At 38.9% G+C, this 144,179-nt stretch overlaps 2 protein-coding genes across 11 annotated transcripts; one reads left to right on the forward strand and one right to left on the reverse strand.

The window, feature by feature from the left end:
* Positions 1-14,468: 14,468 nt before the first annotated feature.
* On the reverse strand, positions 14,469-95,504 carry BACH1 (BTB domain and CNC homolog 1). Of its 10 annotated transcripts, XM_089910343.1 has the most exons (7): positions 95,101-95,504; positions 80,821-80,937; positions 40,236-40,292; positions 36,806-37,099; positions 32,149-33,486; positions 29,534-29,740; positions 14,469-18,400 (listed from the first exon to the last, which is right to left on the reverse strand). In XM_089910343.1, exons 4-7 carry the CDS (start codon positions 37,037-37,039, stop codon positions 17,945-17,947), a joined length of 2,235 nt encoding a protein of 744 aa, XP_089766469.1. In that variant the 5' UTR covers positions 37,040-37,099; positions 40,236-40,292; positions 80,821-80,937; positions 95,101-95,504; the 3' UTR covers positions 14,469-17,944. The 10 variants fall into 10 exon arrangements, with proteins under 10 accessions (XP_089766469.1, XP_089766468.1, XP_022425955.2 ...); XM_089910342.1 differs by lacking the exon at positions 40,236-40,292; XM_022570247.3 differs by lacking the exons at positions 40,236-40,292; positions 80,821-80,937; positions 95,101-95,504 and adding an exon at positions 61,155-61,282 and having other exon boundaries at positions 14,469-17,767; positions 18,193-18,400.
* On the forward strand, positions 59,933-75,924 carry LOC149749281 (uncharacterized). Its single transcript, XM_089910348.1, has 2 exons — positions 59,933-61,226; positions 61,474-75,924. The coding sequence occupies exons 1-2, from the start codon at positions 60,716-60,718 to the stop codon at positions 62,001-62,003; spliced, it is 1,041 nt and encodes a 346-aa protein (XP_089766474.1). The 5' UTR covers positions 59,933-60,715; the 3' UTR covers positions 62,004-75,924.
* Positions 95,505-144,179: the final 48,675 nt, after the last annotated feature.

The following is a 144,179-nucleotide window of genomic DNA, read 5'->3' on the forward strand; positions in this document are numbered from 1 at the left end:
GTTTGATAGTTTTATAGTGGTGGTGGTGGTTATTGTCTCAAGATTCATGCGTACCCACGAAAGCAAATTGGAATAAATAAGAATGTGTTCACCTTTCACGGACTTCTTTTCATTATTTTCTATTCTATTCATTATTTTTCTATTCACATTTTTCTATTCATATTTCTTATGCATGGTTATAATCATTCTCGATACATGTGTCTTGCTTTTATGTTTAGTATGTCACGAGCACTTTTCATGTTATTCTATGTTTATTATAAACAGCTTATTAGCTTAGTAAAACTCCTAAAAGAGGATAATATCTACCTTTTGAAGTTATTGTGAAGATTAAGTGAAAAAATCATGAAGAGAGCTGAATGTAGTGTCTGGCACAGAATAAACCCTCAGTAAACTTAGCTTTGAGTAGATGTACAGGGATTCACTTTTTTTCCATTTCTAAAGGTTTATTCACTACTATTTACTAGGCTAAATAATGCTATGATGAACTACTTGGTACATAGAGGAATTTGTAGGATTAATTTATGGCTAAAGTCTATTAGATCGCAAACTGCTTTCCCAAGCCTTCAGAACCCTGAGAAAATAAATTTCTGTTATGTAAACCGCCTACTCTGTGGTCTTTTGTTATGATAGCCCAAGCTGACTAATACACACTTCTTCCCATTCAGGAATGTGGTACAGTGTTCCATTTATTTAAATTTTCCTTTACAACTCTCAAAAACAGGTTTTCAATTTATTTTGAGTAAGTTCCAGCCATTTCTCACCAGAATTTTATTTCTAGAAATGGCTATTTTGCTTTTATCATTATGTACTGGAAATCCTTTTTATCAGGATATTTTCTAGCCAGTTACTGGAGATAAATAGAAAACCTTCTCATTTAATATATCCCATATCTAGCCAGCCACCTTACTGAACTAGTATATGTCATAAATTCCTGTAAAAGCTAACAAGGAATTGGAGAATAAATTATTTAACAGAAATTATATTAAAAGCACATTGCTCTCTACAGTTCTATATAGTCAGAAGTAGGCCTCAAATTTTCTCTTACAAGCAAAAAAAATTAAAGGAGGAAACAAAATCCATTCTAAGTTAGTATAACTAGTTGTAATTAATTCTTCCTACTTCTAAAATCTTCCTTACCACTGAAAAGCAATTTCTCTAATAGAGCCTCAATAAGAGGACACAGCTTTCTCATAAAAGAAACTGTTTTTTGTTTGTTTGTTTGTTTTTTTAGGTGTTCACTGCAGCATTGTTTAAAATAGAGAAAAAACTGGACACAATTTATATATCCATCCACACAACCGCATAATTTAAATACAAAGTACAATGTAATATTATGAAGCAGTTGTTTAAATTAGATCTCTCTATGTAATATGTATATATCTTTATAATATAATGTAGGGACTTCCCTGGTGGCACAGTGGTCAAGAACCCGCCTGCCAATGCAGGGGACACGGGCCGAGCCCTGGTCCAGGAAGATCCCACATGCCTCGGAGCAACCAAGTCCGTGAGCCACAACCACTGAGCCCAAGCACCACAACTACTGAAGCCCGCACGCCTAGAGCCTGTGCTCCGCAACAAGAGAAGCCACCGCAATGAGAAGCCTGTGCACCACAATGAAGAGTAGCCCCCGCTCGCCACTAGAGAAAAGCCTGCACGCAGCAAGGAAGACCCAACGCAGCCAAAAATAAATAAACAAATTAATTAATTAATTTAAATAAATAAATAAATATATATATATATATAAAATGTAGAATGAAAAAAAGCAACAAGCAGAACAATAAGAAAGAAACTTTTTTAAGAGCCCATGACCTAACCCCTTCAAACCAAAGGACTGCAGTATTTCTTTTTGAAATTTCTAGTTATCTTGGAGTTTCCGGGGAAAAGCTAAATTCAGAATCTTAATTCAAAACAAAGTTATGGTATACATATACATCACCCAATTTTTCTGTAATAGGTGGTTTTTCTGTAACTTGGGCTCAAAATATTCAACTTACTCAGCTCCTACATAAAGAAGTGTCTAGAAATTTTAGCTAATTCCTCTACCAAATCAACTAGTCCATATTTCAGTTACTTTCTCCTGTGATGATGCAGTTAGTAGACATTCCACAAACTGCCTAAAACTATACCCACACTCCCTCATTCCCCCAAAATGGAAAGCCCAGTCTTACAAACATCATGGTGGTTTCCTGGAGTCATTCAGCTCTCTTCCTCCTTCCAATGTCATGAGTCCATGGGATAGAAAAGCACATCCATGCAGGAGTCTTCCTACAGAGACTTGTCTATGTTTGCAGCAATTGCAGTGCCTAAAAGTGGACACAAATCCCCTCTCCTGAAAGGATGCAGGAGTTAGTGGATAAGAATACATAGCAATACAGAAGTCAATGGAGAAATACACGTAACTGCTTTTCTCCTTATTTTAACCCAATAATTCACCCTGTATATTCATTAAATTTACTCATCTGCATCCCATATCCCCCCCAAAAACTATGTTAATTTGGATTTTATTTATAATTCCCTATGAAAGACATACTGATGTTTTTGTTTTGTTATCTATACTTGTAACAGTAAATATATCATAATTTTTTAAGTAATTAATACTAGAACCACCCTTATTTTAAAACCCCATTGAAATAGGAGAGAAATAGGTGAGGGAGATTAAGAGGTGCACACTTCCAGCTACAAAATAGATGAGTCATGAGCATGAAATGTACAGTGTGGGAAATACAGTCAATAATAATGTAATACCTTTGTGTGTTGACAGATGGTAACTAGATTTTCATGGTGATCATTTTGTAGTGTAGGGGAATATTGAATCACTGCTGTACACCAGGAACTGTGTAGTGTTGTAGGTCAATTATACTTCAAAAACAAACAAACTCGTAGAAAAAAGAGATCAGATTTGTGGTTATCAGAGGCAGGGGGCTGGGGGTGGGGGAATTGAATGAAGGTAGTCAAAGGTATAAATTTCCAGTTATAAGATAAATAAGCACTAGGTATGTAACGTACATCATGATAAATATAATTAACAGTGCTGTATGTTATATATGAAAGTTGTTAAGAAAGTAAATTCTAAAAGTTCTCATCACAAGGAAATTTTTTTCTTTTTCTTTTCTTTTCTATCTCTATAAGATGATGGATGTTCACTCAATTTATTGTGGTGATCATCCCATGGTGCATGTGGGTCAGGTCATTATGCTGTGTACCCTAAACTTACATGGTGCTGTATGTCAATTATATCTCAATGAAACTGGAAGGAGAAAGAAGGAAGGAAGGAAGGAAAAAGAAAGAAAGAAAGAAAGAAAGAGAGAAAGGAAGGAAAGAAGGAAGAGAGAAAGAAAGAGAAAGAAAGAATGAGAGAGAGGGGAAGGAAAGAAGGAAAGAAGGAAGTAAGGAAAGGAAAAACTCCTCCACTGAAACAAATGAATGAATAAACAAAATGTAATATATACATACAGTGGAATATTATTCAGTCTCAAAAAGGAATGAAGTTCTGAGACATGCTACAACATGGATGAACCTTGAAAACTTTATGCTAAGTGAAATAAGCCAGATACAAAAGGACAATTACATGATTCCACTTATATGAGGTACCTAGAGTAGGTAGTCAAATTCATAGACAGAAAGTAGTCAAATTCATAGACAGAAAGTAGAATGATGGTTACCAGGGCCTGGAAGGAGGGGAGATTGGGGAGTTACTGTTTAATGAGAAGAGGGTTTTAGTTTGGATGATGAAAAATTCTAGAAATGGATAGTGATAATGGTTATACAACATTGTAAATGTACTTAATGCCACCGAGTTGTACACCTGAACATGGTTAAAATGGTAAATGTTATGTATATTTTACCAGAATAAGAAAAATGAATTTAAAAAGTGAATTCATTGTAATATACAGGGAGTCCCCTATGCTAAGCCCTTTGGCATCCTACCATGATACCACCATCAAATACATTTTTAGCCAAGTGTTTCTAACTAGACCATAACATCTTGAAAAATGTTGTGAATAAATCTTTAGATGTTATCATAACACCACTAGGAAGTTTGTACCAATTTACCTCTCAACTGGTAGTGTTCATTTCTTCACTTACTTGTTGACATTCAGTTTTGATTGGCAGTCATTTAAATCTTTGGCTGTAAGACTATAGTTTTATTTCAACTTCCCTTATTATTAGTTGAGTTGGAAGATGTTTTCACAAGTTTGTTGGCCATGGCAGAACAAGCATTCTCTACACAAGCTGTTTTTGCTTTTCCACCTCTCACTTACCAGGTCACCTAGCCCCCTAGACTTGGTCATGGTCAGACTCACCCTGAGCACCTCATCACCAGTGGAGATGTTCGTTCCTTATCTGACAGAAGGAGTGCATCTCCTTCCCAACACCACTCTTCCATGTTACTCTTGTCTTTCAATTTTCCTTCTCCTCTGGTGTTCCTTCTTGTCCCCTTCTTAGTTTCTTCTTTCTTAAACATCATTATTCCTTTGGGGTCTGTCCAGGACTATCTTCTCTGCTCACTGTACACACTCCACTCACATGGCTTCAAAAGTAGATCATATGTTAATGCATAAATGTAAAGCTTGGGTGCAAATCTTCCTCCTGGGTACAAGTCTTATATATCAACTACCAAATCGACCTCTCCACACAGAAGCACACGTTGTGCCTCACATGCTGTACGTTCATCACAGAAATCAGCATCTGTTCCTCAAACCTGCTTTGATCTTGTCTTCACCACCTCATTGAATAGCAACGTCTTCTACTCTGTTATTCAAGAAAGAAATCTGGGAATAGTACATGATTCTTCCGCCCTTTTTTTACCAATCCTTCTCCCCACCTCAAGTCAGTCACCTCTTTCCTACCTGTTTCATGAATCTGGCTACTGTCTTGTTTTCCCACTAGCACGTCCTTAGTCCAGCCCACCATGATCCCTTGTCTGACTACAGCCATGGTCTTTTATTTAGCTCCCCAATTCCACTCTTTGACTCTCTACCATCTACTCTATTGGCCACAGCCAAAGCAAACTTCCTAAAACACAAGACTGATCATATCACATCTTTCAGAAGTTTCCCATTGTCTTTAAGATAAATTCCAAATCCCATAATATACATAAGGAGGGCTGGACTCTTCTCACCCTTCTCCATCTCATGCCACTCCTCCAACCTAGAGTCATCATCACCCTGACCACACACACAGAGCATTCAATCATGCTAGACACATTTCAGGTCTACAAATAAATCAGGCCCTCTCTTATCCCTCAGCTTTTGAACATGCAATCATTTAGACTCAGGACACTCCTCCCCAACTCTTTTTACCCAACTTCCTGCTCATCGTTCAGACGTCTGTTGGTTGGCTATTTGCAATCCCTCATCAGCTCCTGTTCCTGAGGGTAAATCTCAGCTTCTTCCTTTTAAAGCTGCCTCACCACCTGGCAGAAGCCCTCTTGCATAGGATCCCTTTGGAAATGACCCCAGACAAATAGCTCTCCCTTGGATTCCACATTTAGCAGCTAGAACCCTACAACTCTGACCCAGACCAAACAGATCCCACTTCTTCCCAAATGCAGCCCTCTAGTCTGCTGCCACAGGTGTTCCATCCATCTCCCACCCCAAGGTTATTTTTGCTTTTTGTTTTCATGAGTCAGATACCAGTCCTTTGCATCCCCCAAACTCCAGGTGACTTATGTCAAGGTTTACCTAGTGGGTCCCTCATAGCCCCTCTCACTAAGCTTAAGATGGTTAGATTCCGAACACAATAATAACATTTTCTAAAGAAATTCTCTATCTTCTCAAACAAATTCCTGTCAGTCTTCTCAACCATCTTTTTAGGCTGGAGGTGGGTGGTCAGCTAAGGGTACTTAAACCAGTTCTTGGCCAGCTCCTTTCAGATGCTGCAGAGGAGAAGGAGGAAAACTTTGGCAAGTTGAAAAAACAGAGAGAGGACCTCTCACTGAAAGGTAATGACAACAGAGGGGAGTGATATGAAATGTAATCAGTGGGATAGAAAGGATGAAAGACCATAGTGTATATATATATATATATATATATATATATATATATATATATATATTTTTTTTTTTAAAGGGAAACCACTGAAGCGTTTTGAGCAGAGGAGAGACATGACCTGCTCATATGTCATAAAAGCCACTCTCTTTCCTTTGTGTAGAATGTAATGTAAAAGAACAAGAGGGAAACTAGGAGACCAGTTAGCAGGCATCTCAGTGCTCAGTGGCTCAGTGGAGAGATGGGAATGGCTCAGGTGAGACTGTTGACATCAGGTAAGGAGACCACTCAATCAGATTAAAGCTACTTTTTGTGGGAGAACTAACAGGTATTGCTGGTGGATTGGATATGAGAAATGAAGTAAAAGGAGAAAAGAAGGATGGTTCTAAGGATTTTGCCTCCAGCAAATGGGATAATTTACTGAGGTGGAAATGACTGGAAGGGGAGCAGGATTCTGGTCATAAAAGAATATGTATTCAAAAGTCTACCTTGGTTATGTTAAGTTTGAGGTGATGATTAGATATCCAAGTGGAGAGGTCAGGAGGGCAGCTGGAGTCTAGAGTCCAGATGTTCTACCATTCCAGTAATCTATTGCTATGTAACCACCCTCAAACCTTCGTGGCATAACTATCATTTTTCTTTATGCTCATGGAATCTGTGAGTCATGGACCAAGATGGCTTGTCTCTATTCCTTGATATCTGAGACCTCAGCTGGGGAGACTCAGACAGCTGGACATGGCTTGAATGACTGGGGATTAGGATCATCTGGATGCTTCTTTACTCACATATCTGGCACCGAGCCTGGGATGACTTGAGGGCTGGGCTCAGCTGGTACTGTCAATGGACATGCCTACACAGGGCCTTTCCGTGTGACTTGGGCCTCCAAAAGCAAGTATCCTGATAAAAAACAAACAAGCAAAAAACCAAAAACAAACAAACATCCACAAGGCCTTTTGAGAGCGAGGTTCAGAAATCTCGGAGAAAGAGTTCTATAGTGTTGTTCTATTGGTGGTGAATGCAGTCACAAGTCCATCCAGATTCAAGAAGAGAGGACATAACATAGATCACACTTTTCAATGGAGGAGTGTCAAAGAATCTGTGGCCATCCCCAGGATACTCTCAGAGTCCCTGTTCGATGGTGGAGACCTTGAAGAACAGGGAAGAACAGACAATTGTAGAGTGAATCTGAGAAACCAGTTTCATGAGAGGGAGATGGAGAGAAAAGTCAGACCACAAGGGCTTCCCTGGTGGCACAGTGGTTAAGAATCCGCCTGCCAATGCAAGGGACACGGGTTCAAGCCCTGGTCTGGGAAGATCCCACATGCCTCGGAGCAACCAAGCCCATGTGCCACAACTACTGATCCTGCACTCTAGAGCCCGCGAGCCACAACTACTGAAGCCCGCGCACCTAGAGTCCGTGCTCCGCAACAAGAGAAGCCACCACAATGAGAAGCCCTCACACCGCAAGGAAGAGTAGCCACCGCTCACCACAACTAGAGAAAGCCCGCGCACAGCAAAGACCCAACACAGCCAAAAATAAATAAATTAAAAAAAAAAAAGTCAGACCACAAGACTGTAATTAGGGAAGAGAGAAAAAAATCTGCACATTTAACTAGCAAATGCCTCTGTGCAACAGTATATACTGGACCTTGAAATAGAAACTAAACCTTTCAGTTATATATTGTACATACCTACTGTATTAAATGGGCCAAATCCCATAATGGTTTGGTTTTTCTTCCATTGCTTCTGATATTCTGTGATGTCTCTTCCCTACCCTCTGGTGGTAGCTCGGGCAAATCTCAAAACTTTACCATTGTTTGTGACTAAAAGAATAGTTTTATTTTCAGGTGTTCAAAAACCCAGAACAGAATCTGTTCAAAATATGTACTGTATTTTGAAAATCGCATAGCTGCACACAAAAATCCAGCAGTCTGGCTTCTTTTGAAAACCTGAAGATCTGGTAACACCGGACCTGCACTGCAACAAATGGTAGAAGCTGAGTAGCACCTGTCCCTTTTTGGACAAGGTGAGTGCCTCTGGCCCACAGCCCTGCTCGTCCTGTTTGTGAATTGCATTAACCTCACCTGCTTGGTCTCATGGCTCTGGGACCCGCCCCAGGGACTGGTCATGTGGTCTGCTCTTTCACTCCCTGGCTCTGCTTCCTCCTCATTGGCCCCTAACTTAATTTTCTCTTTACTGTTGATCCCTTTCGAGGCAGGCAACCAGATGTCAGCCTTCCCTTGGGAGGCATCTCTGTGGCCTCCTCAGAGATCTTCCACAGCGACATGCCTGAGGCACATTCCAACTGACATCTGACTCCACCCAGACACTTGCCTTCACCATACAAACAAAGACTTTGTCCCTTGTTATGAAGGCAGGTCCTTACATGGCTTTAGCCTACCTACCCACTGTGACACATACTCGGCACCAAGGTGGGCTCCTCTGCTTGTGGTGGCCACAAGCAGCGGGGCAGGCTGTTCTGCTATCTCTCCCCAACCCATTCTCACAGGCAACTCAGCCAGCCTCCCCATGATTAGACCTCTCCACTGAGGGGCAGTTACCTCTGCGTTCACACAGAACCCCTCAAATTCTTAAGAACACAAACCAGGTTCACCCAAGAACCCTTTCCTACTTGCCTCTGAGAGCAGCCAAGCGTGGGGGGTCACACAAGTTTCTGCAGCTCAGACACATCTAGCCGGGAGTGGATGTCAGACTCCCCTTCCACCAGACACCATATCTCTGTGAGGTTCTCCCGGCAGCCCTTCACTTGACTTGTAGGATCAGAAGCTCCCCTTCTACACTCCACAGCACTCTCTGATGAATTCACTGGAAAGAATCTAGTCTCTCAATGAACCCTGAGGCTTCTCTTATCCAGGCTGGAGACCAGAGATCGTCTGGCCAAAAGCCTCATTGGGCTTCCACTAGTAAGCCCTGCACAAATGTGTCTATGTTAATATCTCTCTTTCATATGTGGGAGCACTTGTCTTCCACTGCCCTCAGCTATGAGGCTTGAGCTGAAATTCTAAGACAGCAGAGTCCCATGACACTCCTGTTATATATAAAACTGTATTTTCTTTGATCTATCAACGTTAGATAGTCTATTTAGCACTATGCCATAGAGCTTTCTACAATGATAGAAATGTTCCACGTCTGTACAGTGCAAAATGTCAGCCACCAGCCACATGTGGCTATTGAGAATTTGAAATGTGACTAGTGAGACTGAGAAATTGAATTTTTAATACTACTTAATTTGAATTAATGTAAGTTAAAATAGCCTCTTGTGGCTAGCAGGTACCGTATTGGAGGGCACCAGTCTATATAATAAGAAGACTAAAACTTATTACATGCTAGCTACGTACTAACTGGTCTTCTGAAAGGAATTATTCCATACATTGTTTCATTGGATTTTTACTATAGCCATACTAGATTGGTATTTTCTCTAATTTTTCTTTATAACTTAAGCCAAAAATAATCTTCAATGTATAACCAACTAAAACTCACTTAATGCCCTTCAGTTCTTTTTTCAAATGTCATCTTCTCGGGTAACTTTCCGTTGTCAACCTGTGCAAATCTGCCACCCTGCTCTTCCTTCTGTGCTTATTTTTCTCATGCCCCTTTTCATCATCTAATACACTCTGTGCTTTATAATTCTGTTTATTGTCCATCTATCTGGACTAGAATGTAAACTCAGTGAGGACAGAGGTTTTCATCTCTTTCTCTAATGGATCCCTGGAGCCCAGAACAGTGTTTAGTCGTTCCTCCCGGAGCTTACTAGGTTTTTGTCGGGTGAATGAATGAGCTGCCTTCTAGACGAGACACATCCCGCTCCATGAAATGCCCTCTGTTCTGCTGAGCCCTTGTGTGGCTTTGTAAGTGGAGATGGTTCAAAGCCATCCTCAGAGGCTGAGACTGGAGAGAGCTGAATGGGGGCTCCCCAGGGCAATCAGGAGGAGAAGGAAAGAGAGGGGAGCCAGGGGTGGCATGAGGCTGAGACCCAACATGAGGCTGGGCAGGCTGTGAAAATCCCCCAGTGGTGGGGAAGACCTCAAGACAGAGCTATCTCACAGCGTTCACACTGAAGCTGTCTGTATTGCTGTGAAATAAATGTATTTCCCAAATTTTCAATAAAGCCTACTCCACCCATACAAGTCTAGTGCTAGAGGTAATTTTTTTATTGAAGTATAGTTGGTGTGCAATACTATATGCTACAGGTGTACAACAGAGTGATTCACAATTTTTAAAGGTTATACCGCATTTACAGTTATTATAAAATATTGGCTATAGTCCCTGTATTGTACAATATATCCTTGTCGCTTATTTGATACATAATAGTTTGTACCTCTTAATCGCCTAGCCAAGAGGTATATTCTTTGTTTGTTTGCTTACTTTACTTACCTGCTTCTTTATTCATTTGGGTGAAATTAAAGGAAGTTATTGAGTTTAATGGTTCCATCAACAACGTGTAAAATGCAGCACAAGAAAAGATAAGCTGAACTATTTGGATGGAAGCAGGTGCCTAAGACAGGGTGACCATGAGACTCTAAGCCAATTCAACCACAAATACCCACGCTCACTCTCCAGAAATCCACCCCTCCTTCCCAATTTAAGGAGAGCATTTAATAAATATGTGTTGAATAGCTGATTAGGACTTCCATAGGGTGTGAATGAGTTGGAGTCAATCTGACTTTGATCTCAAGGGCCAGAAGACGCACAGATAAGGAAACTATGGGAGAAATTAAGCGCAATTTCCTATGGCTGTTCAGTGATGAAGTGTCAAAACCAGGCTTCAAAACTATGTGTCTTAACTCCAGGTCCATAATCTTTCTATTCGTCCCCATTGTCATCTTTCTGAAAAGGCCTGGATCTGTGCCTGAGTCATTGCCTAAACTTGTGCAATTCCTTTAGTCCTTAAGTGCATACTTCATTTTTTAGCCTATTTAAAGTATGTTTGCAGCTGTCGGCTTTCCCAGACCCTAGTGAACACAAGGCCAGTCTATGAAGTGCTTGGAGTAGCCAAATTCTCTTGCTTATCTTAGCAGCTTGATCTCCTTAACTTATATGTGCTCCACTACTCATTCTTGTAAGTTTCAAACCCCATCCTTGATTCCACATCAAGCTTCCCTCCCAGAGGCTACTCATTTATCTGGTTGGCTGAAACAGGGATGTCTGAGCAGATACCCAGATTTCTAGGAATGGTATGGAAGACTTCTTGGCCGGTTAAATTTTTCACAATTTCCCACAACAGACACCTCAAATATCAGGTGTTGAGCACAGTAGGTGAGGTCTTCTAAAAACACAGATAAAAATCTCTGACAAGCCCAAAACATGGTGTTTAAAAAGTTATTTGTTTTAGAAAAATTTATTTTAAAGGTACTAGTAGTGGCCCTGTTCATTTAAGGTTATCATTTAAATCAAAGCAAGCAAAACAGAGTATACTTATTTCACAGAGGAAAATTCTTTGAAATTAATAGTCCAAAGCAAAAAGACTCTAAGTTTCTGAGATGGATCAAAGAGGTCATTACTTTAGGAAGATTAAATTATAGTGGATATTTCCATATTTAATAGTGCTCTGGATATTATTCACAGGATTTCCTTGCAAGAGATTAATATCACACCAGAAACCTGCTTAACAAGACAGTTATCTAGAAAATTATTTAGGTCTAGTCCCCTGAAAGAAGGAAATTAACTGTTTAGAAAACAGCTGGCTTTCTGGACAGTGAGTAAATGTAAACTAAGCGGGGAGAAGGAAAACAGTGTCTGCTGGAAAGACAGTTATTTTTAAATGAAAAAGAAATATGCGATCATCAATTTTTAAAATGTTTTCCATTCTCTTTTCTTTTAAACTTCTAGAATTGTGCAAATAACAGACGTGAAGGAGAGGAAAAAGAAGTGTTTGGGCTTAAGCACAAGGTAATACTTTGTTTTTAATTTTTTAACATCTTTATTGGAGTATAGTTGCTTTACAATGTTGTGTTAGTTTCTGCTGTATAACAAAGTGAATCAGCTATACATACACATATATCCCCATATAATACTTTGTTTTTAAACCTGAACCTATGTTCCCACTAGGGGCGGAGTGGGAGGCTGGGAGGCTGGGAGGCTGGGAGGGTGAGTTCATGACCTTCATCACAGCCTGCTTCTCTTTTGGATACCTTGCTGTTTCTCTCCTTGTAGGCTTTCCAAAGCCCAGACTCACTGCCTCCATGTAATTCCTCTCCACATTTTCCCCTTAACCTCCTACGCTCTGGCTTCTGGGAGATCCTCCCTTAACCTCTTTACTCACTCTGCCCCTGGAGAGGTGGGAGCTGATTGATGAATTTGGGAAAAAATAACTGGCTGTTCTCCACTCGGCATGGCCCTTCAGCCTCTTGGGATACACCTGTAGCACCACTTATACTCATCCCTGCCACCATGCTGATAAGAGTAGAGGCAGTACAGGTGATGTGGTGCTGCTTAGAGGAAAATCTCTCTTCACGGAAACCAGGAGTAGGGAAACGCTAATTCCCTCCAACAGGAAACAAACTGATAACATAAACGTGCCTCACTCTGGAGTTCACATCAGGCTCTCTAAGCTACTCCTTCGACTACTCTTTACTGAGGTTTTATATTAGTTTTCCACCCACCATTCCTTCATTTTATTTCTCTAATTGCTCATAACCCAGGAAGGGAATATGAAATGTTCCTCTGGAAACCCAGAGGAGCAGGGCAGGGGGTTGGAGGGGGGGGGCAGTGTTTAGAGATACTGAGAAATCAAAACCATAAGAACAGAATTTGGTAATGAAGCATACATGTGATCTGGAACTTCGTGGCCCCATGGTACACACTGGAAGCCAGGAAATTTTAACTTTGGTGTTGCCTGGAGGCTTGGACTAGGACCAGTGGGTTTTCACAGTAGCACAGGTGGCCTAGGTGAGAGGTATTAAACCAGCCCATGAGCCTTTTGAACCTGGAGGGTCATTGTGGCTTACGGTATTTTACTCATAAAACGTGACTTTCTGTGGGGTCCCAACTGCCCTTCTTGGGCTTTTGAAAAGGCTGAGTGGGCATCTTTAAGCCACAGGCGCTAAGGCCTCAGCAGAGGTGTGGGTTGCCCCTGACAGGGTCAACGTCATTCCTACAGGGACTCAGAAGTAATGGCTCCATGCCAAGAGCCTAAAGTGACTCAGTTAATAAGGACACACACATTATCACAGTACTTGTGCCACCTGGTTTGAAAACAAGCCAACATCCAACCATCAGAGCAGTTATCCCAGGAAAAGTCACATGCCCAGAACACAGAACCCAGTGTACCCAAAGGCCGTGGTAGATGCTCAGTGGCCCACAGAGATTCCTTGCGTCAGTTTTCCCGATTCCAGTCAAAGCCCACTTGCCAGAATCTCCTGCCTATGACCTTAAAGTCAGTTGGCAGAAACACCCTGGCACACACACTCCGGTGGACTGCAAGAGGCCTTGGAAAATGGGCGCAATGTGGCATAAATTAACTTGCAGGCGGCAGGCCTGTGGGTTCCTCTCCAAACAGCTGCAGCACTGCAGCCTTACAAGCAAAAGCCCAGCAGCAGCCAGCCTTCAGCCCAGGCAGGTAGCCTCAAGGCACTGCTGAGTTTCCAGGGAAAAGGACTCCACAGCGCTGTTAGGCATAACTGGGAAGAATATGTGTTGCTTTCCTGCTTTTTTCAAGGCATCTGGGTCCCAATGCCCTAGAGAGTACTGGTAAGGTTCTAGCTTTTAACTGGTAGTGCCAGGCCAGTGTCACCCACACTGCACTTACTGCCCCAAATTCCATTCTACATGCAGGCCCAAGGAGGGAATGCAGAGGGACCAGCTTTGGATCCACGTGGCTTGTCTTTAGTTGCGTCTGGATTGCTTAAGTCCACGTAAAGGAAAAAATATCCCTGGGAGGCAGCTTTATTAGGTCTAAACATTGCTTTGCAAGGGGCAGCCTGCACATCACTGAGGCTCAGGCCTGAAAATGCTTGTTCACACAGGAGTACGGCCCCGGAGCCCCTAGAGGGAGCCCTCACTCAATCCGTCCTGGGTGCCAGAAATACCACTGGAAGGGGAAATGTAAATGAAGGCATTATGCAATGGTGAAGTCTCTCCCCCAGAAACGATCAATGCATAAGGCCAAAATTAAGCCTCCACACAGGATGCAATATCACCCCCAGATGAGACTCACAATTATGGGATCAGAAGACCCTGATCTGGATGCAGATAGCTCTGGGCAGCTGCTCAAAGCTTGATTACAAGGGCCTGGATAGAAGTTGAATGTAACATGGTAGAACTGACTCCACAGATAAATTTTTTAAAACTGAGGACTGAAAGAGATACTACCCCTTACAAAACCCTACAGCTCTAGCCAAAGACTAAAATTAAGTCAGAAGCAAGGCTAAAATCTGTGCTTCCTTGAACACCCGACTGCTGGGAACTTTCTTTTCAGGCATGATAATCAACTAATGAAAGACTCTCTCATACAATTGCCAGAGTCATACTGTTTATTGATCAAAAGACCAAAATTAGTAAACTCATATGAGAGATGAAAAACTGGAAATGGAATGTACAACTCTAGTCAATCAGAAGCAATTTCAGAGAATTTTATTGAACTGTCATTTTATTACCGACATCTAACATTTCTAGCTTTGCTACATTTGGATAAGCACATTAGGAAGAAAATGTAAATTAAATACTATGGAAGTTCACTTTTAATGAAACATGATCTTAACAGATATGGATATATTAACTTAGTGGTTTCATTGCATTGTTAGAAAATTATATTATGAAAGATACAAAAAAAAATCAATAGCCGTTATTATTTCTGTTTATTTTACAATCAGTATGCCATCTTTGCCAATACGGCTTCAAAATTTCATTCTGCCCAACAAGTTTCAAAGAATAGTTTATTACATGCCTTAATAAAACAGTTAAAATATTTACAAATTCAAAATAGATGTTCCATAACTGAAAAAAGTTCACCTGAGAATTCATTATAACATTGCCATTTTTAAATTTTTTTTCCAAGTTGTTAATGTGGCTGAGTGTCCACATGCAACCTGTATCGTCTACTGCACCAAATATATTTGATTCCTTACTTTAAATTAGTTAAGCATTAAGCTATAGTAAATTATGTTATAAAATGTACAGATGGAGAACTTAGATTTATATCCATATTTGTCTTGAATATAACAATTTAACGACAGATTATTTGCTATAGCTGCAGGATTCAAATAATGAAAAAAACTTTAAGGTATGGTTATTTTATCAAGTTAGACCTAACAGCTTTTGAAAAATCATCAAGCAGTGAGAAGGCTAACTCATAAAATAAGGAACAATGATCATGTAAATATGCAATATACAAACTGAAAAACACTTTGCCAAAATTCTGCATGAAGGAAAAGATATACACTGTATACACATAATCCTGTCATTTGTCTTCGGCAGCCTCAAAAAAATAATGAACTTAAAACAAACTTTCTTAGAAAAAACTTCTTTAGAAGTTAATGTTAAAATAGGCATAAATGCGTAATGCTATGCAATATATAAAAACTTCCCCACTTTATGGCCAAAAGACAAAGATAAAAATTTTTTTTATCTATCTGCCCCTCTGGATTACAACTTGAAAATGATATAGGTATGAGGTAGTGTAGTTACTTGTATTACATGCTGGCTAGTAAAAGTAATGCTATATTTTACAAAACATTACACTTGGCCAATAATCAGAATATCATTAAAATAAACCCTTAATGCTAAACTTTATATGTAGAGAGAAATTTAAACCAAGTGCCTTAAAGATCGTATTTAAACTCTGGAGACAACTAGGTTTATAAAATAGAAAGTAATCTTTCAAAGCAGTTATTTACAGTAGCAATTAAAGCAAAAGATTGACATTTGCACATACACAAACTGATGTGACAAACAGTTGAGTGTACACTGAGGTAGGAAATCAAGGAGTCCATTGGCTTATATAAGATTTTGCATTTTGTAAACCAGAAAAGGTTTTATATTATATTTTGAAGTTAAAATTTAAAATTACAAGTATCAAAGAAATAGCTACATGGGGGTATATATATATATACACACACAAACACGTACACATATCATTCTTTTGTAGTACGGGATGCATTACCATTGAATTATCATTCTCCCTGACAAATTCTTGAGTGTACTTATAAAAGCCTCTAGAAAATAAACAAGCCCAACCAGTTTTCTCTTACAATAACTAAGCTGATAACAGAGATAACATACAAACCACTGAAGATACTAGCAGTATCTTCCCAACGCCACCCGCCCCCATGAAAAAGGGTAACATTTGACAAATTGCTCTGAAATATGAAGTCTGGTCCCCACATCCCCTCACAGCAGAGGCCTACTGGTTTGAGACCCATTCCTACACAGCAGATGACGGTCTCCCACATCAGCTACACAAGCCCTTCACTAGACTCAGGATGCAATCTACAAAAGTCTCCTCTCAGGTGTCTCATCTTGGTGAAATGAAGTACTTTCTAATCCAAACACTAAAAATCACTCTCTGTACCCTTTCAAACTGGATTCTGCAAATGTTTCTGTGCATGTGAATATGAAATTTTGTTTTCGTCATTGAGAGGTCCATAGCTTTCGTTTGACTTCCAACCAAGCCTATAACAGCAGCAGAATGGCTAAGAACCACGGTAAAATGTTATGGGGTAGGGGCTCAGATTATCAAAACACTATTGTAAAACAGGACTGAATAAACACAAAGACTGATTTTAAAATGCCCAAGTCCAAAATGATTTGTGTGCCCTTATATACTAGATTTGGGGAAGAGAACAAGATTAAATCTGGCTTCCAAATTCAAACCCACAATGGAACAAGATCAAGTTTCATCCTATTTCACAAACCTGCATGGTTGCTGTTGATACATTTTTATCTATCATAATGCTTTTACAAAGAAACCATAGGACTTCAAAAAATAGGATGGAAAATGAACTGCCACTCCTGATCAATGTAGGCAATCTTCTTACCCCACGATATCTGGTTTCCTTGCATGGATGACTTATGGTGGCAAGGCCGACAGCCTTGTATCTGGGGAGCTAGCTCTCCAAGATTCTAGGGAGGCTAAGACAATGCTCCCAATACATGAGCTCATGCCACTGTATCCTGAGTCTTATTTCTTCTTCCAAAGTGACAAGAATGTCAGGAAACAGAAAGATCATGATGGACTCAGATGTGGGAGAGACTGAAGAGAAAAGAGGGAAATGACACTTATCTACCGCTGACGCAGCCAGACACTGAGGAGGAGCAGAAGCCTCTGCCTTAGCCCACCGTTTGCCCGTTTCCTAACCATTCCCAGCGTAGCTCAGGACTCACAGTGCAGGCCAACCAATCTCTGGTTTTAACAGGAGCTGAAGAGCAAAGTGCTGGGATTCAGGCAAGATTACGTCATGTTTTCACACTGCGGTTCTACACCAATATTCCCAAGGAGCTGACACCCTACTTCTCAGTAGAACTGAACCCTATCAGCGTTACTTGGGGAGAAATTTTCTTTTAAACCAGTATGCTGTAAGAAGGTCAGATTATTAAACTTCTGCAGGATACTTCTTGATAGTAAGAACTATCTGCCGACGTTTCAAGGTGTTTAAGTGTTGTCTGATACGCTACAGTTTTCATTTTCTTATTTATTTTTAATACTGGGAAGAGTCATTACTAATAGTTATTATTCTTTAAAACATGTGAGTTTTCAAAGCCTTACTACATTTCCACATATGATTTTTCGGTATCCAGGAGGCAAGTCATTTCTGCATCTCCTGTGGAAATCAAGGAAAAGTCAAGGGTTGACTTCAGAGGAATTCCCTTAATGGCAAACTACAAGGGGAGAAAAACGATATTGTTAAGAGACAGATGGCTATGGCTATGTCAGGCTTTCAAGACAATGTCAAAATTTCAGTAGAAAATGAGACGGTCTGAAGGAAGTGGAAGCAAGTTTACTCATCAGTAGTACATTTGTCGGTCATCTGCTGACAGAAATCGGAGATGCCACCACTCTGGCGACACTGCTCCCCGGGCCCGGCCTGCTCCGAGGGGGCGCTGGCAGCTGACCGGGACTCCGGGCCCCAGGCACCACCCGCCTCACCACCCTTGGCACTGGGATAGCGAGGGCTCTGCTCCCCAGCAGGCGGCCCAGCTGCAGGCCCTTCAGGCAAACTCAAAATCGACGGTAACGTGAGCTCACCATCAGGAGTACTCTTTCCTTTCTCAGAAATTAAAAAGGAAAGTGGGCAATCGGAGGCCGAGTACTTGGCGAGTATCTGTATTTGTTCTTGACTTAGAGCTGCTTCTTTACAGACTTGCTGGCAAAGTCCAGTTAGGTTCTGCTTTGTCTCGCCCAGGGTGGACAAAATATGATCCCTTTCCTTCAACAAGCTCTCCTTTTCGTTTTGCTGTGAGGGTGAGAAAGAGAATACAGTGAATTGTGTTTATGAGCTCAATCAACATTCCTAAGGTGAGCAAACATTGATATCCACAGTGTCTTCTCATTATATAAGGTCATGTGGAATTTTTCCTGTCAATTCAATTCAAAAATATATTTAACACCTCAGGTCCATAAGCCCCCATCCAAAACTCTTAGGCCTACATGTATCTTGGGATTCAGAATTTTTCAGATTTTAGAAAGAAAATACAGATGCATACCTAATTCCTCTAGCAGGGTCTGAGGTAGCACCCCACTATCAAATGTCTTCACATTTCTAAATAAAACACATGAAAGTATCCATGCACAAAGTAGGTTAAATAAAGACTCTACATACCCTGTCAGCTGTGTCAGTTCTTTGGCCAAAATAGTTTGTGACAAACTTACATGATTTTCAGAGCTTTTTGGATTTGTGGATTGCAAGTAAATGAGTGTGAACTTTTTGGATGGAATGCAACCAAAAAAAGTACAAACACAGTGATCATAACTCCTGCAAGACTCTAGTAATGACTGACATTAGTTGGGCATTTACTTTGTGCCAGATATTGTGCTGAATGCTTTGAAATACGTAACCTCAGCTACGTAATCCTCACAATGACTCTGTTGATTTCAGTAATATCAAACCCATTTTATAGATGGGATTCAGAGTTTAATATGCCCAGAGTCAGAAAGCTAGTGGGTGAGTTACTAAAGTGTGAAGGGAGAAGGGGAGGGGACTTGTGTTTGTTAATTATTATTACTACTGGTGCTGTTATTATTTTCATTTAAATGTTTATCCCTATAGGAAAGTCAACCATGGAATTTTGTTCAAGTTTTCCTGGTTCCGGTCTGTCTGCCATCACTGGTTGCTGCTGATGGTGTGTCTTTTTTCTATTATTGCCCCACCTCATCCTTCCTACTCTACCACTGCATTGCTCCTAATCTAGTATGAGCTAAAAAACCAAATAATCAAGCTGTTTATAAGGTAAGAGTAAATAAATATTGATAGAGAGTCAAAGATTTCTCTTGTGAAATTTATGACAACTCTCTTGGCCTTCTGCTCATTGGCAGCTTCAAGAGAGCTGAGCTGTTAAATGTTGCCAGTTAACATTTAGACAGGCTACTTCATAGTAATCATCTACAATGGTCAACCTTTAAATAGATGCTTTTATGGGACAAAAATAGCTAAAAGGTTAAAAAGAAATCTGCTTTGCACAAAAGTACTGTTGCGGTTTTAGGTAAAAGTTTTTCTACAAAACTGTGACTCCAACTATTGGTAGTTAGTTTTTAAATATTTCAAGGCCATCTAATATTTTGAGAAAATCTGCAATGAATACAAAACACTAAATTTTTATATTGCAAGGTATTCTCCAATTTGTTGTGGTTTGAAAAAATAGGTATACGCCAAGAAAGATATATATATATAAAATAAATAAAAGCAAGATCAATGTTCAGGAAGTACATTTTTTCTTACGGAAGGTTTGTCAGTTGTAGCCTTGTGATAAAATGAGTCTGCTGGTACCTACAGGGAGAGAACAGTGCCTACCACCTGACCAGAGAAAGAACACATTTAAAGCAATCAGCACCCACTTCTCTTTATGGCCCTTCAGAAGCCAATCCAAATGAGTATGGAAACAAAGCTTCCAGAAGAAAATGAGAGACCTTTTTCCTTAGTCATAACAATATCAGCCACTGACTCCTCTATCAAAGTTAAATCTCTGTTCTAAATAGCAGCAGACAAAATTTCAACTGTTGGCTGGTTTTTTAAATTAAATATGGTTAAGGAAAATAATGAATATTTGACCTTCCTCCCAGAAATCAGAACTACTACTTGACCTACAGATACTATAAAGATGACAAATATTTTATAACTTCCACATCTTTTGATAAATATCAATACAACCTTAAATATTCTCACTATTACCTCACTAAATAAAGGATGACAGGACTATAAGTATGTCCCATACAAGATGGCTTGCTTCTTTACAACAATTAAAACCAATAGGTACAACCCTGAAACTCTACCATGATTATTTCTAGAAATTAAATGTTCCCTTTCTGTTCCTCCATACTTTAAGCTAACTCCTACATGGGTAAGTTTCCAGGAAATTAGCTGATTTTTCCATTTCACTCTCATTTTAAAACACAAATTTACTTCAATAGCACTCAGTTTAACTAAAGCAATTCAACTTAAGAACTTCATGATATCATTATTAAAGATACCTCCCAAACATACTACCAGTATCCTGCTACCTATTTCTACAATATACTTTAATTTTCTTATAATGCAACTAAGTGTGAAGTACTATGGCTTTAATCACAGATGTATTTTTAAAAAATGAATCCTGGTATTATTCTGAATTTTATGGGAAGAAAACAAATTTACATCCAAATCCACATTTTCAACAGCTAGTGTACAATATTCATTCAATATAAGAAGTTTAAAAAAAAATCAAAATATAACTCACCCAGTAAAGATGAGGAGTGGAAGAATTTGGCACCAAAAGAGCCAGGTGACAGTGACAATTAACTTTATTTTATTTATTTATTTATTTATTTTGCGGTACACGGGCCTCTCACTGTTGTGGCCTCTCCCGTTGCGGAGCACAGGCTCCGGACACGCAGGCTCAGTGGCCATGGCTCACGGGCCCAGCTGCTCCACGGCATGTGGGGTCTTCCCGGACCGAGGCACGAACCCGTGGTCCCCTGCATCGGCAGGCGGACTCTCAACCACTGCACCACCAGGGAAGCCCAACAATTTACTTTAGATTAAAGGGTACTCACTGCTAGAAAATGGTGACTAATAGTCCCTTATGATGCAAAACCTCTGAATAGACAGTTCCTAGAAATATAAAAATGAGCCTTAAAAATATGAATACAAGTGCTCAGTTTCACTCATAAGAGACAGAAAAATAAAAGCTACCGTGAGATATCAATTCTCACAATTAGACTGGGAAAAAAACAAAAGCTGACAACAAACTCTCTGCTGAGGTTGTGGGCAGACAGACACACATATTACTGCTGGTGGGAAAGCAAAATGCCATAAACCGCTACTGAAGGGAATTCAATAATATCTAACAAAATTACATATGTATTTACTCTTGATCCAACAATCCTACTTCTAGGAATCTATCCTGAAGACACATCTTCTCAAACATTAGAGAAAACAATGTTCAAAGTTCTTAACTATGGCATCCCAAATGTCCACTAATAAGAAACTGGTTTGGATTAACTGTGTATGCTACAGACAGCCACAACTGAGTACTATGGAGCTTTAAAGCAAAATGACAACCACTGTGAACTAAGGAAAACATTTCCTGGAAATCACTTCTCGAGCAAACACAGAATACAGAATGGTATATACAGAATACTGCTCTGTAGCAGAAAGGGTAATAAAAACACATACAAAACATGAACCTGTTTTTAGAAAAGAAACACAAGGGAAAAAATCTAGAGATTAATGGTAATAGTTACCTACAGGAAATAGCTATGAATAGGGTATAGGGAGAAAATGGGATCAAGACTTTGGAGTAGCTTTTTTAAAACATAGTTTTAACTTTTAGACCATACAGATGTTTTTACATATTCAAAAATTAAACTTAAAAAATGTGAAGAGTAAATTCCAGAAACAGAAATAAAAACAAATTAAATTAATTGTATATAAAATTGCTAACATAAAGAACTACTCTGAATAATTTTTAAATTTTAAACTTCAGTACTATGGTATATATTTAAGGGCAAAGAGAAAGCAAAGAAATTTTAAATTTTACTCAATCTCTTTATTATTGATAGTAATATTGACATTATAATTTTATGACATATATTTCATATGTATGTATTTATCAAATAGTAAATATAATTGGAAGCCAAGATTTTCCCTATAATGAAAAAAGATAAAATATAAATACAGGGACTGCCCTGGTGGTGCGGTGGTTAAGGATACGCCTGCCAATGCAGGGGACTCGGGTTCGAGCCCTGGTCCATGAAGGTCCCACATGGCGCGGAGCAACTAAGCCCATGTGCCACAACTACTGAGCCTGTGCTCTAGAGCCCGCAAGCCACAACTACTGAGCTCGCGTGCCACAACTACTGAAGCCCGCATGCCTAGAGCCCATGCTCCACAACAAGAGAAGCCACTGAAATAAGAAGCCCGCGCACTGCAGCTAGAGAAAGACCGCGTGCGGCAATGAAGACCCAACGCAGCCAAAAATAAATAAATAGGGCTTCCCTGGTGGCGCAGTGGTTGAGAATCTGCCTGCTAATGCAGGGGACACGGGTTCGAGCCCTGGTCTGGGAGGATCCCACATGCCGCGGAGCAACTAGGCCCGTGAGCCACAACTACTGAGCCTGCGCGTCTGGAGCCTGTGCTCCACAACAAGAGAGGCCACGATAGTGAGAGGTCCGCGCACCGCGATGAAGAGCGGCCCCCGCTTCCCACAACTAGAGAAAGCCCTCGCACAGAAACGAAGACCCAACACGGTAAAAATAAATTAAAAAAATAATAAATAAATTTATTTCTTTTAAAAAATATATATATAATCGAAGCAAAAAGACAAAAGTTCTAAACTACTAAATTTTGACTAGAAATATCTGCATGAACTCATGATTTCTAACATACTTTTATTTATTGAAGGATAATATACATCCTGAATGCACTCATGATTTTACACACACACACACACACACACACACACACACACACATTTCCCAGAAGAAGCAACACTCCAGCAGCAAGCATGCTTTCTACAATCTAATACCTGCTATAAGAAACCAGGGATTTTTAGAGAAAGGGGTGATTCCCAAATCTTCGAACAAGAGAGGTACAAGGTGAGCCTATGACATGTTGTTCTAAATGGCACAGAAGCACTAACGGGGTCATGTCAAAAGCACACGGCACCTGGCAGAGGAGGCTGGCTCTCCCCAGGCAAGTCTGAAAAAATGTCAACATCAAGAAGACCGATGACTACTACGGGTTCTAAGAAATTAAATTAGAAAAAAAATAACCCATGAGTCTACAGTGATACTAAAGAGTTGTGGTGGGAGGGAGGGAAACAGGAGGGAAGGAAAGTTCTTTTTATAGAGGAATACCAATAAATGTAAGTGCAATGACAGAATTAGAAAAATCATGATTTTGCAACCCCCATTGCAAAGGCCATCAAAGTATGCTTAAAACCAAAGGACATAGGAGTGTTGGGGAACTGGATATTCGTAAAGTGCCTAATAAACACTCCACAGATTACTAAACAATTACAAAGGCAAAAAAAAATTTTGGAAATGATCTGGCAATTCCCATGCACTCAGGTGGGACACCCTGACATTGTGCCTCCCCAACTGACGCAGAATGAAGGACACAAGGATGAACGTTTAATCTCAACCTAAGAACTCACACTTTCACAGTTTACGTGAAATACAAGGAGTGAAGGAAGGTGTTAAATAAAACCAAGGGGAAACAATCAGACAGACTTTAAGAGTAGACATTTTATGAGAACACTGGCCTAGACTCTTCAAAAAGTTACTGTCATTAAAAAAAATAAAGGAGGGGGCGAGAAGGAGTATTTGTTCTAGATGAAGAGACTAAAAAGACAGAACCAAACGCATCATGTGAGGATAGGATCCTAGTTTGAAAAGGAAAAAAAAGCATATAGATGAAATATGTTTGGGGAACAATTAATTAATCTGAATAGGAACTATATATATTGTTTAAGATTTATTAATTTTCTCAGGTGTGACAAAGATTGGTAAATATATGTGATAAAGATATATAAAAATGTCTATTTCTAGAAGATTCATGTTTAAGCATTTACAGGTGAAATGTCATAATGTGGTAGGTTTCAAATGATTCAGAAAATAAAAGTAGAGCAATAGAGACAGAAAGGCACTGAGACCAAGATCACCCAACTGCAGTTAGAAAGAGTCCAAAACTGACTAAGAGGGACAGAGAGAGAGAAAGACCTATAGACCAACCAAGCGGAGCAGGGGGACACACACCTGGCCAGAGAGACAGAGACTAAGACCCACAGAAACAAGGAGAGAGCAAAGGTGGCAAAATGTCAATAACTGTTGAATCTACCCAGGGAGTACACGGTTGCTTACTGTACCATTCATTTAACTTTTCTTAAAACTTGAAATTTTTAGAATGGGGAGGAGGAAAATGAATCTCAAGAAAAAAATGAAAACACATAAACCTGGCTCCCTATGACACTACAAGCATTTTACTGACAAGGACTATGTCTCATTGATCTTTGATTTCCTGGTACCCAGTACATTTAATATGGAGTGACCAGCAGATGCTTACAGAAAACACAACTACTAATATTTCTTGAGCCCTGAACACATGCTGGGCAGTACAAAGAGCTTTCCATCCTTGAAGGTATCAGATCCTCGCACCACACCTGAGGGAGGTACTATTCTTATCTCCATGTTATCAATGAGGGAATTGGGTATTGGAGGTGAAATTATTTCTCCAGGCCACAGAGCTACCAGTGGCCAGGCAGAGCTTCCAGCTGTTTGACTCCAAAGCCTCCAACTGACTTCTGTGTCCTAGTGCAGTAGGTTCTCAAAATTTAATGTGCATAATAAAGATTTACCCAGGAAACTTTTATAAAATGCATGTTCCTGGGCCCCTCCCACAGGTCTGGGATGGGGCTAAGGCAGGTGCATTTTGAGGGGGCACCCCCGGGTAACTGATGCCAATGGTAAACAGACCACATTTCAAGACAGGCTGCTAAAGGGCCTTACAGAGTGGCAGAGGGCAGGTTCCAGAAACGCATGGGAGGGTTTGGAGACAACAGTGCACACGTGACTAGAGCAGCCAGTAAAATGTGACTAGAAAAGGTTTATTTTTAATAAAATACAATCTTCACAACAAAATTCAAAACACTAAAGACAGATGAGGTCATTTTACTCCTACACCATCATAATGGACAAGGGCAAGGAAACAAAATGGTGTGTGATCACCTCAACCCTGAGTTCCAGAGCTTTGTGAATATTGTGATTTCTGATCACTTATAAGTTGATATCAATCAATATGTGATATCTTCTAAGAGAAATTACATTTTGGTAATTTAATATTTTTCTTTAAAAAGCAAGTTTCATTTCAAGGTTATCTTTGTTTCAGGCCAAAATGGTATCAGAGACACACATTTTCTAACTTCTGAATTAATCTTACAGAAAAGAATAAACATGGACCTTGTAAAGAATCCTACAGAGACAAGAGCCTTGTAAGTCAAACACATAACAGAAGTTGAATGATTCCTGAACTTTGTTCAAGATCTTATATTTATTGGTAAAAAGAAAAGTTATGTTTTTGGTTTATAGATTATGCATATTCAATCCTTATAGTCAAAGCAATACTGAATTAATGCCTAACCTCTAACATATTATCAAATTTCAAATAAACATTAAAAGTCAATGCCATCGATTTATCAACCAAATAAATACACACCTTTCCTTTTCTTCAAAGGTTTTGTTTTTGATTCTGATAGAACTTCTTGTTGAGAAATACAACTCATTAATTTATTGAATTCGAACTAACGTCTCCCTTTGGCTTTCCCAGCACATAAAGACTATAAAAGCACCCTTTACACATGATAACTATACTTTTTTTCATGTGCTGATCCATCCACAGTCTATTAGGCTATTACTTTTAGGACCAACTACAAAAAATTCAAAGTCAATAAGCCAAAGACCAAAGCTTACAAAAATAGGGGACCCTTCACCTGAATATAAATACCAAATGGACATACTGTGAATTTACTAATATTTAATTCAATCAATCATTGGCTATATTAAAATGGATGTTTCATTATGAAACATGTAATTTCCCTTAAATAGGTCTGCTAATTCCACCCACACCATAGAGACTGGGAAACACTGCTTGTCTACTGCTTCTGAAAAGTGACATCCCGATAAAAAAATTTTAAAAACCTGTCCCACTCTACCATATTGTTAATTCTCCATACTACTAAACAGGAACGTGTGATGGAAGCACGGGGGTAACTTCTCTCTCTACAAAAGACAATAAGGTCCATAGTATCACCCAAAAACCAGGGTCTAAGTTCTATGTAAACTTCTTAATGTAGTAAGTATCTTAAGCATTAAACTCTTTTACTTCTGGAAAAGGGCCAGCCAGCTCGTAATTCTAATTAGCTAATAAGTAGCATATTTTCTGCTTATTTTCATCTGAGACAAACATCTGCGGCAGGACAGAAACTTATAGCATGCCTCTTATAATTTGCAACTGGAGTTTGCCTGTATAAATCACTAGAACCGAGAGCAGTATGAAGGACGGAGCAGAGTTCAAGGAAGCCGAAACACAAAGTAAATTATTCTGATTAAAAAAAAAAAAATTACTGTGTCTCCCCTGGGGATATTCTAGAAGAGGAAAGAGACCGAGTTCAGCCTGGCGCACATCTGGGTAATGAGACCCCTGTCGGGCTATCTGCTCTACCTGCCCAGATGTGAGCTCCTGGCAGCCACATTTTCTGTTTCTGCTGTTTGTCCCTGCCCTCTAGTCACAGAAGAGGACACCCAAACCCGAAACAGGCCAACAGGCTAACTCCTTGGGAATTTAGAACTAACTAGAACTGTAGTCTCTGCCTGGACTGGTCTCTGGAGGAGAGGGAAACTATTCTTGAGCTGTGCTGTGGCCACTCTTCTCATACACACTTGGTGGCACACACAGCCAGAGAGAAGGTTCTCTGGGTTCCTGGCAGTTTTCTACTTTCTTGTTCTACACTATTTACGAGGCCTGGCTCTATTCTTTGTCTTCTAATTGAGACACACGTAAATTCTTACAACAAATTCAGTAATTCATGTTTCAGATGGTTTCTGTTTCTTGCAACCAAAGAGTTCAAATTAATACAATAGGTAAATAGGGTACTGACCACTCTGGTTTCTTATTTCATAAGAACTGCAGGAAAACCGAATATTCCCTTCTCTTGGAAATTAACCAAGAGTTATTCCACTGACCATATGAAATGAACCTTTCCATAATGAGAGAGGCAATATAAGGGTGAGGTCCAAACCCAGAATTTACAGTTTAGGCAGAGACATCAGGAAAGGAGCAATTAAGGGAGAGAAAACTGAAAATTGATAAATAACAGTATAGCAATAATAATAAGAAGAAAAAGGTAATATTTATTGAGTGCTTACTATGTCCAGGCACTCTTCCAAGTGCTTAGATGTATTAACTCATTTAATCTTCAAAAATGAATACCCACTCTATAAAGTAAGAATTAGTATTATCCCATCGTAAAGAGGAGAAACCTGAGGGACAGAGAAATTGAACAGCCTGCCCAGAGTTACAAAGTACCACAGACAGGCACAGAATCCCATACTTTTAACCAGTGTATCTCCCACTGCTCTCTGTTGAAGCAAAGGCAGAGGGAGCAGAAAGTCCAAAGAAAGTCGCAAGACCTCTTCATCCTAGATACCTGAAATTCAGTAAAAACATCAACTGTCCAGCAATCCAACATCTGACTGCAATCAAAAAATATAAATAAGACCTATGAGTCATGAAATAGACTAGTTCTAAAGGGTAATAGCTACTCTCCAACATATTTGCATAGTACATGTCTAAAATAAAGTTACTGATGAAACAAACTCAATCAATACAAAGGGGTTTTTTGTTTTGTTTTCATTTTTGTTTGTTTTTAGGAGGAAGAAAACCATATAAATTCTACTGGCAGCTAAAAATCATCACTAGCTGAGAGTGAAGACAAAACTAAAAGAAGCAGGTATAGTAGTACTCCAGTAGTGCAAGTTTATTCAATGTTGATTTCAAATAGCAGTATACAACCCAACAGTCTAGAATGCATCTCTGTATTACAGTACAGAATAAAAACTAAAGCTAAAATGCTGTACTCTGTCTAAAGGCAGGTAAGTGTTTAATCCAAAGTTGGATAATAAGAAAGGACACTAGTGCTTACAGGTATGGATGGATACACACCCTAAGAGTACTGGGTAAATGTTACTGAATTTGTCACTTTTCTTCTTTGGTCTTAACAACTCTAATCATTCAGCGATATTATATAGGTTTTTTAATATCTCTCACGCCTCTATGTGTAAAACATATGGTTTCTTTTTCATCTCCTTATACAGTTTGCTTCATCTTTTTATATAGTTAAACATCTTCATCTTTTTGCCTAAAGTATATCACAATACTATATAAATAACAAATTTTTATTTTTCCACTTTTCTGAAGGCATATAAAGGTAGTGTCTTTTTTCTAAATTGTTGCTGTTTACTTACTATTCATAGCTAGGAACATTCATGTTTAAAGATTTGCTACAATCGCAATTTTAAACTTTTACCAATAATTAACAAAGACCCAAAACCGAACATTCAATGAATGTTTTTACTACTTCTAGGCACTTTTTCCCTGATGTCTCTAACCTTATTTTTAGCTTTAGCTGGCCTGCACTATCAGTTATCTTTTTTCATACAATGTTTCCTTCTATCAACCACTAGGGTGCAGAAAAACATGGGTGGAAATTAATCTACTTTCGGGGTTAATTTGTGTTTTGATGCTGGAATAGAAGATAAGATTCAATAAAATAAGCATTCTTCTCACTTAGGATCTCATTAGATCTTAAAATTTTCAATTTATACCAGCACGTGAATTCTTTCCCTTAGATGAAAGATCCAAGTTGGCTGTTTTTTTTGTTATCAACCAAAACAAGTTACTAGTTATTAAAACTAACAACTGGAACATCAGCTTTTATAGACACCAAACACAGCACAAAGAGATTAAAGTGCTTTATTAATATCTTTAACCCTTACTCAACCACCAAGAATTAGGTAGATGGTAAAATTATCCTTAATCTATAAATCATTTTTTTACAAGCACACAGAAATAGTCCTCAATTTACATATGGTTGTATATCATGCTAAATATGTAGAACACTTAAGTAAAATAGTCTATGAAAACCGTCATTGTTTTTTATTTCCTAAGCTTTCTGAAAATGTCATATAACTTTCTTAGAATGATAATTGGTAAATTTTAAAATTAATGTATAATTGAGCATTATATCTGACTTAGGAATTGAAATAGCTATTTCCTGTCTGAAAAAAAAAAAAGAAAGAATGAATTGTTGGAATTAGAAGAAGAAACCTGCATACTTACCAGCTTCTCAATTTCTGACTCAAGATTCTGTATACAATCAAGTTTTCTCTTGCGACAGCGCTGTGCAGCAATTCTGTTTTTACTTCTTCTCCGAATATCATGGATGCAATCCAGTTGTTCTGGAGTCAACTTGTGCATTTTCAACAAGGATTGAAAATCATTTCGAGAGAGCGAAATTATTCGTTGTGCATTAAATGGTAGTTTTACCTAGAAGGTAAAATAAACGTTAGTAGTTGCTGTATTTTGTAGTTTCTACTTAAATCTAGGAAGAGAAAGATATGTACCTATGTTTTCCAAGGAACTTCATTTAGACGTTAAAAAGAAAAAAGATCCCTATTTCCGATTTCTATACAATCTTTTATAAAAAGACTGATAATTTAATTGATACTCTGATTCTATTTTAGAGAGGGTTCAGAAGACAAATTGAGAAGCAGATTTTTTTCAGCAAATCAAACATTATCAACACAAATATTAATGTAGTTAAGATGAAAAAACAGAATTTAAATTATTTTACTAGGGCATGTTAGTAACCCATAGATATCTTTATCTTTAAGGCTCTTTCTAAAGTATTTTTAATGTATTTTTACCCAAACCGAAAAAAGAAATCTACTTTATTCTTTGATTTATATTACTGTGTACCACTGATTTAATACTGTTATATTAACACTAGTAATTTCTAAAGCATTTCAGAAAATTTATTTTTCTGTCAGGAAAATGGCAGTTTCACATAACTCATTTCACTTGCCAATGTAGAAATGGTTAGAAAAACCTTATGAATATATATATATTTTTTTGTGTGTTACGCGGGCCTCTCACTGTTGCGGCCTCTCCCATTGCGGAGCACAGGCTCCGGACGCGCAGGCTCAGCGGCCATGGCTCACAGGCCCAGCCGCTCCGCGGCATGTGGGATCTTCCCGGACCAGGGCACGAACCCGTGTCGCCTGCATCAGCAGGCGGACTCTCAACCACTGCGCCACCAGGGAAGCCCAAACCTTATGAATATTTTAAAGTCATTTTCAACATACTTAAATTTGAAAACAATAAGAAGATAATTTAAAAACATAACAAAACTGTGGGACAGTTTAATTGTATTAATTATCAAAAACACAAATGAAACATTGGTCAGCTTCTGTGGTAACTTAGTTTTTCAAGCTAACAGAAATTAGTTACACAAAACACTCTAAAATTTCTTAAATGTTTTATTTTTAACATTCTTTTCACAGTTCCAAACACTGGATTTATAAATATCATATAAAAATCTATAGATGTAACTCATGCATACATATTACTTCTTAAATTAAACCACCAATCACCTCCTTCCACAGCCAAGGGAAAAAAAAAAACCTCTTTCATTGTTTCAAACTATGTCATCCAACAGCTATCAAACCAAAGAACATGATAAAGAATTAACATGCCCTTATTATTACTGGAACTATAGTAATGTTTTACAAAAAAGCATCTATCAAATACAAACATTTGTACACAAAGTACACAGATCAAGCTCAGTATGATTAATACCATACCATCTACACGTAATTCATGCTAAATTATTAAGACATTCTTTAAATTAATAGATGAAATAACTAAGGGAAAATAAGAAAAAAATTCATAGCTCTGAGAAAACAGTGTAAAGAAAACTCTGTGGGGAGAGGGATAAATTGGAAGACTGGGATTGACATATACATACTACTACATAAAAAAATAGATAACTAATAAGAACCTATTGTATAACACAGGGAACTCTACTCAATACTCTGTAATGACCTATATGGGAAAAGAATATAAAAAAGAGTGGATAGGACTTCCCTGGTTGAGAGTCTGCCTGCTGATGTGGGGTACACGGGCTCGTGCCCCAGTCCGGGAAGATCCCACATGCCACGGAGCAGCTGGGCCCGTGAGCCATGGCCACTGAGCCTGCGCGTCCAGAGCCTGTGCTCCACAACGGGAGAGGCCACAACAGTGAGAGGCCCACATACCGCAAAAAAATAAATAAATAAATAAAAAGAGTGGATATATGTATACGTATAACTGATTCACTTTGCTGTACAGAAACTAACACATCATTGTAAATCAACTATACTACAATAAAAATTAATTTAAAAATTGTTAACTAGTTCTGTACTCAAATAAAAAAGAGGGGCGATAAAAAAAGAAAGAAAACTCTGGATCAGAAGCCACATTCTTATAGCCAGCCACTGCTAATTTATTGCCAAGTGACTAGTCCCACGTCTAGACATCCATGTGGCAGTGAATAAGACTGAATATATGCTGTATTTAACCAGAAGTTATCACATAATGTTACAGAATCATTTTTCTTTTTCCTCTCGGGACCTGGCATTTGATTTAAACAGTTAAACAGCCAATGTGTGAATCCATAATCTGGTTAACAAAATAAATACACCTACTTGAAATAAATGAACACAGAAGTCCTTCAAACTTCATCACGCACTCCTGGTATTTATAACATGGTTGTATAATTAACTGTGTATGGGCTTCCTCCTCCCTCTCTGAGCCAGCTCACATCCCCAGTGATGCAACAGGAGCTGACACATTAATCCCAATTAACGGTGGTAAAATAAAACAATGACTTAACAACACACTCATTTTCCGCTCACCTCACATTCTTGTTCTCTGGCTGAACAGGGTTCACTGTCTCCTTCGGTATCCGTCTCAGAGTCATCTCCCAAGCTAATCACACAAGCGTAGGGACAAGGTTCCTGTTGGGGCTCTGAAACATAGTCATCGTTTCCAATTTCCAAATTGCTAGAACAGCCTTCGGTACTCAGAGTACTTATGAAAGGGCAATTGACAGAACTCAACGTTGTGAAAGTCCTCTGACCCGGTTCTGGGCTCTCACTAATCCTGATACCTAACCAGGGACACTCAGACCGTTTCTGGGAGTAGATCTGTTCTGAGCCATCTTTGGCCACGGCAGGTGATAACTGCATTTGGCAAGGAGAGTCCGTGCTGCAAATGTCACTCCAGAAGCCTTTCGCTAGGTGTTCGGCCACTTCTCGTTCCACGCTACTCAGATCACTCGAGGCGAGGCTACTATCTTCCCTGGGGCCAGAGTCAGATTTCAAATCTTGACTCTCACCAAAAGTTTTCTCTTCTCGGACATCTGAACCTGACAAAGGCTTTTCTGTTAACACTGTCGTGTTTTGCATACCAGCAAAATTCAAGTCACCATACTGGTCATACGTGTGTAAAAGAGACAGAGAATAGAGCCCATGGGGATCTGTAGAAGTGGGGGGAAAAGGAGTCGCTTCTGTTTTTCCTGATGGGCACTGAGAAGCAGGGTTTTTCTTCTTGGCTTCTTCATGTTCCATTGCTAATTTTCCTTCTTCACATTTTAAAATCACCTGCAAATCTGCACAGTCCTGGATTCCTCCTAGACACTCATTTTCAGACGTCTCATTTGGCTGAGCAGAAGAAGTGTGAATGTCTTTGACACTGGATTCCACAGTACGGACTCTGTCAGTTCCAAACGCTTTTTGGAATTTTCGGTATTTGGGGCATAAAGATGGCAGAGCCAGAGCGGCATCCTTTGCTAAGCACATGGATTCACATGTTTGACTGGCACTGTCTTGTAGAGGAGGAGATACTTTTGCACTGCCTTGATACCTACGGAGTTTACAGTGAGGAGTCTGAACATTTTTATTTTCCAAAAATTCCTCCACCTCATCAATTTCTAAATCCCTCTGGTCCAAAAGTGAAAATCTAAAATCTGGTTTCTGACAGGGTGATGAGAAGCATTTTTTTCTTGGGCATTCTTGCTTGTCTGCAGTGGAGTCCAAAAACTTGTATTTGAGAAACTGAAAGCAGGATTCCTCAATATCAGGTACACCTAAAAATTCCACACACTTGTACACTTCATCCACATTGTCCTTACTTAGTATCAGTTTAGCAGTGTAGGCAAACTGAATTAAAGGTTCAAATCCTTTAACTGTCACCTGTTAATATACAAAATAAAAACAAATGCATCACATGAAAGCCATCTAGTAGATAAGTACAAGGGAAGTAGGAGGGTGGCAAGATGAGTAACTTCTTTACGATATTTACAAAACGGGTATTTTAATTTGGTAAGGAAAAATATTCTTCTAGGAAATGTAAAGCTAAGGGAATCTAGAAAAGCATGCTTCTCACATCTTGTTCATTGGGACCACACCCTTCACTTTATAGACTCCACTCTTAATGACCCATGGAGTAAGATTTACTCATATGAGGTAAAGATATAAACATTACCACAATTTTCCACATTAGCTGAAAGAAATCATCTATGGAATAAAGCAACATGGATACGATCTGCAACACACAGTCAAGTGCCAGGTGTCTGCTGCCATCCCAGCCCCATGTGGTCACTATATTCCAAACAACTATAAACTACAACTGCTATAAACTACAAAAGTGAAATTTTTAAGGATGGAAAACAATATATCCAAGGCACTTAAAGTAGTCCTGGTCCATGGTGAATGCACAGTAAATGGTAATTATTATCTTTATTTCACGCCAAAAATTTCTAATAAAACTTTTAAAGATTCAGATTTAAAAAATGATCTAAGTGAAGGTCTAAAACTCATGCCCAGTACTGTTTTAGCAAAGATCCATGGACTCTAGGTAATAAAACTTTTCAGCAGAAACTTGCACATTTACACTGAACCTGCCTCTGCAAAGTGAGGGGCAAATGAAACCAACTGTAGTGCAGGGAAAGCCTCATTCTGGGCACAAAATACAAAATTAATATTAAAACACTGAATTCCCATAAGAGTGATCAATATATAATTTTTTGTGATCTTCTTAAAATACTGCTAAACTGGGAGTACTTAATTAGCTTTTACATAGCTAAAATAAAAAATAGCAACACCAAATACTGATGAAGATGTGTAGAAATTGGATCACTCATGTATTGCTGGTGGGAATGTAAAATGGTGCAGCCACTTTGAAAACCAGTTGGGTAGTTTCTTTTAAAACTAAACATGCAACCACCCTATGTCCCAGCAACTGCACTCCTGTTCTTTTATGCCAGAAAAATGAAAACTCATGTTTGTACAAGTGCTCACAGCAACTTTATTTGCAACAGCCAAAAACTGGAATCAGCCTGATTTCCTTCAGTAGGTGTATAGCTAAATAAAAACTGGTACACCCACCCTATGGAATACAATAAAAAGGAACACACTACTGATGCATACAACTTTGATAAATCTCAAAGGAATTATGCTAAGCGGAAAAAGGCCAATCCCAAAAGGTCACATACTATTATGATTCCATTTGTACAACATTTTTGAAATGACAAGACTTTAGAAAAGGACAGATTAGTGGTTGCCAGGGATTAGGAGTGGAGCAAGGGGGTAAGGGAGAGCAGACAGAGGGCAGGAAGGAAGTGGGTGTGATTATAAGAGGGCAACACAAGGGATCCTTGGGTGGGTGCTGAAACTGTTCAGACTGTGGTGGTGGATACATGGACCCACCCAGAAAATGAAACTGTATAGAACTTCATACACACACACAATTTAGTACAAGTAAAACCAGGGAAGTCTGAATAAGATGGGTGAACTGTATTACTGTCAGAATCCTGACAGTTGTGATACTGTACTATAATGTTGCAAAATGTTACTATTAGAAGAAACTGGACAAAGTGCAACAAGGGATCTCTCTGCATTATGTCTTACAGCTACATGTGAATTTACAATTATCTCAATAAATATATCAATTAAAAATTTTTTAAATAAGTTAAAATAATCAAAAGAGGATTTTAAGACAGTGAGTTACACAATGATCTTTTCAATTTGTCACTATGATGAAACATTTCAAATACGTGAAAATTTGATTTACATTCAAATTAGAATGAATGAATGCATATACACACACATGCATGCATATACCTTTCCTTCCATGCACATGAATCACATTTTTCTCTACTTGGAAAGTCATATTAAGTAATTTGAAACTACAGACCATAATAAGGATATCTCCATTATGATACGTGTTGCTACTTTTTAAAAAACAATGGCTAACCTATAGTTGGCCCTTCCTGTCGTTGTCTTGGTTATCATACTATTTGCTCTAACCTCTGCCACAGAACTGACAACATTTTGCTTCCCCAAACTGTCGCTACAATTTCATGTATGTACGCACGGCCAGCGATAAGGTAAACTGTAGACTTAGTGTCATCACAGAGCAGCCCCCACACACCTGTCGTACACACAGAAGTTCTACATACTTTGTCCAAATTCCTTTTAACAGCTTCTAATGTGTGTCCCAATGCCACAAGGCTCAGCATTCTTCTAGCTGTAGTTACTAATGAAATCAAGCAAGCTGTTATAAGAGTCAGTGTATACCCAGCACTCCTGCCCCAGAGAGAGGTCTCTTGCAGGCAGGATGGTAACAAGGACCTAAATATCTAGGTGCGTGAGCTCCACAACAGGCTGGTGGGCGAAAGGTGTGTAAGGGCAAGGCTCTATAAGTATGACACAAAATCACCTTTCTTCTACCAACGCATAGCCACAATCTCAAGAAGAAAGGGAGAGAAAGAACACTTCTGGAGTACCTAACAGCCACAGGTAGACAAAATGAGGAGGCTGGAATGCATAATCTTTTAGGTTTCCTCCAAATTCTAAAATCCTTAGCTAACAGCTGCTTGAAAAACTAACATCTGACAACTCTGACTCATAGTGAAAACAATAAAACTAAGCATCACAGGGAGGCTGTCACCTGCAACTCACTCCCAACCCATATCCATGAGGGCGGGTCCTAGAGAAATGGATCTTTTAGAGAACCCTAATCCTTGTCAGTTTCCCATCACAGAAAAAGGTCCGAAGGGAGAGAAAAGCACACGGTATGGCCTCCCCCAGCATGGCCTCTCTGAATGTCTGTAATCCACTGGCTGGGTTGTTTCATTAAAAATAACAATGGGGTGGGAGTTCCCTGGCAGTCCAGTGGTTAGGGCTCTGTGCTCTGCCGAGGGCCTGGGTTCTTTCCCTGATAGAGGAACTAACATCCCACAAGCAGCACAGCACAGCCAAACAAACGAACAAATAAAATTACAGGGGGTCAAGTTATTCAACTGCTCAACAAATATTCACGCACATCCAAAGTTAATCATTTTACGTGTAAAACGTCATCATTTCTAAGAAGAAAGTTAAAGCAATGTGCTGTTGCACAAGCCGGGAACTGCTCCTCGGCCTGAGGACGGGGAGACTGGGTCTTCTTTTAACTTTATAAACCAGGAGAGATTTAATTAAATTAAATTGAAATCAGGACAACCTCTCCTACCTCTTCCGGCAGAGTGATGCGCAGCTCGGCGTCGGCCTGGCCCGCGAGCCTGGAGTGGAAGTAGGCGCTGCAGGCAGCCAGCACGGCGCGGTGGGCGCGGAAGGCCTGGCCCTCCACCAGCACCGTGACGTCACACAGCACGTCCTTCCGGCGCTGCTCGTCCAAGCTGCGCAGCACGTGGCCGCTGTGCACCGACGACTCGTAGGCGAACACCGCGTTCTCACCCAGCGACATTCTGCGTCACAGGTGGCGTCGGGAGGGTCCGAGAGAGCATGCTTCTGACAGTCATTAATCCTGCCAAGACACAGGCCAAGTGTCACTCGCTGAAAACCTTGGTAAAGAGGTTTGTTAAAGTGACACTAGCAAATAACGATTAAAATACTCATCACTAAAACCCAACTGAAAACAACAGCCTCTCGAGAGCCTGGAAGCATTTATTCACTTTACCTCATTTAAAATTGGTTCTTGATAAGGAGTTTTCCTAACTAATTTTAGGAAAAATGTTCTTAGGGTGAGGGAGGGAAGACCTTTCTGAAGCAAGGATTTCAGGGCTCTCTGAAAATGAGACATTTTGTACGGAGAAAATAGCTCCAAAGAGCAAACAGGGCGGCCGAGAAATTTCTGGGTGGTATCCCAATCCTGTTGCTTTAAGACATTAATGGGCGTGTGTACAGATCACCAGAGGTCATACTTTGGGCTTCAGAACAAGGGACACGTAATACAAAAGGTAAAGTCCCTCCAACATGAAGAAGAAAAGGACTTCCCTTGATTGAAAGCCTCAAATCTGTCAGGCCAGATCTTAGTAATGAGTCTTTTTCACATAACAAGTCTTACTTGACACGACAAAATGTAGGCAACAAATAGGACTACTCCACCGTTAAGAATATAGTTTACCATACACAGAAACTCTTGGTTTTCTCAAAATGCTAAAACATAAGAGAAAGTTATCAAAAATGTATATTTTTTAAAATACATACTAACATATGGTAGCCTCCAAACTTCTTTTTGATCCATACATACTACTGGCAAAAAAAAAGGGCAGCCCCAATATATGTATGTTTGTCCATATATTTCAGACATGTACCATTCTTATATATTACATATGTTATAAAACACACAGAGGCTGAACGTAAGAGGTTGAAAGAGAAGCTCTAATATTTTCTTCCGGCCCCCAATGGCCAGCAGTGAGCACCCCGAGGTGTGTGTGCACACCCCACCATGGCATGGCAACCACAGTGGAGGCTGAAAAGCTCCTCACAGGGGTCATCCCTGTGTCGTTCACTTTTGCTCTTCTGACACCTTATTCACTGCCTGAAACGTGAAGGTCCACACATGTTCAGTGACTGAATAAATGTTACTGTTTTCAGTTGCTATACTCCAAACAAAAATGAAAGGAGAAGTAAGAACTACTAAAGTTCAGACAGACCAGGCCCAAATCAAGGGTGAATTCCACCTCAAAGACAGGGTGTCTTAGTAACAAACACATGAAGTGCATCCATGAATTCTATTTCACTTATCTATTTATTTTTAAGGTGCTCATTATAGCTGAAATGTTGAGTTCCTCAGAAATAGTCAACTACAGTAAAATCTCTCACTATGTGGTTAAACTCTACCAAAGGTCAAGAATCACAACCTATCATTTACTGATTCAGCATACCACATGAAATCATAGCAACTCCAAAATCATGTCCTAGGACTACCTCGACTTTTGGGTTGTGCTCATAGGAGAGGGTAGTAAATTCCCTTTAGCAATGGGTCTTAATATTTCATCTATCAACACAAGGAATTAGTGTTAGGAGTAGTGGGGAGGAACCATCATTCAAAGAAATTATGTATCTTGTGTGTGTGGTACCACACAGACCACTGCCCTCCACTTTATCTGAAACTGTATACCCTCCCCAGGCAAGCCAGATTCAACAGCTGACCACATGCCTTGCTATGTCCCTGCACAAGTCCCCAGCCTCCTTATTCTTTCCTATCCTCTGCTTTGCAAACCCTTAAAACTATACAAATCTTACCCTCCTACTCTGTTGGTGGTAATGTAAATTGGTGAAGCCACTATGGAAAACAGTGGGGAAATTCCTCAGCAAATTAAGAATAGAAGTACCATATAATCCAACCATTCCACTTCTGGGTATTTATCCAAAGAATACAAAAACGCTAATTGGAAAACATATACACACCCCCATGTTCAATTCAGCATTATTCACAATAACCAACATATGGAAACAACATAAATGTCCATCAATGGATGAATGGATAAAGATGTGGTATATATATACAATGGAATACTACTCGGCCATAAAAAATGAAATCTTGCCATTTGCAACAATACAAATGGACCTTGAGGGTATAATGTTAAGTGTAAATAGTCAGATGGAGAAAGATAAATACTGTATGATCCCACTCATATATGGAGTCTAAAAGAAAACAAACAAAAACAAAATAAAATTTGTATATACAGAGAACAGACTGCTGGTTACCAGAAGGGAACAGGGTTAGGGATGAGCAAAATAGATGAAAGTGGTCAGCTGTATGGCTGGTGATGGATGGTGACTAGAGATTTAGCAGTAAGCACTTTGTAAAGTACACAGATGTGGAATTATAATGGTAAACACCTGAAGGTTATATAATGTTTATATACCAATTTTACCTCAATTAAAAAAAAACTATATTGAAAGACACTGAGGAACACCTAAATAAATGGAGAGATATGTTCACATAAAACAAAGACCAATTCCTATAACTTCACTCTAGAGCTGCTGTTAGGCCACATGTGTTTGTGTGGCCCACTGCCACCAGTTTGCTCACTACTCGCCTCAAATTCAGGAGAGAGAATTTACTCTTGGCTCAACCCTCCTGTTGAGCCGTTTTCTGTGACAGGTTTGCTCATAAGTTGGTCAGCTTGCAGGTTTGGGCCATATGGCAACACCAAGTCCCATCAGCGGCAGCTGAGAATCGGGAGTTAACCGCCACCCGGGATGTGGGACTCATCGCTGACACCTCCCACACTCGGCCCCAGTGCCCAATCTCTTACCGAGGCCTGGTGCCTCGACCTCTTACAGCTGAGACCCATTTGTCTCCGTCTACACCGCCACAACTCCAGTCCAAGCCATCACACTGGCTCTTGTCTAGACAAATGCTGTTTATCCTCTTGCAATGTCTTACAAGCTCACACATGTACAAATATATAAAATGAAAAGTGGCACAAAATTTCACATACCAATATTTTATCCTTACTAGTGCAAAGCAGTCTAATATCTACTCTGTTCTATTAAAAAAATAATTCCAGTTGTGATCCACTCAAATTTCAAGAACCAATAATGGACCATGACCTCATACATTGAAAACACAAGCCCACTGGCTAACAGAACAGGGTCTAGAATCATACGCTATCTGGGTTCAAATCCCAGCTCTGCCACTTACTTACTATACGGCCTTGGACAACCTGCTTAACCCTTGCTGGGTTGGGTCTTGTTTTCCTCACCTGTAAAACAAGGATAACAGCAACACTTCACTGGGTTGTTGTGAGGTTTACATGAAGAAAATGAGGGTAAAGGGTTGAACACAGTGGCCCAAAGCAAACAAATTATAAATATTAGCTATTAATTATAATACAAATAACAAAAGCCTCAGCCCCCTCAAGCCCCTCTTGATCCTCTCCAATTTATTCCCCTATATCAGTGTCTCCCTTGCTGAAAACCCCACGTCTTCCAAATTTCTTATGATCAATTCTAAATCCTTAGCATGCCCTCCAGACCTGCCTGGTTGGGTTTTCTATTAATCCAGCCTTGCCTCAAAAGCCTTTGTCTCCCTCTCTCACTATTCTCCAGCCTGACCTTCCTTCCTTCTCGCCCAAAGGCACCAAGCTCCTTCTGACCTCAGGACCTTTGCACATGCTCTCCCCACTCCCTGGACTTCTACTCTTCAGCTGACTAACTCCTCACCTTTAGATCTCAGAGTAAATGTCAAAACCTTGCCTGACTTGTTCTCTGCCATAACTCAAGCATGTAACAGAGTACCTGGCCCAATGCAGGTACTTGCTTCTGAACAAATGACTTGGCATTTTTAGTATAAACCCAGAACCCCAATCACCTACATCTTCCAAACACAGCACAGTCAGCTAACCCAATACATAAGGGAACAATGCTGCTGAGCCACGTACTCAGAGAAGATTCCTTGGATAGGTTTTCCAGAGTCAGGAGGAGCAAAAGGGAGGCCCAGCTCTGGGAGCAACTGGCCAAAGGAGAGCAAAGGTTGGCAACTATAAACACAGCCAACACAACTACCCAAACTTGGCCTCGTTAGCATGGAGCACTACAAAAAGTTGTTCTGAAATTCCATTTTCCTAATTCTGAAAGCCATCTAAGTGGTCAATAATCCAATATTACCAAATAACAATAACTAAGTAATGACTAAACCAGGTAAGAATGGCACACATCCTTCTAACATCTGTCACCTTCTATCATTTTTCAAACCTAAACAGTAAGATATAATACCCCCCCAGAGCCTGCCAGACCTAAAATTCTGTTAATTTCTTAACACCAAATTCAGATTCCTATGTCACACATGAATTTTTCTATATTCTTGGAAATAGAAACTATTGTTACAGTTCAAAATAAAGTTCACTGACCTGAGCAAATTGCTGATTCATTCAGTAATGCTGATAAAGGATGAACAGGCATTTTAAAGCTTCCTGCATCTCAATTTGGAAATGACTTCTACTCTCTGCTCAATGTACACAATATAAATTTAAGTTTTAATAGTTACTTCTTAATGTTTTTGCTTTCAAAATCATTTTTTAAAAGAAACAAGATGATGTTGCTTTATCACATTTCAATAACTTTAAAGATAATGTACTTAAAAAAAAAACTTTTAAAATCCTGAGGTGAATATTGGATCATGGAGCCAGACCTATAATGCTTCATAATAGAAATTCAGAATAAAGATGAAGTTCCACGTATACAGAAGAGCTGGACGTTTATTCATCTCAAATCTCACAGGACTTCATTGTTTTTTAATTCTCAGTGTAGCAGGGCACAGGGAGTAACCTAACACCAAGGATTCATATAAAAAAGACTATCACCTGAACATCCTTCATCTTCACTGAATGATGACAAATGTTCTTTTGACAAGTGCCTACCTGTGCCACATAATAAACTAGATGCCGTGAAAACACTAACAAAAGACAGTCCCTACGTTCAAGAAGAACACAACCTGGAGATGATCAAAATGAAAATGGTACTTTGGGGTGAAAGAGACGACAATGATCACTATAAACAACTTCCACAGGAATGTGGGCATTCCTAAAGGTATTTGCAGTAAGACTTAAAATAAAAACTACTTTTTGGTGAATTCTCATTTAACCATAATATTCAATTAATGAGAACGACCATTTTCAAAATAGTTGGTAGCCAAGGGGGTGCGTGTGTATGGCTGGGCATGAGAGACTGGTGACCCTGGACATCAGAAATGGCACAACAGGCAAATGTCTCGGCCTTTATATAAAGGCAGTGCCCTTCATCTGCAGCCTGGGCGAATTCCTCCCAACTCTCCTCCTTCTTTCTTGTGGCCATTTGGAATTTCTGCCTTTTTCTCCTTATTGCTTCTGCCTGCCACCACCCATCATCCTGTCAATTACTTTTGCCTCACTCAATTTCAGGGCAGGGTCTTTGGAAAACAGGCAAATTCTTCCTACCACGCCACCCTTCTTGGCTCCCTCTTTAGCTTCAAAATCTGCTAAGCCAGTACCTGTTACAATATACCCAAGATACCAAGAGTTTAAGTGTTCTTAAATTAGGTGAGCCTTATCTTCTGTTTTTCAAGAGGATGGCAAAGGCCAAACAGTATCATGTGTTTACACCTTCAGTCCTTTATCTTTTCTTTAAAGGCCTTTAAAAAACTTTTTTTTTTAATTTAAGGTGGAGATGCTCATAGGAAAGAATCTTCTTAAAGATAAGGGCTCTTCTTATTATTATCCCCAATTTTGAAAGAACCTTAGCATAAAAAATTCTTTGGGAGCTGAAATCACAGACAATAACTTAAATCTGCATTCTTCCAATGTTCTAAGACCTGACTTACCAGCCAGAAACAGCCAGTAGGAATAAATCAGAACCAAGGTTTGCTATTTTCTTTAATCATGTGCAGATCCTAAATATCATGCTTGTTTAAACAGTGTATCTGATAATCACATTTTCTAAATCCACTTCTCTCAGCCTTATGAAAAGAAACCTTAAGTATGACTAGATAAGGTACATGGATGCATACCAAAAAAAAGCTAAAGGAAAACAGAAAACGTAAGTTTGAATTAAGGTAAGTAGCACAAGTGCTTATAGCAGCACCAAAAACGATGACATTGTGTTTTAAGGACTTCTACAGTGACATATGGGAGAACAACCTGACAATCTATGTTAAAATTACGTAACAAAAGATGCTATAGCTTTTTTAAAAATGGAGGTGATGGGGTGAGGGAATCATTACAACTTTTGCAGCTCATGGTTATTACAACAAATGTGAAGTTCCATAGAGAGAAAGTTGGATTTTTTTCCATTTACTTTTCCTATTATTGAAAATTACATATTTAATCATGGATCTTGTTATACTTACTTGGTCTAATTCCATATGTGAAATTATGAAGCTAAAATTATACTTAGAAGGGAGAAGTTTGAATGGTTACAGAAGTTTACAGTTGTTTATGGACTCACCTGGTAACAGATCAGAAACAAAAGGTTTTTTTACTTCCCAAATCAACAAATTCAAATTTGTTAACTTCTGGGTAATAAGTTTAAAATAGCTTGGAAGGGAATAAAGGAAGAAAAAAGGAACACGGAAATCCAAGTACCAGAACTAAAACAAGAGTAACAGATTCTTCTGTTATACCTTCTTACGACAAAAAATTTAAGAAACAATGAAGTCTTTTATTTATTTAACAGATTTGGCAGCTATGTGATTCTTAGTAGGACTGTTACACCTCAATGGAATATGACTATGTTATGAAAACATGAACTAGCAACTAGAATTGGCTTATACCGGTACAGCTTATTTACTGAATTATATATTTTCTAACATGCACTTGTCAGTCACTATTTTATTTATCAACTTAGAGGTATGATTTTCCTTGAATGAACTGCACTGTTCAAAGCAGAGCATTTAATGAGTTTTGACACTTGTATATGTGAATAAAACCACCACCACAATCAAGATAAATTTCCATCACTTCTCAAAATTCCACATGCCTCTTTGAGGTCTCTCCCTCCTTGTTCCCCTGGCTCCAGGTAACCAATGATTTGCTTTATGTCACTGTCGATCAGCATGCATTTTCTATGATTTTTATATAAATGGAATCACACATTATGTACTTTGGCTTCGGGTTTCTTTCACTTGGCTTAATGACGATCAGGTTGCAGACATTAGATGTTTGGGTTTTTTATTGCTGAATACTATTCCATTACATGTATGTACCACCATTTGTTTATCCATTTAATGGTAGATGGACTTTTTATTGTAATAAAGATGGAGGACAACTACATTGTTTCCAGTTTGGGATTATTGTAATAAAGCTTCAGTGAACATCTGCATGGACATTACTTCATTTCTCTTGGGTAACTAAATACCTAGAAGTGGAGAAGCGGAGTGATATGGTGGGTTTCTGTTTAACTTCTGAGAAACTGCTAAACACTTTCCAAAGTAATTGTATCATTTTCATTGCTACCAGCAGTGTATGGCAACTCCAGCTGCTCCACATTCTCACCAACCTTGGTATTGTCTGTCTTTTTAATCTTAACTAACCTAATAAATATACAGTGGTATAGAGCTGTGGTTTTAGTTTGCATTTCTTGATGGCTAATGATGTTCGGCATCCCTACATATGCTTATTGGCCATCTGTATATCTTCTTTTGTGAAATGTCTGTTCAATTCTTCTGCCCATTTTTAACTGGGCTGTCTACTTCTTGAGTTGTAAGAGCCAGTAGAATTTTGATTAGAATTGCAATGAATCTACACAGCAATTTTAGGAGAACCAACATCTAACAAACTGAGTCTTCTGATGCATGAACATGGCATATCTCCCCATTTACTTAGGTCTTCTTTAATTTCTCTCAGCATTATTCTGATGTTTTTTAGTAAAGAGGGCTTGCATATCTTTTGTTAAATTTATTCCTAAGTATTTTACGGTATTTTGTAGATACTATAAACGGATTTGTTTGTTAAACTTCATTTTCTGGTTTTCTGCTGCTACTGTGTAAACATAGGTTTTTTTTCATATTAACCTTAAATCCTCTGCAACCTTACTTAATTCTTATTAGTTCTGACAGTTTCTTTGTAGATTCCTTAGGATTTCTACGTACACAATCATGTCATCTGCAAATAGAGGCAGTTTTACTTCTTTCCCATCTTTACACTTACTTCTTTTTTCCCCTTATTGCAACGACTGAATAGTGAGAGTGGTGAGAAAGGGCATCCTTGCCTTCCTGTAAGGACATTTTTCAATGTTTCACCATGAAATATGATGTTAACTGTAGGTTTTCTAAGCTGAGCAACTGATGGGCAGAAAGGGGGGTGTACTAGTTACTATCCCAGTTAACTTAGGACTCCTATAAGAAACTCAAAGGGGAAAAAAAAAGCAGAGTGAAAACTTCCAACAATTCCCCTGAAGAGTAAAATTCCCTAACTCACTCAGCACCCGCATTCCCACACCACTTTCAAAGTATTCACCCCAGACATCTATAAGATCCCACAATCAGGGGCTAGAGACAAGAAGGACAGAGATTAATCATCAGAGAGCACACCTAAGACTGACTCTCTCAGAACCTCACAAACATGGCAGCTGGCTGCTCTAGAGCGCTCCAGAGGTGGACAGCACAGAACAGTATTTTACAGCTTGGTGGCAACCCTGCCAGTTGGGCAAATTACTTTACATCTCTCTGACAATTCCCTTTTTTTGGGGGGTGGGGAGAAGTAAGGGACAAGAATAGTACTTTTTGTTGGGAGGATCAAATGAAATAATATACATCATGTCCTTAAGACAGTGCCTGACACACACAAGTGCTCTGTAACTGTTAACTATTATTTGACTTTGATGTTAGAAATGTTTCTGGAAACACAAAAGATCCCAAATAGCCAAAGCAATCTTGAGAAAGAAAAACAGAGGTGCAGGAATCAGGCTCCCTGACTTCAGACTATACTACAAAGCTACAGTAATCAATACAGTACGGTACTGGCACAAGAACAGAAATATAGATCAATGGAAGAGGATAGAAACCCAGAAACAAACCCAGGCACCTATGGTCAATTAATCTATGACAAAGGAGACAAAAATATACAATGGAGAAAAGACAGCCTCTTCAATAAGTGGTGCTGGGAAAATTGGACAGCTATATGTAAAAGAATGAAATTAGAACATTCTTACACCACACACAAAAATAAACTCAAAATGGATTAAAGATCTAAGTGTAAGAACAGATACTATAAAACTAGAGGAAAACACAGGCAGAACACTCTTAGATATAAATTGCAGCAATATCTTTTTGGATCCATCTCCTAGAGTAATGGAAATAAAAACAAAAACAAACAAACAGGACCTAATGAAACTTAAAAGCCTTTGCACAGCAAAGGAAACCATAAATAAAACAAAACAAAATGACAACCTACAGAATAGGAGAAAATATTTGCAAATGATGCAACCAACAAGGGATTAATCTCCAAAACATACAAATAGTTCATACAGGGCGTCCCTGGTGGCGCAGTGGTTGAGAGTCCGCCTGCCGATGCAGGGAACACAGGTTCGTGCCCCGGTCTGGGAAGATCCCACATGCCGCAGAGCGGCTGGGCCCGTGAGCCATGGCCACTGAGCCTGCGCGTCCAGAGCCTGGGCTCCGCAACGGAAGAGGCCATAACAGTGAGAGGCCCGTGTACCGCAAAAAAAAAAAAAAAAAAAAAAAAATAGTTCATACAGCTCAATACCAAAAATAAAAAACCCAATCAAAAAATGGGCAGATCTAAACAGACATTTCTCCAAAGACATACAGATGGCCAAAAGGCACATAAAAAGATGCTCAACATCGCTAATAAATAGGGAAATGCAAATCAGGATTATAATGAGGTATCACCTCACACCAGTCAGAATGGCTATCATCAAAAACTCTAGAAATAATAAATGCTGGAGAGAGTGTAGAGAAAAAGGAACCCTCCTTCACTGTTGGTGAGAATGTAAATTGGTACAGCCACTATGGAGAACAGTATGGAGGTTCCTTAAAAAACTAAAAATAGAGCTACCATATGATCCTGCAATCCCACTCCTGGGCATATATCCAGAGAAAACCACAATTTGAAAAGATAAATACAACCCAATGCCCACGGCAGCACTATTTACAATAGCCAAGACATGGAAGCAACCTAAATGTCCATCGACAGAGGAATGGATAAAGAAGATGTGATACAAACAAACACACACACACACACACACACACACACAACCATGGAGTATTATTCAGCCATAAAAAAGAAGGAAATAATGCCATTTGCAGCAACAAGGATGAACCTAGAGATTATCATACTAAGTGAAGCCAGAGAGAGAAAGACAAACATTATATGATATCACTTATATGTGGAATCTAAAAAAAAGAAAAGATACAAATGAATTTATATACAAAACAGAAATAGACCCACAGACATAGAAAACAAACTTATGGTTACCAAAGGGGAAAGTTGGGGGGGGGAGGGATAAATTAGGAGTTTGGGATTAAGAGTGTGTATCTACACACTATTACGTATAAAACAGATAACCAACAAGGACCTACTGTACAGCACAGGGAACTATACTCAATATTCTCTAATAACCTATACAGAAAAAGAATCTGAAAAAGGATACATAGATATAGATGTATAACTGAATCACTGTGCTGTACACCTAAAACTAACACAACATTGTAATTCAATTTAAACAAAAAAAAAAAAATGTTTTTGAGTGGCACAGGGTGACGGTGAAACCGTAAAGAAAAAAGTGTAATAGCATGTTACTTAGCTTTCCAGTGCCCAATATGGACATAGATATAATAATATTAACACTGTTAACTGGTTTTCAACTTTCAGAACAAATAATGGAAGACTTAATTATGGTTATTAAATGAAATGTAACTATTAACCTTAGTAAAATAAAAGTGGCCAGTTGAGAGATGGAATCAGAACTGAAAGGAAAGGTAGTATTTCTATATAACTTATAATGTACAGAGTCAAACGATACTGCCTTAGATTAATGAGACCAAATTTTAAAAAAGGTGGAGGGGGATTGTAGAGGTGACCAAGAACAGAAATGGAATGATTATAAATACAGCTGATGGGATGGCAGAAGCAAACAAAATCAACATCTATGGTAACAGAAAGTAAACAGATAACATCTTAGGTTCATAAATAAAATGAGGTATAAAACATCTTAGAGACACAGAGGTCTGTGTCTCTAAAAAATTAAATAGCAGAAATGGGTAAAGATGAATATTATCTTTGAAGCAGAATTAGATGTACAACAGATGAAGGTGCTTTATGATAAATTTATTGTTTTTAAATCAAAAATATGTAATACTTCGTAAAAACATAAACTTAAAAGATGTTTAAATAGACAGTAAACAAAAAATAGTGAAACAGTTAAGTCTAAACTGTTGATAACTTGGCTGTAAGTCTTAATGCAACTTTTCAAAGATTCTTCAAATAGAAAAGGAATTTGATAAAGAGAAAAATCAATCTTTAACCAAAATCTTAGATTATTTTAACAAAACTAGGCGATAGGAAGGGTAGAAAAATATAGTAAGATTTCTTCTTGTTTGGGAACAATGTTATACATACTGTTTAATATATCATATTCACAAAGATATCAATTCAGATAGAATCTTTAAAAATGTAAGGGTATCTTTTAGGGAAACAAGCTGTTAAAACTTCCAAACTGTAGCACTGGTTCTCCGACTTACAGAATCTAATGAAATCTACTGTATTTCCACCAAGAAAACCACTCACATAATAAAATTTTGCAGCTATTTTCGATAGAACTGATGACTTAAACCATGAGCTGATTTTTTTTAAATTAATTTTTATTGGAGTATAGTTGCTTTACAATGTTGTGTTACTTTCTGCTGACAGCAAAGTAAATCAGCTATATATATACATATATCCCCTCTTTCTTGGATTTCCTTCCCATTTAGGTCACCGCAGAGCACTGGGTAGAGTTCCCTGTGCTATACAGTGGGTTCTCATTAGTTAGTTATTTTATACATAGTTTCTATAGTGTATATATGTCAATCTCAATCCCTTCCAATCCCCTTTTCTCCCCAGGAGCTGATTCTTTAAGGAAACCAATAAAATTGACAAACTTCTGCAAAGTCTCACCAAGCAAAATATGAGGAAAAAATGAATACATACATTCCCATTGGCATACAAAAATACTGTAATGGCTCTTTTCTTGAAATAAAATTTCTTGACCCTCCCCACATCCTTCTAATTACAGTAAAATTCACTGCTCTTCTTTATAGTAGAACTCCCCAAAAAACCCGTTTATATTCACACCATCTCCACTTCCCTCTCTCCCAATTTCATTTGAGCCCACTGAAATCAGACCTTTTCCCCTCAACTCCATGGGAATTACTTTGTGAGTATCTGCGGCCTTCACATTGCCAAATGGCAAATTTTGGGTCTTCTTAGACAGCATCTCAGCAACATTCAACAGGGTGATCATTCCCTCCCTAAAATCGTTTCTTCACTTGGCCTCAGATTTACCACCTCACCAGCAGCCCCCTGTCAATTCCGTGGATTCTCCTTCTCCTCCAAACCTCTAAATGCTGGAGAGCCAGGGCTTGGTCCTCAGATCTTGCCTCCTCTTTGTAACACTCCCTACAAGAACTCATCCAGACTCACAGCGTGGACACGATCACTCATGGACTTACTGTACACTCTCATATTTATATTTGGTCTAATCTCGACTATTCTCTTGAACTTCGTACTCATGTATCCAACTGCATACTCAAATTACTACTTGTTTGTCTAACAGGCATTTCACATTTAACATGTCCAGAAACCTTGGTTCCTCCACCTCTAGTTAGGATATGTATCAAAGTACTAACAATGGTTACATCTAGGTAATTTTTGTTTGCCTGTTTCTGCATTCAAATTATTAACCATAAACACATATTACTTTATAATCAGAAAAATGTTCAAAGAGACAACAAACCATAAACAAAAAAATACGCCTTCGGAAAAAATGCAATTCACATTTCTTTTGGCTGTCTTGAAGGCTCCCAAAGGATGTCAATTAACTTTTTTCCCCCTTGATAATGGATGCTTCCTCCACTCATCAGGATATTGGTTTGTCATTATCTAGAAAATTCATGGGCAACTCTAAAACACAGCAGCCTCCACTGATATCTTCAAAGTAAACACAAAAGAATAAATTAAATTTTATAGAAATTTAAAATAAAAAGATGCTGTGATGTGGAAAAAGAGAACCCTGTTACAGGAAAATAAGGAGAAAAACCCCATCAAGTCAGGTCTAGCTCCGTGAACACGGGCAAATGTGTACCCTTGAGACTTAAGGAGGGAGCCCCTGCCCTACTTATGTCACAAAGCCCTTCGAAAAGGATAAAGTGCTAAACACCAAATATACAGAATTATGAAATGCAAAAGAAAATCAATTTTAGGTATTTTAAAACAACCAGCAGCATGATATTGGAAAGAACGGGAAGTACTGGGATATAATTAAGGTTCTACAGACATTACCAACGGTGTGATCTATAAGATACCTGACCTCACCCTTTAGGTTCCCCATAAGGAAAACAACATCAACACTTACTCTAAGGATTGAATGGCTGGGCTCATTTAATAGCACAGTGCCTGGCATGAGATCATTAACATTTTATTATTATTATTGCCATCTTTATCCAAAAGATGATGAAAAGAATACTGCATTTTCAAAGGTTCTACAAACCCAAGAGTTAAACTACAAAATACAGAGATTCCTGAACCTTTAAGAATGAAATGTCAGTGAGCCTAATAAAGATCTCAACAAGATAAAAAGAAAATATTAAAATTATACAAGTCTGCTCAAGAAAATTGATAATTTCACAGACCCAAAGAATTAGCAACTGAAAGAGCACACTCACCCAATACAACCCACTTCCACAATTTGGTTACAGATGAGGAAACTGAAGCCCTTAGAGGGTCAGTCACTTAGAGGTTAAAAAGTTCCTCTGCCCCAGGTCCAAATATTACATTTCAATTCATATGACATGGCCTGAATAGCAAGGTTGTTTTGAGGGTGGGGGTAAAAGTGAGGAGGATAAAAAAAACAAGACTAGAGGGAAATGTCTCAAGTATCCTGTGTGTGTGATGAGAACGTTAGACAAACAAATTAAAAGGGGATTTATGGAATAGAAATTTTTCCTTATTACTCAATATTTAGTTTATTAATTTCTGATTAACACTTCTTGGATTACATAATCTCATATATCGTTAAAAAGAATCTGACACCAAACTATGCTGAACTTAAATCAAAGTTTGTAGTTATACCCAACTACATATGGAAAATTCAACGAAGGACACACAGCTGGAGATATTTCACCAAAAGTCACTTTCCATATAGAATAATAAGTGTTCATGTCCCATATTCATAATGAAATATTCATATGTTATTTTGTTTTCAAACTGTAAAAATTATAACCGTGATTCACATTATTTACTTCTGATTGCCGAGAGGAAGTGAAAGCCCTAAAACTAGATCTAGGTCAGAATAAACCTCTGTAGGTCTAAGACTTGACAAATATCGCATGCAAAGTAACTGAAAAAACAAGCAAACCACCAAAAAGGTGCCCTTCAAATTCCCAACCATTCCTTAAACACCTTCTCACCCCAACTCATAATAAATTTGAGTCAAAAAAAAGGATTAAGAGGAAAAAATGTTAAGTAACAATGTTAATTAAATAAGGCAGCAGTTACAGTAGAGCAATTAGAATATGAATCACAGATATGAAACTTTTTAATTTTAGTAGAGGTACTAAATTGAAATGCTTTATTTAAAGATAACCTAATCCACTAATCCCTGGTAGGCACTATAGTACTAGGTATCTCAATATACATAGCTAAAACTAAAATTTTTAAATCTATTTCTTGTCATTGATGTTTACTTGGAAGGCAAAAATTACCATCTCTAAAATGGAGATTAACAAGCTGTAGACTTTCCACCTGAGCCATCAGATAGCTACTTCCCAATATACAGTCACAAGATTTAGTCAAATAAGTAATAATTTGAGGCCTGTTAAAAAAAAAAAAAAGCTGAAATATTTCTCAGTTCAAATATTATTTGAGGAACAACTGAGTAGGTAAATACTATTGATTTTTTTACCTGAGATGAAAATTATTTTGGCAGTATTCTTTCTAAATTCTATCCAAAAAAGTAACACCATTTCAGAAGCCTACCCTAACCATCTATCACAGCTATTCGATATTCTCAAATAGAAAAAAAACTATTAGTAATTATTTTCTATTTTATGAATTTACAACACTAAGTATTTATGTATTTACATTATTTGTTTGCCTTTCTCATCCATACAAAGCACCAAAACTTAGGATTGAGAAGAAGGAACAAGAATGAAACACAACTCCTTTGAACATATCAAAGTGCAGTAAACAGTTTAGGAGTGCTACAGGAACACTGTATAAAATTAAAGTGGAATTATTCTTGAAGTCTGAAAAGAATGGCAAATAAACTAACCACAGGACAGCTTTCCCTCCTAGAAGAAGAATGAGTGTGTAAAGAGGGAGTGATGTTCCTGTTTGTATCCCAGATTCAAGAATGTGGGTTCCAAAGAACACTGGCCTATCCAGGCAATGAATCAGCCATTCCATTCAAACCAGACTAGCCTCACCACTCACTGAGAGCCACAGACACCACAGATGGGCATGCCCTACAGAGTAAGAGAGAGAGTGGTCCTCTTGGTACAGACACAGTCAGAAGCTACAAGATATTATTATATATTCTTCTTTCCCTGAAAGTATTAGGAGAATAACAGAGAACCTTAGAACTATTTAGAGTAGCAGCCCCCAACCTTTTTGGCACCAGGGACTGGTCTCATGGAAGACAATTTTTCCACGGATGTCAGGGAGGATGGTTCAGGCGGTAATGTGCACGATGGGGTGCAGCAGATGAAGCTTCGCTCACTTGCCCACTGCTCACCTCCTGCTGTGCAGCCCAGCTCCTAACAGGGCCCAGTACCAGTCTGTGGCCCGGGGGTTGGGGACCCCTGGTTTACAGTACTGAAAGAAATGTATTCCTACTACATGTAATTTTTTGGATAGAACAGGCAAATTTTCAATTTTAAAATCATTTTAAAATAAAACATTTATTTGATCTGACTGTAAAAATAATACTTGATCATAGTAGGATACATAAGAGGAAAAAAATCACCAAAAACTCCAAATCCAAAGAAAATCACATTTTCTTTTTCTACTCAGAAGTATGTGTCTGTGTGTAGTGTTGATATAAGTAGCAGGCAAGGATGACACTGTTGGCCATCCAGTTCCATTCACCCCCTCATTTTCTAACCACATCCTGATTGTGCCCACAAATCTGCTCTCTACCTGAGGCCATGAGTTTCTGGGGTAGCAAACCCTAGTCCCAACCCAAGATGAATCCCAATCCATTTAAGCCAATCACAGTGGTCCCACTTCTCTTGACGTTGACTGATTTAGGCGTAAACTTATGCAATGCTGGCCCTAGTCCCAACCCAAGATGAATCGCAATCCATTTAAGCCAATCACAGTGGTCCCACTTCTCTTCACGTTGACTGATTTAGGCGTAAACTTATGCAATGCTGGCCCCACAAAGGAGAGGCTAGGGTGGTATTCACTATGAGGTCTTTGGGAAAGGCTTTTATCACTAATAAAGAGACATCACAGAAAAAAAAAAAAGTCTTCTTCCAAGAAACTCAGTTATATTTACTGGTACACTTGAACTTGTGCCAGTCATCTTGCAACCATAGGAGGAACTAGCCACAGACAAAAGAAAGACATATCCTGCATTTTCAACCTTTTCCCACTGACCTTATTTTTAAATACATACAGATGCAGACACACAACCTTCTTGACCCAACCTCCCCCAACTAAAATCTCTCTCTTCCCTACTCTTCATTGCTATGCTTCTCGAAAGAGTGGTCAAAACAAGCTGCCTCCTCCACTAAATTATGCATTCATCACTGACATTCCTAAGGCTTTCTTAATTTCCCAAAACTTAGGCTTCTCATATCCTATGGTTTCAAGCCACATCTTACATGTTGCTATTTTAGCAATTAACACATGCTATAGTAATGGTCTGCCTGTCAGACTGTAACCTCTGAATAATTCTGTATTGCCAACATCTAGAAAAGTTCCTGGCATATCAAGGCACAAATATTTGTTTCATAAACCAAATGTACACCCAATACCTAACACGTAGGCATACCATGAATGTTGAAATGAGTTTAGCAACCCTACTATCTACTCACACCAGAATATGTGTTTGAGTGTAAACTGGGGAGAAGAACAACATGCACAGGAAGATAAGAGACCAAAGTGCCTTGAAACTTAAAAACACAATTATTCTTTACTCCCCAGGGATCAGAGAGCTGGTCAAAGTTAACTCAGTAGGAGAGAAGAGGATGTTTCCACACTGGTGTATGAGAAGCAATGGCAGGGAGGCGTGCTAGTATCTGAGCAGCTCTGCCACTGGTGAGCACTGTTGCCAACCTGCTCCAGAGAGGAAAAGGTGTCCCAGACCTCCTGCGGTCTGGAACAGGCAACAAACCAGGCCAGTGACAACAGACATGCGCTCAAAGGCAAAACACGTTTTTCTAAAAACCCAGAGAAATATATCTAGAGCTTGAAGAGTACTTGCAACAGTTCAAGAGACAATGAAGCAGGCAAAGTTGGTCGTAGCTAAGACTCATCCCTAAGCAGCATTTCCTTTGATATCTCTGGATGACAACTGGGAATGAAGGAATGAAGCAAAGATCCCTATTCAGCTGGGCAAAATTCTTTTCTACTTCAAAAGTCTCTTACTAATGTAGGAAAACTGATTAAAAGGGCAATGTCTTTTTTCTTACTTCCCCTTCTAATTTTAGTAGTAAATCCTATCTAGAGGAGCCCTGCTGGGAACACTCCTCAGAAAAACAGAGTAAATAGAGACATTAGGTACTCTGAAAATGTAAAGTGTCTTGGGCCAAGATCTGACAACCACTTTACATTTTATAAAATAACAGTTCAGTGCAAAATACTCAGTAATGAAATTACTGATCTTACCAAAACGCACTTACTCCAAATTGACCAACTAATAATTACAACCTAATAAGTTCATTGAAAGACTAATCTTTTATAGCCACCTATTTTATAGCAAACTCTCTGATGGATAAGTACATCTCCTCACTGATTTAACTGACTTCCAAAAGACACTGGCACATTTTAGAGAAGGAATAAGGCATTAAGGATATGAAGAAACCAGCAAGTAGGGTCTTCCCATTTTTTCAATAAGACCCTAAGAGTTCATCTCCTTAGGCCAAAAACATCTCCCCTGGGAATCCTAGAGGATGACCAGTCAGTAAAAAGAAGAGATTAATGACAGGGAAAAAAAAAAAAAAGGCAGAAGAGGGAGGTAAGATATTCCCCATACCAGGTTTAGTCTATAACCTTAGAGGTGGGATACTGACAAGGTCCAGGCACAAAGGAACTGAAAAAATGACCCCACTATATAAAACACTTTTTAATGTAATTCCACTTTAATGGGGGATGGGGAAGTGGAGTACAGCTAACCACTATGACTCTGATTCAATCTAAGAAATGACCAATTAAAAAAGTGAAAATGACTTTACCAGATAGAAGCTAAGAACAGTTATTTTCTTACAAAAATATCCTTTGGGGACTTCCCTGGTGGAGCAGTGGTTAAGAGTCCGCTTGCCAATGCGGGTGACATGGGTTTGGGCCCTGGTTGGGGGGATCCCACATGCCGCGGAGCGGCTGGGCCCGTGCGCCACGGCTGCTGAGCCCATGTGCCGCAACTGCTGGGGCCCGCGCCCCTGGAGCTCCTGCTCCGCAACGAGGGAGGCCACTGCGGTGGGAGGCCCGCACCGCAGCGAAGAGTGGCCCCTGCTTGCAGCAGCTGGAGGGAGCCCGCGTGCAGCGGCGAAGACCCAACGCAGCCAAAAGTAAATAAATAAAATACATAAATTTATAAAAAATATATATATCCTTTGATTACTAACTTTCCTAAGGCATTAAGAAAATGACTTAAATTTATTTTTAAAAGAATATGATTTGCACACAGCTTCACCTGCACTGATGTAACATTTTCTAAATGGTGCCAGTACTGAGAAAGGAGCCAGCAGCCCGCCAACTCCACTGCATGCCCACAGTGCTCCTAGGACAGTCATTAACAACCAAGATCCTGGCAACCACTATTTCTTTGTTCCTTATATTTGCTTGGGGACAATTTTTATGATCCTACTAATATTCTCTAAATTGTCCCTGATCCTAAATAAAACAAAGGATCTGTTCCAGAGGAGTGATCATATTAAAGAAAAGTATTAGATGTATAAGAGGTTTAGCATCTAGACAACCCAAATTATATTTTGCTCAATCCAATTCTAAGTCAATTACAAGGAAAAAGAAGTCAGAAGACAAATTTTCTTTCTATCTCAGGAGATGAACTAAATGATTTAAATCCAGGTGCTTCCTCAATCCTCACACCAATGATGGAAACAGAAAGTAGAATTCTAAATGATCAAGGGTTTCAATTCGGTGCATATTTAAAATAACTTAAGAGGTACAACATATACCGTTTTCTCTTTCACGCTTTTAAAAATCCCCAAGTTTCAAAACCACAGAACTAAAATGAATCCATATTATACTACTAGTGCAGCAACTGACAGTTTACTGAACAAACACAGCCAAAGCACGTTCACTGTTCCATGTAGATAAACAGAAGACATGTATCTTCATTAAGAAACTTACACTCTAGTCAAAAGGATGGTCAAAATGTTTGACACAACCTTTCTGAATTACTAACGGGTGCAAGAAGCCACATGATAAACATATTTACTGTTTATCATGGATAATTTTTCTATATAAGCACAAACATGTCATTTAAAGAAAATACAATACTTAGAAGTAACTGGCAGGTAAATTTACATTCTAAATGTTCACTGCAAGTCAGTTATGAGAATCAAAAAATGAGTTCTGTCCTGATGTTAATAAGCAGGAAGGGGGTAGACAGGTTACTAACCCTGCTGGACCACAGTGCCCTCAATTATAACAAGAAGAATAGATTAGATGCAGGATGGCAGATGTTATTTCTTCAAAAGCCAATTCCAAATAACTGGTGAAAACTGCCTCTAGAGCATTTTGCTGGAACTGTTAGATTCCTTTACTAAAAAGCCATGTCCTATGTTACTTGCCCTCAGAAGTTGGGTGTTTGAGATGCTGCTACTGATTTGTCAGAATGTTCACTTGAGTTGTTTTCCTAGTAACAGCCATGTGCTGTACACCCACGCTTCTCCTCACTCTCTCCTCTGATCAGTCCGTGAAATGCAGCTCAGGGAGGCTGCAAAATGTGGCTGTGTAACCAAGCGCTTCCCTGATTCTGAAGAACAGACAATAACAACTAATGCGTACTGATGTTTAATATGGAGCCAGCACTGTTCTAACTGCTTAACACATATTAATGCACTTTACAACAACCCCTATGATACAGATTCTATTATCATCATCCCATTTTACAGATGAGAAAAAGAGGCACAACTAAGTGAAGTAACTTGTCTAAGGCTTCACAGCAAGTAAGTAACAAAGCAAGAACTTGACCTTCGGCAGTCTGGCTCCAGATGGCCCACTTTTAACGACTTTGCTTACTGCTCCTCTGTCAACTGTACAGTGATAAAATCTACAACTTCAGTTTTCTTAATGCTATGCACTAAGCCAGAAGCCCAGGTTTCATGGTGGTATAAGTCTATATTTTATCTGCAGTCTTGAAATGTTTACTTTCTCCAAGGGGCCTGGATTCTGGCAAATAATGCTCAAATTACCCATACCTTGAGCTTCGGCATATTACCTTGTTTGGCATATTTTTAAACACCATAATAGTTTCCTAAGTCACCCATTCAGCCACACAAAATACACCCTCCATTTAGTAGAACCCTCAGAAAATGTGAGTTTAGGGTTAAAGCAATTCTCCCATTAACAGAACATTAGTCAGAAAATTGGGAGGACAAGATGATTCTTAAAACGTGAGTCTGGGAGAGGATCAGCACTGTGAAGAGAAGTAGCCGGGGGAATGCCACTTCCCAAGTGATTTGCTGGATGTGAAGTCTTATTAATCCTTGTGAAAGGGGCCCCTTGTAAACCTGGCCCCCAAAAATGCAGACTTCAAGGAGTAACAGTGATCTTTCAAAGAATTTGTTATATACAAATTATACTCCAATGTGCAGATTATCTTCTGGTGGTCCCATTATACCCTTTTTACCTATTACTACACTTCAAATCATACCCATGAAACAAACCAACCGTCTGGCTTGTCTCCAAATTCAAAATACATGGTATTATATGTAATAGGCAACAATGTATTTTTTGTTATTTCCATTCTCCACATCAACAATGCAATAAGAAATTTACACTTAAGCTTCTAATCTTTAAAATACAGCATAAAAATAGAACTACATGTGAAATAAAAATTAAAATGAATTAAGAACATCTGAAAGAATGACAGCTTTCAAGAGGAAATCACAAGTTTTAAAAAAAAGTACCCCAGTTGTTGAAAGAGTGTTACTGGTAGTGGTTAACAAACTCTTTATGTTCCCCAACAGAAAAGGGGTGGCATAAACCCAAGTTATATAACATGCAGGTACTACTTTTACCCTATATCTTGAAGATGAATGTCTTTCTTATTTTATATAAAAGTGAATTTTCAAAAAATCAAGGGTTTATTATTTTCTTCCAAATGAATCATCTTGCACTCACCTTAGAAACCCTAATCCCTAAAAAATTCATGATTTTTAATCTCTTCTAGTCCCAAACGTAAAGCATCTTTTTCTACTACAGAATGTTTTAATGAGCTACCGTCAATAAGAATCAGTCATTCTTCTGACCACAGATAAGGGTCAGATCCCCCCCCACTCCACATTTCCCTTCCCTAAACTCTGTTAGCAATAGGGACTGTATGCTTGGGTCCTGTGCTCATTTTTAAAGCAAGAAGTAATGATCCGAGATGGAAAGACACCAGCGCCATCACTAAGACAATGATCCATATGGTTTGCCTTTCACCCGACAGTGCTTTCAGACAGTGCTTTCAAGACTTGACCCAAAGAGACCTGTTAATTCCACCCACATTCTCCCTCCCCTCCTCTCTGACACCAGAAACTACTAGTGTATGTATGAAAAGCCAGGGTCCATGAAAACCACGAGGAAGGCTCCTTTTGTGTTCTCCTAAAGAAATCTTTATGAAGAACAAATTAACTTCACTTTCTGAAATGTATAAACCACAAAACAACAAAACCACAAAAGGGAAACTAAGTACAATAAGAACAACAATAAGTATTGTTACAATACTATTAAGAGGTGACTCCTAGCTGCAAATTTCTTCCTCAGTTTTAGCTCTCTCCAGCACAAACTTCTCAGGCAGTAGGTCACGAGGCTGCTCTGTGTTTACCCACCACCTCAGCGCTCCTTGGCCACTTCCTAAGAGCGCTGGCACCTCACCCACTGATTACCTGTATCAACACAGACAACCCCAGCTTCAGGCCTCTGAAGCAACCCCTCTTGAGTGTTCCTTGGCCTTTTACAGTGGAGGCATGTGATGAGTATCTGCACCAGCTGTTCCTAATTATCTCTCACGCTGGGGCGAATGACTCAGCAACCCAACTTTTTTTAAGGAGTCATCTACCTTGTTAGCCAACCAACATATTGAACAATGGTAAACCACTTGACAGAGCCACAGGTTAAACAACAATAATGCACGATGCCATGCCATCACTTAAACCAAGGCCATCCTACTCCCAGCTGACTCACCAAGTGTTCTTTTTCCCCAGGCTTCTTTAATCCAAAGGCTGAAGTGGCAAGCGCCTTCAAGCCCAGCCCAGCCCTTGCACCACTACCCAAGACCAGGAAGAAGCAGCCGGCCTCTTCCCCACTTCTCTGCTTGACCATGTGAAGCGCTCAAGCGCTCTGACACTAACACCTCAGGTGTTTCCACCCTTTATCTTTCGGAACTGCTTGAAATGCAAACCCTCCTGGATATAAGCAGTGTTAAACTACATGAACAATAGACCTAGTCGTGGCACCCTCCAGACCCAATACTGATAGAATTCTCCCGAAAGATAGGCATCCCTACAAAACAGCCTTTGTTCCTTCAAGCGTGACATTGGAGCCTGTTTTTCCCACACACGTTCTTTCACAATCACTACTACGCTATACCTTGAATCAGCCCTAATTCAACGCAGAAGGCTCACTGCACAAAAACCTTCTGTACAATTCTACTCAGTGACATTAAACTACCGTGCAAGAAAGAGAAAGCCATGGCACTCGCGTTTCATTAGACGAGCACAAAGCTGGTGTCTCTACGATCAACACCCACTCTCACCCGACTGTGGGAGTCTTTAATTACAACGCGCGGGCAAAACTCCAACAAAGGGAGCCCTGGGATCTCCGGGCCCCCAAACCAATCTTCGCTAAACCCAGCCCCGCAGGGTGGTATTTTTTGCTCCAGCCACGAACTCGGCCTTTCTTACGTGATTACACGCGCGACCTACACCCAGGCTGGGCAGACGGGAGGCAAACAGCTCGCCGGACGCGGCGGCTGCCGAGGGTGGTGGGAGGGGGCGGAGAGACGATACTGAGCCGGGCCGGCCGCGCGGGCGGTGCTGATGTGTCACAGCCCCGGCGGGCCGCGCGCCGGCTGGAGATTGGGGGGGGGTGCCGGGCTCGGACCCGGGTGCCCGAGAGGCGGGGGAGGGGAGCGGGCGCCCGGGCCCCAGTACATCCCGGCCCCCCGCCGGCCGGCCCGTGATAAAGTACAGCGCGGGCCCGTAAACAACGGCGCCGGCCGCGCGCGGGGCCACGGGGCGCCGACCCGTCGCCCCTTCCGGCGGACGAGGCCACTTCCAGGAAGGGGAGCTGCAGCCGCCCCCCGCGGGCCCCGCTTAATGCCCCCAGCCCAGAAAGCAGCCGCCCCGGTCTCCCTCACCGCCTCCCCAGGACCTGCCCGCGGCCCGCCCCTCACAGGCCGGCGGCCCAGACCGCGCGCGAGACGCCGCCGCGCGGACCCTGCCGGGGAAGGGCGCCCGGGACAGGCGAGCCACTCACCAGAGCCGAGGCGCGACGCAGCCCGACTGACGGCAGCGAGCGAGCCTGGCGGGCCGCGCGGGCAGCTATCAGGTGACTCACTCCCTCTCCGCGGCCGGCCGCCCTCCCCTCTCCTTCCTTTCCCTTTCCTCCCTCGCCTCCCCTCCCTTCCCCTCTCGTTCCTCCCCTTCCCTCCGCAGCCGCGGCCTCCGCCCCCTCCCGGCGCCCAAGCCCCGCCCGCCTCGCGAGGTCCCGCCCCGTAGGCCTGCCTCGCGAGACCCCGCCCTTCCCGCTCTGTAGCGCCTAAACCCCGCCCTCACTAGAGGCCCCGCCCCGCCAGCCAGGAAGCCTTGTTACGCGGATCCCTGCGGCTTCCTGCGCGTAGCCAGAAGCCCACACGAGGGGATACAGGGAGGCGTCGCACGAGCCCTGGGCAGGGCAGGCCTCGAGGAGGCGGCGGCGGGGTCCCGCAACCTCCGTGGGCAGCGCCCCTTTGCGAGCGCAGCCCGCAGCCTGAACGAAAAAGCCACCCGAGGACCACCTCCTCCTTTCCTGCTGAAAGCAGAGAGGAAAAGCCTGACGGCCTGCTCGAAGTGTTGCCGGGATACCCGGAATCGAGTGCCAGTGGACACCAGCAGGGAAGACGAGAGCCGGCCACGTCCCTCCCCAGACCAGACCCCCTCAGGGGTAGCTTCTGGCAGCCCCCGCAGCAGAGCTTCTCCTCTGCCTTCTCCTGGGGGTGGCGGGGCGCCCAGGTTCGCAAGGTTCTTGAGCTTCTTGATAGGGATGCATCAAGTGCATCCAGGATTTTGTAGAAAGCATCTGGCAGCCCTACTTTTGTCTGACAGTGAAAACAGTGGCGTCAGCTAACAGGTGTTCCCTTTACGTGATGGCCGCCAGGAAACTTGGAACCAGGTTGAGCGCCCAGTGGTGTCAGCCGGCTCATCTTAAGCCCAGGTCAGGCTTTCATCTTCCGCTGCTTATTCCTGTGTTCATCCAATTGTCGGTGCTAAAATTAAGTTCCCAAGCCATTTAGCATCTCTGGAGTTCAAAGCACTGACTGTGCGAAAAGATGTGCACCTGGCAAAGCCTACACTTATCAATCTAAAGGGAGACCCGAGCGCTCTGACACTGTGCCAGCCGACCTGATTGGCGTTGGGATCTTGTGAAGGGATTTTGCCGTTGGCTTTTGAGTTCAGATCGAAAGACAGAAGTCGATGGCTGGACAGCATCAGCACCAAGATGTGTGGGCTCATTCTTGCACACAGGAAGACAGCCCTGGCTGGACCTCTCAGGGCAAAAAAAAACTGCCACGTTAATAAAGTCAGGTATTATCACTAACATGACTGCGTTTGTATTCACAGGCAGTGAGACTTAGGGACATTTGAGTTACATCCAAAATACACGAGAAAATGATGAGTGAAATAGTGTGGGAGTCCAAGGGGTAAAGTGATTCACTGTGACCTAGAATTTGGGCAGTAGGTAACATTTGCATTGGGTCTTAACTGGGAAGAATGGGGCCCTGCAGTCCAGGGAGCGAAGAGCATATGCAATAGTCCAGACGTAGGAGGCAGATGGCATTTCAGGCTACCTGAGTTCATGGTGGGGTAAAAATATTTAGTTAGAAAGGAGGAAAGAACAATTGGAAATAGACATGGAAGGACTGGGGTTCTTACATGCACCTGAGCATTTTTGAGGCTTCACTCACCTTCCACCCAAAGCCAGTGGAATTCTAGTCTTCCATCATCCCACACCTCTGCAGTTTCTTCAAGAGGAAGAACAGACCCTTCCTCTTTGCGAGGAACTCTTCCTTCTGTACTCTCGATAAATGGCTGTGAAAGTTTCTAGCATATGCTCTGATATGTTAAATTATTTGAAAAGCCTTACAAAGGTATATCAAGGTGTTGAGAATATCAAGGCTGTTAGGAGTTACTCTCAAACTTTAGTGTTCATAAGAATCTCTGGATAGCCAGGACATGGAAGCAACCCAAATGTCCATCAACAAAGGAATGGATAAAGAAGATGTGGTACATATACACAGTGGAATATTACTCAGCCATTAAAAGGAACAAAACAGTGCAATTTGCAGAGACATGGATAGACCTAGAGACTGTCATACAGAGTGAAGTAAGTCAGAAAGAAAACAAATATCGTATAATATCGCTTATATGTGGAATCTAAAAAAATGGTACAGACGAACTTACTTGCAAAGCAGAAATAGAGACATAGATGTAGAGAACAAACTTATGAATACCAAGGGGGGAAGGGGGGATGAATTGGGAGATTGGGATTGATGTATATACACTACTATGTATAAAATAAATAACTAATGAGAACCTACTGTATAACACAGGGAACTCTACTCAATGCTCTGTGGTGACCTAAATGGGAAGGAAATCTAAAAAATGAGGTGATATATGTATATGTATAACTGATTCACTTTGCTGTACAACAGAAACTAACACAACATTGTAAAGCAACTATACTCCAGTAAAAATTAAAAAAAAAAAAAAAAAAGAATCTCTGGGGTACTTGTTAAAAATGTAGATTCCTGGGCTCTGCCCCCAAAGATTCTGGTTTCATAAGTCTGAATGTGACCCAAGGATCTGCATTATTTTTAATAGTTATGCAAATGGTCTTCAAACATCACTTGAGAAGTACTGAGTTAAAGCTTATGGTATATATTAAGTGCAGGGCAAAAAAACAAAATTAGAGAATGATATAAAACCAAGTCAGAATGGGAGGGCCTCATGCACTGTGCCTACAGTTTGAACTTTATCCCATGGGCTGAAGGGAGTGTGTAGAGGTATTTAAGTCATGTGATTGTTTTTAGAAGCTAATTCTAGAGAACCTCATTCACTCCATTTCCATTGCCTTAGCTCCTTCTGTCTCTAAATATTCATTCACTAATTAAATCAACGATATTTGGAGGTTGAACAAATTGTTTTAAACTGCAAGCGATTACCAAGATAAAACAAGAATAGGTCGCCACAAGTTGAAAAACTGCCAGTTCACACTTCTTCCCTCAAAAATGATTATGAATTAAAGCCCTACCACCCCTAGCCCTAGGTTGAAAGATTTTTTTTTTAAATGAACATATTCCATTAGAAGACAGGCTTCCTTGAGCAGGATGGGCAAACACACCCCAGTGTTTACCTGCTATCTGAAATGAAAGGTAAGGTGAAAGGAATGTAGCCTCTGACTTGGGATATTCACAGCTTCTAAGATTTAAAAAAGGCAGAAATTATAAAATAAGCTACAAGGATATATTGTACAACACAGGGAATATAGCCAATATTTTATAATAACAATAAATGGAGTAAAACCTTTAAAAATTCTGAGTCACTATATTGTACACCTGTCACATATAATATTGTACATCAGCTATACTTCAGTTTTTTATAAAGGCAGTAAAAGAGAAAAAAAAACACAATATTGGAGCAGAAGAACTTAACGTGACAGGGGCCAAATTGGTGAAAGAGGTGCTACTTGAATACCAGATTTAATGACAACCAAAGTGGCACAGTGTAGGGTCCAAGTAGGGAAAAATTCTTGTGCCTCCAAAAACCAACTGGAGTAACTCTTTTGTCGCTCTCCCCATTGAGAAGGGGAATCTGTTGTCCATCCACTCGAATCGGGGTTGGCCCTGTAACTGCATAGCCAAGAGAACACTGCAGAAGTGATGCTCTGTTAGTTCTGGGTCTAGTCTTTGGATTGGCATCTCCCACTTCCTCTTTCTTGGGACCCTCCCTCACAGACAAGTCACCATGCTGTGACAAGCCCAGCATGGGACATGTGTAGCCTCTCCAGGCAACAGCCCTAGCAGAACAATTAGCCAATAGTTGGCATTAAATGTGTCATGTGAGCGAGCCACCTTGGTTGTTCTGTTCTAGTCAAGTTCATACATGACTCCAGCCCCAGCCAAAAGGAAAAAAAAAAAATACTCCGAACAGAGCCCAGTCAACTCATAGACTTACAAGATAGTAAAATGATTGCTGTTTTAAACCACTAAGTCTTGGGGTGGTTTGGTTAAAGAAAATATCTGATAATGAAGTAGAGCATGAAAATGTAGTTAAATTTTGTGAGAAGACCCACAAGCGCGATGGTCAAGGCTTAGAGGAAAGTTCAGATAAATAAAACACAATATGTAGAAGACACTGGTTAATTTTAAACTGTGTTAAGCTCCTTGATCTGAGATGACACTTGAGATTTTCCTCAATTACAAATTAATTGTGCCCCCAATTTCTCTCACTCTGCTGTATATATTTATCTAATGAAGTAGAGAAATTGTTATTCTCTCAGAAGCTAATGCTAAAAGTCATACTCAAAAAATATATATATGTATATGTATATATACATACACACATATAAATGCTTACGGGTAAGAGATGAGACCCTCAGGATTCTGAGTGTAGCCTGACTGCTCTGCACAAATGGGGAGATGAGAGAAGAGAGTTGGAAGCAGCAGACTGCACAGAGTTTGATGTAACCAGTCCCTCAAGCCCAAAGTTAAAGTCACTAAATATTTGGTGCACGTGCCCTTCCTGTGGAGCCAGTGATGTTTGTACTTGGTGCTGAGTCAGAAATAGCAAGTAGAGCCTTCAGGCACAGTCACATGTCTGCAAAGGGCAGAAAGATCCAGCCTGATAGCTTTGTTACCTGTATTTGTTGAGGTTTATACCCAGAATTATACCTGCAGCTCTTGGTCTTTTATTTTCAAAATTCATGCAGGTGTTAAATTCTACTTCATAATATATTTGTCTTCACAAAATTGTTCTCAAAAAAATTGTTTTTGGGCTTCCCTGGTGGCGCAGTGATTGAGATTCTGCCTGCCGATGCCGGGAACACGGGTTCGTGCCCCGGTCCGGGAAGATCCCACATGCCGCGGAGCGGCTGGGCCCGTGAGCCATGGCCGCTAAGCCTGCGCATCCGGAGCCTGTGCTCCGCAACGGGAGAGGCCACAACAGTGAGAGGCCCGCGTAACGCAAAAAAAAAAAAATTTAAGTAAAACTGACAGAACTAGCAGAGGTGCCGTATTTTAACTCATAGTTTCTTTCACCTCTGACATGCACTGTTTCATTCACCTAGAGCAGCGGGTCTCCACAGAGGCCGGTTTTGCCCCCTAGGAGATATTGGTATTGATATGGGACAGGGGCGGCAGGGAGGAATGCTACTGGTATCTAGTGGGTAGAGGCCAGAGATGCTGCTCAACAACCTACAATGCACCAGGGAGTCCCCATGGATAAACTGCACTGTGAATATAGACTCCTTATTCTCCATTCACAGCAAAGAATTCTCAGGCCCAACACATCAATAATGTCAAGGTCGAAAAACCCTCAATTAGATGTACTCATGCTCCAATATGAGAAATGTGTACATAAATTAAAAGAAGGAATAAAGGGAAATAAATAAGTAGCAAGAAAATACAATGAAACCAGGGAAGAAGCTAAACGTACATATCACAAAACAGATATCCTTGACAAAGATGACCTCCAGAATTCTCTGCCATCTCCTAGCAGTCAGGTAAAAAGGGAAACCTGTTAAGTCAATAATGAGCTACCTAGGGGTTGGATAGAAGTGATCACCGTGGGAGGAAGAAGTACTGAACTCTGAGAGAAGACGAAAAAGATGGGCACGGACTATGACCCACATCACAACAACACATTTCCTGGACTGGGGTGCCAGATGTAGGAAGTGCTTTGGAAATAGAGTGGAACGAGTAACCTCTGAGGTTTAAAAGTTATCAAATAAGATAGACCTATGCGGTCAGAGGAGAGATACACATACTGCCATAAAGAGATAGAACCGTCACTCGGGGGTGCTGGATTTTCTCCACTGGACACTCCTGATTCCCTGTACAGTCTTCCCCACCCTGCTCTGTGCCCCGGGAAGCTGTTCTCTAGGCGCAGCATCCAGAGCATCCCCTGCTTCCTCACTTCTGGTCGTACTTGGATAACCAGAGGTGTCAGCAGGAAGGCAACTGTCTCCCATCCCAGGCGGTAGGTTGGCTCTAGCTATGTTCCTTTAACGAAGGCCCAGCGGCTCTCAGGCAACCTCTACGTAGAGCTACAGCCGAAGCAACACCTTTCTAGGGGTGGTGATAACTCCCCACCTTGGTTAGCCCCAGGGTGCGTCGCTGTCCCTTGGCAGGTTACTTGCCCAGTCCTATCTGTTTCCTGCCACTTCTGGGACTTATTCACCAGGTCAAGACTTGGGGATAACCAGAGTGAATATATTAATACATACAAGGAAAGAATGTGACTGCCAGGAAGAGGAGTTCATCAAAATCTGAAGCCAACAAGAGGGGAGCCAGAGGTGCAGACACAGGCAACACATCCCTGGCACTGTGGTGTGAGAGTGAGGGTAGGTCAGCCAAGGACACAGTAGAGGTAGCCCCTGCTTTTCAAAAGTTCATTTTACACCACTTTGATTTTACAGAATACCTACATTAGTACTTATTTTTGTTAACCAAAAGAAATCTAAAGAGGTTTTTATTTTTGCAAAAAAGGAGAAAAATGAAAATAGCATTCAGCTTCTGTTTTGCAGTGAGCCTTTATAGAGGCAGTGCACATCCTGAATGTCAAGAGTGGCGCCACCCAGCTCCTTCCCCGGGAACTACACTCAGCCTCTCAACATTAAGCTACCATAGCTTGGAACTATGTCTGAGCATCTGTGTTTTATCTCAGTTTATTTTGTGCATTCATTAGCAAGATGTGTCCTAAAGTAATTACTTCTTCACTTTATGCCATTTCAGCTTATGAAAGGTTTCATAGAAACACTTAACTTTCTCAGAAAGTGAGGAAACCTGCATTTTATTCCCAGGCAGGACATGGGGAGGATGGAAGCTGAGGGCTACCCGCGTCTTGGTTCCATTAGATTAGGCACCTAGGTCAGCCCATTAACATCACTCTTTGATTTCTTTCTAATGATTTGCTTTGCATATACATCTGCCTACAGAGAGAGATCATCTGATTAGTGAGCATCAACATTTGGTACATTTGCTGGCAATACTCTCTTCATAAACTAATAAATCATCTTTCTGGTTATCTTCCTGCCTCTGTAGCTTTGGGTGAGTGTGCATCTGAAAGACAGATCACCACTGATAGGTCCACAGTTCAGGTTTCTGATCTGCAAGTACAGAATCGTACTGAATGTGACAAGGTAAAGCCCCAGGTGACCTGGTCTAGGTGGTACCTCCTTCACAGGAACTCTCCTGGTATTCATCACTAGTAACCTTTAGATAAGGGGCACTTTATTCCCCCATTTATGTCCCTTTCTCTAAATCCCTTTTTGGCAGACACTGCTAGTTGTCTACTCAATATCCATTCCCCCTTCCTCCTTTCTATTATAATTGAATATGTGCTTTAAAACACTTGAAAACACCTCCCCAGACTCCCTTAGTCATGTGACCTAGTTCTGGCCAACCAGATATAGGTATATATGCACTCAATGGAACTTCCAAGAAAGCTCTTACTTTCCTGATAACAAAAGACCAAATCAGCCAGTATGCAATTTTGCCTTCTGCACTCTCTGCCTTGTATGATTGAGCTGGGGCTCTTTTCTCTCATCCTTGAGTATGAGAACCACACTCTAAGGATAGCAGGCCAGGAAGCTAGGAAACAGCTCAGGTCCTTGACAGCTTCCTTGAGCAGCTGACCAGCCCTGGTTGTGGGGTTCACACCTCTTATCATACAGGGAAAAGAAAACCCTAGTCAGTTAAGGCTTTCAGAGTTGGGTGTCTATTACATGAAGCCAAATGCAGCCTTGACTGATAAGTTTTCTTAATTTCAAGGCTTTGCCAAGTCCCCCATATCATTCTGTTTAAATGCATGAACTGAGAACCCTGAAGTCATGCATCCTAGGTTATGTGGGAATAAATGAGTTGTTATGATCATAGGCAAACTATGCATATGACCCCGGAAGCTAGAACAAATAGCAGTGAATAGCAGTATAATCATGTTGAGAGTATTAGAAGGACAAAGAATTGATATTATTATGAAATTACAAAGAATATTATATGTTATTGACTTCTAGATTGCCTTATCCTCTTAGATATAACTAGGTCACAAATAAGAAAACAGAGATGCAGTTAAGTCAGTAAAAATACTCTGATAAAATTCCAGGAAATCACTCTTTTGAAACATGGGACAGCTGCCAAAGGGGGTAAAAAAAGGAAGTTAAAATCTTTCAAAACAATTCCATGGATTTTAGCTCTGCAGAAACATTGGAAAACATAAGAAATTGTATGGAATTATTCTGATAATTTAAACTCTTCCTCTTTTATTATGCATTTTATAACTGGATGATCAAAGCCTGCATCATAGTTAGATTACACGAATTGAAAGAGACATATCCACTTACAGCAGCCAAAATAAAGAAGTCCAAGCACCGCAAGCAGCATGAGGGGTAGAGACTCAGGCACTCCAGGATCATGACAACTTGCGGTGGGAATACGGGAGGATGGGGGTGACGGCTGCTTCTTCTAGACACTAGGGAATGCAGCTGGACCTGGATCCAAAGCAGGCTCTCCATATCGACCAGGCCCAGAGGACAACCCCCAGCTGGAGGACAAAGCAGAGCGCAGAAGGCTGACCACCCTGTGCCTTTGGATTGGAGAATTTAACCCATTTATATGTAAGCCGTATGACTGACAGGGTCTTGTGCTCCAGCCAGGTATCAGGCCTGAGCCTCTGAGGTGGGAGAGCCGAGTTCAGGACATTGGACCAACAGAGACCTCCTGGCCCCACATAACATCAATCGGCGAGAGATCTCCCAGAGATCTTTGTTTCAACGCAAAGACCCAGCTCCACTCAACAACCAGCAAGCTCCAGTGCTGGACACCCCATGCCAAACAACTAGCAAGACAGGAACACAACCCCACCCATTAGCAGAGAGGCTGCCTAATATCATAATAAGTTCACAGACACCCCAAAACACACCACCAGACACTGTCCTGCTCACCAGAAAGACAAGATCCAGCCTCATCCACCAGAACACAGGTACCAGTCCCCTCCACCAAGAACCCTACACAACACACTGAAACAACCTTACCCACTGGAGGCAAACACCAAAAATAATGGGAACTATGAAATTGCAGCCTGTGTAAAGGAGACTCCAAACATAGTAAGTTAAACAAAATGAGAAGACAGAGAAATACACAGCCGATGAAGGAGCAAGGTAAAAACCCACCAGACCAAACAAATGAAGAGGAAATAGGCAGTCTACCTGAAAAAGAATTCAGAATAATGATAGTAAAGATGATCCAAAATCTTGGAAATAGAATGGAGACAATGCAAGAAACATTTAACAAGGACCTATAAGAACTAAAGAACAAACAAACAATGATGAACAGCACAATAAATGAAATTAAAAATTCTCTAGAAGGAATCAATAGCAGAATAACTGAGGCAGAAGAATGGATAAGTGACCTGGAAGATAAAATAATAGATATAATTACCTCAAGGCCAAATAAAAAAGAATGAAAAGAATTGAAGACAGTCTTAGAGACCTCTGGGACATTAAACACACCAACATTCGAATTACAGGGGTGCCAGAAGAAGAAGAGAAAAAGAAAGGGTCTGAGAAGATATTTGAAGAGATTATAATTGAAAACTGCCCTAATATGGGAAAGGAAATAATCAAGTCCAGGAAGTGCAGAGAGTCCCATACAGGATAAATGCAAGGAGAAACATGCCAAGACACATATTAATCAAACTATCAAAAATTAAACACAAAGAAAACATATTAAAAGAAGCAAGGGAAAAACAACAAATAACATACAAGGGAATCTCCATAAGGTTAACAGCTGATCTTTCAGCAGAAACTCGGCAAGCCAGAAGGGACTGGCAGGACATATTTAAAGTGATGAAAGGGAAAAACCTATAACCAAGATTACTCTACCCAGCAAGGATCTCATTTGTATTCAAGAGAGAAATTAAAAGCTTTACAGACAAGCAAAAGCTAAGAGAATTCCGCACCACCAAACCAGCTTTACAACAAATGCTAAAGGAACTTCTCTAGGCAACAAAAACACAAGAGAAGAAAAAGACCTACAATAACAAACCCAAAACAGTTAAGAAAATGGTAATAGAAACATACATATCAATAATTACCTTAAATGTAAATGGACTAAATGCTCCAAACAAAAAACATAGACTGGCTGAATGGATACAAAAACAAGACCCATATATATGCTGTCTACAAGAGACCACTTCAGACCTAGGGATGCCTACAGACTGAAAGTGAGGGGATGGAAAAAGATATTCCATGCAAATGGAAATCAAAAAAAGCTGGAGTAGCAATTCTCATAACAGAAAAAATAAACGTTAAAATAAAGACTATTAGAAGAGACAAAGAAGGACACTACATAATGATCAAGGGATCAATTCAAGAAGAAAATATAAAAATTGTAAATATTTATGCACCCAACATAGGAGCACCTCAATACATAAGGCAAATACTACAACCATGAAAGGGGAAATTGACAGTAACACAATAATAGCTGGGGACTTTAACACCCCACTTTCACCAATGGACAGATCATCCAAAATGAAAATAAATAATGAAACACAAGCTTTAAATGACACTTTAAACTAGATGGACTTAATCGATATTTATAGATCAGTCCATCAAAAAACAACAGAATACACTTTCTTCTCAAGTGCTCATGGAATATTCTCCAGGATACATCATATCTTGGGTCACAAATCAAGCCTTGATAAATTTAAGAAAATTGAAATCCTATCAAGTATCTTTTGCGACCACAATGCTATGAGACTAGATATCAATTACAGGAAAAAAATCTGTAAAAAATACAAACACATGGAAGCTAAACAATACACTACTAAATAACAAAAAGGTCACTGAAGGAATCAAGGAGGAAATCAAAAAATACCTAGAAACAAATGACAATGAAAACATGATGACCCAAAACCTGTGGGATGAAGCAACAGCAGTTCTAAGAGGGAAGTTTATAGCCATACAATCCTACCTCAAGAAACAAGAAACATCTCAAATAAACAACCTAATCTTATACCGAAAGCAATTAGAGAAAGAAGAACAAAAAACCCCCAAAGTTAGCAAAAGGAAAGAAATCATAAAGGTCAGATCAGAAAAAAACGAAGAAAAAAATTAAGGAAACAATAGCGAAGATCAATAAAAGTAAAAACTGGTTCTTTGAGAAGATAAACAAAATTGATAAACCATTAGCCAGACTCATCTAGAAAAAAAGGGAGAAGACTCAAATCAACAGAATTAGAAATGAAAAAGAAGTAACAACTGACACTGCAGAAATACAAAACTTCATGAGAGATTACTACAAGCAACTATATGCCAATAAAATGGACAACCTGGAAGAAATAGACAAATTCTTAGAAAAGCACAACCTTCTGAGACTGCAGCACAACCTTCAGAGACTGAATCAGGAAGAAATACAAAATATAAGTGGACCAATCACAAGCAGTGAAATTGAAACTGTGATCAAAAATCTTCCAACAAACAAAAGCCCAGAACCAGATGGCTTCACAGGCAAATTCTATCAAACATTTAGAGAAGAGCTAACACCTATCCTTCTCAAGCTCTTCCAAATTATATCAGAGGGAGGAACACTCCCAAACTCATGCTACAAGGCCACCATCACTCGGATACCAAAACCAGACAAAGATGTCACACAAAAAGGAAAACTACAGGCCAATATCACTGATGAACATAGATGCAAATATCCTCAACAAAATGCCAGCAAACAGAATCCAATAGCACATTAAAGGATCATACACCATGCAAGGAATGCAAGGATTCTTCAATGTATGCAAATCAATCAATGTGATACACCATATTAACAAACTGAAGGCGAAAAACCATATGACCATCTCAATAGATGCATAAAAAGCTTTCAACAAAATTCAACACCCATTTATGATAAAAACCCCGCAGAAAGCATGCAGAGAGGGAACTTACCTCAACATAATAAAGGCCATATATGACAAACCCACAGCCAACATTGTTCTCAATGGTAAAAACCTGAAACCATTTCCTCTAAGATCAGGAACAAAACAAGGTTGCCCACTCTCACCACTATTATTCAACATAGTTTTGGAAGTTTTAGCCACAGCAATCAGAGAAGAAAAAGAAATAAAAGGAATCCAAATCAGAAAAGAAGAAGTAAAACTGTCGCTGTTTGCCAATGACATGATACTATACATAGCGAATCCTAAAGATGCTACCAGAAAACTACTAGAGCTAATCACTGAATTTGGTAAAGTAGCAGGATACAAAATTAATGCACAGAAATCTCTTGCATTCCTATACAAAAATGATGAAAAATCTGAAAGAGAAATTAAGGAAATACTCCCATTTACCACTGCAACAAAAAGACTGAAATACCTAGGAATAAACCTACCTAAGGAGACAAAAGTCCTGTATGCAGAAAACTATAAGACAGTGATGAAAGAAATTTAAGGTGATACAGACATATGGAGAGATATACAATGTTCTTGGATTTAAGAATCAACTTTGTGAAAATGACGATACTACACAAAGCAATCTATAGATTCACTGCAATCCCTATCAAACTACCACTGACATTTTTCACAGAACTAGAACAAAAAGTTTCACAATTTGTATGGAAACACAAAAGGCCCCGAATAGCCAAAGCAATCTTGTGAAAGAAAAATAGAGCTGGAGGAAACAGGCCCCCTCACTTCAGACTATACTCCAAAGCTATCGTAATCAAGACAGTATGGTGTTGGCAGAAAAACAGAAATATGGATCAATGGAACAGGATAGAAAGCCCAGAGATAAACCCATGCACATATGGTCACCTTATCTTTGATGAAGGAGGCAAGAATATACAATGGAGAAGAGACAGCCTCTTCGATAAGTGGTGCTGGGAAAATTGGACAGCGACATGTAAAAGAATGAAATTAGAACAGTTCCTAACACCACACACAAAAATAAACTGAAAGTAGATTAAAGGCCTAAACGTAAGGTCAGACACTATAAAACTCTTAGAGGAAAACATAGGCAGAACACTCTACGACATACATCACAGCAAGATCCTTTTTGACCCAACTCCTAGAGAAATGGAAATAAAAACAAAAATAAACAAATGGGACCTATGAAACTTAAAAGCTTTTGCAGAACAAAGGAAACCATCAGCAAGACGAAAAGACAACCCTCAGAATGGGAGAAAATATTTGCAGACGAAGCAACTGACAAAGGATTAATCTCCAAAATATACAAGCAGCTCATGCAGCTCAATAACAAAAAAACAAAAAACCCAATCCAAAAATGGACAGAAGACCTAAATAGACATTTCTCCAAAGAATATATACAGATTGCCAACAAACACATGAAAGGATGCTCAACATCACTAATCATTAGAGAAATGCAAATCAAAATTACAATGAGGTATCACCTCACACAAGTCAGAATGGCCATCATCAAAAAATCTGCAAACAATAAATGCTGGAGTGGGTGGGGAGGATAGGGAACCCTCTTGAGCTGTTGGTGGGAATGTAAATTGATACAGCCACTATGGAGAACAGTATGGAGGTTCCATAAAAAATTAAAAATAGAACTACCATATGACCCAGCAATCCCACTACTGGGCATATATCCTGAGAAAACCATAATTCAAAAAGAGTCATGTACTACATTGTACTTTGCAGCTCTATTTACAATAGCCAGGACATGGAAGCACCCTAAGTGTCCATCAACAGATGAATGGATAAAGAAGTTGTGGCACATATATACAATGGAGTATTAGTCAGCCATAAAAAGAAACGAAATTGAGTTATTTGTACTGAGGTGGATGGACCTAAAGTCTGTCATACAGAGTGAAGTAAGTCAGAAAGAGAAAAACAAATACCGTATGCTAACACATATATATGGAATCTAACAACAACAACAACAACAAAAAAGGTTCTGAAGAACCTAGGGGCAGGACAGGAATAAAGATGCAGACGTAGAGAATGGACTTGAGGACACAGGGAGGGGGAAGGGTAAGCTGGGACGAAGTGAGAGAGTGGCATGGACTTATATATACACTACCAAATGTAAAATAGATAGCTAGTGGGAAGCAGCTGCATAGCACAGGGAGATCAGCTCCATGCTTTGTGACCACCTAGAGTGGTGGGACAGGGAGGGTGGGAAGGAGACGCAAGAGGGAGGTGATATGGAGATATATGTTTACATATAGCCGATTCACTTTGTTATACAGCAGAAACTAACACAACGTTGTAAATCAATTATACTCCAATAAAGATGTTAAAAAAAAAAAAGAAATCCACATCTGTGCAATGAAGCTGTAGAAATTAGGAGATGTTGAATTCCATCCAGTAAAGGGAAATATCATTTTATACTAATAATTTGAGAAATTTTCCTAAGTAAAAGGAGGCTTTAGAATTAATGTTAAACTTAGAGTTCTAAAAGCATCAATTTAAATTGATGAGAACATTAAAAAAAATTGCCTCCTGAGTAAATAAGATTTCCAGAAGAAACTCTATTGGGATGTTTTTTTATAGCCCTTAGGATAAACAAGGAAAGGAAACCTAGGGCACATGTCTAATTAACTACACGTGCCCCTTTGGTTTCCAAAAATAAGCTCCAACATAATTTGATGCTTTATCCTTAGCAATGAGAAGTCAAGCATAGAACCATTTGCAAGTGCCACATGATGTGTCATAGAAAGGAACCAAAAATAATCATAGACATTTTTATCATTTTTAATAGACAAAAATCTATATCTCTGTTACCAGATCCAGAGAGATCAAGCTTTGCCTTTCGTACTTCTCTACTTGGTGCCTGAAATCCCTTGGAGATTAATTTTGGGGGATAAAGGTTTTGCATATTCAGAAGTTCTCTGTTAAAATAAAAATTGTTTCAAAGGCAAGTACATTAAGCCACCTTCAAGGACAGTCACAATTACTCTAGTGAGGATAAGCTTATAAAAATACTCATAATGAATGAGGTTCAAATGCATATTTATAGGAAAGTGGAAGTAAGTAGAAGAAAGTTGGAAGCTATACTTGGGAGCCTTGCCACGTAAAGAAGTATGATGGGGCCAGGAAGGGTAGTAGAGGGCATTGAATGCTAAATAGTAGGATACGGACAGAGACTTTTCCAGAATTATTGCAAAGAGCTGGCACAGCTTTTGGAAACAAGTGTTACCTATTCAGTAAAATTTTTATTAAAAGTCCATCTTTAAGTATGATGCTGAAAATAACATCCTAAGAAGTTATAAATTCATCATGATTAGTAGAAAAATAAAGGACAACAAATGTCATACAAGTATAAAAACAGGAAAGATTCAGCTCTATCTATCAGTCAATATACTAGTGTGTGTATTTAATACTAGATAATTTACAAAACATTTTCATGGATTTTGTTTCATTTAATACACCATCCTCTAAGGTAGATAATACAGTAATTATGCCTTTTTTTTTTTTTTTTTTTTTTGCGGTACGCGGGCCTCTCACTCTTGTGGCCTCTCCCGTTGCGGAGCACAGGCTCCAGAAGTGCAGGCTCAGTGGCCATGGCTCACGGACCCAGCCGCTCCTTGAATTATGCCATTTTTGAAAGGAGGAAGCTGAGTTTTCAGGCCAAAAGCTAGCAAAGAATGCCCTGCAGCTCTTTGGGCTCCTTGACTAAGAGCCCTTCTCCTCTACCTGAAAGAGTTTCCCTGAGGATCCCATAAATTAGTACAAGTAGATAAATTTGAATCCATGGATTTCAATATTGTTCTCTTACATTGATTTATATGCATGTTTAAAAGCTTTACATTGTACAATGTGCAGTTATAGCCTTTATTTTTTAAGTACGATTTGTGATCATTTCTGTAAAAATTGTCTATCAACTCTATTATAGAATGATTTGTAGGAGATCTGTAAATCAATTTTACCTACGATGGTCAAAAATGGCAAAATCTTGGCCTCTGTGGAGTCCTGCTGGAAGGGTGTATGGAGTAAGCCAGGGAAGGCCTAGAACAGAAGCTGGGAGGAAGCTAAATTGGGCTTCCCGCTACCTACTAAGCTGCTCTTCCTTGCTAATGACCAAGTTCAGGCACTAATTATTTATTAGTCTTGAGTCCTTATTAGTCCAACTCAGATTGACAGAGAGTCATTGATGAGAAAGTGGATGGAACACAAATCAATGTAGGCTGCTTTTGGAGGGAATCCTGTCCTAATAGGAAGGCATTTCAGCATAGAGGTTACAAGCGTGGACTCTAGAGCCAGACTGTCTGAATCCCAGCTCTACTCCTTAACCATTTGTCCTTGTTTCTTCAACCATAAAGAAGGTAATGCTCTTAGGATAGTTGTAAATACTAGATGAGTTAATGCACAGAGAGCATTTAGAACAACACATAGCACAAACTGCATAAGTATTAACTTTATTATTCTGGAAGCCAAGAATATTTAGACATATAGACAATTTGCTGATTCTGAGAAAAGAATAGATAGCTTGGTGAAGTAGGGAGATGATGACACAGGGGATTTTGTACTTGTGCAGTTATATGATGGGAACACTAATTTATTAGTGTGCAACTATCCAAGAGCTTTTTACCCTAACTTAAATTTAAATCTCAGTTATTAACTAGCTAGATTCTAGTGGTCAGGGTAGCGAATGTATGTGTACTTTGAGAGCAGCCTCTTCTAAGGTAAAAACAAAACCACAGGAACAACTTCTCCAGGAGTGGGTTGGGGGTATAGTGGACAATGTTGGTGACCCACCCAGGCCATTTGGACCCCTTTACCATCATTGTGCATCTCTCCAGCTTCCATGTGCTTTTGCTCTCAATGGCCAGCACCTTCAGCCCTTCTTTAGAAGACTCCCCTCAGTCTACTGAAGCTACTTCCCCGAACTCCATCACACATGCAGATCCAGAAATGCCTCAAATTGACCTCCCCTGGGTCGTAGTTAGCTGATGGGCACAGGAGTAGGAAAGCCCAGCTCCCTTGCCTCAGTTGGTACAACTCCATGGTCCAACTTGATCTCCACATTTCCTCAAGGAATCAGGCTGACCCCACTTTCTGCAGGGCTTTTGCCTGAGATGCCACCCTTGTCTTCCTCCCCTTCCCTATTCTTCTTCCTTTACTTCCTTCCTGAATTTCCCTGGGAGGAAATAATAAATAATAAATAAATTGCTTACCCACGAATCCTTGTCCCAAGGTCTGCTTCTGGGAAACCTGACCTAAGACCTAAGTGAAGATGCTTTTTGTCTTATTTTATAAATAAATGCTTGGTAATTGGGGCAAGCTCCGAGTTTAACTCTTGCCTTACCACTTAGCTGTGCTAACTTCTATGTGGCTGCTTCCCATCTGTGAATGTTTTCAGCTTAAGTAGTGTTTCAGTTCTTCTTAACACAACCAGAACTAAGTTAGATTTTGAGTTGCCTAGGTAGAGGAACACACCAACAGTTGCTGAATGCTGGGCACAGAGCTAGAGTACATTGATACATTACTGAATTTAACCTTCATGACAACCAAAACAGTGGAAGTATGCCCATCCCTGTTTTCATAATGAGGAATTTGAGGGTCAGAGAAGTAATTTATTTGTCCAGTATTACACTGAATGAGTATTTAAGTTCAAGGAAGCTTATATAGAATGTAGAGTTATAAAAAGGAATACAAAAAATGTAAAATTCTATTATGCATAACTTTGTTGCATTAAGGATATCTGCATGGAAATTCTCAAAAGTAGACTGCAATCAAAAGTGACTTCCCGGGCTTCCCTGGTGGCGCAGTGGTTGAGAGTCCGCCTGCCGATGCAGGGGACATAGGTTCGTGTCCCGGTCCGGGAAGATCCCACATGCCGCGGAGCGGCTAGGCCCGTGAGCTATGGCCGCTGAGCCTGCGCGTCCGGAGCCTGTGCTCCGCAACGGGAGAGGCCACAACAGAGAGAGGCCCGCGTACCGCAAAAAATTAAAAAATTAAAAAAATTTTTTAAAAAATGACTTCCCTCTCAAGGGTCTCTCTCCTACTCTCACCTCCTCACCACCTGACATAACTACACACACAGTAAACAATGACAGTGTGTTGAATGAATGAGTACATGAGTGAATCAGCAAAGATCAAGGAGGTCACATATTCTATAGCTTTTATTGAACTATAGAATTCAACAGACAGCCTTCTTGCTGCTGCAGTAAAATAGTTCATTTATTAATTTTAAATATATACCTGTATTTGGGGGCTATCAAAGAAAGGCATAATTGGGAAATTCAATCTCAGTGTTTGAATTTTTTAAGGTAATTTTTCCTTAAAAAAATTGGGGATTTTTTATTTTGTCAGTTATGCGTCTGGTGTATTTTTTAGAAGACAAACCTCTTTCCTAGAGTTTACAGCAAATGGCTAGCTTTAAGTGGAAATCAATTATATTAACATATGTGCATATGTATTAAATATGTAAAAATAGTAAGGATGGAGAGATATCAGTGCCTGTGTTTTCATAAACCCTTTCAACTCTTCAAAACAGTGGAAAAGAAACATGCTGAGAAATAAAACTCTTCGATCACAATTTTTTTGGAAAAGTTGAGAAAGCGCAGAGGTTTAGGAAGCAGACCCCACTGAACATTCTGCTAAAGGATTGCACTTCGAACATTCTGAGAGAAAACGGAGCAAATGGAGAAGGGTCTACTAAGTATAAGGTGAAAGAAGGAAAATCAGGGAAGGCTGTGTTTGGGGAGGGGGCTCTCAGTGTTAAAATATGGTGGGAAATTAAATGAATGAAGTCAAAGGAACCACTGCAGGAATGGAGAGAGACTTCTACGGAGAACAGTAGTGATCAGCTCCCTGAGATTGGGGCCAGAAAAAACTCTCTGCAAGTTATGATTAGCATAATTACCAGGGTAAACCAAACAAGAACTCAAGTGTGTTGGTACAAGCCCTCCAAAAAGCAGGCTCCAAGATGAGATTAAACATGCAAGTATTTGATGGGGAGGAATGCCTATGTGAAAGGAAGTGGGGAGGGAGCCAGAAAAGACTGGCAGAGTCAACACTCCAAAAGTGTGACCTTAAGCAAAGGAGAGTGGGGGATAAGTTTGCATGGAAGTGTCCTAGGAATGGGGTGCAGCCTAATGAGGGTTCAAGCAAAGGCATCAGGATGTCCTTGGGCCTAAACTGACACTGGTAGGAGTCCAGTGGCTCCATGAATAGGTATGCCTTAATATTCCCCACTGTACTCCATCACTGGCTTTGAACAAATGTACTTTTGCATTCCAAAGCTTAGCAGGTGGGACCTTTGGTCCATTACAATTATGTCCAAGTTCAAGGTCTAGGAGGTACACTCTCATGGCCACTTTATTGAGTTTCTAAAATGTCTGTGAATATTATAAAGTAAGATCCCTTTTATTTTCAGAGTTTCACAGAAAAGTAATGCAACTAGTCACCTTTTATTGAGCACTTGTGTGTACCAATCACTGTGCTAAATGCCTTATATATTTTTTTCTCTTATAGTCCTCAGAGCAGCCCTATGAGGTTAAAGGACTTGCGCAAGAATACAAAATTAGTAAGGGGTAATGCCAGGATTCAACTCAGGCATTTTCACTCTTGATGCTGATCACCATTTTGTAACTTACAATAATAATACCAACTTTGGTATTAGGTAGTGTTGTCGTGAGAATTAAGTGAAATAATTCATGTTAAAGCCCTCAACATGGTGCCTAGCCAGGTATTAAGAGCTCAAGGAACATTACTGTTATTGCGTAGTTGAGCCAGGACTCAGATCCATCTCTGACTGATGCCAGTTTCTGTACTCTTGGCCACTCCATCAGTGTAAATTCAGTATTTCAATCAGATAGTATCAGAAGCACCTGGAAAGGCATTAAAAAGAAAAAGGAGGTTTAGAACTAAACCTTCTTTCAATAAATAGTATCAGTCACACAGATAGAATTCAGTGATAGGAGATACTAGAAATGCAAGGTATGCTTCCTTTGGTTCCCCAGGGAAGAAAGGCACATAGGTGTGGCCTGTTTACTGCTTATTCATAAATAGAAATATGTAAGATTTATGAGACTGCCAATGGGAAAAGGATGAGACAAGTAACTCTCCACATTCTTTTTTTTTTTTTTTGTGGTAAGCGGGCCTCTCACTGTTGTGGCCTCTCCCGTTGCGGAGCACAGGCTCCGGACGTGCAGGCTCAGTGGCCATGGCTCACGGGCCTAGCCACTCCGTGGCATGTGGGATCTTCCCGGACCGGGGCACGAACCCTTGTCCCCTGCATCTGCAGGTGGACGCTTAACCACTGCGCCACCAGGGAAGCCCTCTCCACATTCTTTTAAAAGAAAGCAGAAAGGAAAAAAGTGTTTGCAAAAGAAGACATCTGAATTTCTGCTATGACCAAGATGAGTAATAGGGACAAGATTTACCCTCCTACCAGAAACAACCAAGAAAAACAAAAACAATATGAAACAATGGTTTTTAGACATTGGATTCTGACGACATAGGACAGTCCTCCCTGAGAAAGGAGAAACACACAAGATGAGTCCTACGAGTGCCCCAGACTACTACCTAGATAGAGTGAACCCAGGTGGAGCCTCATGGTCAACTTAGTTGAGGAGATGGAGCTGGACGTATATAGGCTGGAGAAACCAAGGCAGCTGGAATTCATTCTTCAGCAGAATGCTGAAGAAAGGGAGCTACACAGAGGGAGAACTCCAGCAATCTATATATAATACCCCTCAAGTCCTCAGTTTAGTAATGGTCAGTGCATGCCTGTGAGGAAAATGCTGGAGGATGGGGGAAAGCCACCTAAAAGGACCAAAGGAGCAAATACTGGAGCTCACGCAGGCTGAGAATAGTTCAGGCTTCTACAAGCCCAAGTAGAAAATCTCATAATTCATGGGGCCTTGAATAGAGCACTAAGGAAGTTATTGCCTCAATAGTGGGGCAAAACTAGTCATAAGCTAAAGACTGCTCTTGTCTCACTTAACAAAGCTTAAAAGCAAGGCTTGAAAATATCAGACTGTTTTCATAACTTCATCTTAATAAAAATCAAGAATATTTATGAGAATAAAAAAATATCCAGGACTCTAACATGGTAAAATTCACAATGAACAGCAGCCAATCAAATATTACCAGGAATACAAAGAAGCAGGAAAATATGAATATCCATCATAAAAGAAAAACCAATCAATAGAAACAGATCAAGAAATAATAATTCAAAAAGAGGGCTTCCCTGGTGGTGCAGTGGTTGAGAGTCCGCCTGCCAATGCAGGGGACACAGGTTCGTGCCCCAGTCCGGGAAGATCCCACATGCCGCGGAGCGGCTGGGCCCGTGAGCCGTGGTCGCTGAGCCTGCGTGTCCGGAGCCTGTGCTCCGCAACGGGAGAGGCCACAACAGTGAGAGGCCCGCGTACCACAGAAAAAAAATAAAAACAAAAAGAGTCATGTACCAAAATGTTCATTGCACCTCTATTTACAATAGCCAGGACATGGAAGTAACCTAAGTATCCATCAACAGATGAATGGATACAGAAGATGTAGCTCATATATACAATGGAATATTACTCAGCCATAAAAAGAAACGAAATTGAGTTATTGTAGTGAGGTGGATGGACCTAGAGTCTGTCATACAGAGTGAAGTAAGTCATAAAGAGTAAAACAAATACCATATGCTAACACATATATATGGAATCTAAGAAAAAAAAAGTCATGAAGAACCTAGGGGTAAGATGGGAATAAAGACACAGACCTACTAGAGCATGGACTTGAGGATATGGGGAGGGGGAAGGGTAAGCTGTGACAAAGTGAGAGAGTGGCATGGACATATATACACTACCAAACGTAAAATAGATAGCTAGTGGGAAGCAGCCACATAGCACAGGGAGATCAGCTAGGTGGTTTGTGACCACCTAGAGGGGTGGGATAGGGAGGGTGGGAGGAGGGAGACACAAGAGGGAAGAGATATGGGAGCATATGTATATGTATAACTGATTCACATTGTTATAAGCAGAAACTAACACACCATTGTAAAGCAATTATAGTCCAATAAAGATGTAAAATAAAAGAAATAATAGATATACAGATGATGGAATTAGTAGACAAGGACATTAAAACTGTTATTGTAAATATATTCCATATGTTCAAGAAGGTAGAGGAAAGATTATACATTTTAAGTAGAGTTATTGGATATATTGAAAAGACCCAAATCCCACTATTAGAAAAAAAATAGTGCTTTAAATGAATATTCCATCAATTAGATGGGATTAACAGCAGATTAGACACTGTAGAGGAAAGGATTAGTTAATTTAAAGACATGGCAATAGAAACTGTCCAAAATAAAATAGAATAAACAACTGAACGAAGAAAGAAAGAAAGGGAGGAAAGAAAAGAAAAGAAGACAAAAGAGCATCAGGTAACTGTGTGACAACCACAGCAGCATAATGTACATGTTATTGGAGTTCCCAAAGGAAGGGAGGAGACAGAAAAAAAAAATTTAAAGATATAATGGCTGAAAATTTTCCAAATTTGATGAAAACCATAGACATATATATCCAAGAAACTCAACAAACCTCAAGCACAGAAAAAGGCATTTTACCACACAATGCAAACAAATTTAGAATGGACTGGTTGTGCTACCATAAAAGTTGCCAAGATAAGGAAATAACACCCCAAATCATATTAAAAACAAACAATTAAGAGCTCTTATATAGGAAGTCAGGTGAAGTGGGAAACCTCCATCCAATCAATTCAAAAACAGATGAGGTTATATATAAGGAAGGAGCAATTAGAAGAGTCAAAAGATAGATACATTTACACACCATGCCATAGTGTATAATAAAGTCAAGATGAAATCCACAAAAAAGGGTAACCTAAATACCTCATATAATAATGATGGAGAGACTTCCCTGGTGGCCCAGTGGTTAAGAATCTGCCTGCCAATGCAGGGGACACGGGTTCGATCACTGGTCCAGGAAGATCCCCCATGCCGCAGAGCAGCTAAGCCAGTGTGCCACAACTACTGAGCCTGAGCTCTAGAGCCCACGAGCCACAACTATTGAGCCCACGCTCTGCAACTACTGAAGCCCACATGCCTAGAGCCCGTGTTCTGCAACAAGAAAAGCCACTGCAATGAGAAGCCCACGCACTGCAACAAAAAGTAGCCCCTGCTTACCACAACTAGAGGAAACCTGCACACAGGAATAAAGACCCAACACAGCCAAAAATAAATAAAATTTAAAAAAAAATAATGATGGAAAAACTACCTCATATGATAATGATAATAGGACAATATCTCTATCCCTAACCTATTTCTAACCTTTAGATCTTTATTTTCAATTACCCCTGGGCATATTCATGGTCCCAAAATTTCTTAACTCAGTACTTCCACCTTATTATCTTACTACACACATATCTCTCCTCAATTCGAACTCCTTGTTGTTTATATGTCAACTTCCATTAATAGTATCAACTGCCTTCTGCCAGTCTACCTTTTTCTCTTCTATGATTCCTCTGGCTTCCTCAAAACCAATCACCAAATCCCGTGGATTTTTCCTCTGTAATATCCTTAATATCTGGTACTTTTCTCCCCTTTTGTCTATTCCCACTGCTTCAGGCCTTCATCATTTCTTTTATTTTAATAAACCTTTTATTGAAGTAAAGCATACATACAGAAAAATGAACAAATCATAAGTGTACAACTTAAATTTTTTAATTCACATGTATGTGAATACATGTATTTAACCACAACCTAGATCAATATATCAAATTTCCCATTACCCCAGATGAATCCCTGGTGTTGCCTCCCAATAATTACCTGTGTCCCTAAAAGATAGCCACTATTCTGAAACTAACACCATAAATTTTGCCTGTTTTTGTAAACTTCATGTAAGTGAGACTGTATGGTATACAGTCTTGTGTCTGGCTTCTTTAGCTCTACATTATTTTTGCAGAATTCGTCCCTGTTATTAGGAGTTGCCATGATATGCATATTTCATTGTTGTGTATGAATATACTACAATGTATGTATTCATTTTACTATTGGTGGGCATGTGGGTTGTTTCTACTTTGGGGCTATTATGAATAAAGTTACCATGAACATATAAATGTTTCTGATGAATGAATATACATGTATGTATTGGGTATAAAACGAGGAGTAGAATTGCTAGGTCAAAGGGTATGCAGATGTTCAGCATTAGTAGATACTGCCTAACAATTTTCCAAAATGGTTGTTTAAAATACATTCCTACTAGTGATGTATGAGAGTTCCAATTGTTTCACATCCATCAAAACAATTGGCATTGTTCATTTTTAAGTTTCACCCATTCTGGTAGTCATGTAATGATATTTCACTGTGGTTTTAACTTACATTTCTAAGATATTAATCCCATTTCATAAATATAATCACCATTTCAAAATCCTATTATAATATAATCACTATTTCAAAATCCTATTATATGAAGTCTTACTTTAGTCTTTTGCCATTTTCTATTGGATTGTCTGTATTTTTCTTAATGAGTCCCAAGAAGATATTTTTCAAGTATACATTCTGGACATATGTCCTTTGTCAGTTTTTTTCTCATCCTGTGTCTTGACTTTCAATCTCTTAATTGTGTTTGGTTTTGTTTAATCAACTTTAAGGAGATAAAATTTATGCACCATTAGCTGCACGATTTTAAGTGTGCAGTTCTGTGACTTTTGACAATGTAGACACATGTGTAATGCCAATCACAGAGTACATTTCCAGCATCTCAGAAAAGTCCCTCATGCCCCTTTGCCTTCTCCCCCTTCTCCTCCTCCAGGCAACGCTGATCTGATTTCTATTATCATAGTTTAGTTTTGCCTGATCTTAAGGCTTATGTAAAGGAATCAGAAAGTAGATTCAACCATGTTATTTGTTGCATGTGTGAGTAGTTCATTCACTTTATTGCTGAGTATACATTTGTATGGCTGAAACACAATTTGTTTATCCATTCGCCTGTTGAAAGACATTTGGGTTGTTTCAGCTTTGGACTGTTGTAGATAAAGCTACTATAAATATTCTTGTACATGTTTTTTGTAGATATATATTTTTAGCTCCCTTATTTCCCTAGAAATGGAATTGCTGGGGCTCGTATAGGTGTATGTATAACTTTATAAGAAATTGCCAAACTGTTTTTCAAATTTTGTAACATTTTACACTTCCATCAGCAATGTGTAAGCATTCCACACATGCTCTCCAATACTTGATACTGTCAATCTTTTAAACATTGAGGTGTATTTCTATTTCAGTGACAACTAATAATAATCTTTTCACCTTTTCAAGTGTCTATTTGCCATCCCCATATTTTCTTTTGGGTAGTATCTATTCAAGTTTTTGCCCATTGTCTATTGATTATTTGTACTTTTATTACTGATGTCTAAGAGTTCTTTTATGTGTTCTGGATACAAGAGGCATATACACATATAGTGTAAGTGAAAGTGAGAGAGAAAGACAGACAGAACATTTGATCCCAGTCTTTTCTGTGGCTTGCCTTTTAATTTTTTTGTTGGTATATTATTCTGAAGTCCCCCCTATCAAGTTTGCTTTTTATGATTAGTGTTTTTTGAGTCCCATCCTAGAAATCTATGCCAATAGTAAAATCTTGAAGCTATTCTCTTATGTCTCTTCTGGAAGTTTTATCATTTTAGCTTTTACACTGAGGTCTATTTTCCATCTTAAATAGATTTTTGCAGGTGGCATGAGGTAGATATCAAGGTTAATTTTCTTCCTCATATAGGCATCCAAATTCTCCACACCATTTATTGAAATTATTTCCCCCATTGATTTGACTTGGCATTTTGTCAAAAATTGATTACCATGTAACTGTGGAACAATTTCTGGGCTATTCTTTCCTTTGGCTCTTTTGGTCTATCCTTACACAGATATTATACTATCTCAATTATGGTAATTTTAAAGTGTGTTTTAAAATCAGGCATGTAAATTATCCAATGTTTTTCTTGTTTTTTTCAGAATTTTTTGGCTATTCTTGGTCCTTTGCAGTCCATAAAAATTTTAGAAACTAAAAAAATTCTTAAAGCATTCTGAGATTTTATTCTGAATAGTGTTGTCTATAGATCATTTCTGGGGATAATTTATATCTTAATCTTGAATCTTCTAATACTTGAACATGATATATTTCGTATATATTTCACTATTTCTCTGCAATGTTTCTGTCATTTACAATATACTGGAGGTAATAGCCAGTTCCATAAGGCAAGAAAAATAAATAAAAGGAATAAAAAATGGATAGCAGTAAAATGTTATATTAACAGTTGATATGCTTTTTATGTAGAAAACTGTAAGAAAAATATTTTAGCTTACCAGAACCTTAATTAAAATCTAATGCTTATGAAGTACTGCATAAGAAAATCATCAGTTTTAAAATTATATTAAATTCAACAAGCATTTAAAAACATTTTTATCTGTATATACTTCTAAAACATGTATACTTTTGTTTTCACCTTTATTAAAAAAAGGTAGCAAGCTGTAGATAATTTCTTGGTACTTGGTATTTTCCACTTGATATTGAATTTGTAACATTTATCCTGTGGTAAGTGTTACAGTATTTTATTAGTTAAGAATGCTGTATAATATTCTACTGTGTGGTTATACAATAGTTCTTTAATCCACTCTCCTGTTGTTTAGCATTGGAGTTTTTTCCAGGTTTTTGCTATTGTGAACAATACTGCTATGAACATTCTTACAGGGTGCTCTTACCTTGCCCATCATACATTGGCAAGAGTTTCTCCTGGATATATTCCTAAGGGTAGAATTGCCAGGTCACCTGATATATGAATATTCAGCATTAAGAGATAATGCCAGTCTATTTTCCAAAGTGATAAGTTCTATTTATATGCCCACTAGTAACACATAAAACATTCAACAGCTATTCAAGACTTTTCCTTTCTTTTTTTAATTAAAAGCTACTATAACCTTAGTACTATCCTTAAATACAAATGAGAAATATAACCCTGTCCTGGAGAAGAACACAATCTAAATGAGAAGAAAAATTGTATCTAAAACAATTAGAAAGCAATTCCAAAATATTATATAAATGTCATGACAGCTCCTTATAGGGCGATAGTAAACCTCAGACTTTTTTGTGAATGTACCCCTGATGCTACAAGAACTGGAACTTGCAGTTAGTCCCCCTTACACCTCCTTCCCAACTCTCCTTATCAAAGCTGGGGACTTGGTACAAACTTCAAAATTCATTTGAAGTTTAATATTTCATTGTAATTTTTTGTCATTACTCTAAAATATAATCATTTTATTACAATATAAAGTAATATTTTTATCGCTGATCTTTGAGTACAATTGATAGCCCAAAATTATGTGACACATTTATCTTGTTAATCTGCTCTTACTAGCATATTCATAAGTATATATATATATATATCTCAGTTTAAGAAACACAGTTATAAGTGGTGGGTATGTCTTGGATTTTCTTGCATGATCTCAATATCCATTTTTGGATTTCACATTGGAAATGTTTTCAAACTGTTTCAAAAGACTTTTTGCATACCACATGTTTCTTTTGAAAAATAAATACTTTCTTAATGTTGAAATGTCGTATTTACTTTGAAGGGACAGATTAAGTGTGTTTATTTGTCAAAAATCTGTGCTATACAGCATTATTCTAACTACCATTTATCTTTACAGGAAAAGTCAGTGAAACTATATTGCTTGAATTATGCGTGCCATCTTTTAATACATCTTTTAATTACTTTGGCAAAAATTAAGTCAGGAACTTCTGTGTTATTAATCTGTATATTACATATGAATAAAACTGAGTTTATATTTTTCAGTTTTAGGCAAATTAAATGAATAAAGCTGGAATCTCTAATATTTTCTTAATTTACCTCTATTTTGGAGCCCAGTGCTCTGGTGAATAATGAAAGTAATGCTTATTGTTCTACTTTCTTTTCTTCTCTTTGTCTCAAACAGGCTACACCACAATATTGAGAAAGGGAAGAAGGGGATAGCAATTTCTATATTTTTTCCAAGATATCTGTTCTATTCATTTGATACTATTAAATTAACATTTGATACTATGTGATGTTGTTGAATTTTAACTATCTTTTGGAGTTTTCACTGAAAGTAGAAAAATAAAGTACAATATTGTGGTCACAATTCTGTGATTGTTGTGTTGAAATGCATTTTTAGTTTTTTTCTTAATTGGTCTTTATTGACCTAGAGTGACCAAGTGTTCCAGTTTTCCAGGGACTGAGAGGGTTCCTGGCATTTGGGACAGTCAGTGCTAACCCACGGAAAGTCCTGGGTAAACTGGGATAAGAGGGTTCCCCTTCACTGATGCCCATTCAACTGACTTTCAAATGACATGAGTACATTGTACTTCTTTTTGCCCAGTGGCTTTTGTCTTTTTCTATATGAAAGCTTGGAGGAAACTGAGCAGCGCAAAGAAGAGGAATGTTGGGTAGTTTTCAGTTTTCTAAATGATTTTGATAAGAAACATGTCACAAACCTTTCCTGAAATAATACTTCTGTATTCTGAGTAGTCATTTCTTAAAACCCTAAGGTAATTGGTATGATTCTGAATGTTACTTGTTATAGGGAATTTCCTCAGGAAAAAAAGGTTGTATAAGCATAAATAAAATTGGATTTTTTTTTAAAGTGATCTGGAAAATTATGAATCTTCCCTTCAAAATGCAAACACAGTCATCTAATTAAATGTTTAAATGATGCTTCAAACTGGCATACTAATTTGGAGCACATTTATATTGGAGTCATATTTTTATACACTGCATATTTTTGCAGCGAATTGAAGTTCTTTATATAATTAATGTTATGTTTTTACTCATTTAATTGGAGTTGAAGCATTAAATTGCCTATTTTAAAGGGAAATATAGAAATTTTACTTACAGCTTTTCTTTTATGATGTTTTTAGTCAGAGCTATGAATCGTTTCATGTTGAATCAGCAATATAACCCCCAATTATATCATTAGTTCTATGACAAAATACTGTTTTTAAATGATGACGTTTCTGAGAATACATTGCAAATAGAGTAGGAATGGTTTTTTTGGGGTTTTTTTTGCGGTATGCGGGCCTCTCACTGTTGTGGCCTCTCCCGTTGTGGAGCACAGGCTCCAGATGCGCAGGCTCAGCGGCCATGGCTCACGGGCCCAGCCGCTCCGCGGCATGTGGGATCTTCCCGGACCGGGACACGAACCCGTGTCCCCTGCATCGGCAGGCGGACTCTCAACCACTACGCCACCAGGGAGGCCCCAAGTAGGAATGTTTTTATATTATAATATGATATTTCAAAATGCAAAGTCTATATTATTCACTTATATACACATAATCAGAGTGTGCGTGTGTGTGTGTGTGTGTATGTGTGTGTGTGTGTGTGTGTGTGTGAATGGGAGGGGTGGGGGGAAAATGAATCCTGACCACTAAGCAACAGAAACCTGCTCTCTGTTTCTCAGTGCTCTCAAGCTTAACTGTGCACACGAGTCACCTGGGGAGCTTGTAGAAGTGCAGATTCTGATTCTGGGGTAGGTCTGGGTGGTTGCCAAGATTCTGTCTTTGCAACCAGCTCTCAAGTGACACTGATGCTCCCAGCTGCTGACACCCTTTGAGCAGCGAGGTCTAGTAAGTCTATATGAGGTAGAATGTACCCTCCCCCCAGTCACTCTTACAGCTTTACCCTGCGGTACATTCTTAATAGCATTATTCCTACCCCAATCATCTTATTTCCTTATTTATTTACAGATGTGTCTGTCTTTCTACCAGGGTCCATGAGGGCAGGTACCTTTTCTTTCTTATTCAGTCCTGTATCTCCAGTGTCTACAACATGATAAGCCATTACTTCTAAAGATCTATTGGTTAAGTAATGTATTTGCACAAAGATATAGTATATATGCTGTGTAGGTTACCAGATACACACCATGTATATATCAGGCAGGGGACTGGTGATTAAGAGCATGACTCTTATCTGCACTCCCTGGCTGTGTGACACCAGCAAGTGACGTAATATCTCCTGCTTCTATGTCCTCAACCATAAAGTGAGTGTAGTAATAACGACAATCACAATACTGTTGTGAAGACTAAATAAGTTGCAACCTGTGACAAACTTAGAAATGTGCCTGGAGCATAATAAATATAATATAAATGTGAGCTCTTGAGCTATAATGTTTTACCACTGATAGGTATTTTTATTTACAAAACCTAGAAGCTTCCTGAAGGCAGTAGGCATGCCCTGTGTTCTGTCTGAAAGGGATCAAGACTAGATGGATGATTTTTAAACTGTGCTTCTCAGAGACACAGAGAATCTATATAAATCTCCAAGGGCTAGCTCTGAGGGGAAGGTGGCTGAAAAGCTGGGCAGGACACAGCTGCCCACCTGCCACCACCACCACTCAAACAAAGCAACGCCACCCTCTCTTTCATTATTGACATTTCAAATAAGCTTCCCAAATAAAGGGATGTGTTGCTTTAAAAAACAAGCAAACGACTAATTTGAGAACCAAAGGATAAGGTGGTGTCCAAAGCTTTATTCAGCTCTATAATCTTATCAATCCCTAAAAAGTAAGGCATTAAAATAGCACAGCTTATGACCCATAGCAGTTTTCAGGTAGGTGTTCAATGTATATTGATATTATTGTGTATTATGTTTTGATTATATCATGTATTATATTTTATTATTATATCTAATGTATTGATGACATATTAACATATATTAAATCAATTAGTGGTGGAAGCTCAGTTCAGGTTCAGCAGGTTGGAGATCGTGGCTGCTGACTTGAGATGCATCTAAAAGTGAGGAAATAGGACAGGAGCAGCCTCTGCTCTTTAGAAACAAGTATCTGAGGGAAGGCAATAGCACCTGAAGAGGTTTCAAGATCAAAGGAAGATTCTTTAATGGATGCTGGACAGATGTGGGCATTCATTTTGGTTTTTAGCCCCATGTACTTAATTCATTTCATCAAATATTTATGGTCCTGTTCAATTATGTGCTCCTACTTTTCCTTCAGACAAGACTATCAGCCCTGACTGCCCATTAGAATTACCAGCGGGAGCTTCCAAACAATGCCTATTCTCTGACGGTGAAAACATACACTATGGAGGAGGGTCTCCCGCGTGCTTTTGTTGCTGATGTCCTGTCAAAGCTCCCCAAGACAATTCTAACGTTTGAATTGTTTTAGACTTTGTTGGAAAACTGTTTTAGACTTTTAAGCTTTGTTTCAAATCAAAATGTCTAGGATTTACATCAATAAGTTTTTAACTTGTTAATCAAAATGTATTCAATTTGCCTCTTAAATAGTTGCTGTTTACAGTTTTGTCGCTGCTTCAATGTGATGTATATTAAATCGTGTGGTCAGAATATTTAATGAACAGATTACCAATTTTATAATGAAATTCCAAGAAAGACATAATTTGATATATGAGAATTTACTTTAATGAAAGTATATACTTGCCTTTGGGCCAAATAGAAGTATTGATATATATAATGTGAATTCCAGCTTATTAATCAAGTTATTCAAGTATAAAACCTGGAAACCAGAGGTTGGACAGAAGAATGGTTTTCCATGGCCCCCTCATACTAAAGTCCACTTAGCCTCCTTTGGAATTCCAGAAATCAGCAGGAGAGTGACTAAGAGGTGTGGAGGAAAGGACTCCAGTATTGGACCAATCGGGCTTAAATGCTGGCTCTACCCCCTACCCTCAAGAACAAACTCCTGAATTTTTCTGAGCCCCCTGAGAAATGCCACCTATTTCTCATCGTTCTTTTGAGTTGTAGATGTGATAATAATTATAAAGGACCCAGCAAAGCATCCAACATATTGCAAAGATAAATATCTCTACCACTGATGACAACAGTAAGAGCAAAAAACATGTCCATTGATCATTTTCTGTGTGCCAGGCTCTGGGTTATGTGCTTTTTATATACCACCTCATTTACTTAGAATTCAGCTTGGTCCCTCTTGTAAAACTTAGTCTTTTAGTAGGAGATGGAAAGAAGAATGAGATAATAAAGTGAGGAAAAGCTTTCAGACTCCTTGCCATGGCAATGTCTGGGGTCTACCTTACTGCCTGGTGTGAAACTACACAATACTTTTAACATATCACATGATTTTAAAATAAGCCCCATACCTAAATGGTCATATGTGCTTCAAACTTCTATTAAATAGGAAGAGATCATCACAATTATGACATGTACAAAATTGGGTATATCTTAACGCTTAGCTTTATAAATATATCATTAGTGAAGTTAGAAGTGTCCCTTTAATTCATTGCCTTGCAGTAGGACATAGACCCAGGCCATTCGACTCAGGTGTATTTAACCATTGGCCAGCACTGCTTCAAGGCAAGTGCAAGATCTCTTACTTGTTTATTCATGGAGCTGTTCATTACATTGAACACGGCCTTCCTATCCAAAAAGCTGTTTCCTACAGACAGACATAACTAAACCCAAGAAAATGTAATAGAGTACTATTTTCATTTAGTTGATGTTTTTCCCAAAATAACCAAAATATAAATTTTGAAGAACATTACACTCAAACATCCAGTATCATCTATGTTATTACCTAGGTGTAGTTATCTCAGTTACTAACCTCTAACATTTCTGAATCACTGCTGAGTCAAATCCTGTTTTTTTCCTCTGGTTTAACTAATTCAAATTCATGGCGACATCTCTTAATTTGGAAAATGAGTTTCCCAGAGTTTATCTGGCTTCTCGGCATCTGTGTGTTCAGAGACCTGGCAAGTACTTTCAGCCAACATATGATCGCCTTAAAAAGTGTGGTTTATAGCTAGATCCTACAGCTTACGATGAAAAATATAAAATTCCTTCCAGGTCTCTCTCGCTCTCTTGCTCTCTCTTTCATTTGTCTCTTATTTCTGCACCCAGTAAAATGAGAAATATTAGTCACATAGTCACACCATCACTCTTGACTTCAGTGAAACATGATCTTTCTCCAATTTATGAGCTGCCTGACAGCTTTCCTCTAAGTCTTCATCAATGTTTCATATCTGAAAAATTCCGTACCTTCCTCTAGCTAAATTTTGATCAGCATCTCAAATACAGTTTTTAGAGAAAGACCTCTAATATGTACTTCTTTCTGCCATCAAGACTGTGTTACTGTAGTTTAGCTTATGAAAGATCTTATTCCTTAAATCATATTTAACCACTACATATTAAAACTTAAGGGGCTTCCCTGATGGCACAGTGGTTAAGAATCCGCCTGCCAATGCAGGGGACACGGGTTCAAGCCCTGGTCCAGGAAGATCCCACATGCCACAGAGCAACAGAGCCTGTGTGCCACAACTACTGAGCCTGTGCTCTAGAGCCTGCATGCCACAACTACTGAAGCCCGCGTGCCTAGAGCCCGTGCTCCGCAACAAGAGAAGCCACTTCAATGAGAAGTCCGTGCACAGCAACAAAGAACAAATGCAGCCAAAAATAAAATATAAATAAATTAATTAATTTTTAAAAAACTTAAGCAACGATATGATATACCTTCTCCATAATTATAATATAGGATATCTACATCATATGTTACGATCATTTGCAGCATTTTTGTAAAAATCCAGCATTTTATAAATTAATTCTTGTGAATTCTCTTCCTGAGCTAAGTAGACAATTCCTAATAGACCATGCCAGATGCTGTGCCTTCTACTTTGGCTACTAAGTTGCCAGAAGAAAGTTAGGGAATAATAAGTAAAGCTAACATGAACTGAAACTGTATCATGGGCAGTTACCATTCTATTTACACATATTAACATTTAATGCTTATGATAATCTGACCAGATGGTTCCTATTCTTATCCCTGTTTACCATTAAGAAACTGAGGAGCCTCAGCAAGTGCTAGCCTGGTGAAGAAGTTCAGGGTAGAGGCACGGCCGCCAAAGCAGGAGTGAGAGCAACTTGACACGGGGAGGGAGACCCCAAAGAGGCCGCAGCCGCAGGAGGCCGGAGACATGGCCGCTGTCGGCCTTCCCCAAGACTTCGACCGGGCCCCTCAGGCCATGTAACGGCGGAGCCCCACCCACCTCACAGACCCCGTCCTGCCTCACATCGCTGACCCAGTCGCCCTGTAGCCAGAATGAGCTGAAGTCTGAAAATTGCTCAGCAGTACCAGGCATAGCACTGGCCTCTTCTCTTGTGGTTTCACTTGCCAATGGCCACTTTCTTGATAATTCTGAGCTCTTCTCACAAGTGTCCATCCAGTGGCATCTACCCCAGCTGCGTGGCTGATGAGGTCTTGGTGCTCCACCCTTGGTGCTCCAGTCAAGCCTGAGCCACTGAGGTGGAAAAGCTGAGTTCAGGACATTGGACCACCAGACGTCCTGGCCCCACGTAATATCAATCGGTGAGAGCTCTCCCAGAGATCTCTGTCTCAACACTAAAACCCAGCTCCACCCAATGGCAAGCAAGCTCCAGTGCTGGACGCCCCATGCCAAAAAACTAGCAAGACAGGAACTCAACCCCACCCATTAGGAGAGAGGCTGCCTAAAATCATACTAAGATCTCAGTCATCCCAAAACACAACAATGGACGTGGCCTGGTGCACCAGAAAGACAAGATCAAGCCCCACCCACCAGAACACAGGCATCAGTCACTTCTAAAAGGAAGCCTACACAAGCCACTAAACCAACCACACCCACTGGGGGCAGACACCAAAAACAACAGGAACGATGAACCTGCAGGCTGACAAAGAAGACCCCAAACACAGTAAGATAAACAAAATGAGAAGACAGAGAAGTACACAGCAGATGAAGGAGGAAGGTAAAAACCCACCAGACCAAACAAATGAAGAGGAAATAGGCAGTCTACCTGAGAAAGAATTCAGAATAATGATAGTAAAGATGATCCAAAATCTTGGAAATAGATTGGAGAAAATACAAGAAACGTTTAACAAGGACCTAGAAGAATGAAAGAGCAAACAAACAATGATGAACAACACAATAAATGAAATTAAAAATTCTCTAGAAGGAATCAATACTAGAATAACTGAGGCAGAAGAATGGATAAGTGACCTGGAAGATAAAATAGTGGAACTAATTACTGCAGAGCAGAATAAAAAAAAAGGAATGAAAAGAATGGAGGACAGTCTCAGAGACTTCTGAGACTACATTAAGTGCACAAACATTCAAATTACAGGGGTCCCAGAAGAAGAGAAAAAGAAAGGGACTGGGAAAATATTTGAAAAGATTATAGTTGAAAACTTCTGTAATATGGGAAAAGACATAGTTAATCAAGTCCAGGAAGCACAGAGAGTCCCTTGGATAAATCCAAGGAGAAACACACCAAAACACATACTAATCAAACTATCAAAAATTAAATAGAAAGAAAACATATTAAAAGCAGCAAGGGAAAAACAACAAATAATGTACAAGGGAATCCCCCTAAGGTTAAGAGCTGATCTTTCACCAGAAACCCTGCAAGCCAGAAGGGAGTGTCAGGACATATTTAAAGTGATGAAAGGGAAAAACGTACAACCAAGATTACTCTACCCAGCAGGATCTCATTCAGATTCAACAGAGAAATTAAAAGCTTTACAGACAAGCAAAAGCTAAGAGAATTCAGCACCATCAAACCAGCTTTACAACAAATGCTAAAGGAACTTCTCTAGGCAACAAAAACACAAGAGAAGAAAAAGACCTACAATAACAAACCCAAAACAGTTAAGAAAATGGTAATAGAAACATACATATCAATAATTACCTTAAATGTAAATGGATTAAATGCTCCAAACAAAAGACATACACTGGTTGAATGGATACAAAAACAAGACCCATATATATGCTGTCTACAAGAGACCCACTTTCAGACTGAAAGTGAGGGGATGGAAAAAGATCTTCCATGCAAATGGAAATCAAAAGAAAGCTGGAGTAGCAGTTCTTATATCAGACCAAATAGACTTTTAAAAAAAGACTATTAGAAGAGACAGAGAAGGACACTACATAATGATCAAGAGAACAATCCAAGAAGAAGATATAACCATTGTAAATATTATGCACCCAACATAGGAGCACCTCAATGCATAAGGCAACTGCTAACAGCCATAACAGAGGAAATCAACAGTAACACAATAATAGTAGGGGACTTTAACACCCCACTTTCACCAATGGACAGATCATCCAAAATGAAAATAAATAACGAAACACAAGCTTTAAATGACACGTTAAACAAGATGGACTTAATTGATATTTATACGGCATTCCATCTAAAAAAAACAGAATACACTTTCTTCTCAAATGCACAAAGAACATTCTCCAGGATAGATCATATCTTGGGTCACAAACCAAGCCTTGGTAAATTTTAAAAAATTGAAATCCTATCAAGTATCTTTTGTGACCACAACACTATGAGACTAGATATCAATTACAGGAAAAAATCTGTAAAAAATACAAACACATGGAGGCTAAACAATACACTACTAAATAACAAAAAGATCACTGAAGAAATCAAAGAGGAAATCAAAAAATACCTAGAAAGAAATGACAATGAAAACTCGACAACCCAAAACCTATGGGATGCAGCAAAAGCAGTTATAAGAGGAAAGTTTATAGCAATACAAGCCTATTTCAAGAAACAATAAACATCTCAAATAAACAACCTAACCTTACACCTAAAGCAATTAGAGAAAGAAGAACAACAACAAAAAAAACCCCTAAAGTTAGTAGAAGGAAAGAAATCATAAAGATCAGATCAGAAATAAATGAAAAAAAAGAAAAGAAGGAAACAATAGCGAACATCAATAAAACTAAAAGCTGGTTCTTTGAGAAGATAAACAAAATTGATAAACTGCTAGCCAGACTCATCAAGAAAAAAGTGAGAAGACTCAAATCAATAGAATTAGAAATGTAAAAGGAGAAGTAACAACTGGCACTGCAGAAACACAAAGGATCATGAGAGATTAGTACAAGCAACTATATGCCAATAAAATGGACAACCTGGAAGAAATGGACAAATTCTTAGAAAAGCACAACCTTCTGAGACTGAACCAGGAAGAAATAGAAAATATAAACCAAACAATCAAAAGTACTGAAGTTGAAACTGTGATTAAAAATCTTCCCCGAAATAAAAGCCCAGGACCAGATGGCTTCACAGGTGAATTCTATCAAACATTTAGAGAAGCGCTAACACCTATCCTTCTCAAACTCTTCCAAAATATAGCAGAGGGAGGAACACTCCCAAACTCATCCTACAAGGCCACCATCACACCCTGATACCAAAAGCAGACAAAGGTGTGCCCAAAAAAAAAAAAAAAAAAAACTACAGGCCAATATCACTGATGAACATAGGTGCAAAACTCCTCAACAATATACTAGCAAACAGAATCCAACAGCACATTAAAATGATCATACAGCATGATCAAGTGGCATTTATCCCAGGAATGCAAGGATTCTTCAATATATGCAAATCAATCAATGTGATACACATTATTAACAAACTGAAGAATAAAAACCATACAATAATCTCAATATATGCAGAAAAAGCTTTCGACAAAATTCAGCACCCTTTTATGATGTTGAAAAACTCTCCAGAAAGTAGAAGAGGGAACCTATGCCGATAGAGGGAACCTACCTCAACATAATGAAGGTCACATATGACAAACCCACATCATTCTCAATGGTGAAAAACTGAAAGCATTTCCACTAATTTCAGGAACAAGAAAACGTTGCCCACTCTCACCACTATTATTCAACATAGTTTTGGAAGTTTTAGCCATAGCAATCAGAGAAGAAAAAGGAATCCAAATCAAAAGAGAAGAAGTAAAACTGTCAGTGTTTGCAGATGACATGATACTATACATAGAGCATCCCAAAGATGCTACCAGAAAACTTCTAGAGCTAATCAGTGAATTTTGTAAAGTAGCAGGATACAAAATTAATGCACAGAAATCTCTGGCATTCCTATACACTAATGATGAAAAATCTGAAAGAGAAATTAAGGAAACACTCCCATTTACCATTGCAACAAAAAAGAGTAAAATACCCAGGAATAAACCTATCTAAGGAGACAAAAGAACTGTATGCAGAAAACTATAAGACACTGATGAAAGAAATTAAAGATGATACAAACAGATGGAGAGATATACCATGTTCTTAGATTGGAAGACTCAACATTATGAAAATGACTATACTACACAAAGCAATCTACAGATTCAGTGCAATAACTATCAAACTACCAATTGCATTTTTCACAGAACTAGAACAAAAAATTTCACATTTTGTATGGAAACACAAAAAACCCCGACTAGCCAAAGCTATCTTGAGAAAGAAAAACAGAGCTGGAGGAATCAAGCTCCCTGACTTCAGACTATACTACCAAGCTACAGTAATCCAGACAGTATGGTACTGGCAGAAAAGCAGAAATATAGATCAATGGAACAGGATAGAAAGCCCAGAGATAAATCCACACACATATGATGGTCACCTTATCTTTGATAAAGGAGGCAAGAATATACAATGGAGAAAAGACATCATCTTCAATAAGTGGTGCTGGGAAAACTGGACAGCTACATGTAAAGAATGAAATTAGAACACTTCCTACCACCATACACAAAAATAAACTCAAAATGGATTAAAGACCTAGATGTGAGGCCAGACACTATAAAACTCTTAGGGTAAAACATAGGCAGAACACTCTACGACATAAGTCACAACAAGATCCTTTTGACCCACCTCCTAGAGAAATGGAAATAAAAAGAAAAATAAACAAATGGGACCTAGTGAAACTTAAAAGCTTTTGCACAGCAAAGGAAACCATCAACAAGACGAAAAGACCACCCTCAGAATGGGAGAAAATATTTGCAAATGAAGCAACTGACAAAGGATTAATCTCCAAAATATACAAGTAGCTCATGCACCTCAATATCAAAAAAACATACAACCCAATCCAAAAATGGGCAGAAGACCTAAATAGACATTTCTCCAAAGAAGATATACAGATTGCCAACAAACACCTGAAAGGATGCCTAACATCACTAATCATTAGAGAAATACAAATCAAAACTACAATGAGGTATCACCTCACACCAGTCAAAATGGCCATCATCAAAACATCTGAAAACAATAAATGCTGGAGAGGGTGTGGAGAAAAGGGAACCCTCTTGTGCTGTTGGTGGGAATGTAAATTGATACAGCCACTATGGAGAACAGTATGCAAGTTCCTTAAAACACTAAAACTAGAACTACCATATGACCCAGCAATCCCACTACTGGGAACATACCCTGAGAAAACCATAATTCAAAAAGAGACATGAACCAGAGTGTTCATTGCAGCTCTATTTACAATAACCAGGACAAGGAAACAACCTAAGTGTCCATCGAAAGATGAATGGATAAAGAAGATGTGGCACATATATACAACGGAATATTACTCAGCCATAAAAAGAAACGAAATTGAGTTATTTGTAATAAGGTGGATGGACCTAGAGTCTGTCATACAGAGGGAAGTCAGTCAGAAAGAGAAAAACAAATACTGTATGCTAACACATATATATGGAATAAAATAAAAATGGTTCTGATGAGCCTAGGGGCAGGACAGGAATAAAGACACAGACGTAGAGAATGGACTTGAGGACACGGGGAGGGGGAAGGGTAAGCTGGGATGAAGTGAGAGAGTGGCATGGACATATATACGCTACCAAATGTAAAACAGATAGCTAGTGGGAAGCAGCTGCATAGCACAGGGAGATCAGCTCAGTGCTTTGTGTCCACCTAGGGGGTGGGATAGGGTTGGTGGGAGGGAGACGCAAGAGGGAGGGGATATGGGGATATATGTATACATATAGCTGATTCACTTTGTTATACAGCAGAAACTAACACACCATTGTAAAGCAATTATAGTCCAATAAAGATGTTAAAAAAAAAAAAAAAGAAAGAAAGGAATTGAGGAGAGGTAACTTGCCAGAGATCACACACCTAGTTAGGTGTGGAGCCAGGAGCCAGACTCAGGTCATCTGACTCCAGCTTCTCTACCCGCTGGGCCACACTGCCTCAAGGCAGTGTCTTTATTCATTCACTCATTGATGTAACAAATATTCATTTAGTGCCTACCTCATAAGGCAAGGCCCCTACCCTGATGGGGCAGTCAAATAATTTGAAAGGAGTATGGTGTCATGACAGGCACAGACAATGGGAGTAATGAAAAAATACATAAACCAGTCTGGAGGACACGAGAGAACGTCCCCAGTGAGAAGTGATATCTAAGTGGAGTCTTAAACAAGCAGGCAAAAAAGAAGCTGTGGGGTAAGAATGAGCTTCCCAAAGAAGAGAGAATTACAGGTGCAGGGGGCAGGAGGAGAGAGAGAGAGAAAAAGGTCTACAGGTAACTCTTAAGTGGGCAATGTAACCAGGACATAGAGTAGAGGTGAATGTGTATGAGAGGGGCTGGAGGGCCAGGCAGAGGCCAGATCATGCTCCCCAAGTCTGAGGATGCCCTTGAAAGATACTAAGCAAAGAGGAGTAGCTTTCTCTTGAGAAAAAGATTGCTCTGGCTTAAGTGTGTTAAAAGACTGGAAAGTGAGGACCAAGAAGACTAGACAGGAGACTGATCTGGTCATTGGAACAACAGATTTTGATTGTCTGAACTGAGCTGACAATGGAGGTAGTAAGAAGTGGCAGATTATTGTCTTGTGATGTAAAGCTAGGTCACACAAAAATAATGAAGCACAAATACTATATGTATGATGAACAATACTTATAACACACACACACACGCACCACAGATATATTTTTAAATAATTACTCAAAAGCATCCAAGAGAAAAACATCCAAGAACAAAGGGATTATATTTAAGAATGAAAAAAGAGGATAAATTAGGAAGAAATCATTAAGAATTCATTAAATTGTAGTTACTGCAAATAATCATGTCCCAAAGTAAATCTCAAGGGATCAGTTTTTCCTGCCACTGATAAGTAAAGGAAATCCTAACAAAAACAAATAAGAAAGGATTGCACAATTTGGTACAATTACAAAAAGAGAGATGATTGATTCGAGGTATGCAACAGCCAAAATCACATAGGCACAGCTTCCAGAAATTGAAGCACAGGATAAACACGTGCCAGGAGGCTGCACCCAAATTCCAACTGCTCTTGTTACATAAATTTTCTTCCACCTTCCCTTGGCTCATTGCAGCAGAAAACAGGATTCCTGAAATCAGTCACAGGTCCTAAGTTTGCCCCATCCTCTGTCATCCATGTCTCTTCATGCCTCTTCCCTCCTACACTTTTGGAATTGTATTTTAAATACTTACTAAATTTTATTGATTTAGGGTGTCTCTCATTTGTGAATACCACTGCACAGCATCACTTTATGTATAAATGGTCAAAATTGGAGTAGCTCCATTTTTTATCTTTAATAATATCTTCTTTTTTATTAATTTTTATTGGAGTATAGTTGCTTTACAATGTTGTGTTAGTTTCTTGCTGTACAGCAAAGTGAATCAGTCATATGTATACATATGTCCACGATTTTTTGGATTTCCTTCCTATTTAGGTCACCACAGAGCCCTGAGTAGAGTTCCCTGTGCTATACAATAGGTTCTCATTAGTTATCCATTTTATACATAGTATCAATAATGTATATATGTTAATCCCAATCTCCCAATTCATCCCACACCCCCTTCCCCACTTGGTAACCATAAATTTGTTCTCTACATCTGTGACTCTGTTCCTGCTTTGCAAATAAATTCATCTCTACCATTTTTCTAGATTCCACATATAAATGATATTATATGATATTTGTGTTTTTGCGTTGTTTGTTTGGCCATGCTGCGCGGCATGTGGGATCTTAATTCCCTGACCAGGGATTGAAAAGCAGGACTAGCTCTTAGCATCTTTCCTTTGTGGTCCATCCTCATTCTCACTGGAATGCCTCAGTGTTAATGAAATAAACATGGCTACAAAAGGAAAGGCAGTGGAAGGACTAACATTTACTGAATATCTCCTATGCACTAGGCTCTGAGATGGATGCACTTCATACGGTATCTTATTGTTTTAGTTCTCGTATCCCATGAAGGAAGTGGGATTATCTCCATTTTACAGTTAAGGTTACCATTTAGAAACTTTCCCCAAAGTACTCAGATCTTTACTACCAAAGTCAGGTCTAGAACCTCAGTCTGATTCCAAAGTCTCCATTTTTTCTGCTACATCACATTCTAAAGTCCTTTAGTCTGAAGTCCTCGGGAAAAAAAGAATGATATTTTCTCCCTTCGTACTTTGTAAGGACAGCAATAGGATTAAAGAAAAATTTTAAAGAAACTGGTCCCCTGAAAAATGGCCAAATAGGAAATATTTTATGAAGGTCACTTCCTTTGAAAAATCCCAAGAACTCTGCATTTTGTTCATGTTGCAATTTAAGTAAAAAGGTATTTTTTGAACTTTAATTAAGAATTCATTAAGGTATTTTTTAAAAACCGTACCCATATGGAAAAATATTGGTATTCTTGAACACAGGCAGTGGTATAGAAATATGAAAAGGGGTTCCATAGTCAGACAGAAACCCTGCAATCCTGACTTTGCAATTTATGAACTACATAGCTTTGGGCCAGTTATTCAACCTCCCGGACCATTAGTGTCCAGCTCTGAAAGATGTAGGTAATAGAACTTCTTTGTGTGTTTGCTGTGAAGAATAAATAATAGAAGTAAAGAGCGTAGCATAGTCCCAGCATATTATAGGTGTTCATAAATTATAGGCATAAGTTGACTATCATTGTTTTTTAACTGCGGGTGATTCAACTGTGCAGCCAAGTGTAAAAAGTGGCAGTCTGAACTATTACACATAGAATGGATGGATAACAAGTTCCTACTGTATAGCACAGGGAACTATATTCAATGTCCTGGGATAAACCATAATGGAAAGAAATATAAAAAGGAATGTCTATATATGTATAACTGAGTCACATTGCTGTACATCAGAAATTAACACTGAAATGAACTATACTTCAATTTAAAAAAAAAAAGAAAAGAAAAAAGAATTTCAGTAAAAAGTGGAATCTCTGCTCAGTGGTTTTAAAAAATACTGATGCCTTGGTGCACATCCAAGAAATGTTGATTCAATTGCTCTTAGGTGAGGCCTAGGTCCTGAAATCTTGAAAACCTCTGCCATGTGATTCTAATGTCCTGCAAAGTTGAGGCTGTCTGGGATAGAACAGTAGTGGTGGTAAATCGTGGTGGCAGCAGGGGATGGAATGAAGACTCCAAGCCCTCCTAATAGCTTTGACACATCATAGGGAAGGTAGCATGTGGCTACCTGTTACACAGGAGGCATTGTTTATTGGTCAGTGCTGGCCAGACATGCTGTGGCAATCTGCCAAAAAGAGGTCTGCAGCCTACCTCCACCCCATGTAGGGAGACTCCACTCTCCCTTCTTGCTAGCCCATACCAGAGGGAAGAACAAGGTAGCAGGAATTTTAAAAATTTTGTTGGGGAGAAGAGTATTTCCCCATTTCTTCCTCTAGGCCATAAAGAAACAGGCTTATCCATACCAGGGAGAAGGTAATCTTTACACCAAATTTGAAATTTTAAAATGAATAAGACTGAGTTTTACATACAATTCTGATTACCTACCGCTGTGTACCATATCATTCTAAAATGTAGTGGCGTAAAATAGCAACTATTTTATTATGCTTGCCTCCATGGATCAAGACCTCAGAAAAGCATAATGGGGATGTTTCTCTGTTCCACAGTGTCTGGGGCCTCAGCTGGAAAGTCTCAGTCAGTTATTTTCACTAACATACCTGATACCTAGCCAGGGATAATTTAATGGCTCAAATTTTGACCAGAGTTAAATAAGGCTTCTGCCTGTTACTTGAGCTTCCTTGAAGCATGGCAGCTTCCGGCTAGTCAAACTTATTTTGTGGTCTAGGACTCCAAGAAAAAATGTCAGCTGGTATTTTATGACCTCAGAAATCACATAGCAATTACTTCTGTGATTCTCTGTTGGTCAAAGCAGTCCCAAGATCACCCAGATTCAAGGAGAGGGAACAGAAACAACACCTGTCAATGGTAAGAGAGTCTTGGAGAATTTTCTGATACCTAAATAGGTCTGAGCTAATGCCCAGAGTGACAGGAAGTTAGAGACTCTGACCAAGATGTTGGTAAGAGACAACATACCAAGCAGGAGGTAAGATGGTTATACAGTGCATTTGGGAAGGAAGAAGTTATTAAAATAAAAGTTTTATGCTTATGCCATACCCCTTTAAGAATCCTCAATAAACCATTTAAAACAATATTCCATATGCAAGAAGAAACCAGAATCCGTACACTTATGTGAAGACAAAAACCAAGAAATCTATCATTTAAATATGACCCGTTGCCACATGCTTGTCTCTTGGCTTAAGAGTCAGCTTCCTCTGAAACATTGATTAATTAAGAATATTCTGAATTAGGTATCTTTTCAAAGTTAAAATAAAAGTTAGAATTTTCAGTTATAAACCTCTTTATAAATCTTATTAGTACATAACCCTGCCAAATATACTGCAATGCATTAGCATAATTTACCCCTTGTCTCAAATTTTAGGAAAATAAATGTCTCTCTCAAGATCACAAAATGAATGTATGCAAGCCTCATATTTTAACGTATGGCCCAAGATAGGTGCTACTTGGAAAGCAATGGACACTTCCTGAAATAGTATATCTTGTTAAAAAAACGTTTTGAACAGTCCTTTACAAACTGAAATAGACAGGGAAAGCAGGTGATTGCATGCCTTCCCCTATAGCTGGTAGTTCCAACATGCTGCACTCTTTTTCCTAGAGAGATACTAACTGTGAATCATACCAGCTCCTGCTTTGAACACAGTCCACAGACACTGTGAACAGATGGGCTTTTTGGCAGTAGAACCACCCTTTGCTGTCTACCACAGGTGAGTAGTAGGTACCGTCTTAAATAAGCTACAACTGCTAATTCAAGAACTAGCCAATTATGAACATGATAGACAACTCATGGCAGCATGCTATACATATTTAAGGAAAGCTGACAGTCTTTGAACTCTACTTAAAGTAGTTTACACATATTAGAAAATGGTAGCCAATCACTGTATCAACAATAATGCCAGTTTTCATAATTGTATGTTACCTACAAAACAATTTAGGAACGCTTTCTTCGAATAGGTAAACATTGCAAATGAGATCGTAAGATTTTCAGTTACAATGGTAGCAGAAAACACTGTGCTACAACAAAGGTGGGAATTAAGAACATGAGAAAACACTCAAAGAGATGACAGGCTGCACTAATTTCAGCCAAATATGTGTGAAGAACTCCAACCCATATGTAAGGAGACATGAATTCCCCTTAAACCTCAAAACCCCCATAAGGGGGTTGAAACTACAGACAATTTCAGACCCTGTGTAGTGTATGTGTGTGTGCACACAGTGGGATGGAAGTCTAGGGTGGGAGAGAAGAGAAGGAAGAGTATTCATTTTTTGTGGGACACACCATCCATAGCTTAAAAGACTTCTGAAGGATGTGGGGAAAATGGAACCCTCACACATGTTGGTGGGAATGTAAAATGGTTTAACCACTTTGGAGAAACAGTCCTGCAGTCTCTTAAACCATAGGCCAGCAATTCCACTCTAAGGATTTACACAAACGAAATGAACATATGTGTGAATATTCACAACAGAATTACTCATAAGAGCCAAAAACTGGAAACAACCTAAATGTCCTCCAAGTGGTAAATGGATAAACAAAATTTGGTACATTCATACAATGGACTACTACTCATCAATAAAAAGAATGAACTACTGATACATGAAAAAACATGAAGGAACCTTAAAAATATTATATTAAGTAGAAAAAGTTAGACACAAATGACTACATAGTCTATGATTCAATGTACATGAAATTTTTAGTGAGGGCAATATTTGGAGACAGAAAACAGACAAATGGTTGCCTGGGGCTAGGAGTCGGAGTGGGAAATTACTGCAAACGGGCAGCTGTGAACTTTTTATTGTTTGACAAAAGTGTTTTAAGTGTCCAGGTTTTCATCAAAAATTACAAGTCATACCAAGAACCAAAAAGACCTTCAACCAAATAAAAATGACAATCAGTAGATGAAAACACTGAGATGACAGAGTCTGAAGGAGTTACTTAAAATTTTTCAGTAATACATTATATATTTTTAATAGGATGGTGGCTTGGTGACTTTAGAAATTAATAAATCACTTAACAATCCACCATTTGAGACAAATGGATAAACAAATGGTAGTAAATCTGTACAGTAGGATATACTTAACAATAAAAGGGAACAAACCAGTGATATATCTGACAATGTGAATGAATCTGAAAAACATTATGCTGAACAAAAAACTCTGGGTGTAAAAAAAATGCATACTATGTGATTCTATTTAAATGAAACACTAGGAAAACTGATCTACAGTGATAAGAGAATTATCAGTAGTTGCCTGGGAAACTGGAAGGCTGGAAGACAGTTTTGGATGTGATGGAAAAGTTGTAGAACTTGACCGTGGTGATGGCCACTAATTTGTGACTAGGCTCAGTCTGCCAGATGTGCATCTGGGCTTTGTCATTTACCTAGGCAGGTTAGTTAACCTTTCTGGGCCTCAGGTCCTTCACCTGTAAAATGGGCATCATAATAGTAGTGTCTAGTGCATAAGGTTGTTGTAATTGTTAAGAAATGGGTTAATAAATATGAAGATGTTAGAGCGCCTGAGAGATAGAAATGTCTAGATGTGTTAGCCATTATTGTTGTTCACAAAGAACAAAGTTATATAGGTGTAAGGATGTTTGTTACAGTGGGGTTTTAAAAAGTAAAAACTGGCTTGCATAGAAGTGGAAGCTATGATGCTTTCACCTGATGGATTATTTTGGAGTCATTACCTGCACTGCTGAATGTTAGAGAACCTGTTAGTATAACTTATGGTGTTAATAGTTCACATGAGAAAAATCAGGTAAACATCTCAATAAATGCAGAAAATAAATGACATAAAATCCAACATCCAACCTTATATAAAGCAAAATAGGTCAGTTTTTATAATCACGTCAAAAGCCAGCATCAAATTTAATGATAAGACTTTAAGTTTTCCATTCAAGTTATGCAAACAAAACAAAGGTGCTATCGCCACTACTACAATTCATTGTTCTGGAAGCAAAATTCAATGTAATCAAATAAGAAAAATAAATAAGGGCTCTACATACGGGAAAGGAATATACATAATTGTCATTATTAGAGATTATATGATTGCATAAAAGCTTGAACTAAAGTGGCTGGTTAAAAATGTCATTTATAGGGCTTCCTTGGTGGCGCAGTGGTTGAGAGTCCGCCTGCCGATGCAGGGGATACTGGTTCATGCCCTGGTCCGGGAAGATCCCACATGCCGTGGAGCGGCTAGGCCCGTAAGCCATGGCCGCTGAGCCTGTGCGTCTGGAGCCTGTGCTCCGCAACGGGAAAGGCCACAACAGTGAGAGGCCCGAGTACCAAAAAAAAAAAAAAAAAAAAAAAAAAAGAAATGTCATTTATAAAAATGAATAGTTTTCCCACATATAGGAGATGTTTAGGGGAAAATAATTAAACAATCTCTCAAAAGAGCAAAACAAATATTTAGGAATCAGCTTAAGAGTGAATGTGCAGAATACATATGAAGAAAATATTACAACTTTGCTGCAGACACATAAAAGGAAAGTTGAATAAATGTTCCTGTATTATTATCAATTCAATCTTCAAAGAAAATCAATCAAAAAAGGAACAAGACTTTGGGAGGTATTTGACAAAACTATATTGAATTCATCTGGAAGATTAAATATGCCAGAATAACCAGGGGAAAAAATTTTGGAGAAAATAAAATGAGAAAGGACTTATTTTATCAAAGGTTAAAACATAAAATTCCAGGAGCTAAAACGTTTAGTGGCAGGAGTAGTATATTAGTGATCTACTGCATAACAAATGTCCCCAAAAGATCAGCTTACACAACTCAAGATTTTATCTCATCGTTTTTGTGAGTCAGGAATCTAGGCACGATTTAGCTGGGTTTTCTAACTCTGGGTGTCTCACAAGGCTACAATCAAAGTATTGTCCAGGGACATGGTCATCTCAAGACTCAACTAGGGAAGGATCTGCTTCCAAGCTCACTCATTTGGCTGTTGGAAAGATTCAGTTCCTCACAGGCTGTTGACTAGAGAACTTCCTCATTTCCTTGCCATATGCCCTCTCCATAGGGCAGCTCACAACATGGCAGGTGGCTTCACCAAAGCAAGCAAAGAAAACGGAGAGGAAGGGAGGGAGGGGAAAAGTGTCAAGGGAAAAGTGTATCACTTTGAGTCCTAATAGGAAATTGATGGTGCACTCAAATTGGGTAATTTGAGTAGAGTTCAATAGGCTGTTCACAAAGGTAGAGCACAGTGTAGAGAAACTAGCAAGGCTAGTTCAGTATCCTAGGACTCAAATAGCAAGAAAGGGAACAGATATCAGAGGAGGAAGGTAGGAGCTTGGGAGAGAGAGAGAAAGTTTGAGAGAAGAAGCCAGCCTCCAGCAAGCAGACCAGAAAGAGCCTGGGGTGTAAATACCCCAACCTCTTACTGCTTCCTCTTTCTAGCTTCCTGCAGCGCTCCCATTGGCTGAACCCAGCAAAAAGCTAGAAACACATTGATATGATCCACATGCAGATCAGTCTCCCAGGGAACAAGCAAGGTGGAGAGTGGTAGAGAGTGGAACTGGAGGGGCCCATGGAAAACATTCTTCATAGCAGCGTGTCATTTTCTAATCCACACAAAAGTGTCACAGAGTTGGCAGCTATCTTAGTACCCACATATTATAATTGCAAGAAAACAGAAATAATTTAAATGTTCATAACTGAATTAATGTACATGATACAACAGAATGCTATTGAGCTTTCTTTAAAGAAATTATAGTTTCTTTTCTTTATTTTTTAATTTTTATTGAAATAGAGTTGTTTTACAATGTTGTGTTAGTTTCAGATGTATAGCAAATGATTCATATATATATATATATATATATATAAATCTTTTTAGATTCTTTTCCATTATAGATAATTACAAGATATTGAATATAGTTCTCTGTGCTACACAGTAGGTCCTTGTTGGTTATCTTTTTTTTTTTTTTTTGCAGTACGCAGGCCTCTCACTGTTGTGGCCTCTCCCGTTGCGGAGCACAGGCTCCGCGCAGGCTCAGTGGCCATGGCTCACGGGCCTAGCCGCTCCGCGGCATGTGGGATCTTCCCGGACCGGGACACGAACCCGTGTCCCCTGCATCGGCAGGCAGACTCTCAACCACTGCGCCACCAGGGAAGCCCGGTTATCTATTTTATATACAATACTGTGTATATTTTATCCCAAACTCCTAATTTATCCTTTCCCCCACTTTTCCCCTTTGGTAACCATAAGTTTGTTTTCTATGTCTGTGAGTCTATTTTTGTTATATATACAATGGAATATTACTCAGCCATAATAAAGAATGAAATAAAACCATTTGCAGCAACATGGATGTACCTACTAAGTGAAGTAAGTCAGAGAAAAACAAATATCATATGATATTGCTTATATGTGGAATCTAAAAAAAATGATACAAATGAACTTCTGAGCTTTTTAAAAAAAAGACAAATGAGGGAAATGTTTACAGACTGGTCTGAAAAAGAAACCAAGACATTTTAATATGTTAAATAAAGTATGAATGATTCTCTCAATGTATGTGTGCACTTCTAATAACATGTAATGTGGAAAATATTACATTATATAAGAATAAACTTTTATACACCTGGAAATTTCTAGAAGGATACCTGAAACTCTTAAAAGTGGTTCACTCTAGGGAGTGATGGGAAGGGGGAAGGGACTATTGGAAGGAGCAGAGAATAGGAGACTTCACATTTTCATTTTATATCACTCATAACAAAACAAAACTTAAAAGTTTACTTTGGCAAAAACTCTTTTTAGTATTCTTTACCAGAGATGTAATAATATTGTGAAAATACAGATGATATAATATTAAGGCATGGCAAAATTTCATGCATAATATGATTATAAAAATATATTTTTAAAAATATACAGGGGAAAAAACATTTTTAAAAAAGAAACACCAGACATTACCAGTGGTTGTGTGTAGGTGGGATTATTGGCATGTTTTAACTCTTTGCATTTCCTAAATATTTTTAATGAGAATATGATACTTTTACCGTGGAGAAAGGAAATATTCTAAAATCATGGTTTTAAACTTTTAAAGAAGTGGAAATCATTTTCAAATGAATTCTTATGCAGAACCCCAATCATAAGAATAATATTTAAATATTTTCTAGATGAATTTTGAATGTTCAAAGTTAAAAATATTGGGGAACATCAAATATAATAAGATATTAAAGTATCTTCAATCTCATCACATAAAGATACAGAAAAGTGGGTATTTTTATCAGTCATCACTGAATGTTTAAAAAAAAAGTACAAACATATTATTAGTACTTTTTTAAACCAAGTTCTGATTTCTCAGTTTTGTTCTTCATTGGACAAAGAAGCAGATTATAGGAAAAATTTGAAAGCTGGAACTGTCAAGTTTAAACATGAGAATAAATAGAATTTTTAGTCCTAGCTTAAGCTGAATAGGTAGTTAGTTCTAAAAATCTCTACATATAGTCTTCTTATCTGGAGAGAAAAGATAGTTATAAATTGTACTATTTCAAGAGTTTGGATGGAACCCCGGATTTCTAGAATCTGGAAAAAGAGAAAGACAAAGGAATGATTGTTTTTTTCTTTAGTGATCCTCACTCCCACCCACATAGCTCTCCACAAAGAATGAAAGCCATGTTAAAATTCTTTTTCTCATTTATGGCTAAATGAAACCTTAGAACAGTTGCTGTAAGATATAATTTTTAAGGGAAGGTTAGCCAGTCTTCTTGGAAGAAGAAATGAAATCATCCAAAAAAAGCACTTTGGAAACTATGATGAAAATGGGGAAATAAGCCCTTCCTCTTGTGAATAAAGATTCAGTGTTACTGTATCTAGTAGTGAATAAGCTGAAAATAGAAACTGTTAAACAGGGAGCTTAATGTCTGTCGATACAAGAAATATAAGTTTACATAAAATTTACTACCCAAATTAGAAGTTCATGTTACCAAAAGACAAAAATTCTATTGGAAAAAAAAATAATCATTCAGTACTATGCATTCTACTATTTGCTATTTCCTTTACATGAACAAGAATCATTACATTGTAAAGGGGAAATGGCTAACTGGGTGCTGCGTGAAAGAGCATTGGATAATTTTTATCTTTTATTAACTCAAGAACTGTAGAGTTATAAGGGATTGAGATGTACAGCATAAAAATAAGTTTTTCCATTGGGAGATTGTAAGACCCACATTCTGAACAGAGGTCAAAATAAAGTTCACTGCCTACATTTCCTCACCTTCTTTAACATAAGGATTTTGAAGTATGAGAAAGCTTCATGTGGACATTCTTAGGAAAGATGAAAAAATGTTTTTCATTTTTCCCCTTGTACAATCAATTAAAATATGAATTTTAAATGTTAAGTGTGAATATAGCTATAATTTATGATTTTTAAAAAATTATTTTAGGGCTTTCCTGGTGGCGCAGTGGTTGGGAGTCCGCCTGCCGATGCAGGGGACGTGGGTTCGTGCCCCGGTCCGGGAAGGTCCCACATGCCGCAGAGCGGCTGGGCCCGTGAGCCATGGCCGCTGAGCCTGCGCGTCCGGAGCCTGTGCTCCGCAACGGGAGAGGCCACAACAGTGAGAGGCCCGCGTACCGCAAAAAAAAATATATATATATATATATTTTTTTTTTAATAGGCTTTATTTTTTAGGGAAGTTTTAGGTTCAAAGCCAAATCAAGAAGAAGGTGCAGAGATTTCCCATATACCCACTGCCCTCACTCATGCATAGTCTTCCAGCTCCTCCATTATCAACATCCCCCCTCCCAACCAAGAATGCACATTTGTCACAATTGATGAACCTACTTTAACACATAATCATCGGAAATTCGCAGTTTACATTAGGGTTCACTCTTGGTGTTGTACATTCTATGGGTTTGAACAAATGCATAATGACATGCATTTCCCATTTTAGTATCATACAGAGTAGTTTGTCCTAAAAATTCTCTGTGCTCCACCTATTCATTCCTCCCTCCCCTGATCCCTAGCAACCAATGAACTTTTTGTTGTCTCCACAGTTTTGCCTTTTCCAGAATGTCATACAGGTAGAATCATACAGTACATAGCCTTTTCAGGCTGGCTTCTTTCAATCAGTAATATATATGTAAGTTTCCTTCGTGTGTTTTCATGGCTTGACAGATTTTCTTTTCTTAACACTGAATAAGATTCCATTGTCTGGATGTACCATGGTTATGTATCCATTCACCTACCAAAGGACATCTTAGTTGCTTCCAGTTTCGATGGTTATGAATAAAACTGCTTTAAACATCTGCAGTTTTTTGCGTGAATGTAAGTTTTCAGTTCCTTTGGGTAAACACCAAAGAGTGCAATTCCTGGATTATATAATAAGAGTATGTTTAGTTTTGTAAGAAATCACCAAACTGTCTTCCAGAGTGACTGTACCATTTTGCATTCCTACCAGCAAAGAATGAAAGTTCCTTTTGCCCCACATCCTTGTCAGCATTTGGTGTTGTCAGTGTTCTGGATTTTGGCCCCTTTCAAAGGTATGTAGTAGTATCTCACTATTGTTTTAATTTCATTTTCCTGATGACATGTAATGTGGAGCATCTTTTCTTATGTTTATTTACCATCTACATATCTTCTTTGGTGAGGTGTCCAGTGTTAGTTCTTTTTTTTTTTTTAATTGACATATAGTTGATTTACAGAGTTGTGTTAACCAGTGTTAGTTCTTGGGAAAAATACTCCTCAGAAGCATAGTCAAATCCTTTTCTGCAAAAGCACAGCCTCAAGAGTGGTCAACCTCAAATTAATATCCCTGCATAAATTTCACAAAGCTTTCAAGTGAAGAAATTCTTTCCTTTAGAAGAAACTCTGGGGTTTGCTAAGCCAGCAAATGGCTTGAAATAGGAAAACCTGGATTTCAGACTCTGCTCACTCTTACAAGCTTTGAGCAAGACACAACTTCACTTGACCTCAGTTGCTTCATTTGTAAATCAACAGGTCCCAGCTGACTATCACATCCCATAATTCCCACTGACATCATCCCATAAATACTTGTTCTAACAAATCCAGGTTCAGGTGAAGATTGCTCTGAAGCCTGGTTCTGTGTTTCCTCTCAACATCTTTTCCCACAAGATCACTTATTTAAACATTTTAGCTTGTTCAAGATAATGCCCTATGATAAACCTCTAAGATAATTATGTCTCTTATAGCCAAGCATTCTAAACAGATACCCTTTAGCTAATCAGTGTAGCCTACACACTGTTCTTAATAAATATTTGCTAAAATGCATTAAAGAGTATAATCTGAACCGTTTGTCTTCATAATTACTAAACAACATCAAATAAAAATGTGGGTTACACTTTCTTAAACCATTTCTCATGAATACAAAATTTGAATTGGGTAGAAATAATAAATTTTAGGTATATTCATGAAACATTTCTCAAAATCATTGGCAAGTCACAACGTTATATCTTTGCAGCATACTACTCAGCTGTAGTGGCATAATATGACCTTTAATAGGAGTAGTACTCTTATCATAAAATCTGACTAAATATCTACCAAAAAGCTCAAAATCCTAGGTTTGAAAGAAAATATTAGTAGAGGTAAATTTGTGTGCATATTGTTAACATTTGACTGGCACTCTTTGGAATGAAAGAATATAGGATATGCAGGCCAGCTCTGTACCTGTAAGCTGTAACTTTGGGCAAGTGATTTTAACCGATGACCATCACTTAATAATGGTCCTCATAGTTTGGTGTGTGGAGAGTAGAAAAAATTCACAGAATCCCAGTTTAACTCAGATTTTCGTGCTGATGGCACAGGAAGCTCGGTTCTTGTGGCAGTTAGCTTGATGGCTCTGAGAAACAGCTTGGGAATGGCATCGAACCACCACAATGTGCTTTGTTGTAGTGGAGGTGGTGGAGGTTGTTGTGGTTTCAGTGGCTGAGTTTGCAGAGAGTGGGCAGAGAGCAAAATGTCACCGAAATTTATCTGCCCATGCTCTGCTATATGGTGAAAGTGTGAAGCTTCTCTGAAGTTGCAAGTGTGAGATCATGTGCAGCTTCAACAACCTTGGGTCAGGTCCATGCTTCCAACAGTGGATCTTTTGGATGTTTACAGATGCATATGCCTAAAACAAGTTCACTCTCTTCTGCTGCCAGGATGAATACCCCCGTGGAGCAGGTCTGAGCTGTTTTTAGGGGCATGGCTCGGGCAAGCTGTTGAGAAATGTGGCCTATTATGTACAGGATTCCTGACATAGGTAATTAGGGCTGATGGTCCAGTTTTCAGAACTCTCCCAAATTAGAGGAGGCTCATGCTAGGTCTGGTCTTGCCCAGCTCTCTCATCATTGTTTCCTGTCTCTCTGGTAAGGGTCCTGAGGAGATGCTTGCCAAGACGAGCACATGGAGAGACACTTACCCTAGTAGTTGGCAGATCAGAAACAGAAACGCAGTTGCCTGAGTCTTCGTCTAGCGTATTTCGCAACCACACTTGGGGAGGGTAAATAAACCATTACTATTTATTCATTTGACTATGAAAATAATATTTTAACTCTTCTGCTGGATGGGGTATGCATCAACACAGAACCCTCTGCCGTATGCTCTGCTTTGTGTACAGTCTGGCCACAGACTTCTTTTGGAAGCTCCCAGTTTAGCTTCTTTTGATTTACAAGACATCCACGTGGAGGTTCCTGAGGAACGATGTGTTAAAATACTTGAAATACTGTAGGCCTCATCTTCCTAATCTTTAACACACCACTTTCAACAAAATTGATCTATATTTTTCAACCATGAAAATATAAGAACTCAATGTGGTTGTGAGCTATGGAAACCATCCTTCTTGAAAGTACTTACTTTTTTTGAATCTTTAAAATATTCAAGAATAATTACAAGACATGAAATCCTAAATATCAAGCAATGGGATGCTACTTTTGTCCTCCACAATTTTGGGATTTCTCGCTCTTTCATACAACTGCTGATTGATTGAGAGAGGAGTCCCTTGACTTTCTAATTTTTTATTAATAAAGCATGAAAGAATTGTTGCCATTAATGATGAATCCAAACCCTTAAAGGGATGGTAAATATGGGCAGAGACATCAAAAATATGGGAAGAAATGGGACCCCTTCCACCTTCTAAAGTTCAAAAGGACCCATATGGGCTTCCCTGGTGGCGCAGTGGTTGAGAGTCCGCCTGCCGATGCGGGGGACACGGGTTCGTGCCCTGGTCCGGGAAGATCCCACATGCTGCGGAGCGGCTGGGCCTGTGAGCCATGGCCACTGAGCCTGCACGTCCGGAGCCTGTGCTCCGCAACGGGAGAGGCCACAACAGTGAGAGGCCTGTGTACCGCAAAAAAAAAAAAAAAGGACCCATATGAAATGGAAACCCATAATGTTAGAACAAGAAGGGACTTAGAAAATATCTACACACACCCCCACCCAGTTTTCCATTTCATAGAGGAGTACACTGAGGGAAGCAGTTTGGCCCACGTCAAAAAAGCCCTTTGTGACCAAAGTAGAACGAGAAAATAGATTTCCCGTTTCTTTCCATTAAACCAGACCTCCATTACCTAAATTAAGGTACGTCAATGGTGTTCTAGAAGAAAATCTGCATTCCACTCCACCTTTTTGTTCATAGCATTCAATCTTGTCCTTTGTTTCACAATGTAGAATGAATAAAGGGGAGATAAAACAAGGGAAATATTGGAACTGGTGGGACATGGTTACTTCCTTATTGCAGTGGGTATAGAAGTAAAATATAGGGTGTTCCACAAAGTCAGGAAACATAGGATAAAAAACTCACTGTCAAAAATGCGTCAGTTATATTGTCAAAGAGCTTCAATTTTCAGACCCCTTCAAAAGTATAGTGATTATACTAATACCCTGTACTTCCAGAATTTTTGGACAATCTTAGAGTTTTGTGGGTTTTTTTCCATTTTAGCAGTTAGGCCCATTGCTTTAAATCTAGAGCAAATCCACCTCACTTGGAAGCATCTTGAGCCTATTATTTGAAAATATAACTAACATAGTCTTTAAAAGTGTATCCTATATTTCCCGACTTTGTACATACAATATAGAATGGGGACCAAAAGACAAACAGCAAAAATTTATTTGTCAAGAGATGCAGTAGATGAATAATGTAAGCTGGCTTATATAAGTGCCTAAGACCTTTTGAAAAATGCTGAATATGTAAAACTATGCTCTGATACTTTTGAACTACTTAAGCCTTAAAAAATACCAAGCTCATTTTTATTTTTTAGAATGTGCTGTCTTGATGCTAGGGTTTAAGCTCCCCAAGTATAGAGGGATATATGTCAGTTTCATTCGCTGTGAGTTCCCAACACTTGGAAATGTGTCCTGGCACATAGAAAGCATTCAATAAATATTTTTAAATGAATGCTACCATAACATGGAAAAAGGATTACTTCGATTTGGCTAGTGAAACAAACAGCAACTCATCTGAACATGGAGCAGTAGAGCAAAATCCCCAGCGACTCTTGCTCAAGGATGAGTTGCATAATGAGAATCTCTCTGACCTTGTAAGTTACCTAGAAATTAAATCAAATATGTCAGCTTAACAAAGACATCGTGGTGAGTTATCTTGCAAACTCATCTTCTGCATGTCTAAGGAAATACAGCCCCTTTTGACAGAGAGTCACAATTCATGGTTTCATGATATAATTGACATAATTGCAGCACTTAAAATAAGTTTTTCTTACTGTTGGATAGCTCTTACCATTCTCTAATGCACAGTGTATATTTTTAGAAGAAGATATAAACAGTGTAGAACAAACATCAGTGTATATTTTTAGAAGAAGATATAAACAGTGTAGAACAAACATCATAATTATACCAAGTGTGTTCATATCATTCTTTTTTATTTTTTTCTTTATTTTTTTTTTTGCTAGCCTCTCACTGTTGTGGCCTCTCCCGTTGCGGAGCACAGGCTCCAGACGCGCAGGCTCAATGGTCATGGCTCACGGGCCCAGCCGCTCCGCAGCACGTGGGATCTTCCCAGACCGGGGCACGAACCCGTGTTCCCTGCATCGGCAGGCGGACTCCCAACCACTGCACCACGAGGGAAGCCCACATCATTCTTTTTAAAGGAAAATTTCCTCATTGTAAGTTATTGTCGAATATATTTATATTATAGAAGCCTAATTCTGAGAGGCTGCTACTTTCATTGGTAGGGTGAAATAAAGGCACTAAGGGAACCTAATGATTTACAAAGAAACTGAGAAAGTGGAAAATATTGGGAATTAAAATGAGACAGACGAACCAAGCTTTGAGTTTCTATGGTACCAATAACTACCACTTTGCAGTTGGAGTTGGAATCTCTCCTCCACCTGCCAGACATACTTTCTGGAAAAGCCTAGGTTGAGGTGTGAGGTATGTAGGCGGGGGCTCCAGAAAAAAATTATGAAGAAGAGTTGTGTTCATTTTGAAACAAAGCAGTGTGTAGATCATAGAAGAGCTACTGCTGGAGGCGTGGGCAGAAAACCCAGGCAACTTGACTGTGAAAATGCCAACCCAAGTGGCTACATCTCAAGAAAGAGAATTTTATGCTAAATCAGTCTCTTTGGGGCATGAAATAGAATCTTTTTTTCCCTAGCAATATCATTTTTCCCAAGCATGATTTGTAGAATCAAAGAACCATTGTTCTCACCACTGGCCAATGGTGGGGCGCTGGGCAAGTCTCTCTCTGGTCCTGTGTTCTGCATCTCCAAATCGGAGAGAACAGTTCCTCTTATGTCTGGAGGGTCCTTTGCACAGGGTCCGGCATACAGGAAACCATCAATCAGTGGTGGCTACTCTTTTTCATCTTTTGTATGAAGGGGTACGGAAATTGTTTTTCATTTCTTTTTGTATTTTCCCTTGGTATTTTAATCAAGTTCTTTTTGTAAATATTGAGCTCTATGGGAATTCCCTGGTAGTCCAGTGGTTAGGACTCTGTGCTTTCACTGCTGAGCGCACAGGTTCAATCCCTGGTTGGGGAACTAGGATCCTGCAAGCTGTGCCGGGTGGCCAAAAAAAAAAAAATTGGGCTCTACCCAAAGTGCCAACGTGGAGTAAGAAAAAGTGATATTGTCATTGCTTGGATTTGAAAGAGAGTGGCAAATGCAGGGAGTCCTGGCACAGGAGCTGCAGTTCCAAGAGGTGTCTCAGCATGAAAGGCAGGGACACCAAGGAAAGAAGCTGGGGAGTCTGGGACAGTTAGTTCTCTCCTTATTAACTGGTCTGCATTAGATATTCTTTTCTTTTCTGGCACTAGACTGTGTGTTCTGTTCATTTATGTGTTTAGTTACTCATTCCATTCAACACAAATGCCAGGCATTGTACTAAATGTGGGGGAGGGGATAGATAATGGCTGGGAGCCCAAGTGAACTCTTTCAAATCCCAAGATCCAGGAGGGGAACCGACAAGGGAACTGACAAGTGTAATGCTGGATGATGAAAGAAAAGGGTTTAAGGAAATGTTCCCATGCAATTCCATTTCTGATAAAAGACCACTAGTTTTGGTGCCAAAGCACATGTAGATACGGTAAAATACTTTACTGACATTATGTATTACAATATTTATTGTCCTTCAAAGAGACCAATAAAAAGAAATAATTACAGAAGGGTTTATTTTACTTTATTAGCAAAGATAGTTTGCATATCCAGGAACCATTTTATTTTTTGAAAGAGAGGGAAATTCTCTGATTATTCTACACTGAAATCAGATTCTTCTCCCATTTCAAGTTTTATTATAAGAATTCATCATCATGAAGAACCTAGGGGCAGGACAGGAATAAAGACACAGACGTAGAGAATGGACTTGAGGACACGAGGAGAGGGAAGGATAAGCTGGGATGAAGTCAGAGAGTGGCATGGACTTATATATACCACCAAATGTAAAATAGATAGCTAGTGGGAAGCAGCCACATAGCACAGGGAGATCAGCTCGGTGCTTTGTGACCACCTAGAGGGGTGGGATAGGGAGGGTGGGAGAGAGACACAGAAGGAAGAGATATGGGGATATATGTATATGTATAGCTGATTCACTTTGTTATAAAGCAGAAACTAACACACCATTGTAAAGCAATTATACTCCAATAAAGATGCTATTTTAAAAAAAAAAGAATTCATTATTGCCACAGGTCAGAAGCACCCATCCTCCAAGAAAGTCTAAAAGTGAAGAAAAATAGTTCTTAATTAATTAATCAACCAATCAAGTAATTCATTAAAATCATACAAATAGGGGCTTCCCTGGTGGCGCAGTGGTTGAGAGTCCACCTGCCGATGCAGGGGACACGGGTTCGTGCCCCAGTCCAGGAAGATCCCACATGCCGCGGAGCGGCTGGGCCCATGAACCATGGCCTCTGAGCCTGCGCATCCGGAGCCTGTGCTCTGCAACAGGAGAGGCCACAACAGTGAGAGGCCCGCATACAGAAAAAAAAAAAAAAAAAAATCATACAAATAGATGCACTTATTCTTACACCCCACTTTTCTTCCATCTTCTACTTCTTGAACTCGTCTTGATGCCCAGGTCTCTGGGTATGTTAATTCCTGCATCTTCTGGCCTGGCTCCAAACCACAGTGATTTTGCAGCTGCAAGAGCACTGCTACAGAGTCAGCCAAAAGAAGAACAAAGTGGACTTTTATAAACACCAAAGCCACCATATGAAATAAAAAGATGAAGTCAAACATATAGAAGCAGCTCACAGTTTAGGAGACATGGTCTAAGGCAGGAACCGAGGAACCTCAAGGGAGTTAGTTAGAACAGAGTCAGACTTCATCTTATAAAAGGAATGCTGGTATAGGCCTTCCCTGATGGGAAAACCAAAGAGACCTTCTCTGTCTCTTTCATATGATAGCCCTCAAGGATAGGAAAGATAAACCTGGGGATCAGAGGCTTCTGTAGATAGCCCTGCCTTTCTCATGAACTTACATGTCTGGCATATCAGCCTGATGTGATGAATTACGCTGTTCTTCCCCATATTGGCTCTCTTCCCTGTAGGGTGATTACACATCCCAGCCCATTTCCAGGTGACTCAGAGTGCCTCTCTATAGGTGGAGTGTACTTCTCCATCATCTTACCAGGTTTGACCATACGACTTGTCTGAGCCAATGAAATGTAAGCAGAGGTGAGAGTGTGCCAGTTCCAAGCAAGCACTTTGAAGAATCACATTTTTCAGCCAATTCTGTTTTTCTCTCTGCCACTAAAATAGCACATCCCAACTAAGCACTGCTCTTTTGCCGGTTCCTGGAAAGAAGGGATACCTGGAGCGGAACTGTAGCCACTGATGCACCACTACCACCATGTAATGCAAGTTGGAAACGAAAATGTGTTAGTGTGAGCCCCTGGGATTTGGAGACTGTGTGTTACTGCAGCTAAACTGACTGATATATCTGATACCACAGAGTAGTAGTACAATTCCATTGGGATAAGCATCTCAACTCTAAGGGTATCCCATCCCTTAAGGGACTTGGATTTTATTCTAAAGATGAGCCAAAGGAGATTAAATAGGATTGGTTCAAGCCCTATGTCATCTGTAGTCTGAAAGTACCAGGGATAAAAGAACAATGGTTGTACCACACTAGAAGAGCTGGGTTGCTATAAGGTTAAGTCATACTTATCCTGGCAAGTCATAATTAACTGTTACACATTTCTGGGAGTGACCATGAACTAGATCAATCTTGAAGGAATGGGACACAGCACAGGTTTACATCTGCCCCACTACAACCCATTTCTTGGAATTCACAGCAAATTAATTTGTCCTCCATTCCTGGAATCCAGAGAATAAACACACACCGTCAGGGCTATTAAAGGGCCACTAGACAGAAACTACTTATTTGGGCTTCCAGTTCTGCAACTGCCTTTATGGCCCCACCTCTTCTTTTTAATTTGTTTGTTTATGGGCTGTTTGACAACTCTACTGCTAAGCCAGTGGCCTTGGCGTGCAATTCCAAATACTTTAAAACTCAAAGGTAGCATGTATTTTTTTTTCAAATCAATTAAAAGCATTTAAAAATGGAGCAGAAGCCAAGAGCATCCAAAGTCCTAACCACCTGGACAGGCCCACAGGGACTTACAGGGCCTGACAAACTCCATCCTGCCAGGACCAGCAGGGAGGGGAGAAGAACTGTGATTCAGAAAATGAGTTGGATGGCAGAAAAGCAGGGCTAGACAGAGGGGATTTGTTCCTAGAATGCTGCTGCCTGATCCAGGAAGGACAGACAGGCCTGGGAAGCCGACCACAAGCACAGGTACTCCCAATCCTTGGCAAGCTTAGCTTGGTGGAGGGGCCCAGGCCTCAGGAGAGCAGCAAGCAACAAGCTGACTGGCGCAATCAGAGATGACATCTACTGTCTTTGGAGTGTTTCTTCAGAAGATTAGTAGCAAAGAGGATTCATTCTCTGGCTACGCCCACTGGAGGGGATGACTCACCCTCCGGGACGTAAAAGTCTGGAAAAGATCAGCAGAAGGAACTCAGGGAAGGCAAAGCTCGACGGAAGCAAAACAAGTATTTTCCACGGAAGTCCTACCATGGAGCAGCCACAGCTGGCAAGGACGTTAGAGCCAGTTTCCTCCATCAGGCCAGTCCCCTTCTTTTACAGATGAGGAAGCTGAGCCCAGAGAGGTGAAATGACCCACCTAACACCATAGCCAGTGAGAGCACAGCAGAGGCAGGGCTGAGGGCCCGCATTCCCATCTTCTGGTGAGAGCTCTTTCTTAGTCCCCACACTGGCCTGTCTGCGATAAATATAAGGGCTTTGCAGGAACCCTTAATGTCCAGTCCAGGTCAGCAATGAGAAGGTGTGACCACAACAGGAAGGGCTTATGAATCTTGTTGCAATTGACAACTGGTAAGCCCAGGACAATCACCTTTCTACTCTACATTTCCAAAAAGGATAAGGGTATAAGATATTGTTGTATGGATATTATCTACATATTGTGGAGGTGAAAATCAAACCATGTGACCTCCACACCACTGAAACTTCATATTTGAGAATTCTGCAAGTCAACCACGTTGTCAGAGGTAAGGAGCCTCCTTAATGAGAATTCCATAAAGCATAAGTAAGATACATCACCCTCCGCTGGGGCAGGGGATAGGGAAGGTAGGTGGGTGGAGAGGAAAGGGTCTAGAAGAGGAAGGAAGATGAGGGAAGTGCTTAACAAAAACATTTACTGACAAATAATGAAAACAAAGAACTTGGCTGGGGCGGGTGCTGTCAAATTAGGTTTTCACATGAGAAACGAAGCAAAGGACTCATCTGAAATCTTTGTAGGGAGAAAAGAGAGCTGTTTTAAAACACTGGAGTGACAGAAAGATCTTAGAAATATACAGAAAAATGCAAATTTCTGTAGATTTCCCTCACCCTTGCCAGTTGCCATACTTTCATTTCCTCCCAAATCAGATTCTAAACAAACATTCAGCAAAATATAATACATGACATCCTAAACAGACAACTTCAGCTCTCAGAAGAGCAACTTAACTTCATTCTACAGTCATTTTCAGGCTTCAGTGGAAGATGCTCTTCCCTTTATCAGTTGCTTGCCTTCAGACGTCACCAAATGGTGAAGTTTACAGGAGGAAACACTTCTCTGGTACTTGCTGGATTCGTTCAGTCACTTCATCGAATGGCCTCTCATGGTGCCTGTTTTTGCTATGTGGGACAGACTGTAACCAGAGTTTCTCCTTGCATAAATCACACAATGACCATAACCTCAGAATAGTTTTCAGGGAGTACTGAGCTGTGACAAAATTCAAACAACAGTGTGCGTTAAAGGGTTTCAAAGAATCACTGAGGCATCTGAATCCTTCTGAAAGTGATTCTATCACCAGGCTACCTAATAGGGACCAAAACCTGTTTGAAAATTAAGAGGGAATGAGAAAATACATAGGCAATGTGATACCATGTAACTCGGGCTTTTCCTCTGCGAAGAAAGCTAAAGCAGACACAAGAGGGCACTTGAGCCCATACTCATTTTAGAAGCAAATTCTTTGTAATTCCCTCCATTCTCCTAGTCCCCTTACCTCAGATACCCACCTGCCACCCTGAACCTGTTCCTTAGAGGAACTAAAACCCACCTACAAAAGGGAAAATATTAAGTGGATTGATTTTAAGCTCCACACAATAATGCATCATGTCTCAGAGCAATACTGATGCTAGGATTGCTATTAGAATAGAAATTTAGTCTTTGTCCAGAGTAGTAACTTTATAGCCAACTCTTGATCACAAGGCATGATGGGGTCACAGAGACAGTATGACTCACACTCAATCCAAAAGCCTTTTCTAGTTTCAAAATCACCCTCCCCAAGAAGGGTGAGCAAGGCTGGTGTGAGAGAAATCAAATTGGTCAGTTGGAGTTTCATTTCCCTCCATTCAAGAAGTCATGATGCAATGCCACAGAAGTAACTGCTTTAAAAACCACCTAGATTCCCCAGGTTATTTTAGATTACCTCATGGGAAATAGCAAAATATATGTGTGTTTAACAAACATTAAACTATAGATTTTTATAGGCTACATTATCTGATCCTAATTAATAAAATTATAAGTAAATAATAAAAAGCTGATCAAAAATATCTTAATTACCTGAGCTTTCAGAAATAACCTCCAAACTAATCCTAGATTCGTTTTTTTCCCACTAGTTAAGACCTCAGGTAGGGTATACAATGTGAGCTGAATTGTGTCCTCCTCAAAATCCGTATGTGGGAGTCCTATCCCCTAGAGCCTCAGAATGTGACTGTTTTTGAAGAAAAAGTCTGTAAAGAGCTGATTAAGGTAAAATGAGTTTGTTAGTGTAGGTCCTAATCCAATATGACTGATGTCCTTATAACAAGAGGAGATTAGGACACAAACCCACACAGAGGAAAGACCACATGGAGACGCAGGAAGAAGACAGCCTTCTACAAGCCAAGGAGAAAGGCCCTAGGAAAAACCCACACTGCCAACACTTTGATCTCAGACTTTTAGCCTCCAGAACTGTGAGGAAATAAATTTCTATTGTTTAAGCTAGCTAGTCTTGGGAATTCCCTGGCAGTTCAGTGGTTAGGACTCAGCGTTTTCACTGCCAAGGGCCTGGGTTCAATTCCTGGTCAGGGAATTAAGATCCCCCAAGCTGTGAGGCATGGGTAAAAAAAAAAAAAGCTAGCTAGTCTTTGCACTTTGTTAGGGCAGCCCTAGCAAACTAATACAGTATATTAACTCTTTCACAGTTTACATACATACCCCAATGCATACATTAGTAAGTCCAAAATTCAACATTAAGAAGTCACCTAAAAACTAAATACAATTTGTCTCTCACATTTAATGTTTTGTTAATGTGCACAATTCCCCAGAATCATGTCTGAATAACTGAAATTATGACAAGGTCAGCCTGGAAATTTAGGCTATAAATCCTTAACACTTTATCCAACTAGGTTACTATCATCTCCATTTTAAAGATGTGAAAAATGAAGCCTTAAAAGGCTAAGCAACCTGTTCATGTTGTGCAACTGGAAAAGGGAAGGGCTGGTATTTGAACCTAGGTAGCCAGAGTCAGAAGTTGTGGTTTTGAGATCTCCCTGGTGGCACAGTGGTTAAGAATCCGCCCACCGATGCAGGGGACACTGGTTCGACCTCTGGTCCAGGAAGATCCCACATGTCATGGAGCAACTAAGCCCGTGCACCACAACTACTGACCCTGCGCTCTAGAGCCCATGAGCCACAACTAATGAGCCTGCGTGCCACAACTACTGAAGCTCACGTGCCTAGGGCCTGTGTTCTGCAACAAGAGAAGCCACCACAATGAGAAGCCTGCACACCGAAACGAAGTGTAGCCCTGCTCGCCGCAACTAGAAAAAGCCCACACACAGCAATAAAGACCCAATGCAGCCAAAAATAAATAAATAATTTTTTTTTTAAAAAAAGGAAGTTGTGCTCTTAACTATTGTGGGACACTACCTCCCCAAGCAGGGAGAAAAGAGACTGTGATAAATTCTGAGCTTTAATGGCTGTCAGAAAGGCTGTATCACTGGCAGAAACAGAGAATATCCCAAAGTTTTGTTTTGAGGAAAAAGCTAATGAGTTGAATGTTAGATCTGCTAACTCCCACAGGGACACCGAACAAAGAGCTGGGAGGAAAATAATGGGGCTCCCATTATTTCTCCACTCTCCCAAGTGGAGAAAATGGAACCCTCCTACACTGTTGGTGGGAATGTAAATTCGTGCACCCACTATGGAGAACAGTATGGAGGTTCCTTAATAAACTAAAAATAGGGCTACCATATGATCCAGCAATCCCACTCCTTGGTATATATCCAGAAAAAATAAAAACTCTAATTTGAAAAGGTATATGCACCCCAGTATTCATAGCAACACTATTTACAATAGCCAAGACATGGAAGTAACCTAAATGTCTATTAACAGATGAATGGATAAAGAAGATGTGATACATATATACAATGGAATATTATTCAGCCATAAAAAAAGAATGAAGTACTGCCATTTGCAGCAGCATGGATGGACCTAGAGGTTATCATATTGATTGAAGTAAGCCAGACAGAGAAAGACAAATATTATATGATATCATTTATATGTAGAATCTAAAAAGTAATACAAATGAATCTGTATACAAAACAGAAACAGACACAGAAAACAAATTTGTGGTTATCAAAGGAGAAAAAGGGGACAGGGATAAATTAGGAGTATGGGATTAACAGATACACACCACTATGTATAAAACAGATAAATGACAAGGATTTACTGTATAGCACAGGGACCAATATTCAATATATTTTAATAACTTATAATGGAAAAGAATCAGAAAAATATATATACATATATATGTAAACTGAATCACTTTGCTGTATACTTGAAATTGTAAATCAACTATACTTCAATAAAAAAATAATAATAATGGGGCTCCTCCACAGAAGGCGTGGAAGTAGATAAGACCTTGAAGAAGATTATGAAGAGACAGGAAAATGACAAGGACTTCATCTGAGTAGGGCCACAGTTAAGGTGAGAATGAAAAAGAGGCATCTGGGAAGAAGCCAGCGAGGGAGAGCAGAACCAGACAGAGATCAAGGGTAAAATAATGTTAAGAATATGGTGGTAAATACATGAAATAGCAAACCGATGATTTGTGTTGTTAGCAAATTGAAATGTGTTACATTAAACTATCATGACGGCAGGCAAGAGATTGGACTCAACTTTCTAATACTGAGTTATTTGGGTTGCTATATGATAAAAAGCTAGCATTTTTTAAAACAGTTTTCAGTGTTCTCTTAAGTATGAAAAAATGTAAAATACATAGAAACATACTATTGGCCTTGCAAATAATCACAATGATCTGAATATGAAAGAATGCTGTAAAATCACTTTTTAAGTTCAGAAAAACATTTAAGGGCTCAAAAAACCAACAGAAACATAGTTACATTTTGACAAGAGAATGTATATTAGTAATGGAAATATCTAATGATCCCTAATTGAGAAAATAAAGCTGTAGTTTACTAAGAAAAATATAGAAACCCTGTGGCTTGGCTAAATCCATGAAAAGAAAAGATCTTTTAGTGAAGTATTGTTGTTAATAGAAAAATATATGTATTCCACACATTTATTGTCATTTTTCAAAATAATTATACTAAATCTTACTACCTAACGTAGAAACTCTTAGTTGGAAAGGTCATTTAAGCTAAATCAGCACAACATATATATCAGCAGGAATTCCCTCTCCTACATTCCTAACAAATGGTCATTCAACAGTCCATATCTTTGCCTCCATTAATTATAGAAAGTTCTACTTAATATTGAGTTTAAAGCTGCCTCCCTATAACATCGATCAAATTCTTCCCTAGAGACAAGATAAAACAAGTCTGGACCAAAATAATTAGCTGTTTCTCATTAATCTCCTCTTCTGCACATTCCTAATTCTTCTATTTGATCTACTAAAACATAGTTTTCAGACCATCCCTGCTGGGCCATCATTATTTGTGTGCATTCCAGCTTAGCCACTGACCCTTAAAATGTGATGGTCACATTTTACCACAATGCTACAGCTATGTCTTGACCATTATAGTTTTTATTCAGCAAACAATAAGTGAGAATTTATTAAATGCAAGACACTGGGAATATAAAGGGGTATAAAACACAGCATTTACACCTCATATCTTCTGGGGAATATCTGCAGTATAAGACAGGGTTAAGTTTTTGGCAACCATGTGGTATTTTGGTCTCACAGAAAATCCACAGTTGACTGATTGGTCCATGTTTTATTTTTGTTTTCTCAAAAACTGCTGTGAAAAAAGGTTTGTGTATCTTATCACTGTAAAACTGACCGTTTGAAGCTGACAATAGGAACTAACATATTTCATGTCATTTTATAGCCAGTTGTCCAGCCTGTTGAGATCATTTCAAGCCTCTCATCCCAGCTTTGTAAACTGGACATTTGTAAATTTTATACATAAGGCTTTTATGTTGATGTCCAAGTCACTGATAAAAAATTTCACAGGAACAGTCCAAGAACAAAGAACAGTGGCATGCCTGGAGAAATTTACTGCCAGGTTAAACTCCCTTGATTTATAGCCTCCCACGTGATTGTCCAAATACCTGAAATGGCATCTATTTGTAGCATCAGCCATCCTGCATGCCTCCATCTTGTTCTTAAGATTATTCAGATAGCCTTTATCCAATGCAGTACAATAATAAAGATTGCTAAGGGTTTATTTGTGCTATTTATAATTACTTCTATTGGAAGAAGAAAAAGAACTGTACAGATAGCTAACTGATAAGAAAGCCAAAGGAGGAACCAACCACACAAACAACAGCAGAAACAGTCCATAAAGAAACCACAGGGCTCCAATAGTGGGGCACACCACCAAATCATGTGTAAGTGGTCCTGAGAATGCAGAAATCTTTATCCCATTAGAAAATGTCCATGTTTCTAGGAAACATCCTTCTTCACTCTCCCAGGAATATTGTGAAATAATTTGGGGTGTAAGAAAGGAACACACGGTATAAATGTTACAGGATGTAGATGCAATGATTATAGACATGGAGGACACCTGCCTGGGTCATGAAAGATAGTCTTCATGGACTCTGACAGGAGCTGATCATTCTTTTGGACAGTACTGAGACTTGTCCTTTTTGGTTATCAAAGGTAGTTTTAATTTGAACTTGTTTCTTACTTTATCTTCTTCTATGTGGATTTTGATCCAATGATGACAACTGGAGTGCCCAGAGCTAATAAGTATATACTTTGTCTGCTATTTTTATGATGATCATAAAATCTGGGATAAAAGAAAATGGGAGTTTACTTTGACCTATTCTTAGTAAACATATGTTAGTCTTTTATTGATTATCATCTTCTGTTCCAAGAGTTCATCAATCATCTATCTAATAAATTGTTCTAGACTTCTCAAATCTATTTTTTAAACATTTGCACATTGCCAGGTTTCTCTCCCTTCTCCAATTCCCTAATGTCTCTGACAATACATCCTGAAGACCTTTATACTCTGAGAGGCAATTTATCTATACTGGAGGCATGACCACATTTAAGATCACTTGAGGCTCTCATACTCTCTCTTTCTAAATCCCAGGTTTGGTGACAAAGTGGAAAGAAAACAACTTTGGATTCAGAAAATCAAATATCAAACTCCTGGCTCTGCACCTATTAGCTGTGTGATTTGGGGCAAAGTGCTAACCCTAACAAGCCTCATTGTGTTACTCTGTAAATTGTAGATACCTCATAATTCACAGGGTTACTATAAGAACTAAATGAAAATATGCAAGCAAACCAAATAATTTTTTTAAATTATCAAATAAAATCCAGCAATATATATAAAAAGAGTTATATAATATGAATAAGTGGGGTTTATCCTGGAAATGCAAATCTGGGTCAGCCAATGCAATCATCCTATAGAGAGCCTACAGAAGAAAAACCACATGATCTTATCAACTGATCAGAAAAGGATTTGACAAAATTCAACATCCATTCTTGATTAAAAAGACAAAAACAAAAACCTCTCTGCAAACTAGGAATATAATCAAACTTCCTAAACCTGATAAAGGGCGTCTTTGGAGGACCTTCAAGATGGCGGAGGGGTAAGACGTGGAGATCACCTTCCTCCCCACAATTATAACAGAAATACATCAACATGTGGAACAAACTCCTACAGAACACCTACTGAACGCTGGAGAAGACCTCAGACCTTCCAAAAGGCAAGAAACTCCCCCACGTACCTGGGTAGGGCAAAAAAAAAAAGAAAACACAGAGACAAAAGAATAGGGACGGGACCTGCACCAGTGTGGGGGAGCTGTGAAGGAGGAAAGGTTTCCACACACTAGAAGCCCCTTCACGGGCAGAGACTGCAGGTGGCAGAGGAGGGAAGCTTCGGAACCGCGGAGGAGAGGGCAGCCACAGGGGTTCGGAGGGCAAAGCGGTGAGATTCCTGCACTGACCGGCACTCACCAGCCCGAGAAGCTTGTCTGCTCACCCGCTGGGGCGGGTGGGGGCTGGGAGCTGAGGCTCGGGCTTCAGTGGATCCCAGGGAGAGGACTGGGGTTGCTGCATGAACACAGCCTAAAGGGGCTAGTGCGCCACGGTTAGCCGGCAGGGAGTCCGGGGAAAAGTCTGGACCTACCAAAGAGGCAAAAGACCATTGTTTCGGGGTGCGCGAGGAGAGGGGGTTCAGAGCACCACCTAAAGGAGCTCCAGAGATGGGCGCGAGCCGCGGCTCTCAGCGCGGACCCCAGAGATGGGCATGAGACGCTAAGGCTGCTGCTGCTGCCACCAAGAAGCCTGTGTGCAAGCACAGGTCACTGTCCACACCTCCCCTCCTGCGAGCCTGTGCAGCCCGCCACCGCCAGGGTCCCAGGATCCAGGGACAACTTCCCCAGGAGAACACACAGCACGCCTCAGGCTGGTGCAACGTCACTCTGGACTCTGCCGCCACAGACTTGCCCCTCATTCTGTACCCACCCCCACCCGCTGGGCCTGAGTGAGCCAGAGCTCCCTAATCAGCCGCTCCTTTAACCCCATCCTGTCTGGATGAAGAACAGACACCAGAGAGCGACCTACATGCAGAGGCGGGTCCAAATCGAAAGCTGATCCCCAGGAGCTGTGCGAACAAAGAAGAGAAAGGGAAGTTTCTCTGTGCAGCCTCAGGAGCAGCGGATTAAATATCCACAGTCAACTTGATGTACCCTGCATCTGTGGAATACCTGAATAGACTGTAAATCATACTAAAATTGAAGCTGTGGACTTTGGGAGCAACTGTAGCCTTGGGGTTTGCTGTATAAGACTAGTTCCTGATTTTTAATCTTAGTATAGTTTTTAGCACTTGTTATCATTGGCAGATTTGTTTATTGGTTTGGTTGCTCTTTTCTTTTTTTATTACATTTAATTTTTTATTGTAATAATATTTTTAATTTACTAACTCTGTTTTATTTTACTTTATTTTATTTTATTATTATTTTCTTTCTAATTTTTCCCCCTTTTCTTCTGAGCAGTGTGGCTGACAGGGTCTTGCTGCTCTGGCCAGGTGTCAGTCCTGAGCCTCTGAGGTAGGAGAGCTGAGTTCAGAAATTGGACCACCAGAGACCTCCCCACCCCATGTAATATCAATTGGTGAGAGCTCTCCTAGAGATCCCTGTCTCAACGCTAAGACCCAGGTCCACTCAACAACAAGCAAGATCCAGTGCTGGACATCCCATGCCAAACAACTAGCAAGACAGGAATACAACCCCACCGATTAGCAGAGAGGCTGCCTAAAATCATAATAAGTTCACAGACACCCCAAATCACACCACTGGACATGGTCCTGCCCATCAGAAAGACAAGATCCAGCCTCATCCAGCAGAACACAGGCACCAGTCCCCTCCACCAAAAACCCTACACATGCTGAACCAACCTTACCCACTGGGGGCAGACACCAAAAACAATGGGAACTATGAAACAGCAGCCTGTGAAAAGGAGACCCCAAACACAGTAAATTAAGCAAAATGAGAAGACAGAGAAATACACAGCAGATGAAGGAGCAAGGTAAAAACCCACCAGACCAAACAAATGAAGAGGAAATAGGCAGTCTGCCTGAAAAAGAATTCAGATTAATGATAGTAAAGATGATACTAAATCTTGGAAATAGAATGGAGAAAATACAAGAAACGTTTAACAAGGAACTAGAAGAACTAAAGACCAAACAAACAGTGATAAACAGCACAATAAATGAAATTAAAAATTCTCTAGAAGGAATCAATAGCAAAATAAGAAAGGATAAGTGACCTTGATGATGAAATAGTGGAAATCACTACCGCAGACCAGAATAAAGAATGAAAAGAATAGAAGACAGTCTCAGACACTTCTGAGACAACATTAAATGCACCAACATTTGAATTATAGGGGTCCCAAAGAGGAAGAGAAAAAGAAAGGGTCTGAGAAGATATTTGAAGAGATTATAGTTGAAAACTTCCCTAATATGGGAAAAGAAATAGTCAGCCAAGTCCAGGAAGTGCAGAGAGTCCCATACAGGATAAAAGCAAGGAGAAACACGCCAAGACACATATTAATCAAACTATCAAAAATTAAATACAAAGAAAAAATATTAAAAGCAGCAAGGGAAAACAACAAATAACATACAAGGGAATCCCCGTAAGGTTAAGAGCTGATCTTTCATCAGAAACTCTGCAAGCCAAAAGGGAGTGGCAGGACATATTTAAAGAGGTGAAAGGGAAAAACCTACAACCAAGATTACTCTACCCAGCAAGGGTCTCATTCAGATTCAATGGAGAAATTAAAACCTTTACAGACAAGCAAGAGCTAAGGGAATTCAGCACCACCAAACCAGCTTTACAACAAATGCTAAAGGAACTTCTCTAGGCAGGGAAACACAAGAGAAGGAAAAGACCTACAATAACAAACCAAAAACAATTAAGAAAATGGTAATATGAACATACATATTAATAATTACCTTAAATATAAATGGATTAAATGCTCCAACCAAAAAGACATAGATTGGCTGAATGGATACAAAAACAAAACGCGTATATATCCTGTCTACAAGAGACCCATTTCAGACCTAGGGACACATACAGACTGAAAGTGAGGAGATGGAAAAAGATATTCCATGCAAATGGAAATCAAAAGAAAGCTGGAGTAGCAATTCTCATATCAGACCAAATAGAGTTTAAAATAAAGACTATTATAAGAGACAAAAAAGGACACTACATAATGATCAAGGGATCAATCCAAGAAAAAGATATAACAATTGTAAATATGCACTCAACATAGGAACACCTCAATACACAAGGCAAATGCTAACAGCAATAAAAGGGGAAATCGACAGTTACCCAATAATACTAGGGGACTTTAACACCCCACTCTCACCAGTGGACATATCATCCAAAATGAGAATAAATAAAGAAACATAATCTTTCAATGACACCTTAACTAGACGGACTTAATTGTTATTTATAGGACATTCCATCCAAAAAAACAGAATACCTTTCCTTCTCAAGTGCTCATGGAACATTCTCCTGGACAGATCATATCTTGGGTCACAAATCAAGCCTTGGTAAATTTAAGAAAATTGAAATCCTATCAAGTATCGTTTGCAACCACAACACTATGAAACTAGATATCAATTACAGGAAAAAAACTGTAAAAAATACAAACACAGGGAGGCTAAACAATACATTAATAAATAACTAAGAGATAACTGAAGAAATCAAAGAGGAAATCAAAAAATACCTGGAAACAAATGACAATGAAAACACAAAAACCCAAAACCTATGGGATGCAGCAAAAGTAGTTCTAACAGGGAAGTTTATGGCAATACAATCCTACCACAAGAAACAAGAAAAATCTCAAATAACAACCTAACCTTACACCTAAAGCAATTAGAGAAAGAAGAACAAAAAATAACGCAAAGTTAGCAGAAGGAAAGAAATCATAAATATCAGATCAGAAATAAATGAAAAAGAAATGAAGGAAACAATAGCAAAGATCAATAAAACTAAAAGCTGGTTCTTTGAGAAAATAAACAAAATTGATAAACCATTAGCCAGACTCATCTAGAAAAAAAGGGAAAAGACTCAACAGAATTAGAAAAGAAAAAGGAGGAGTAACAACTGACACTTCAGAAATACAAAGGATTATGAGAGATTACTACAAGAAACTATATGCCAATAAAATGGACAACCTGGAAAAACGGACAAATTCTAAGAGAAGCACAACCTTCTGAGACTGAACCAGGAAGAAATAGAAAATATAAACCAAACAATCAAAAGTACTGAAATTGAAACTGTGATTTAAACTCTTCCCCGAAATAAAAGCCCAGGACCAGATGGCTTCACAGGCGAATTTTATCAAACATTTAGAAAGAGCTAACACCTATCCTTCTCAAACTCTTCCAAAATACAGCAGAGGGAGGAACACTCCCAAACTCATTCTATGAGGCCACCATCACCCTGACACCAAAAACAGTCAAATATATCACAAAAAAAGAAAACTCTAGACCAATATCACTGATAAACGTAGATGCAAAAATCCTCAACAAAATACTAGCAAACAGAATCCAACAGCACATTAAAAGGATCATACACCATGATCAAGTGGCATTTATCCCAGGAATGCAAGGATTCTTCAATATACACAAATCAGTCAATGAGATACACCATATTAACAAATTGAAGGATAAAAACCAGATGATCATATCAATAGATGCCAAAAGAGCTTTTGACAAAATTGAACACCCATTTATGATAAAAACTGTCCAGAAAGTAGGCATAAAGGGAACCTACCCCAACATAATAAAGGCTATATATGACAAACCCACAGCCAACATTGTTCTCAAGGGTGAAAACCTGAAACCATTTCTACTAAGATCAGGAAAAACACAAGGTTGCCCACCCTCACCACTATTATTCAACATAGTTTTGGAAGTTTTAGTGACAGCAATCAGAAGAAAAAGAAATAAAAGGAATCCAAATAAGAAAAGAAGAAGTAAAACTGTGACTGTTTGCAGATGGCATGATACTATACTATACAAAGAGAACCCTAACGATGCTACCAGAAAACTACCAGAGCTAATCAATGAATTTGGTAAAGTAGCCAGATACAAGATTAATGCACAGAAATCTCTTGCATTCCTATACACTAATGATGAAAAATCTGAAAGAGAAATTCAGGAAACACTCTCATTTACCATTGCAACAAAAAGAATAATATACTTAGGAATAAACCTACCTAAGGAGATAAAAGACCTGTATGCAGAAAACTATAAGACACTGATGAAAGAAATTAAAGATGATACAAACAGATGGAGAGATATACCATGTTCTTGGATTGGAAGAATCAACATTGTGAAAATGACTCTACTACCCAAAGCAATCTATAGATTCAATGCAATCCCTATCAAACTACCAATGGCATTTTTCACAGAACTAGAACAAAAAATTTCACAATTTGTATGAAACACAAAAGACCCCAAATAGCCAAAGCAATCTTGAGAAAGAAAAACGGAGCTGGAGCAATCAGGCTCCAGGATTTCAGACTATACTAAAAAGCTACAGTAATCCATACAGTATGGTACTGGCACAAAAACAGAAATATAGATCAATGGAACAGGATAGAAAGCCCAGAGATAAACCCACACACATATGGTCACCTTAACTTTGATAAAGGGGGCAAGAATATACAGTGGAGAAAAGACAGCCTCTTCAATAAGTGGTGCTGGGAAAACTGGACAGCTACATGTAAGAAAATGAAATTAGAACCCTCCCTAACACCATACACAAAAATAAACTCGAAATGGATTAAAGACCTAAATGTAAGGCCAGACACTATCAATCTCTTAGAGGAAAACATAGGCAGAAGACTCTATGACATACATCACAGCAACACCCTTTTTGACCCACCTCCTAGAGAAATGGGAATAAAAACAATAAACAAATGGGACCTAATGAAACTTAAAAGCTTTTTCACAGCAAAGGAAACCATAAACAAGATGAAAAGACCACCCTCAGAATGGGAGAAAATATTTGCAAATGAAGCACCTGACAAAGGATTAATCTCCAAAATTTATAAGCAGCTCATGCATCTCAATATCAAAAAAACAAACAACCCAATCCAAAAATGGCCAGAAGACCTAAATAGACATATCTCCAAAGAAGATATACAGATTGCCAACAAACACATGAAAGGATGCTCGACATCACTAATCATCAGAGAAATGCAAATCAAATCTACAATAAGGTATCACCTCACACCAGTCAGAATGGCCATCATCAAAAAATCTACAAACAATAAATGCTGGAGAGGGTGTGGAGAAAAGGGAAGCCTCTTGCACTGTTGGTGGAAATGTAAATTGATACAGCCACTATGCAGAACAGTAGGGAGGTTCCTTTAAAATCTAAAAATAAAATTTCCATATGACCCAGAAATCCCACTACTGGGCATATACCCTGAGAAAACCATAATTCAGAAAGAGACATGTACGATATGTACATGTACGATAATATTCACTATGGCACTATTTACAATAGAGAGGACATGGAAGCAACCTAAGTCTCCATCGACAGATGAATGGATAAAGAAGATATATATATATATATGTATATATATATATATATATATATATATATACATATATACAATGGAATATTACTCACCCATTATAAGAAATGAAATTGAGTTATTTGTAGTGAGGTGGATGGACCTAGACACTGTTATACAGAGTGAAATAAGTCAGAAAGAGAAAAACAAATGCCGTATCCTAACACATATACATGGAATCTGAAAAAAAAAAAAAAAAGAATGGTTCTGAAGAACATAGGGGCAGAACAGGAATAAAGATGCAGATGTAGAGAATGGACTTGAGGACATGGGGAGGGGAAAAGGTAAGCTGGGACGAAGTGAGAGAGTGGCATTTATGTATATACACTATCAAATGTAAAATAGATAGCTAGTGGGAAGCAGCCACATAGCACAGGGAGATCAGCTCCATGCTTTGTGACCACTTAGAGGGGTGGGATAGGGACAGTGGGAGGGAGACCCAAAGGGAGGAGATATGGGGGTATACTTATACGTATAGGTGATTCACTTTGTTATACAGCAGAAACTAACACAACATTGTAAAGTAATTATACTCCAATAAAGATGTTAAAAATAAATAAATAAAGGGCATGTTCAATAAACCTTTAAATATCATCATACTTAATGGTAAAAGAATGAGTTATTTCCCACTGAGATGAGAAATATGCCAAGGATATAAACTCTTATCATTTTTATTTAACATTATACTAGAAGACTAACCTGTACGATAAGGTAATAACTAAAAAAGCATACTTATTGGAAACAAATACATAAAATTGTCCCTATTTGCAGGTGATATGATTGTCCACATAAGAAATCCCAAGGTGTTTACAAAAACAACAGCAACAATTACAACAACAGCAACAACAGTAAAACTCCTGGTAATAAGTAAATTTATCATTGTCACATGATGCAAGATCACCACCCAAAAGTCAATTGGATTTCTATCTTCTAGCAATAAACAACCACAAGCCAACATTAAAATCACAACACCAGTTACAATAGCTCCAAAATATAAATAGGTATAAATCTAAAAAATCATGTGCAGGATCTGTTTGCTAACAATTATAAACACTAATGAAAGTAATCAAAGAGGACCTAAATAAGTTGAAAGACTTACTATGTCCATGGATTGGAAGACTCAACACTGTAAAGATGTAAATTCTCCCTAATTGATCAATAGATTCAATGAAATATTAATCTAAATTCCAGCAAAATTTCTGTAAATATATACAAACCAATTTTTACATTTATATGGAATAGTCAAAACAAGTTTGAAAAAGAAGAATAAAGTTGGAGGAATCACACTACTTTATTCTAGTATTTCCTAAGAATTTATGGTAATCAAGACAACGTGGTACTAGTGAAAGTTTAGACATATTGAAGGATAAATTTCCATTAAGGATGCAAAATTAAACCTACACAAATATGGCCAGTTAGTTTTGATAAAATTTCAAAGACAATTCAGTATAGAAAGGTAATCATTTCAACTAATGGTATTGGGATCATTGGACGTTCATATGCAGAAAAAGGTACAATAGGCTATACTCCAATATAAAATAAAAAGTTAAAAAAAATACAAATGAACTTATTTACAAAACAGAAGCAGACTTATAGATACTGAAAATAAACTTATGGTTACCAAAATGGAAATATGGGAGGCAGGAGGGATAAATCAGGAGCTTGGGATAAACACATGCATACTACTATATACAAGATAGATAAACAACAAGGACCTACTGTATAGTATAGGGAACTCTACCCAATATTCTGTGATAATCTATATGAGAAAATAATCTAATAATGAATGAATATTTGTATATGTATAATTGAATCACTTTGCTGTACACCTGAAACTAACACAAAATTATAAATCAACTAAACTCCAATAAAATTAATTTTTTAAAAAAATTTTAAAAAGGGAAAGCAAAACATCTTCTGGCTAGAGGAGTAGAGACTCATGGCCAATGAAAAGAATGAATGATATTTTTAAAAAATTAAGAAATGGTATGACAACAGTGAAAAGAAACTGTATCATATAGGAAAAGAAGAAAGAAAATATAATATGTAAATATTAAAGAATCTAACCTAGAGAAAACAAAGCAAATAAGAAACAGAGGGAAATTTTTCAGAAGAGCTTTAAGTAATAGAATAAGTCAACAACAACAACATGAATTTGACCATATAAGAGCACAAAGATAGAATATAAAGAAAAGTATAATATGAAAAGGGAAAATGCTTTTCTTGGAAATAAAATGAGGATAAAAACAATGTCATTAAATATAAACAAGATAAGAACAAGAAACAAATAAATAAGACTGAAAGAGCAAGAAACAAAATCAACTTACTTATCTTCAGAAAAATGTTATCATCACCACAATAATGTAAAGGAGAATGGGGTACTTAAAGAAACACAGAGAAACTTCTAATATAGTTTCTCTATATAGGCCCCCAACAAATGTATAATTGGTGTCCTAGAAGAATAATAACAAGTGGAACAAGAAAAGAATTACAAAGATATTATTACAAGACAGTATCCCTGAAACGGAGAATGAAATCTGCACAATGAATGAACATGAAAATTAGGTACAGCATTCTTTACATTGATATATGTCCCTTTAAGTTAATGAACTTCAAGAATGAAAAAATAATTACTGAGGCATCAGAAAAAGCTAATCACCTCCAAGGGGAAAAAAAATCAAGCCTCAGACTTGTCGACATTTCATGCTCAACTGTAAATGAGAATTGTCTGCAGTGTGCTGTCCAATATGATAGCTATTATCTGCACATGGCCTTTGAGCCTTGAAATGTGGCTAGTTCAAACTGAGATGTGCTGTAAGTGTAAAATACATGCTTGATTTTAAAGACTTACTGTGCAAAACAGAATTTAAAAATCTCATTAGTAATATTTTATATAGATTACATGTTAAAATGACATTTTGACATATTGGGTTGAATAAAATTTATTATTAAAACTAATTTTACCTGTTCTACACATTATTTTTGTTTTGTTCAGTTTTTTTCAATAGCAATTTATTTTATTCTCAATAAATTTTCTTTTTTTTTAAACATCTTTATTCGAGTATAATTGCTTTACAATGTTGTGTTAGTTTCTGCTGTATAACAAAGTGAATCAGCTATATGTATACATATATCCCCATAACCCCTCCTTCCCACCCTCTCTATCCCACCCCTCTATGTTGTCACAAAGCACCGAGGTAATCTCCCTGTGCTATACAGTTGCTTCCTACTAGCTATCTATTTTACATTTGGTAGTGTATATATGTCAATGCTACTCTCTGACTTTGTCCCAGCCACCATGGAGAACAGTATGGAGGTTCCTTAAAAAACTAAAAATAGAACTAAAATCTAAAAATAGAAAACTATAATTCAAAAAGAGTCAGGTACCACAATGTTCATTGCAGCACAATTTACAATAGCCAGGACATGGAAGCAACCTAAGCGTCCATCGACAGATGAATGGATAAAGAAGATGTTCCACATATATACAAGGGAATATTACTCAGCCATAAAAAGAAATGAAATTGGGTTATTTTTAGTGAGGTGGATGGACCTAGAGTCTGTCATACATAGTGAAATAAGTCAGAAAGAGAAAAACAAATACTGTATGCTAACACATATACATGGAATCTAAAAAAAAAAAAAAAAAATTGGTTCTGATGAACCTAGGGGCAGGACAGGAATAAAGATGCAGACTTAGAGAATGGAAGGGTAAGCTGGGACTACACATTATTTTTAATGTGACTACTAGAAAAATTTAAATTATATATGTGGTTAACATTATATGTCTATCAGATAACATTGACCTACACAGTTCTTTAGGAAAGTATATAATAACTACCCAAGATGTTTCAAAGTAATTTTTAACAGGCATACATTTTTTAATATAAAAAAGGAAATTCAGATCTTATAAAACTTTACTGAAGAAACTCCTTGATGAAATTCAGAAAAGAATCAAAATAAAGGACTCAAAATTGAAGAAGTCATGGTAAAGAGGGCTAGTGATGAGCACTGTATCCATTTAAATGTAATAATACCAAAAAATACAGGAATTATGGTTACAAAGCAGATTATAAGTATTATAAATCTTGATAATATAAAAAGTAACAATATAACAGGAGTCAACAAACTTCCTGAAAAGGGCCAGATAGTAAATATTTTAGGCTTTGTGGGCCATATGGTCTCTGTCAAGACTATTGAATTTCACTGCTGTAGCTCAAAAGCAGGAATGGGTCATACATAAACAAATGGGTTTGGCTGTTACACTAAAACTTTACTTACAAAAAGAGGGACATCTGTCCGCATCAAGACTACTCAGTTTCACTGCTGTAACCCAAAAGTGAGGCTAGACAATACAATAAAATATAACAGTTGAGCAACTTACAATAAAACTTTATTTATAAAAACAAGCAGCAAGCCAGATTTGGTTGTAGTTTCCTAACCTTATAACAGACGGAAGGGAAAAGAAATGTGGTACAATAAAACCCCCATCTTCATAGCGAGTGTTTAAAAACTATCATCTAAAATTGAAATATATTGTTTTTTTAAACACATAAAATCCATTTTTCAATTTTATATAATTTCCTTTAAAGAGGACTTTTTACAGAAAATAATAGCTTTGGAGATTAAGAAATCAGTCTAAAGTTCATTTATTTCCTCCGTTTCACCTAAGTTTGATTTTATCTCTCAGTTCAATTCAAATAACGTTGAAAAAAATTTCTTATTTAAAAAAATTACTCACATATTCTTTTCTATGTCACAGGATTAATCTATTCCTTCACTGTTGCTGCTTAATTTTTTTATAACCACATCCCAAAAAATGAGTATGATTACATTTCTTTAAAATGGTCATTGAAAAATATTTTTACCCATCAATTTCACTTGGAACTGAAAAATTTCAGAGTATAAAATAAGCAATTGTGTTACAATTACGATCTGCCATGTGGGTTTAACATTCTCCAGATTTGACCCATCAGAACGCCCCCTGCTTTTTCTCTGAGCTCCATACTGTTTTTCTGTAAAGCGTTAGCTATACTTTAAAATAAGCCACTGCTTTTGTTTTTTCAGCTTAGGCTCATTGGTCATCTCAGGTCAAATATCCTGATACTCTGTGATCCCCTCTCGTATCATCTGACCCTAAAAATATATCCCTCCAAAGTCAAAGAATGTGTTTTTCTCTTCAAGTCATTTTGACAGGTATCCAATTCCTAAACTAAAGAATTATAACAAGTGGAATTTGGGGCATGAGGACCACTGAGGGGAAAATCATTTCATCAAGACCATTGTGTCCAGTCACCATTTCTGCTCTAGTTTTTGTCCTTTAGTTAGGAAAAAAAAAAAGCCCATTCTCTGAAGGTAGAGTCCTGTTCATAGAACACACCTAAAATCAAAAGGGACTTCCCAGTTCTCTGAGAAAAACAGCAACTGGAGCTTCGTAAGAAAGTGCCAGTAACTCATAAACAACTCAGATATCTTTTACAAGGGAGATTAATTTCCAAAACGATAAATCTTTTGTCTGATACTTGTTCAAACATGAACTCAAACTGCCTGAACCCTTTATCAGATACTGTCTTTCAGGATAATTTCTTTTTTTAATACTTGAAAAATCTTACTACAATTCTATGCATGGCTAGAGCAACTTGAGCAAGGTTGCCAATCATTAATTAAATGCTAACTATTTAAATGTAAATGCTTTTAATAACTTCTACCATGTATTTGAACATTAATCCAAATATAATGGTTCAGGCCTAAAAAGAAAAAAAGGAAATCTTTTTAACCTGAATAATCCCAATAATCCCTCACAAGTAATCTCATCTCAATAACCATCCATTTTCTGAAAATCGCCCTCACTATGATAGAACCAGCTTATCGTAGAAGAAGAAAAATGAAGTTCCCCATACTCTCCCAATTATATCTATTTTCTTCTGATCTCATCATGATTCCTAGGCTTTGTCGTCTTAGTGACAATGTATATTGTGAATTGTAAATTTTTATGATAGATATATTTACTCAAAGATCATTCAAATACTTAAAAACAATTTACTCTTGAAGAGAAAGATCTATTCTGGACTTCAGATAGGATGATTCTCCTGCACTCCTTAAATAGTAAGGTACATCATCAAACCCAAAGTGCCAAACATTCAGGGTCCCTACAGAAATAGTCATTGTGTTTGTTCAGCTGCACATAACCCCACCTATCTCAGTCCCATGCATGCCTGGTATATTTAGTAACCATTCAAGTTGCTTATCTTTCTTTAGCATATTCCTTAATAATCCTAAGTAAGAAACTTCTGCCACTCTAAAAATGTTTGTCCATTTTGCTTAGAGTCAATGAGTCTTTTGGTTTGATATTCTTTCACCCATGCTCTGACTCAGAGGAGTTTATCACTTCTCCACAAAATTCCATTAAAGGCATTTAGATAAGATATGACATTGTATTAGCAATGTAAGAATCACCGGTGTCTGCATCCACAGGAGTAGTATTGCGGTAACCACCCGAAGGCAATATGAGAGTCAGAATGGCTGGGCCAATGAAGCCCGTTGCTTAGCTGCAGGATGTCTTGATTTTTACATCTTAGTCAGTGATGAGGAGAGAAGTGAGTAAGGGCCATGGTGAATTTGTATTAATATATCCAAAATATTGGTAGGTGTTTTCTGGATTCCAAAGAAAAAGGATGAACTACTAAATAATTTCTAATCAAGCTTCAACAAATGTTTGTTCCAGGAAGACAAGGAGAAGTTGCTGTATTTGTTCTTTTTTTTTTTCAATTATGAATAAAGAAGGAAATAAAAAGGAACACAGGTATTTAAACAGCAACATCTGAGATCTAGATTCAATTCTGGAAGGATGTTTAGACCCATCAGTTAAATATAGAAATGATTTACTGGATGAGTTTGTAAACTTCCCACATGGCAGGGTTTTAAGATCCTGAACAGTCATTAGAAAACAACCATTTACTCTGGACTTACAAATAATCACTTTCAAAAAAAAAGTCATGGGTCCAAAAACTTTAATATGTCTCCCTCACTAGTACTGACAATCTGTCTAATACTATGGTTACAAGCACGGCTTCTGAGCCAAACTACTTGAGCTCAAATCCAAGCTCTGCCATTTATGAGCTTGGTCAAGTTATTTATGAGCTTGGTCAAGTTAATCTTTTGGTGACTCAGTTTCCTTGTCTGTAAAAGTATCCACCTCAAAAGACTGTTGTAAAAATTAAATGTGTTAATTTAATGTGCCTGGTGCATGGTGAGCATTACCTGTGGTGGTTGCTATATTTTTATTGCACATCTCACCTTTCACTTCTCACCAGGATAAAATATTTGGTTTAAATTTAATTTGTTTAATGTCTTTATAGATGTAGCCTACTATGGTAACCTGACATAAAGGCAAAGAGAGGTGAATTCTTAAATTCTATTATTCCTCATTTATTCACTCACTTTATGTGTTCA

The sequence above is a fragment of the Delphinapterus leucas genome, chromosome 4 (assembly GCF_059928025.1).
Source record: "Delphinapterus leucas isolate spDelLeu-1000000601 "Yukka" chromosome 4, BTC_Dleu_Yukka2, whole genome shotgun sequence".
In the NCBI taxonomy this organism is placed as follows: Eukaryota; Metazoa; Chordata; class Mammalia; order Artiodactyla; family Monodontidae; genus Delphinapterus; species Delphinapterus leucas.

Coding starts and splice junctions, on each gene's coding strand:
- BACH1 (XM_089910345.1), bottom strand. CDS start 37,039: ATGTCGCTGGGTGAGAACGCGGTGTTCGCCTACGAGTCGTCGGTGCAC. Junction 33,487..36,805: donor GCATCACTCTGCCGGAAGAG/GTAGGAGAGGTT, acceptor GTATATTAACAG/GTGACAGTTAAAGGATTTGA. Junction 18,401..29,533: donor AGTCAGAAATTGAGAAGCTG/GTAAGTATGCAG, acceptor TCACCCTCACAG/CAAAACGAAAAGGAGAGCTT.
- LOC149749281 (XM_089910348.1), top strand. CDS start 60,716: ATGTGTCACAGCCCCGGCGGGCCGCGCGCCGGCTGGAGATTGGGGGGG. Junction 61,227..61,473: donor GCCGCGCGGGCAGCTATCAG/GTGACTCACTCC, acceptor CCGCCCCGCCAG/CCAGGAAGCCTTGTTACGCG.